A 137,452-nucleotide genomic window follows, 5' to 3' on the forward strand; every position below is an offset into this window, starting at 1 on the left:
TCAGGGTAGGTAAAGGCAGAGGCAGAAAGTAGATTAGTGGTTGCCAGGGGCTATGAGTTTGGAGGGAAATGGGGGGTGCCTGCTAATGGGTCCAAGCTTTCTTTCTGGAGAGATGAAAATGTTCTAAAATGGATTGTGGTTGCACAACCCTGAGTATACTAAAAAAAAACAAAAACCCAGAATTTTACACTTTAAATGGCTAAATTGCATCTCAATAAAGCTGTACAAAAATGTACTTCTTCTATGGAGCTTCCCTTTCTACTTTAGTCCACACTGATTTCTCCATTCTCTCAACTCCTGCAGCCCTTAAAAACTGGACTTCTCAATGTAGTCCTCAGTTAAACTACATGATAATGTTTATGATTCTTTCCTGTGGATTAACCTTGACTTGTCAGCAGACTGGAAGGGTTCTCTAAAGTACCTAACACATAACTGGGCATACAGTGAGGCCTCAGTAAGTACCTCTCACTCTCACTCTCACTCTCTCACACACACACACACACATACAAGATGGGGGAGTGGATACAGTCTTCATGAGGTGAGAGAACGACACTATGTGAAACTGCAGAATACAAGATTTATTAGGGGAAAAACAGCGGGGTTTGGACACTTGTTCTCCCCTCCTTCAGCTTCCTGCTGCTCAACCGTATCCTGGGCTCTGAGGTCCTAAGAGTCAGTGGGGTCCTGTCTAGACACGCCTGTCCGGCGTCACTATTCCCCCATAGTTTCCTCCTCCTCTGTCCAGCTCAGATCATCGTCTGAATCGTCAGACTCTTCCTCATCCATCTCTAACCCAACCCCTGCCTTAGCCTTCTCAGCTAGTGCACTGGGGTGCTCCAGCTGGGCCCAGGATCCTGGGTCAGCCTTCACCAGGGAGATTTCAACCCGACATGGCATCAGGGAGACAGAGCTCTGCTCCACGTTTATGACCTGAGGAAGGGGGAAAGACAGAGGAACACAGAAGGAAGAGAAAATGAGGAAATCGAAGGGATTGGGGTCAGGGTGGGGAGGTGATGAATGCCAGGGAGGAAAATCAAAAAATGCAATGTGGGGGGAAAGGTGGAGGAAAAGACAGTATGGTAAGGAGGAGAGAGATGAAAGAAAGGAGAGAGGGAAGAAAAGAGGGAGGGAGAGGGGGAGAGAGAGACTATCAAAGTAAATGAAGAGAAAATCTCCACGTCTTCCCACTACAACTCCTACCCTCGACACCCTCTCCTCATTCCAATCTGGCCCTTTTCACCTCACCTGCCTCCCCCTCCCGTGCCCCCTTATCTTCACTTACCCCCCAGAGCTTCATCTGTGCTTGAAACACACGGTTACCATCAAAGACAAGGTGGACATGAAGCTGAGAGAAAAGAATTGCAGGGGTAGTAACAATCCCAGCGGTCAGGATGAGTCATGGCACAGAACCGGAACAGGCATGCCCCTGCATCCGCAGGTCAGCCTGACACAGAACCATGACCTGAAAGCTCTGCCTGCCTTCCTCGGGACTATGGGGTCTACATGTTAGGTGCATCCAGCAGCTCTGCCTGTTAGATGTGACATTGTAACGTCACCCAATTCGCTAGCCTCCCATCCCGCATCAGACACCCCTCACCTCGGTCTGGCTGGCTTTCACCCAGTTGAACGCAGGAAGTGGAATCTGGCCATACACAGTCACCACTACTAAGGAATCGGTCTGGTGCCAGTCGTGACGGCAGGACGCTGCTAGCTAGAGAAGATGTGAAATGTGGGTGGTAAAAAGGAACTCTTAACCCAGGGCGAGGCCTCACGGTGTGTGGAGAACAGACAGACAGGCTCAAAAAGATGAACACTACCTCATATTGCAAAGCTTCTGGGCTGTTGAGGGATAAGGAGCATGAAAGGGACCCGATAGAGAGCCTGGCTATGGGGTGCAGGGAGGAGAAATGACTTCTGGAATGGGGTTCTAATCAAGAGTTCAGGGAAGTTGGGACTTACCTGCTTCCCCCAGTCATGTCTTCCAACTCTGCATCCTGGCTGTGCCAGGAATGCCCCAAAATCCAGGGTCTGGATGCCGCAACAGCTCCAAGACTTCATCCTGCAGTAGGAGGGTAATTCAGGGAACGCCTTTCCCTTCCCATCTTGCGATCAACACTGTCACACAGCCCACCCAGGCCCCTCCCTCACCCCTCATGGAATCGAGGTGCTCCTGGGTGATAAGTACAGGGAGTAGCATCGCTCTCAGGGCCTTGGTAAATCTAAAACAGATCAAGGAGATAGGGAGAGTCAGGTCATTCTCAAGTGTCCCCCATGCAGCCTCATGTCTACCCAGTCATGCCTCAGCCACAGGCTTGAGCCGCCACAAACTCACAGCGTCACATCCTGGGTTCTGGCAGCTGGAACCAGTCCGGATCAGACTACTGTCAAGTCCTGGGCAAAGGAAACAGAGTCAGGAACCGATTTATTGCTTCCACCCAATTGCCACTTGGACTGAATTCCAGTCCGCGAAGCTTCTCCTACTAGGGACGTACTTACCTGCGCCCGGTTCCTGGTCTAATTCCTTCTGTTCCAGTGCCATTTCCAGGGCTTGGGATATATTTAGCGGAAGCAGCTTTGGAGGCAGCTCTGACCTGGGGTGTGGGTGGGGTGATTTAGTTCTGACTCCTTCACCAGTAGTCCTACCAGTTCTAATGGAGTCAAAGAAGTCTGATGAAGGTCGGGCGGGATTGTAGAGGTTGGGTAGCAACCCCATTGCCAGTTTTCTTCTCTGTGGACATCCCAAGTCCCTGGGCCTGGATAAATCCCCAGGGCTTCTCTTGCCCATCTACTCAGCCGCTCTAAACCTAACTGTATTTCTCTGAGAACTGCATCGCGACCTCTTCCTCTAATTGTGAACCTATTAGGACTTTCTTCTGTTGCTCCCACTATTTCCACAAAATTTCTCCCCTCTGCATCCTCCTGGCTGTCAAGACTACTATGTACATCGTTCTCTTGATGTCATACTTATTTTAAAGCCCACCCCCCCAAAAAAAAATCAAGTCATTCCCAACAATCCCCCTCATGAGGGGCCATCTGCTCTGTTACCTCAAAATGGCGATGCCATCACCCCCTAGCACCGTACAGCGAGGAACATTCTCTCCGGACACCGCTCTCCTATGGCACAAACTACGCCAGGCCCTGACACCTGGCCCTCCTCACATCTCTACTCCCTAGCTCCTGCCCCCACGACCCTTGCGTCGCCCCTATGAAGCTCCATGAATGTAGGAAAACCCAGGGACCTCCTGCTCTTTACTTGGGCCTCTCCCGGCGCAAAGTCTCTGCAGACTTCGGAATGGTCATCAGAGGTTTCTGCTCCTGCAGCGACGTGCTTGTGGCGGGGCCCTCAGGTTGAGGGACCTCAGGGAGCTTCTCAGCACAGTGTGGTCCCAAGGAACAGCCCTGGTACAGATAAGGAGAGAAGCATTAGACATAGAATCCCTTTAGGCGCAGAATCTAAGGAAGTCAAGAATTTACCTTGATGTTTAAGAACTCAGAGAAATCTACAGTTCGCTTCCGGCAGCAGGACCAACCCTGGTAACAAGAGACCCAACCCAGCTTAGAGTCCTGGGTGTTATTTCCTTGGAAAATGCTCTTGCTGTCCCCCCTCACCTATACCTCACCTTAAGTGCATCATGGAAGATTGGGACTCCAGGGTGGTAGCAACAGGAATCTGTGGATACCGGTAGAAGGATCAAGGAAGGAAAGGTAACTATACCAAGTATCACTTCTTACCTCTTCCCCACGTTTAGATGGTTACGGTTTTTCCATGTAATGCAAACAAAAATCAGTAGATCACCCAGACGAGTTAAATGAGGGCAGGCAGACTAAATTTCATTCTCTCCTCCTCTAAGACTGCGCACAACTGAGCCCTCCCTAGCACCCACAGAGCCCCCTGGCAAGGTCAGGATTACTCACCAGGAAGGTTGGTGTTGGGATCAAAGTGCTGCCCACAGCCTTTGTTACGGCAGAGTAGAGACATGGAGGTGTTAGTAGAATTACTGAAAGGGTATTTCAAGGAGTCTGGCTGCCGAGTGGTGGAACACCTCTCAGTCTGAAGGCTTTTAGCTGCCTGGAAGGGCCAGCTGTGTCTATCTTTAGTTCAGGAGGCGTACACCTCCTAACATGGGCAAGGGAACTTCAGTTGGCCTTCCCAGCCAATAGGAAAGAACTCAGGAGCTCTTTAGCTCTGAGGCTCAAGAAAAAAGCGTGAGGCAGAGTAGGGCTTGGAACTTGGGTGAGGTCAGCGAAGCACTGCTGAGACAGTTTTAGGCTTACGGTGTCCTTTCCAAGCCTGACATACCAGCAGCTGCTCACAAATACCAGTTTTGAGACCCCTCCCAGCTTAATGAGGGTACGCCAATCCGTCCAGCCCATTTTTCTTTCAAAGCAGCAGCTTTCCTCCTGTGCACGGCCAATAGCACCCATTGTCAACCACTTCAGCCACAGTAAGCATCCAGCCTCCCCGTGATTCTTTAAACAAAAGGCCGTAAAGGTTGTCCTTAGAGGGCTAGAACTCCCCTCCCCCTTCCCCTTCAAAAATAGCACAGAAAATTAAAAGGCTTAAAATGTATTTTAATAAGTTGATGCTGCATGACCGCTTCATTTCTCAGAAAAATTCCAAACGGCATCAGGGACAAATCAAACATGGTACACCGATAAAAAATGCACAGCATAACTACTAAGATAGGCAAGGCTAAGAGCTACTGTCAGACCTTCTGTATACAGCAACCCTGTTCCAAGATTGTACTAGGCCTATCAAGAAAAGCTATGAACAGCAACAGCAGACACAAAAGGGCCACTCCTGGGTTGTCCTCACCCAAGAAAAAAATGGAGGCAAGTTAACACAAGATTTTTTAAAGATATACTAAAATGAAAACCTCTAAGAGAAAATGTCTTCCTTAGGACATGGAGGGGTAATATATGGGGTATAACAGAACCGTACATGTGTTATCTGTGACCTCTGCGGACATTTGCCTGAATTCCCCCCTGGGAGTGAATGGAGAATGAGACTAAGGTCATTGGGGGATGTTGCATTTTTGTGGTATATGTGGCAGTGTCTCTGAGGTTGGGGGATTATAAAGAACGAGAACCCATGTAGAAACAGGATGGACGAAGAATGGAATGATCAAGATTAATGGGGGCTGTAACTGGATCCATTTTGCCACGATCCCCCCACCCCCCAATAATCACGAGACTTCAGGAATGCACCACAGTTTAGATTAGTTAATCGACATACCACATAATTGACTTGTTAAATACGGCCCCTCCCTTGCCCCCTGCCTTCAGCATACTCCCTAGAGTAGTACAGGCAGGGAAGACCTAACTATTGGAGGAATCCCTAACACTTTTCCAGGGTAGAATTCTGGCTAGTCCAAAAAGGGTCCTTCTTTTAAAGGTGTTGGGAAACTAGACACTGCAACTTTATTAGTATCGGCGACGTTTGTTTGGAGCGAATTCAGCTCCAGGAGCTGCACGGTTGAATGCAGGAGGGGTTCCACCAATTGCTCCAATTCCTTCCATTGCAGCAGCTTGGCCAAAGCGTTCAGTTGTTGGTGGGGTCTTAAAGAGAAAGAGAGCAACATTACGGTAGAAACTCAGTCCTAAGCTGCCCACCCATGTGTAGTCCCTCCCTCAGAGGGCATCCCCACCCAGTTAGTCAAGACTCCTGATGCTCGGGGGTCTAAGCCTCTTGAGAACTCGAGCAGATATCCCACCCACCCATCCCACCCTTAACTCGGCATCCTTCCTCTTACTAGCTAAGCAGTATTACATACTCAATTCCTAGGATGGCTAAGCTCTCTAGCCACGGCCTTCCTGAACTAGGTACATGGGATGGACAAGGGCAGACCATCACTCTTCAAACAACCTGAAGCCGATCCAGTTTGAACATTGTGACACCAGAACCACCCTCCCCGCCCAGGACTGTATGAGCCCTTATAGCCTTTTGGATTCATACCTATTTTATGTGATAATGTCCAGCCTTCATTGCCTTCCCTCCAAAAAAGAGCCTGTTCACCCAGGGTAGCAACTAAACAATCAATCAGACTGGCCCATCAGAGGCATCTGCTTAACTCCCCAATATACTTTGAGAATGTGTTTGCTCAAAATTCAAAACTAAAGATTGTGAGGTTACATTTCATGGGTAACAGTGGTCCTAAAGACTGGTGTCTGTAGCAAAATTGTGGCAGGCCCAGGAGACTGTGAAGGCAGAGTCCTTTCTCCTCCTGTCAGCATTTAGAGCTACGGTAAGGCCCTGCACTGTATTACCAGTCCCAAGGTTCCATCTGGCATCATAGTGGCAGGTCCTGGAGGAGCTGGGGTACCAGTTGGCACAGGAGCAGGGGGCATGGCGCCTCTGTTGTTTATGCCCATAGCACCTAAAGCCGACAGGTGTGATCAGTACAGGAGACAGAGACTGTCAGTCTCTTTCTGTTCCAAAGGAAACAATTCAACAAGACTTCTGGGCTATATGTTCCCCCCACACACACTGAAAAACCCTGACGCTCGTAGAACTGTCAGTCCCTTAATCTGGACTAGGTAAGACAAGCTCCACAGTTCACCAGACATGAGACAAAAAAGGGAAATCAGAGCCATTAACCTCCCCGAGTCCTTACCTCCCATAGCCATCTGGCCCATCCGAATCTCCTGCTCTCTCTGAAAAACAGAAAATACTAAAGACAGTCCAAGACAGCACTGCATTCTACTACAATCCACTGAGAACTACACACTAGGGGCCGTAGGTAGAGTGATGGCACGTTCCAAAGTGCACTGAGCCACAGCTGAGGACCACCAGCAGCTCCCCGCTAGCTGTGCAGTGAGTTCAAGGTCGGAGCCACTAGGACACAAGTCAGAGTCTCCTATTAGGAACAGGAGATGAAAGGAAAGGGGGAAGGTAGTTGATGTCTTCTAGGGCTCCAACCTGTACAAGTGGGAGGACAGCAGAGGACCAATCAAGGCTGGTCTATGTCATCCTGTAGTCGAGTCTAAGCAGCATATACTGGCCCCAGCTCTTCATCCTACACTGCCTGTGGGGCAACAAGAGCTCCCCATCAAACCTTACCTTTCCTTCCTATGGATTCTTAAAGGAGTTTCTTAGAATGGAAAAACTGATCCTACCCTGCTGTGTTTCATAGTCCTAGGGGACAATTCATGGTGGGTTTGTCCTATCATGCCTGGCCTGCTATGTCATGGGCACAAAGGAGATATACCGCATCAGGGAAGGCTCCCTTGAATCCTTCCTGCTGTCGCCGCATCATTTCTTCCTGTTGTCGCCGCATCTCTTCCTCACGGCGCCTGCGCTCCTCCTCCTGCCTACAGAGAGTGACCAAGGTATTTAAGCAGAGGCATTCCAGAACTTGAACAGATTATCTTACTACTGGACTCAGCCACAGAGATCTCTCACAGTACTCCACGGAAGTCACTGGGAAATGGGCCCCAAAGCAGCCTAGATGTGTCCTTCAGGGAAAAGGTTCTCCTTCCCCAAAGGGGCCTCAAGAGACCGGCACCCAGTGGCTTTCTCTTTAGTGTGGCCCTGGGTGATGCATAGAACTGCGCGCAGCTCAAACATCTCCCATCCAAAGGGGGACTTCAGGAGCAGCCAGGGAGCGTGAGGTAGGTAGGAAGCAGGAGTGAGAGCACATCTTAGAGCTGTTGGAGAGAGAAGGTTCGAGGAAGAGTACCTGAGCTCCAGCTGCTTTCGTTTTTGCACTTCTTGGTTGTGCAGCTCTTCCATTCTCCGAAGTTCTTCTTGACGCCGCATCAGATCTAGAAAAAGAACCAACCAATTGAGAGTCCTCTTCATTCTCCTCATACGGGCCCAATAATTTTCCATAATTAAAGATCCAGAACACAAAGGGGATATATAATCCCTGAGTGGCCATCGAGGTATCCAGATTCCAAAAATGAAGCCAAACCTATTATTTCCTTCTCCACAGAATCCAGTATTCTCTGCCACATCTCCAAGCTCATTTGCCTACCAAGATCAACAAAATATTTCAGAGAATAAAAGGAGAAGTTTAGGCCTTTCTCTACTGATCGATACAAAGACTGTCCTGGAAACACTGACTGTGTCCTTCTCGTTTTGCGCTCACAGGCCTCTACTTACCCTGCCTCATTAACATGACCTGGTGCTCATGGCGGGCGGCCTCCATCTCCATCTCCAGCTTCTCACGGGCCTCCTTGATATTGCGGTCCACCTGGTCCTGCTGCTGCTTCTCCATCTCAATGAGTGCCTTCCAGCGCATGGCATACTCGTACTCAAAGGAGCCAGGCTGTGCGAATCTAGGTGGCTGCTCGCGCTCCCTAGAGACAAGTTCCTGGCTTACTAAAGCTGTCCAAGGTTCCCCCAACTGAGCACTGCACTCCTCCCGAGGGCCAAGACGATGGCTACCAGTGAACGCACAGAGCACACCTGCCTCTTCTCCACACCGCTTTCCTAACAACAGGCAAACCCCTAACGGAGCCTTTCAGGAACACATACATACTTGTGAAATTGCTGGTTCTTTATAACCAGCTTCTCTGGAAGTCCTTCTTCATCATCTAACTGGTCCATGGGCTCCACAGTCACAGGGCGAGGAAATCTGGGAAAGAAAGCTCAGTGTTATTGCTTACACACTACACCAGGCTTCCTCTCTACACATGCCACTGACACAGTGGACTGGGTAGGGGTTAGGACTGGACAAAGAAACAATATTCCAAAGGGATTTTGATGCCCAGTCCCAAGTAACCAACTCCTTTTAATGGCATTATATAGGGCTCACAGGATCAAGCCCAGGGTCAGAGGTCTGAATGCAGCCTTTCAAAAATGTTCAAAACGAGGGCGGCCGGATGGCTCAGTTGGTTAGAGCGTGAGCTCTTAACAACAAGGTTGCCGGTCCAATTCCCGCATGGGACGGTGGGCTGCGCCCCATGCAACTAAGATTGAAAACGGTGACTGGACTTGGAGCTGAGCTGCGCCCTCCATAACTAGACTGAAGGACAACTTGACTTGGAGCTGATGGGTCCTGGAAAAACACACTGTTCCCCAATATTTCCCAATAAAAAATTTTTTTAAAAAGTTGAAAACGAGTAGATATAGTACTTAAGTGCAGCCTCAATATCTGGCATCTACAGGACTCCAGACATCAATTTGAGGTAAATGCTAAGATGCTACATGTACAAAACATCTTTTCAGACTTACGAAACTTCAAAGGGGCAATTTAACACTGATTAAATGACGACCTACTGAAGGACTGAAAAGGGTTGATTTCTCAATCCTTAGTACCATTTGCATCAATTGAAGATTACACGGAAAACGCTACTAGAAAGCTGAATTAGTAGCAACAGTCCTTAAATGAACATAGGAACGTGGTTCCTAAAAGCTTCCACAACAGGAAGGAGCAATATAAGGTCTGTTTCTGAAAACGACCCCTCACTCACGTGGTTAGCAGGAAAGAGCCTTCACTGCATCTGTCCAGAGCTTTCCGAGCAGCTGGCTTCCCTGAGAACTCAACAATGCCTTTTCCTGAGGGCCTTCCTCGGTCGTCCACAATGACCACAGCCCTCTCCACCTGGCCGAACACAGAAAAGGCTTCCTCCAGCAGCTCGTTGGACACATACTGAGGAAGGTTTCGGACCGTAAGGGATGCGCTATGGCAGGCAAAGCGCACACGCAGCTGCTTTCCACGGAGTGGCATGTTGTCCAGTTCCACTTTGGCAATCTCTGCTAGAGTTCGTGTTTCCTAGAAGCAGAGGAAAGTCAGAATTAGCTCAGTTTGACAGACCAACTTGTACAGCCATCGAGTCTAAAGTAGCATAGCTTAATGCAAAATGTTTCAGGAAACAAAACGAAACAAAACCTTGCCAAGAAGCATACAAAGAAACATGGATAGAACTGGAAGAATGGAATTATGTATTTCAGATAACTCTCTGGTTAGCCCAGTTGCTCTAGTGACCTTGCAATTAACCAGCTGGAAATCCTCAAAGTTAATACGACTCCCATGGTCATCAGTATCATGGATCGTTATCCCAAGTGGTTAACAGATCATCTGAACAATGACCGACCTAAAAGCTACCCTTACAATACAGTAGGCAGAATATTTTAATTTCGGCTAGCTACATACATGTTTAACCAGAGTCACTTATGCCCTCTAAGAGGTCTCTTTAGAACCACAGACCTTGATGGGACTCCATTCATATTACTAGACAGGAATCTGAGCCCCAGAGAAAGTGTCTTGCCTATCCAGTCTCGAGTGAGTGGTAGTAGATCTGGAATGGAAACTACTTCTGACCACCACATCTTGTTCCTCATTTATGGAGACAGACAATGCCTAGAAAGGTTTCCTCCACATGCTAGAATACGTTTCCTACATCAAATCAGATTTTTAAAAAACATCTACACTTAAAAATGGTTAAGATGATAAATGTTATGTCATGTGCATTTTAGCACAATTAAGTTAAAAAACAGATACAAATAAAACTGTCCCCTCATGGTTTTAAAGAGTCTTAAGTGAGACAATACATGTGGAAGGAAGGGCTCTGGAAATAAATTATATTATAAACCTTGACCATTACTAAAACAAAACCCTTTTTTCATTTTTTTCTGACAAAAATCTAACATACTAAAATATCTATGGATGCTAGTAAATAGAGGAAGAGTATCGATGAAACAGGATTAACGATGAGTTGATAATCACTGAAGCTGGGCAGTATGTGCAGGTTCGTTATACTATTCTGTCTGCTTCTACGTTTGAAATTTCCCAATTAAAACAACACAGTTCCAAAGGGCATACTTTGGCCCTAGTATCTTAGGCAAAAAAAAACCAAAAACAAACAAACAAAAAAAAACTATGTTGTCCTTGAAACAAAACAAAAACCTATGAGGAGAAATCAAAATAAAACTTGCATTTTTTTTTGTCCTGTTCCACCAACTACAACTACAAGCTTTTAACAAACAGACCATCAGAATTATTTACTGCCTAATTTTCCCTACCCATCATTCCCCAGCTTCCCCGCCTACAGCTGCTTACCAGTCGGATAAAGCCAAAGCCCTTATCCTTATGAATGAAGACTTCGCCTGCCTTCCCATATTTCTCAAACAGTTTCCTCATTTCCTCCTCAGTGATGTCAGGGGGAAGGTTGCCCACAAAGAGCCGGCTCCGTTGGGTGAAGGTCTTCTCTCCTGGTTTCCTAAAATTCTTCAGGTCAATAGTCAAGCCTTCATCTGAGAGAAGACACAGAGTCATTCAATAGATTGGGAAAAGAGATTTACAGTCATTCTCAAAGAGCTACAACCACTGCTCGATTAGGAAGCCACACACCAACCATGCACATCCCGGTGCACTGTGTCCACTAACCACTTATTGTTAAATTGCACCCTAGGATGTGAAAGCAGTATGCCGAGATCTGGGGGCACTTCTCAATGGCCCTACATGGGCCACGAGCCAACCTGGACTGAGTCAGAGACAGAAGGACAATACAGGAACTATTGGCCAAAGAAAAAAATTAAGCAAGTCAAGGAACTCTGTGAGAAGGGATCGGATTTTTTTTTTTTTTTAAATGTGAAACATAATTGTGCCATTTTCCCAATCTCACCAATCTTCATTACCTTAACAGTTCCCATTCTTCCAGGCTTGGGGTAATGGAATGAAAAGAAATGCCTTAGGAAAGAGTATTCTTTGTAGAAATCTCTGGAAATAAAGAGGGTTGAGGTAGGTTCTAGTCTTAAGAGGTATACAATAGGTATTCAAAGTTTGTTGAATGAATGGGAACCTGCCTTTAAAGACTTTTCACTCTGCTTAAAAATGGGCTGGCACAGGCCCCAGGCTAAAATGACAATAATCAGTACCAGACTACTACTCCATTAAGTCTTAAAGACTTGTTCTTTATTTTTCCTGAGTACCAGTCACCTGATGATTACCTCTAAGAAACCAAGCTGAGAGATAAAACATGCAGACATCTGTTTAGCAGTAGAATGTGCCAACATAGCAAAACAACCTGTCTGCAGTCAACTGCTGTCCCACAACATGTCCGCTCCTTGGTTTCAGAGAATCGGCCTTTTTCTATCCTAAGTAGTAAGAGGTACTAGGGAAAAGAAGAACAAAGACCTATACCTTTGTAGTCCCAAAAGACTAATCTGAAAACCAGGAAACCATTCCCAAGAGGGAACCCTCGCTCTCCCACTTCACCGAGCGCACACTCACTTTGGCTGCTGGCTTGCTGCCCATTTGCAGGTATTGGTGGCGGCGGCGGCTGCTGCTGGTGCTGCTGGTGGTGATGCTGATGGTGCTTCCTTGGAGCATGGTTTTGCTTCTCCAAGTTAAAGGTTTTGTTACTCTGCATTTCTGCACCCTACAAAGAAAACGCGGGCTGTCAGTCACCTTCCTGATGACTTCTATGCCATGAATCACCTGTTGTATCCTGTCTTTTGCCAGATCCAAACAATTGGTTATTTTGCACAAGTATGGCAAAGGAGTACAACTCAAAAATCTCAGAACGACCCAGCATTAGCGCTCATGTTGCACATAGAAACTAGACAAGTTCCAGACGAGAAGAACCTGCACTCGAATGACTTGAGGAATCCTCCAGTTCAATAATGTTAAACATTAATACGAAGTTACTTTCCCAAAAGAAGCTACCCCCTAAAACTTGGCCCTATCATAAGAAGGCACATTCTGAACTATTACGCCTTGTTCTTCTCTGGCAGGCTGCACAGTCCTGGCCTACATTAGACACTGTTGAATGAACAGATAAAGTAGGGGCTGTGGAGTTATTCATGCTTAGGTTTGTATGTACCTGGTCCTAATTCTTAGTAGTTATGTACCACTCAGTAAATTACTTCTGCATCAGTTTCTCAAGCTGTTGTAAAGGGGATAATAAAAAATACCTACCTCTCAAGGTGGCTATGAGGATTAATAAATACGTGAAAACACTAGTTCAGTACTGGCATATATATAGTAAGCACTCAGTGAAGACTGCTACTGACCACAATGGAAAGATAAATGACTACCAAAGCGGTAACAGCAGCAAACACAAAAAGATTAAAACATTAAAATGTTAAATGCTGTCATTTGAAAATCAACATAAGATTAAAACAAAATGAAAATTCCTGGTACAATCCAGACTAAATTCAAGTTGATGGTTTTAACCTGCAAATTTTCTAACTGATCAGATTAACAAACTAAGGACAGCCTTCCTCATCCAAGGACAGTTCTTCAGTAAATGAAATAAAAGGGCAGAGTCAATTCTAAATCCATTCCCCTAAACACAAACCCCTCTAGTCAAAAGGACCTTTTCATGAATATTCTTTAACAGTCTATGCATCCTTTAAGACAGCGAGTTTCATTCCTTAGTTGCAGACAATCTGACAAAAGCTTGGTGTAACTTATTTGGGATGATGGGCAGATGAGAATACTTTTATGTGTATAAAAACTTCACTAATAAATTTTATATCATATCCCACCAAAACTGGAAACGCCTATGCAATTATGAAATATACTATACCCAAAAGTTGTTTCATAAGACAATAGGTAACAAGCTATCAAGATGTTCATATTCTTTTACTCAGGAATCCCATTCCTAGAAATTTAGCCTAAGAATTTAACTTTAACATTTAAAAATCACATCCATGAAATATTCACTGCAGTGGCCTTTATGGTAACAATAAAAATGACTTACGCACCCAGTATGAGGGGCATGATTTTTAAATTATAGAGGTGCATCTATATAGTGTTAAAAATTATGAAGACTAGAGGGGTAGTAGGTTGGGGGAAGGGGTTATTGAGGGGTGTAAATGTCTAACTATTATGTTTCTTTATACATCTGAAACTAATAAAATTATGAAGACTAAAAACATGAAAGGTGCTAAGAGGGAAAGGGTTTTTAAATGCATGAAGGTAGACAAGGAACAAGAGGTAGGAAAAATGAAGATTGTCCTGCTTGTAGGTTACTGACAATTTTTTTTTTCTAATTCATTCAACAAATACTCACTGAATGCCTACTATTACTATTTGCTAGGTGCTATTCTAGGTGCTTGGGATGCATCAATGAACAAAGCAAACATTGTTGCCTTTAGGGGAACTTACCACCTAGTGAAAAAGAACAATATACATAATAACAGTTACATAGACTTAAGAGGTTGAGTGTTACAAGAAAACAAAAAAGGAGGGGGAAAGGGATCGGGAGTGGAAGGTGGGAAGATCGCAATTTTAAATAGAGCTGAGCCAAGCCTCACTGGAAAGGTGACATTTAAACCCACACTTTAATTTTCTCATTTATGTCACTTCATCAATTTTGTTTCTCATTAATAAGGCATCTATTACAAAATACATCTTTATTATAAAATTCCTAGAAATGAAAACAAAAACAAACATCCAAAAACCCACCACTTAAAACTAGTTACTGTTAACATTTTGATATACTCTTCTAATCACTGATTCATGTATTTGTAGGTACTCTAAATGGGATATTGTAAAAACAGTTTTGTAACCTGCCTTTTCTACTTTATGACACATGACGAACAGCTTTCATGTCATTAAATCTTCTATATTAATTGTTAATGGACACAGCATTCAGCTGTCAACCAAGCCCCTGTTGTATTGGACACCTGGGTTTCTCATTTGTCACCATTATAAATAATGATCATAGCTAAATCTTGGGGCACAGCCTGAGTAAACATGCCTCCCACAATTTCCATTTTTGCTGCTTTACCTTCCAAAAGATACATTACCAGTTCAATGACTATAATCATAATGTACCATTGTATAATTCAGCTTTTCCTCATTTCTGTGGTGTCAACATAATTGTAAGTTTTAACAGCTACATAAAGTCCATCTGGATTACACTAATTTACTGAACTACTCCCTACTTTGAGACATTCAATGTTTTCCTATTACAATGCTGCAGTAAATATCTTCTTGCTTATAGCTTTCTGCTTATTTCCTTAGGATAAAAATAGAATGACTGAATCTATCTTTGTGACTCTTGCCACATGGTGCAGCATTGTTTTCTCAAAAAGTTGTAACAACTTTAAATGCTATGAATAGAGCTAGCAGTTTCAAAGCAAATGGGATACTTAAAAAAAGGAAATCATGATTTTAAAATAAGATGCATAAAAGTAGGAAATGAAAACATACAAAATTTCAAGTCTACCCCAGCAACAGTTGGGGGTGGGGTAAGGTGGGCATTAGAATCAGATCTTTTCCTGTTTGAGTTCCAGGTATTAAACACCTCCCTTATCCTGACCCCAACATGGCCTATAGCAGAAACTTGAATGATCTTCACAGCCATTTCTTCAACTAGGTCTTCTTACCTCTGGCTAGAATTCAAGGAACCTCTTTTTTGCCCCAGCCTCAGTACCCTGCTTCCCATTCAGGAATCCACAATTTATATTTACATGTTAATAGAAATCTTTATAGAGATCCATTCAAACTGAAATATTAAAAACTCTTGTTATTTATTTTACATCTTAACCACACCTCACCATCCCATTTCAAAAAGGCCAGAAATGACCTACCTCCTTGAGAATAAGCACTGGGATATTCTAAACAATTTAAGATTAGTTCAAGGGAGGTTATTTTTGATTTTACAAAAGTGTAGCCTGGTAGTTAAGGTGATAATACAAGAGATTTATGGGCCATTATATGCCAGGTACTGTGCTAAATCTGCATTATCTCATTTAGTACTCACATTCTTCTGGATAGAAAAATGATGCCCATCCAAGGTCACAAGAGGGATGGAGCACGGAGTAGAGAATCTCATACTTATCACTATACTAACAAGCTTTGTAATCAAACTCAGCTCAGTTTCAGAGTTTATAGAATCCAACAAACTTACTAGCTACGTCACCTAACTCCTGAGCCTCAGTTTCCTCACCTAAGATGGGGATAACAATACCTCATAGGGCTGGTTATTTTAAGGACTAAAGGAGACCATGTCCATAGCAGACACTTTGTTCCTGCTGGCAGCCACTTCCCTTGTTTCTACATGTGGTGGGTGCTGCAGTTAGACGAATGTCATCAGTTATTCTTCTCCATTCTTCTGGATTCTAGCAAAAACCATTTTTTTATAACCGAATTCCCTACCTTTGTGTTTTGAAATAAATGTCTCTATAATGCTTATCTTTATCATCTTTCCCTTCACTTTGTTCTTTCCCAAGCAGGTGTTCAATGGTGAAGACTGAGTAATCTTGTATACACCACCCAGAAAGTGCCCACAGAGTACTCAGTATGTACTCAGCAAGTACTGTCCCCATCACCTACTTCTGATAACCACCAGTATAATTTGGAAATATGTGCAGAAATCTGAGTAATAAATTCACTGCCCCATAACCATGGGGCCTCTGAGAACAAAGCACAAAGATCAGAAGAATTTCTGTCCTAAAGACTAACTCTGATGATGGGCTTGCTCGGGAGAAAAGATGTATTGCTGGTTTAGAAAGACTGGGCTATGGGGCATGAGATAGCTGCACAAATGTTTACGTACAGGACAGAGTAGTATGTCACCCATATCTGAAATATAAACAAATGTCCCTTTATTTTTCAGGATAAGGATCAAATTTTTAAGTGGAAACTGTGGGGAAAATCTGGTAAGAATCTCCCGGACTGAGATGGCCGCCTGAATCTGAACGACCCTGAAAGCTGTAGAATGCACTGACACGGTAAGGTCCTTTTCTATTTTCTAAGACTTTCTTAGGACCATTTAGTTAATAACAAGGAAGTTGGACCAAGATACAGTATAAATCTAGCCAGTGTCCCCCCCCCCCACTGGAGTTGCCAGATTTAGCAAATGCCCAACATAGTAAAATTAAGTTTCCGAACCAAAAAAAAAAAATATTTTTTTAGTGTAAATGCCATGCAACGTATACCTTTTTTAAAAATCGCTATGTGAAATTCGAATTTCACGGGGCGTCCTGGATTTGATCTGGCTACCCTACCCCCTACACTACACCCTGATCGAAGATACCAGTGCCTTCCAGCCTTCTCTACCCTGACTTCTGTTAAGAACACAAAGAAAGGTGTCACCTTACGACGATCGATTCTCCAAGTGTTTGAAAACACTCGGTAGAAAATCCATCCAATGAAGTTTCATTTTTAGAAGTGATGCTACACATGGGGCGAGGAACTAGGCAAAAAGACTGAAAAAGGGGCACACAGGAAACTGACGAGGGAAGCGGCGGGGTCTGGAGGAGCACATGAACTTCCCAGCTAAGAGTTCTGACAAAGAAATGTCGCCGTTTCTCATTCGGAATTCGCGGCCTCGTCAGGCCGAGGGCAGGACGCCCGACAAAGCAGCTCCAGGGCTCCGGGACGATGGACCCCACACCCTCAGGCCCAGCCTCAGGCCTGAGTAATTTTGTATAAGGGGCCGGACGCTTCCAGACAAGACTAAGATGCAAGGCCAGGTCGCACAAAGAGACGCGGCAGGAGAGGAAGCGGGAGGCCGGTTCCCGCGGGAGGCCAGCCGAGAGCGCTGGGCCCCCGCGGGTGGGCTGAGGCCGGGGGCAGCGGGGACAAGGCCTCGGGAGGCCTCGGGACGAACGACCAGCCTCCCTCCAAAGCTAGCCTCGCTCTAGCCTCTTCCTTCGCCGATGGTCGCCAGAAAGCCTACTCCCCTCTCAGACGACAACCAAAGTCGTCCCAAAACTCACCCTCTACCGACTGTTCTCTCTCCTCGGAGTAACGGCGACGCCACACGGCCTCTACCGTCCCAAGAAAAGAGCGCGCGATCGCCGGAAACGAGACGACGGAGCTCGGTGCCTCCCCAGGGGTACAAAGTGCCATTCTCGATTGGTTACCTGACCTGCTAATCAAGGTTCTCTCCAAAGGCGGAGTCTGTTTTCCGCCATTTCTACGACCCTATTGGCTACCGAGTGCGAAAGCCTGAGTTCGTGTGAAAGACAGATGGGGACAAAGAGCGAGGCTTTGTACCTAATGCGCACGCGCTACTAGCTGTCGGCTCTAGACCGAAAGGGGAGGGGGAGAGGAGGGGATGGAGGCTCAGAGGGAGAGACGCGAACGGACTAACGGGAAGACTGAAAGCTCAAGTGACGGGAGGGGGAAAGGAGAGGGAAAAGGAAAAGAGAGGAAAAGAGAAAAAGAGAGGGAGAGACGGGGAGGGAGAGAGAGAGAGAGAGAGAGAGAATGTGCACGTAGGCGTGCTCTGAGGATTCGTGCACTGCGCCTGTGCAAGAAGCAAGAGTAACAATGTCATTGTATTCAGTGAAGTAGATCTAGCCTTTTCCTACTGAAAAAAATGCCCCGCCATGTTTCTTTTTTCACACTTCCTCATTAGGGCTTGCACTCTGACACTCCATGCTTAATCAGATTTCTAGTTGCTTCTCCTGCTGCCAGCTCTGCTCATGAAGCCCAACTGAAATCGTCACCACTGTGCTTATGGTTATGGCTGTGGTTATGATTATAGAACGAATTGTAGCCAGCACCCTCATTTCCATGGTAACCAGGGAACCCAGCAATGCAAACACCACTATTGTTCCTATGATTTACAGAGATTCAACAGGTGTCATCATTGCCATGGGTACATTGTAGGCCTCCAAATCAGACTGATTTTCCATATTCTGTAGGACACCAATCAGGTAATCACCTTCATTTTTGATAGTGCCTAACAGGTCCTGTGGTTAATCAAGGGCTACAAGGCTCAACTGATAGGTCTTTGTAGTTAATTCCCACTAATTAATTCAAATTTGGGGTTTCAGGGTGTCCCAACTGGCTCCACCTTATGTGGGGACACAGGGAACTAGACCTGCACTACCCAATAGCACCTTCTGCGATGACAGGAATGTTCTGCATCTGGTATGTTCAATAGAGTAGCTACTGGCCACATGGGATCATTGAGCTTGAAGTATGACTAGTGCGACTGAGGAACTGAATTAATTCCATTTCATCTTAATTAGCAACAATTTAAATAGCCACATGTAGCTAGTGACTACTATGTTGGACATCTAAACCGGTGGTTCCCAAGCTTTTTTGAGAATAAATAACACCTCTATTGTGAAAAAAAAAGAAATTTTACCTCTATTCTAAAAAAGGTGGGGTTTTTTTCCTGCTCATGAAAACAAACAATACTCAACAGTATAAGAAGAAAAGTCTCTCCCTCTACTCATTCCAATGGTTGCAATTGTGACCACTTTCTTGCATTTCTATTTTCTGTGTACTGTCCTGGTCAAACAAATGTTTATACTTTTTTACACATGAAGGATTAAGTTATACACACTTTTCTGAGTCATGACCTTCTTACTTAAAAGATACTTGAGCTGTCTTTCTATATAAATGGATAAATATCTATAAGGACTTTTTAATATCAAGTATTTTATACTCCCACATGATGGTTCTTAGTATCTGTTGAGGGGAAAAATTACAAAAAGGCTACTATGGGTTCAGTAACATTTTAATGAATGTTAATCATAACAGCTGTCTACATAGAAAACTAAAGGAGCAAATTAAAAGAGAAAGTGTACATTTGTGTATCTCCTCAAGGCAATCATAACCTGCTTGGTAAGCAGAGAAATGTTAATGTAAATAAATGGTTGCAGTACTGGAGACAAAAGAACAGCAGATTTGAGGTAAAGTGTAAACTCAAAGGAAGCAGGGCTCTGGTTGAGTGGATCAGGAATGGCTTCACAGGAAAGAGCACCTTTGAATTGGGTCTTAACCAAGAGGTTGAAGTCAGAGACCAGTGTGCAAATGGTCCGAGACAGAATGACCTGTGCTTTATTTAGGTAATCTGTCATGGTTGAAGAGAAGTGGGAAGGCTGAGTGATAGGAAATCAGGCTAGAGAGATGGGCATAGGCCCAATAATTAAGGGCCTGTGCCATGCTTAGAAGTTTGTACGTGGTAGGTGACAGAGAGACACTGAAGGGTTTTTCAAAGATAACTTATGTTGTCTTTTCTGATTATAAAAGTAATATATACTTATTGAGGGAAAAATTTGAAAATACACATAACCCCACTATGCAGAAATAACTGTTAAATTAACATTTTGGCATATTTCTCCTTTATTCATTCATCCATCATTTCATGCAATAAACATTTATCAAGTATCTATCACGGACTGTGCTAGATGCTGGAGATAGAGATGAGTAGAACTGGTCCCTCCTGTTGAGCTCACAGGCTAGCATTTTCCCAGTGTCCCCCTAAATGCAGAGTTCCTTTTCTTCCTTCCAGGGTACTTTAGAATGGTATAAAACGTTAAATAAGAATCCACGTGTTTCTAGAGTTAGTTTTAAAGAGTGAACCTCCATCTAATCAATAACTGCCAAATAGTACCTCCATTTGTTTGACCAAGTTATATATAGCCTTGCCTGTTGTGAAAAAATAAAGGTTTGCCATCCGGCAGTAATTAGTTAAAGCATGGTACATCCAAATGATGGAATGATATACAACCAGTACAGTTATGTTGTAGAACATATTGTACAAGATGATTCCAATTTTGTAAAAAGTATGTATCCAAAAAAAAAGAAGAAAAAAAAAAGGACTGGAAATATATACATCAAAAAGAGCAGTGGTTATCTCCAAGTAACCACTTGGGATACTTGGTTACAGTAGGTGGGATATAAGTGATTATTGCTTTCTTCTTCAGACTTCCTGTGCTTTCCAGAATTTTTACAGTGAACATTTACATTTTTGTAATCAGAAAAAATATGTATGTATAACTAAAATGAAAGGGCTCTCATGAGGACAGGGACTTTTACCTGTTACATAGTGCTTACAGCACTTAAAGGAGTGCTTTATAAATGGTGAATACCAAGCAAGAATCAGGGTACTATGGGGGAACTAGCAAGTAACAGAACTGAGTACTGTGCGGTAACTAACAACCAAGGCTGAAAATGACAGTGTCCAATTGCAGGCCATACTCTTACCCCACACCACCATCCCCATCAGCCCATTCTACGTTAGAGCCTTTCCTCTGTGGCTGATACATACTCAAAACTATTAACTGTAGGCACTCTTAGCTCTGTGAAAGCCAAAAGTATTATTTATTTTAAGAATATCGGGGTGGCCGGTTAGCTCAGTTGGTTAGAGCACAGTGCTAATAACACCAAGGTTGTCGGTTCAATCCCCGCATGGGCCACTGTGAGCTGTGCCCTCCTTAAAAAATAAATAAATAAATAAATAAATAAATAAATAAAATCATGTGGAGCTGTCCCTTTAAAAAAAAAAAAAGAATATGACGGCTCCAGGGTGTGAAGTCCCAGACCCTGCATGAAGTCGTATACATTTCTCTTATAATAATAGTGACTACAGAGGGTGCCAAAAAAAAATAGTATCTACAGAGGGTGCCAAAAAATGTATACACATTTTAAGAAAGGAAAAAACTATTAAAAGTATAATAATATATACCGATAACAAAAGATGAATACAAGTCATGTTTGACGTCTGCAATGACAAGAGGTGCTCAACGTGGTTACCATTACCGTTCAGACACTTCTGATTATGGTGAACTACTGCTTGAGGAACGTTGACCAAAGTGTCCACTTGTTTACCTTCTTTTGGCAGCCCCATGGTATTAAACATCTGCTATATGTCAGACAGGTGTACATCACAATCTTAATAGCATCCCTATCAGGTATTATCTCCATTATTTCTGCCCAGTCTTTTTCTACGTGTACAGGCATATAGGATTCCTCCACAAAATGAATATAATATTTTAACTCCTTTCTAAAAATGTAACATTATGTCCGGAGAATTTTTGTGTGTCATTAATTTTTTAATAGACTTTATATTAATAGCAGTTTTATGTTTATAGCAAAAATGAGCTGAAAGTACAGTTCCCACATGCTGCCCATCCCCCCAAGGTGCACAGCCCTGACTATCAACATTCTTGACAGATATAGTTATAATTGAGGAACCTACATTGCTACATTGTTCAAAGCCCATTGGTTACATAAGAGTTCACTTTGGTGGTGTACATTCTATTGAGTTTCGATAAATGTATAATGTAGCCACCAATTATAGTAGCATACAGAATATTTTCACTGCCCTAAAAATCTTCTGTGCTCTGCGTCATTCGTTTGCTTGTATTTTTAAGTAGTTGTTAATGACTACATCCATTGCGTGAGTCTAACCAGAATTGATTTAACCAATTCCCTGTTATTGGACATTTAGATTGTTTTCTTATCTCTGTTTTAAAGATGAGAAAACTAGGATCCAGTGACTTGACACCTGACTTGTCCAAAGTCAACTGGCTAAAAAGTGGGCAGAGTTGAGATTCCAATCCTGGTTTATCTGCCTCCAGAACCCACCCACCTGTATGCCACAGCACTGCCTCTGAGTTAATTATACACCATTAACCCCCCTTTAGATTGTCTCCTCCCAACTTGAAACAAGGCATTCTCCGCAATCAGAGTGGCCAAGGATCCAAGCATGTGTTGAGAAGCACAGGCAATACAAAAGAACCAGGTGTCCCAATTGAGATGAAACAAACTGAAAATGCAGAGGGAGGGAGGTACATAGAAATAAGGAGAAGTTGGGAGATGGGGGTACACAGAATACTGGTTCAGATAAAGAGAAAGCTGGGGCTGGGAAACCCACAGGGAAAAACTCTTGGTTTTATCTCTGTGTATAGGAGAGAGCAAAGATAACCTCAAGGCCATGCGGGGAGTCAGGAAGGATAAGGTTTCTGGGAAAGTGACTGAGACAAGCATAATGAGCATAAACGAGCATAAAACTGCAGAGGACTGTAAGGCTAGGAGAGGCTTCGTGTGGGAAGGAAGAAAGGCCCAGAGCAAAGAGGCAGGCTAGAGCAGGCACTGTACACCCAACGTGTGTGTTCCTAAGTCAGTGGCAGGACTCCTTTCTAGCCTGGGTCTCCTCTAGTATCTCACATACTAAATGCCCTCCGGCCCTTAGGGGCTGGAGGGGGAAAGTGGGGAGCGGGGATTGTGAAATGCTCTAACTATAACAGGGACTGAGAATAGGTCCTGGCACACATTTTTTAAAGCCAGTAGGCCTAATGCTAGTGCCCCTTCCCCCTACCCCACTTCTCTAGCCCAAACCTCAGCCACACCCACAAGCTAAGGACCATCCAGGAGGGGGGCCGTGCGCGCGCGCGCGTGCGTGCTCTTGCATTGGAGAGGCAGAGACAGAGACCGAGACAAAAAGAGACCGGGGAAGAGAGAGTGCGCGCCAGGGAGAGGGAGAGAGAGGGAGGGGGAGGAAAGAGATGGGCAAGGACAGAAAGAAAGAGGGAGGGAGTGGGAGACAGACAGACAGACGCGGAGGGGAGGGGGGAGAGAGAGAGAGAGAGAGAGAGAGAGAGAGAGAGAGAGAGAGAGAGCGCGAGCTACCGGCCTTGGTGAGGAAAACTACTTAAGAGATAACGCAGGGAGCTCCTGCAGGAAGACCTGGGGAGAAGATCCCAGAACTTACCCCAAGACCGTTGAGGGAGTGGGGGGTGTCTTTGCAGGACCTGGTTTTGGGGTCATCAGGTAGTAACGGTTACTGCATAGGCGTTGTCACTGAGCCAGAGCCATCTAACCCGCCCTGGGCAGTTAGAGACCAAGCTTAAGACACCCTACAACTATGACTCTCAGAATGGTTAGAGGGGCCCAAGGCTTCAGACAAGGGGAGGAGGGGCACGTGAGGGCTGAGTCCCTGACTCCCCCCACCCTCCGCTGTCACTCACTACCCTAACAGTCACCCAGGGGGCGGGCCCCAGAGAGGTGGGGTTGGGGGGAGGGTAATCTTGGCAGGCGCTTGCTGCATGGCGTAGGTAGGGACTGTTGAGGGGGGTGGTTAAACACGAGTGGGAAGCGAAGAGAGACACGGGGAGGGGGAGGGGACCGGGAACCATTTGAATGAGAGGAGGGGATCACGGGTAGAGTGGGCTCCAGGAGGTAGGGCGGGCACGGGTGTGACGGCGGGGCGGGGGCAGACTCTTGAGCCAGGTGAGGGAAGCAGGTGCGTAGATCTGTTTTTTGTGGGTTAGTGTACTCGGCCCTTAGGTGGAAAGGGGGTGCCGCCTTTACCGGGGTCGGGCTACAAAGCTCCAGAGCCTATCTTTTCCTCCTCAACTAACGGGGCCCCGGGCGGGGGCTCAAGCTCCATCTCCACCGACTAAGCTCCACTCCGCAATTTCCAGGTGGCCGCTGGGCTGGGAGTCTCGCGCCGGGGGCCGGCGCTGTCTCGCGAGCCCCCTCCCGGAGCCAGCCAATGGGGTTGGTTACTGGAGCCGCCCGCCCGCCTGGTGCAGAGCGCTGGGCTCTGTGAGCGGCGCTGCCATTTAAAGGGGCCGCGACCCCTGTCCCGGCTGCTAGGGAGGGAGGTGGAGAAGGAGCGCGGGGCCGTCGCTGTCTGCAGTTCTAGGCTTGTAGCCGTTACACTAACCCTGCCGCAGGTAGGGGTCGGGCCTGATCAAGCCGAACCGAACCTGCTGGCGGGATCTCGCAGTAGCTGGGAGGGGGGTCTAAGGAGAGCTCGTAGCTCCAAAATGTCTTCCTGTAAATGCCTGAGGTGGGGGGTGGGCAACAGGAGAAGGAGGACTGGGGGAGCAATAGGAAAGGGGGACGGGGCCGAGGAAGTGGGCGACCCTGAAAGATAACTGGGGGGGAGGGGTTAGGAAGGGCAGTTTGTGGGGGCGAGGGAAGGACTGAGGGAGGACCATGCAGCGCGGGGCGGGGGGGTGGGGCCAGACAGGGTGGGTAACGACTGGGGAGCTGGGGGGCTCTAGGAGTGGGGGGGATAGAAACTGAGATCGCGGGGGCGGGAAAGGCTCCTGGTGGCAACGGCCCTAGGAGACTCTAAGGGGGCGTTCAGCCCGAGTGCGGGGGGCGAAAGGTAAGGGGGGAGGGGAGCTGGGAATTGCAGTGGGGTGGAGGGGGCAGGAGGACGGGTGGAACCACGGACTGCCCGGCGAGTGTGGGCACAGGGCCAGGGCGGGGAACGCCTCTCCCCACAGGGGGCGCTGTATGTGGTGGGGGGAGTGGTCACTGGACTAGAGCCTGTGGAAATGCTTCTCGTTTGCGGTGGGGGCTGTCCAGGAGAAGTCCAAGTGAATGATGGGGTGTGTCCCAGAGCCTATATAAGAAGGAATTGTGGTGAAGACCACCTCTTCTGCCCCCTCTTCTACCCCTGATCTACAGCCCATATCCAGTCATCCTCATGGACCCCAGGGATTTCCCCAGTCCGTTTGACCCATTGACCCTGCCAGAGAAGCCCCTGGCTGGAGACCTTCCAGTAGACATGGAATTTGGAGAGGACCTACTGGAATCCCAGACTGCCCCAACTCGAGGATGGGCTCCCCCTGGCCCTTCTCCATCCTCAGGAGCCCTGGACCTGCTTGATACCCCTGCTGGCCTGGAAAAAGACCCCGGAGTCCTGGATGGAGCCACTGAGCTGCTGGGGTTGGGGGGGCTGCTCTATAAAGCCCCCTCCCCCCCAGAGGTGGACCATGGTCCTGAGGGGACCCTTTCATGGGATGCAGGAGATCAGACCCTAGAGCCTGGACCAGGGGGTCAGACCCCTGAGGTGGTGCCACCTGACCCAGAGGCTGGGGCAAACCCCTCTTCACCCGAGGGGCTGCTAGAACCTTTGGCTCCAGATTCTCCAATAAACCTGCAGTCCCCACATATTGAAGAGGAGACCACCTCCACAGCTATAGGGAGAAGGGGCTCCCCTGGGCATGAGGAGGAGCTTCCCCAAGGGCGGCCACAGAGCCCAAATGGCCCCCCCAGCCCTTCAGTGGGAGAGACTCTGGGGGATGGAATCAACAGTTCTCAGAGCAAACCTGGGGGCCCTAGCCCCCCTGCACACCCCTCCTTGCCAGGTAGGTTGCCTACTCAGCTGGCGAATTGAGGCTGGGGAGAGGGGTTGGGGGAAGGAGGGGCAGCTGTGTGTTAAGGTAGAAAGTAAGGGGAGAAGGAAGAGGGTGGAGAGAGAGGAGGAGAAGGAGTTGGGGTTTGGAAGGGAGGGATGGAGGTGGTGGTGAGGAAGAGTAAGGAAGGTAAGGGTGGGAGAAGCTCAGCTGCTGTGGGGGAGGCATAGGGCTGAGGTTTCAGGGGCTGGATTGGAGGAGTGGATTTGGTGGGAAAGATGCCCATTTTCTTCCCCCAGTGGGTTTTTGGTGCCAGGTCCTTCCTTCAGGATTTGGGGAGGACCCCAGGCTTGTTGGTTCTCCGATCTTTCCAGCTGTTTTGTTCTAGATGAGAGTGGGGTTTCTGGGTTTGATGAATGATAAATAGGGTCATGAGTTCAGGGGATGGTAGAAATAAACGCAGGGCTTACCAGTCAGTGCCTGGGAGGGGAGGGGCAGGCTAGACTTGGAGACGCTCTGGTTTCTCCCTGATCTGCCTAGCGCTGTGGCCCTCCAGGCTGTGACCAGGGTCCCAGCAGTTATGTAACCACCTGAGTCCAGGGGACCTACCCGTACCTTACTGTGCCCTTCTCCCCTTCCTATCTACCTTTGGGGGACTTCATTGGTTTTTGTTGGTAAACTGTAAATTCTCCATGAAAGGTGTGTTACCTGTGTTTTCCTCAAGTCCCAATGATTGGGACCGACAGCTGGTGGGAAGGGTGGGGGTTTTCACGGACAATAGCTGCACCACCACCCTCCCCTCAGTGCAGAGCTCGAGGTAACCCTGAGAGGGGCCCCAAGAAGCCACAGGCACTCGAGTTTTCCCTTTCAGTTTTGAGTAAGTTCTTCCCCAGGAATGGAGGCGGAGGTTGGGCCAGGAGGGGCTGTGAGGGCAGGCTCAAGATTTAGGCTGCTTTCTGCTTCCTTTGCAGGAGATGGCCTGACTGGGAAGGCGAGTGAGAAGCCGCCTGAGAGGGTGAGGGGGAGGGGATTGGAAGGAGTCTGGTTCCCCCTATAGCTCTGGGGAGGACAGACCCTTCATTTTGCCTCCCAGATGTTCCGTGGAGGGCCGCGTGAGCAGTTAGGAGGAGGGAGGGAGCTCTTGTATCTCCTGCTTCTTAGGGAGAAAGTCCAGCTTCCTTTTCTCCCCTCCTGCGAAGGGCTGGGCCGAGGGTCCCTGCTCTCCCTCCCCCCCCATCTCTGCACCCCCCCAAGCCTGCACTAGTGCCGCTGGCCCTTCAGCCTGGCCTGGTGTCAGCTTTCCTTCCCTCCCGTGTTCCCAAGGTGCAGAAGAGAAGCGAGCGCGTTCGGAGAGCGGAGCCTCCAAAACCTGAGGTTGTGGATTCCACTGAGAGCAGTGAGTAGGACTTGAGGAAGTGTGACCGAGTGGGATGTGGCGCCACGGACCTCCTGGCTCCATGCGGAGTGTGAAGTGCCTCTCTCTGCTCTGGGTTGGCATGGGAACCAGGGGCAGTGGGGGAGACTGAAAACAAGAGCAGTGAGAATGGAGTTTCCTCTTTCAGCTGTGCCATCTCTGTCCCTGAAGAAGCCCTCCCTCCCCCTCCCTGGGAGATGACAGACTCACTAAGGGACAGTGACACCACTGGCCCACAATGCCAGTGCCATGTGCTGGGGTGGGAGGTAAAGGCAAGAACCAAGGGGATGCCATGAGCAGCCGGCTACCTGTTGGTGGGGGGGGGGGTTGGAGAGCTGGCCTGGTAGCCTTTTCTGATGCCCCCACCCCCACCCCGTCAGTTCCAGTGTCAGACGAGGATTCTGATGCCATGGTAGATGATCCGAACGATGAGGACTTTGTGCCATTCCGGCCCCGGCGCTCTCCACGCATGTCCCTGCGCTCCAGCGTGGCGCAAAGGGCCGGCCGCTCCTCGGTGGGCACCAAGATGACCTGTGCTCACTGCCGGACCCCTCTGCAGAAGGGGCAGACGGCCTACCAGCGCAAGGGGCTGCCTCAGCTCTTCTGCTCCTCATCCTGCCTCACCACCTTCTCAAAGAAGCCCTCGGGCAAAAAGACCTGTACCTTCTGCAAGAAGTACGTTCTGCTCTGGCCTGGCATGCCTGGGCCCCAGGGGCGTGGTACCGTGAGGCATGGGGCAGAGGAAACCAGCAGAGTGGGAGTGGGAGGGAGGCAGTTTGGGAAGGAGGTCTGAGCACACTCTGGCCGTGAATCCCAGGGAGGCATGGAAGCCGATGGCATGAGATGGCGGTGGTGGTACCGAGTGAATGTTCACACCCGTCCCCACCTGCAGGGAGATCTGGAACACCAAGGACTTGGTTGTGGCACAGACAGGTTCAGGGGGCTCCTTCCATGAGTTCTGCACGTCCGTCTGCCTCTCCCTGTATGAGGCCCAGCAGCAGCGCCCCATCCCCCAGGCTGGGGACCCCGCAGATGCCACTCGCTGCAGCATATGCCAGAAGACCGGAGAGGTGAGGAAGCTCCAGGGGCTGATGACAGAGCCTGGCCAGCCCTGACCCGCCCCTGCAATCCTGGGGCTGCAGGGGCCAGGCCCTGTGGAGGAGGGGTTGGGGAGGAAAGGCAGCCATCGGCGGGAGTGTATTCAAGGATAGAGCTTCTCCAGGATGTGTGCAGCTCGACTTCCTTCCCTCCCGGGACCTCAGCATCACGTCGGCAGCCTGATGCGCAGGTTGGGGGGTCCCTGGGCGCACGGTCTGCTGTGAAGGTCTAGGGTGAGGGTGGCAGGCTGTCCTTGCAGTGGGTGGGTGGTGGTGGCCAGGCCCCAGCTCAGGGCGTATGTGTGTGTGGCAGGTCCTGCACGAGGTCAGCAATGGCAGCGTGGTACACCGGCTCTGCAGCGATTCGTGCTTCTCCAAATTCCGGGCCAACAAGGGACTGAAAACCAACTGCTGTGACCAGTGCGGGGCTTACATCTACACCAAGACTGGGAGCCCTGGCCCTGAGCTCCTCTTCCACGAGGGCCAACAGAAGCGGTTCTGCAACACAACCTGCTTGGGGGCGTACAAGAAGGTGGGGCCGAGGGAGTAGTGCTAGAGGGCCTTGGAAGGGGGTGTGGTTCTTGGGCCATAAATAAAGGTGCCTGACAGGTCGAGAGCTGGGAGGAATAAAGCAAATAAAGGGGGTTTCAATTGTATCTGTTATGTTTTATTTTTGAAGCTGGCTGGTGGATACACAGGTCTTTGTTATATCATCATCTATACTTTTTTGTATGCTTGAAATATCTCATGTTTTAAAAATTTTAAAAATAAAAGTGAAGGGACAAATCCAGCCTCAGCCTCTCCTTCCCCATCCTCACAGAAAAACACACGTGTGTACCCATGTGTCTGGTGCAAGACCCTGTGTAAGAACTTTGAGATGCTCTCACATGTGGACCGTAATGGCAAGACGAGCTTGTTCTGTTCCCTCTGCTGTACCACCTCTTACAAAGTGAAGCAGGCAGGGCTCACTGGTAGGTGCCAAGCCCTCTTCTCTGAGACCCCTGCTGGTCTTCCTTCTACCCCATACTCCCCTCTTCTAAAGTAATCCCTGCTGCCCAGCCAGGCACATCTTCCCGGACTTCCTGTTCCTTCTCTGCAGCGCCTCACACCTCTGTGTGCTCTCTCTCTCTCTCTCTCTGTCTCTCTGTCTGTCTCTCTCTTCCTCCTTCCCTCTCTCTCCCCTTTCTTTCTATGCCCCAGGCCCTTCCCGACCCTGCAGCTTCTGCCGCCGCAGCCTCTCTGAGCCCTGTTACTACAACAAGGTCGATCGCACAGTCTACCAGTTCTGCAGCCTCAGCTGCTGGACCAAGTTCCAGGTACTTCAGGCCCTGGACCAGGGACACGGGTGTGGCACCCGAACAGGGTGTGAGAAGGGGGTCGGGAGGCATGGGCAGAGCAAGGAACAAGCCGGACTTCCTCTCCCCACAACAGCACACAGCCGTGCCCCTCCCTTACTTGTCTTCCTTCCCTCCAGCGCACAAGCCCTGAGGGGGGCATTCACCTGAGCTGTCACTACTGCCACAGCCTCTTCAGTGGCAAGCCTGAGGTCTTGGACTGGCAGGTAAGACCCCCACCCTGCCCACATGTTGCCACATGACCAGACATCTGTCTGAAGGGGTCCTTCCGCTTGGCTCTCGCCGGGTGCAGATGGCACAGCTCTCTCCCTGCCCTGTGCCCCCATCCCAGGACCAGGTGTTCCAGTTCTGCTGCCGCGATTGCTGTGAGGACTTCAAGCGACTTCGGGGTGTGGTGTCCCAGTGTGAGCATTGCCGGCAGGAGAAACTCCTGCATGAGAAGCTCCGATTCAGCGGGGTGGAGAAGAGCTTCTGTAGTGAAGGTAAGGGAATGGGGCACGGGCCAGTGGCGCAGAAAGGAGGCGGCTTGGAAGCGGGCCGTCAGTGGGGCTAGGGCTTCAGCCCGAGAGGCTGTTTGGGAGAGGCTGCAGGGGTGGCACCTTGAAGGGGTCAGGTCTCACAGCGTGGACATCTCTGTGTGTCTGCATTCTTTCCAGGTTGCGTGCTGCTATACAAACAGGACTTCACTAAGAAGCTGGGACTTTGCTGTATCACTTGTACTTACTGCTCCCAGACCTGCCAGCGCGGCGTCACCGAGCAACTGGATGGCAGCACCTGGGACTTCTGCAGCGAGGACTGTAAAAGCAAGTACCTGCTGTGGTACTGCAAGGTAAGGGGGCACACGGAGGAAAGTGAGCACGGCACGGAACACGGGCTGTTGTGTGGTGACCAGGTGTGGGCCGATCTCTGATCTCGGGGCCTCCGAGGGGCACAGCATGCTTTGGGGACTCAGGTCTGACCTTCCTGTCTGCACCCTCAGGCTGCCCGGTGCCATGCTTGTAAGCGCCAGGGGAAGCTGCTGGAGACCATCCACTGGCGTGGGCAGATCCGCCATTTCTGCAACCAACAGTGTCTGCTGCGCTTCTACAGCCAGCAGAACCAACCCAACCTGGACACTCAGAGCGGGCCCGAGAGCCTCCTGAACAGTAAGTCAGGCGGGGGCGCGCTCTCCTAACCCAAGCCCCGCCTCTCTCTGCTTCCTCTCTTGCTTTGCTGTCAGCCCTAGTTAGCGCTCCTGGTACCATGCTGTCTTGTAGCTTCTGGAATGTGCAGGTACTAGGGGGCATCTTGTTGAAAGGTTTCCAGAGGTAGAGTCCACTGATTTTCTAGAAATGATGTATTTTTAGGGAATGAGTACCTATCCAGGTAGGAGCAAAGAATCTTCTTGGCCACTGTTGCTGGGGCCCAGAGAAGACTAGACCTGGAGTGACGGGGAGGAGAAATTCTAGACTTCCCATTCGCATTTGACGTACCTTTAACGAAGCGCTGCTGGGAGCGGGTGAGGAAAACGGACAGCTAGTTCTGCAGAGGGAGCATTCCTTTGTTTTCATCTGTAGGTCAGGCTTCTGAGTCGAAGTCCCAGACACCCTCGCAAACCAAAGTGGAGAACAGCAATACAGTGAAGACCGCAGAGGAAACTGGGAATCCGGGCAAGGTCAGCGCAAAAGCCGGGGGTGGGGGGAGGATGGGCTCAGAGGAGGGTCGAGAAGTTGGTGGCACCGATGTTCCCTTGTCCCTGCAGATCCCTGCAAAGACCCGCTCGGCTCCCACAGCTTGCACCCCTCCTCCACCCCCACCACCCCCAGCAACACCCCGCAAAAACAAAGCGGCCATGTGCAAGCCACTGATGCAGAACCGAGGGGTCTCCTGCAAGGTGGAAATGAAGTCCAAAGGGAGCCAGACAGGTGAGCCAGGCCAGCGGGACACCACCGGCTGTGCTCGGCCGTCCTGGGCCTCCAGCCCTGGGCCTGTGTCCTGGATATGGCCGTCCTGGGATCACAGAGTGGCGGCTCAGCCTCTGAGGCAAGGGCCCTTTTGCGATGATGAGCGAGTGTGAGCACTTTTGGGGCGACAGGCCAGGTCAGGCCCTGGGTGGGACGTGACCTACCTGATGGGCTCTGAGAAGACCCCTTTCCTGTCAACAGAAGAGTGGAAGCCGCAGGTGATCGTGCTGCCCATCCCAGTGCCCATCTTTGTACCAGTGCCTATGCATCTGTACTGCCAGAAAGTCCCGGTGCCTTTCTCAATGCCCATCCCGGTGAGTTTCCCTTCCTTCTAGGATGGCGACCAGCCTGCCAGCCCTTCCTCTCAGCAGCTGGCCCTCTCGTGCTCCTTGGCGTTCAGTTGGGATTCGTGTCCCCAGGTGCCTGTGCCCATGTTCCTGCCCACTACCTTGGAGAGCACAGACAAGATCGTGGAGACCATTGAGGAGCTGAAGGTGAAGATCCCATCAAACCCCTTGGAGGCCGACATCCTGGCTATGGCAGAAATGATCGCAGAGGCGGAGGAGTTAGACAAAGCCTCGTCTGACCTGTGTGGTAGGCCGGGGACGGAGGCGATGAGGGAGCCAGGGTGCTCCCAGGCTGTCTGCCTGCGGGGGTGGACAGTGGCAACCTCGGTACCCAGCAGGATGGGGGCATAGTGGAGATGTGGCCCTGAAAGCCTGTGAGAGCGCTAGGCAGGAATTGCAGTGACAGCCGACTTCTCTGCCTCCCAGATCTTGTGAGCAACCAGAGTGCAGAGGGACTTCTGGAAGACTGTGACCTGTTTGGGCCGGCTCGAGATGATGTCCTGGCCATGGCTGTCAAGATGGCTAACGTGTTGGATGAGCCTGGGCAAGACTTGGAGGCTGACTTCCCCAAGAGTGAGTGGGATTCGAGGCGTGCCCACTAAGTACAGTGGCATTTGTGCCGTCAGGAAAGGAGGGTTCCCTGTGACCCTGAGCATGACCCTAGCAGTGCTGCTCGTGACCCAGCGACGGGGAGCAAGAGCAGAGATACTGGGTCAAGTGCCCAGTTTTCCACTTGAGTCTTGGTTTTGTTAATCGTGGTAAAACACATAAGCTGACACTTGCATTTTAAGCACGTTCACGTGTGCAGGTCAGTGGTGTTACAAGCGTTCTCTCCTTATGAGTCTGCATCTGTGTGCCTCTGAGTACATGCTTGGTCCAGCTTTGCTGGCTCCTGCGAGTACCGTGGGAGCTGTCTGGGAGGCTCATCTCCACTCAGGTGGGCAAGTAGCGGGTGGGAGGTACACGACTGAGATCTTACAAATTGATTCCCTTCCTTTCCCCTCCAACAGATCCTTTGGACATTAACCCCAGCGTAGACTTCCTCTTTGATTGTGGCCTGGTAGGGCCCGAGGACGTGTCTACTGAACAAGACCTTCCCCGCACCATGAGGAAGGTGAGGGCTGCAGCTGCTCTATCCACAGAGAGAGAGAGAGAGAGAGAGAGAGAGAGAGAGAGAGAGAGAGAGAGAGAGAGAGAGAGAGAGAGAGATTGTGCTTTCGTAGCCAAGTCAGTGGCTTTAGTTTGCCCTTCCCTGACCTCCTTTCTCCAGCACCGAGCAGTACTGAGGTGCAGCCAAACTTGGCTCTGTCCCCAGTTCACAAGATCATCGGAGGCTGGTCCCTCGGGCTCTGTGCTAAGGAAGCTTGCTGTCTTCTTCCATCAGTCCCCAGGCCCCTGGCGGTAAACACTGTCCTGACTAGCTTCCATGCTGCCCTTGGCCTTACCTCCACCACTCCCGTCCTCTCTCTTCCCCTGTAGGGTCAAAAGCGGCTGGTGCTTTCGGAGAGCTGTTCCCGGGACTCCATGAGCAGCCAGCCCAGCTGCACTGGGCTGAACTATTCATACGGTGTCAATGCTTGGAAGTGCTGGGTGCAGTCGAAGTATGCCAATGGAGAAACCAGCAAGGGGGATGAGCTGCGCTTCGGCCGTAAGTGTGGGCTGGGGACAGGCTTGGGGAGAAGCGGCAGGGCTGTCATAAGGCGTGAGCGCTTACGGGGGTCCCGTGAGCTGGGGAGGAGTAACAGAATATGGGGAGATGCTGTCTGGGTTTTCAAGGCTTAGGGCTTTTGTGCTCGTTGGTGCTCTGTTCTGGAGCAGGATGTGACTAAGGGATGAAGGGGTTAATGGTGGGACGAAATGAAATTCTCCATGTGACATTTTCTCAATCCCATCTACCTCCACTACACATCACTGCAGCCAAACCTATGCGTATCAAAGAGGATATTCTGGCCTGCTCAGCTGCTGAGCTCAACTACGGTCTGGCCCAGTTTGTGAGAGAAATCACTCGACCCAACGGGTGAACGATACGAACCTGACAGTATCTACTATCTGTGTCTTGGCATCCACAGGTACCCCTTGCACACCACCTGACTTGCCGTCACTGTCAACACGGCAGGCAGGGTTCCACCGGAAATGGTTCGGTACCACTCCCCACTCCACACCTGTCTGCTTCCCTGGGCAGACAGCCTTTCTGTCCTATTCCAAGCAGGACAAGATATGTCAATACCCCTCCTAAAGCTAAGCTGCATTGCAGTCTTCGTGCTCCCTGGGTCCCCATTGTGTCTCTCAGGGGATGGTAGGGCTGGGCCCCTTGGATGCTAGGGTACTGTGTAGTTCCCACTGGAGAGGTCTGGGCTTATGAAGGACCACCTGTGACCTCTCCAAGCCGCCGCCGCCTCCAGTGCGGCCTCGGTCCCCCAGTTGGAGGTATGCCTGGGGAAAAGCACTCTGGGTCACCCAGTCAGGCAGCAATTTTCCTCCATTTCCTAATTATCACAGTTGCCATGCCTGGGGCCTTTATCATCGCTGTGTTTTCCGCTAGGAACTCGAGTGTAGCTTCCTGTGTGTCTTTTTCTTTCTCCAGTACTTGCTGGAAAATAACCGAATGGTGAACATTTTCACGGACCTTTACTACCTGACTTTCGTTCAAGAACTCAACAAGTCTCTCAGTACCTGGCAGCCCACACTCCTCCCCAACAGTAAGGAACAGCCTTACTTAGCAGCCCTGTGCCATTTCCCAGTCTGCAGCTACAGCTTCCCGAAAGCCCTGGCCTCTTTGGTCTGCCACTCATCACGAGGGGTCTGCGGCAGGAGCGTGGAGCTGGGGGGCTCGGGGCTGAGGGTCTGTGTCCTTGAGCATGAGGAGGGCTCCAGACTCAGGTCTGAAGAACTATCTGGGACCACAAACGGTGGGCTGGGTTTCGGTGGTCATTGCAAAGGAGGAAGAATTTGTGGGACTGGAGGCTCACATCTCCCTGCCGATAATGTGAGGCCGCTGAGAGAAGCAGCAAGCGCCCTGTCCAGTCCTGAGCCACGTAGCAGGGTGCCAGGGTTTTCTGGACAGCGCTCGCTTGCCGAATGGAGATGCCTGTCCGCAGGGCATGTGGGAGCAGATGTGGTCAGGCCTGGGTGGGTGCTGGCTCCTGACCGGCCTCTCTCCTTGATCGTTGCAGATACAGTCTTCTCCCGAGTGGAGGAAGAACACCTGTGGGAGTGTAAGCAGCTGGGGGTCTACTCGCCCTTTGTCCTTCTCAACACCCTCATGTTCTTCAACACTAAGTTTTTTGGGCTGCAGACAGCCGAGGAGCACATGCAGCTCTCCTTCACCAATGTGGTGCGGCAGTCCCGCAAATGCACCACCCCTCGTGGCACCACCAAGGTGGTCAGCATCCGCTACTACGCCCCGGTCCGCCAGAGAAAAGGGCGAGGTACGACGCTGCCCCCCCTGAACTGCCAGCTTGGCCCAATCCTTTGCCACTGGCTTCCCCATCCTTCCACTCCTGCGTTTGCACAAAAGGTGAAAGCAGCCAGCCCTTCCATCCGATGGGCAGTGGCTGCTGCGTAAGCAAGTCCCAAGTATGGTCACCAGGCTTCCCGCCTTTCCTCATTTCAAGGCAATTTTCTTACTTGCCTGCTTTCTTTGGGGAAGAGCAGACACGTGGGAAGCTGCTGGGTGTCTCGGCTGTGGGGACAGTTGCCAGGCTGATTGACTGGCTTCCCATGGTTCTTTGCTGTTGCGCAGAACAGGAACCGGACCCACCCGAGTGCAGTCCCCATGGTCCGTTCTCTGGACTTGAGCTCCTACCTGGACTAGGGTCCTGGGGGCTGGGCCATCACAGTTTCTCTACCCCAGAAGGCAAGGACAAGCTCACAGTGGGGTCTGTTTTGTTACTTTGTGTATACAACTTCTGAGATCACCTCTTCAGGAAATCATTCTGGGGGAGATCATAAAGTAAGATGTTAGCCGTGCAAACCTAGGAGGGCTACAGAGCGACACCCCGACAGGACGTTGGCTGGTGGGGGGGACCCTGAGCCACTCTTCTGCCTTTATTTCTTTATCCGACTGTTCTGTGTGTCCTGAGGCCACCCCCCTGTGCCCTGCATGGTGTACTTGGAGGTGGCTCGTTGAGACTGTGCCTTTAACAAGTCTGGGTCATTTGCCTCCTCTGCAGACACGGGTCCAGGGAAACGGAAGAGAGAAGACGAAGCTCCTATCTTGGAGCAGCGTGAGAACCGCATGAACCCACTGCGCTGCCCTGTCAAGTTCTATGAATTCTATCTGTCAAAATGGTGAGTTGGCAAGTGACAGGAATGGCATTAGCGTGGGTGCCCAAGGGATCCACTTTGCCTCAGTACTGACATGCCCCACCCCTGCCATTGCAGTCCCGAAAGCCTCCGGACTCGCAACGATGTGTTCTACCTGCAACCTGAGCGCTCTTGCATCGCTGAGTCGCCTCTCTGGTACTCTGTGATCCCCATGGACCGGAGCATGTTGGAGAGCATGCTCAACCGCATTCTGGCTGTACGCGAGATCTATGAGGAGCTGGGTCGTCCTGGAGAGGAGGATCTGGACTGAGCCTGCGTGCTCTTCATCCATCCTTCGCACCAGTGTGTGGCCGGCAGCCACGCCCCACAGGGTGACTGGCCCAGGAACCAATGCTACTCCTTCTGAAGGGCCCTGGCTGCCCTTTTCTACTCATCCATTCCCTGCCTTCCCTAGGAACCCCTGGCTTTTACCAACTTCCATACCACTTGACAACAATGGGGCCCCAGTCCTCTGTGCTTGGGGGCTGGTCTCCCAGAGATGGGCAGAAACCATCTAGGCCATTCTCTTTGAACTTCAGAGTAAAGCCCTTCTCCTGGGGCCGCACTCTGGGTGGAGTGTTGCTAGCTCTGATGGTCCCATCCCACATAGGCAAAGCCCCTTGTTCCTAGGTTTGGCCAAGGGAAGAACCTAGCTGCCTTCTCTGCCCTGTGCCCATTCCCCTCTCTACTGTCTCCCAGTACCACGCTCAAGGGTCTTGTATGGAAGGTATGAAAGAATCTGAAAGTAACGAGGGGACCATTTACCTAAAACACAGAGCTTACACACACTTTCTCTCCCATAAGATAACTGGTTGTTGGAATCCCCTCACCACCTCGTTCCTCCTCCCCACCCCTGCCAGCACCAGTCCTGGGTGCTGCAATTTAAAAAGCTTCCAAATGCTTTCATTTCCTCAAAGGCAGAGAATGACTCTAAGTATGGGGAGCAGAGTCCTGCCCCCTTGGTTTATGTGTTTGTCTCTCTCTCTGCCATCTTGGCATGAGCCATGTGTCAACATGCTTAGCCCCCTTCTGTAACTGCCTCCCTTTAGTTCAGTGGACACAGTTCCCAAGGCAAAAACTACCTTCTGACTTGGGTTGGGGCTGGGTTCCCCACTCTTGTTCTTCCCCCATCATAAGAGCCAGGCTAAGCCTGTGGGGGCCCTGGGTCATGCAGGATGGGCTCTGTGGTCAGGATAGGTGAGGAGCTGTGGGCATGGGTCCTGCCCCTAATGCCTACATTTTTTCTCTTCCCCATCTTGCCTTTGTAGTTCCAGAAAACTGTTAGCATCCGGCAAAGGGGGTACCCAGTTCTTTCCCTGTTGGCTTTGCTGTTCCCCAGCCTTTTTGTGTTTTTATAACTGTCACCAGTTTAGCCACTGTTTAAATTGTATATATTGTTCTGAGGTGCCTGGCCTGTCCCTTCAGTGAGCCATGCCCGCCCTTGTGTTGTAGTGAGAAGCTGTTGTCACAACTAACCTTCTGTCTCTGGAATTGTTTGTTTCAAATAAAGAGTTAAAATTGTTTTTTGCCTTCTATGGGGGAGGGAGAGCAGTGTTTGGAGGGGGGAGGGACATAGAGGACAACTGGCAGGTCTCTCAAGATGTGAAGAAGGGAGGTGTCCCACCCCAGTTTGAGAATCATTTGTAGCCACCTCACTGAATGAATCCACTAGGAATATGGTCCTTTTTATAGCAAGTTTCCGAACACTTAAGGGAAAAAATTAATTCCATAGCTATCTTTTAAAGACCTACTATGTTTAAGGACCTAGATTAGACACTTCAGAGAAGACAAAGATTAATTCGACCAGGATCATATCCCCAGCAGGCAGAGCAGAGGAATAAGGGACTCATTTCAGGTTTACAGGAAGGTCATATGCGAGTTCTCTGAGGGAGGTGGCATTTGACCTGGGCCTCCCGAGAGTAAGTGGGAGGCGTTGGGGATCAGCATAACCAAAGGCTGTGATTTTCCAACCAAGGAATGACAGGATCAGATCTGTTGCTTTAGGGAGGAGGTCCCTAGAACAATGTGAAGGAGGGGGCAGGGGCAGCTCTACAGATCCGGAGATCAGTGAAAGGAGGGTGGCTAAGAGTCTGTGGGCCTCAATGGGGGCGGTGCGGAGAGAGAAGGAAAAGGGAATGGATTCAAATGAGTTTCAGACATTTTGAAGGTCAAGTCTGCTGGCTCTGGGGGAGGGAAGAATTGGGCATGAAGCATCAATGGCAGGTTGGGAGAGAGATGCCTTTAACAAAGTTGGGAAAGGGGGGCATATTGAGCGGCGGGGGCGTGTTGAGCGGCGGGGGCTAGGAAGAGGTTGGCAAGTTGAGGTTTTGATCACATTGGGTTCGAGACTCCATTGAAACATCCATGTGGTGAGCTGTGCAACATGGCATAGCAGAAAGAACACTCCAACTTGAGTTTTTAGTCATAGCCCTGCCACTGGAACTTGGGCAAGCCTACCTTTCTGAGCCTCACCTACAAAAATGCACTTATATTCTGCCCTGATTTTCTCACAGAATTTTGTGAAGGTCAGATGAGAAAATGGGTATGAAAGAGTACTATTGACACTAGATGTTACCATATCTACTAGGCAGGTGGAAATATGGGCATCTTAATTTTTTGCAGCTTTATTGAGATATAATTGGAATACAACATTGCCTAAGTTTAAAGTGTACAATATGATGATTTGATACAAACATGTTGCAAAATGATCACCACCATAATGTTAGTTAACACCTCCATGCTGTCATATAATTACCATGTTCTTTGTGTGTATGGTGAGAACATTTAAGATCTACTCTTGCAGCAACTTTCAAGTATTTAATACAGTATTGTTAACTGTAGTCACCATACTGTACGTTAGGTCCTCAGAATGACTCATCCGGTACCTGAAAGTTTGTACCCTTTGACCAATAACTCCCCATTTAACCTATACCCCCCCAGCTCCTGGCAACCACCGTTTTACTCTCTGTTTCTATGAGTTCAGTTTCTTTAGATTCCACACATAAGTGAGATCACACAGCATTTGTCTTTCTCTGTCTGACTTATTTCACTATGTATAATAATGTATGAGGTGTCGATTTAGAAGTCATTGCAAAGAGTTCCTAGCTGAAGCTCTGGGAGTAGACAAGATCACTCAGGGAAGTAGAATGGCGAGAGAAGAGGACAGAAAAATGGTACCTTGGAGAACTGAGGGGGAGAACAGAGAAGTGGGAGGAGCCCCAAATCAGCCCAATGCCAAAGGTAGGACCCCCTGATGAAAAGCTGTCTTCATATCCCAGGCCAAGAGAAGTCTATTCAGTTTGCCTTCCCCTTCTCCCATCGACAATAGGGCCCAAAGCCACCTGGCTCCCCTTTCCTTCCTCTGCTGGAACAAAGAAGGGACTAATGATATTTCAACTAGATTGCTACTCCATGCCCAGACTTGCGCTAGTCATTAGGGATGTAAAGATGAGTAAGAACTTGGGGTCTGCCCTTGAGAAGTCCCAATCTGATAGGGAGAACGCGGGCTGAGACTAAGGTGGGGCAATGAAGGCACCTAGGGTGCAAGATATAAGGAGGTACTCACTGTACCTCGATTGCCTCACCCTCGTCCTGACCTGGGCGGGGGTACACTCACACGTCAATAAAATGACCAGGGCAGGATGTAATTGTTACTCATTCTTTCCCAGGAAATCAAGACCACAGAGGGAGTGCCTTCAGGGAACGGTGTCTGGGCTGCAGAGGAGGTGGAGAGGGTAGAAGAGAAAGGGTGAGCAGAGCTGGGAAGTGTTGCTGGGAAAATAGGGATCATGTTGTGAAAGGCATTGAAATGTCACAGGAAGCCCTGCTAGGGCAACCAACCATCTGGGTTTGCCCAGGACCTTCCCAGTTTTAGCAGTGAAAGTCCTGGGAAAGCCCTCAGTCCTGCAAACCGGAACAGACATGCTTTATCCTCAAAGCAGTGGAAGCCATTAAGGGATCTTCACAAAGAATTGGCAGGCTATGCTTCATGTTTTCAGGTGATTCTAGCCTGTCTGTGGGGAGGGGGAGGAGAGCAGGGAGGCAGTGGTACAGAAATGGTTCCGTGCCTGGCAGACATAAATTCCCCAAGGCATCTGCATTTAAAGACTTTTATCTCTAATTGTGAAATGAAAGGCTTTGTCCCTTGAAGGGAAGGTGGAGCAGAAAGGGCAAGTGGCAAGGGGGGATGGCTGGAAAAAGCAAGCATGCCTTTGAGATCCCTAAGGTGAAGGGAGAGAAATGGTGCCCATTTCAAAAGCTTACCGTGATTTAGGGGTTTGGAGGGTAGGGGTTCTGGATAACTGTCTTTCCCCATCTTCCCAACACTTCCCAAATTGCCTAGCTTCGTGGGCATGGACAATTTCTGGATCTTGCTCCAGGCAGCGATCTCTGGCAAAGCCCCCTCTCTCCACACTGCCGTTCTCTGTCTGAGCACAGGGCAGCCGCTTCCTCATCTTTTCACCATTTCTCTCTCTTAACCTTCGGGACGCACACTTCGTTTTCCAGCAGGTTAGTGTTTAGGGATATCATGTCATATCGAGCTTCTCCCCCCGACCACCCCCATGTCTTGAAACCCTTCCAGAGGCAACATACACTGGTTATTTTGGTATACAGGAGACAGCACCGATTTTGGATTAGCGTAGGTCTATGTTTAAATTCTGGCTCTGCAGCTTTAAGCTGTGCAACCTTTGGACATATTACTTACCCTCTCAGAACCTCCATTTCCTCATCTACAAGTATGGCTACAGTAATAGCTACCTTGCCATTACTGAGATTATGGATGTAAGTGCTTAATGTAGCACCAAATCTGGTCCATACCACATGTTCCATAGCCGGTCTCCTTTCCTTTCATCCACCTAAGTGATTTCTAAGTCTGCTAATAAAGTTTCAGACCATATCATGATTGAGACACATCCTTTCCGTCAAAACTACATTAAGAATTGAGATGCCCTTCACAGCCATCCTGTGACATATATACACAGATGTGATCATATGTATATCACAACATATGTATGCAAACATACAGACTTGCATACTTAAGTGCACACACGGCGACTGATAATTAGTCAGGAGAGCATGTTAAGTAGGTGCGACAAAGAGATTAGCTTAGTATTTGAGAGCGTTGGTGAACAGCTGGAGGATGGCAAAGATAGTATATAGAACTGCACCCAGTGCATTACATATAATGAATGCACGGAATCCTCAATACAGCCCTGTGACAGGGGTACAATCCTTACCTTTGACAGATGAGGACACTGAGGCACAGAGTGTCCAAGTAACTTGGCTAAAGTCACACAGGTAGGAAGCAAAGCATGTTCTTAGTCACTATGTTGTACTGAGTTTTCAAAGAGGCTTCAGTCTGCAGAGCAGTCGGTCACCATTGTGTGTAAATTGCCCTCTGTCTCCGAAGTCTGCTGTCAAGTCCCTCTGCCCTTCCTTCCTTCCATAGTTCACCATCAACCTTAATGTATCTGTTTGTGCAAAGGTCTGCCCTGACCTGGATCTCCTCAAGACCGCCACAGTCTGGCTATACTGATAACAGAATTGCCTCCAGGTGTAGTAGGGGCCTGACTGTGAAGTTTACAAGGGTCCCTACGAGTGAGAGCTGAGAGTTGGAACTCCTGTACCAACTTCTGGGCTTAGTATGCGACACCTTCATGAAGTGGCCCCAACACACCTTGCCAGTGTCACCTCCTACTACAACCTGCCCCCAACCCCATGCATTGTCTGCTCTAGTCACACAGATCACACTCTACTCTTCCAAGATGTGGCAGCTTTGCAGCACCCGTATCTCCTATCGCTCCTGCCTTGAATCCAACAGGAGAAGTAATCCACATGTACTGCAGGAATTCAGTCAGAAGCGGGTAACTCATTCGGGAGAGCGGTGGTGACGAGAAGATACTTGAAAGCCTCACACAGGAAATGACCTTAGAGCTGAGCCTTGAATGCTTAGGTGTCTGCCAGTCGAGGCAGGGGAAGGAAATGTCGCCACACTCAGACATCGAGTCCTGTTGTAGATTCTACATCCGAAGTGTCTCACATTTGTCTCCTCTTGTTCCTTCTGCCATTGTCCTAGTCCCACAGGCCCCACTAGGGCTATGGGAACAGCTCCGTAACTGGTCATTGTGCCCCAATTGTCCATACAGCTCCCAAAGCACAAATGTGAAAGTGTCCCCCCCACTCAAAGCCACCACCTGTAGGACACTCTTACCCTGATAGTGACTTCTAAGGCCCATCCTAAAGTGTCCTAGTTTATGTTTCCCACCTTCCTTCCTTCAATCCTCCATAGCAGTGTGAAGACAACATGCGCCCTTTCACGCAGCTGCGTGTTTTTGGCCTGCGTGACTCTCCTTGACTACAATGATCCTCCCCTCTCCCCACCTGACAGGTTCAGCCTGCCCTGGAATCACCCTCCTCCATCCTTGTGACTGGAATCAAAGGGAGCCCAGCTTGGTGGGTATTTGTAGCCCCTTCTCTACCATAGCTTCGCTCTGGCATCTAAGGATTGTGGAATCAGAAGCCTATCTGATTGGGCATCTCATTCAGTTCGTGGTTGCCATGCCAATTCTCTATGGCTACTGCAGCCTGCTTTGAAATCCCAACTCAACCGGCTGGGGCCCTGACTGCTCTCCTAGTTCAGCCAGTCCCTTCACGCAGGAGTTCACTCTGTCCCTTTGCCCCCAGTTCCTGGTAGCTCTGCAGACACATGCCTCTGAATGACCATAAACGTCCCCAAAAGCACCAATACCATGCAACACAGATGTAAGAAGCTCCTGTCATTAGGCCTTTTCTGCCCCCGGATCAGACCCCTTGAGGAGTGACCCGTAGAAGTTTGCAACATCTCTTGGACTTTGTTGTTTGCACTGCCATCTGTCCTGGGGGAATCAAGTTCTTCCCACTGGCTCCAGCTTAGCTAAGCAGCCTCACTCCTTTCTGGCTTGCTGTAGGTCCCAGCTTGCCTTAAGGTTGTGGTGTCAGAGCTTCTGCTACCATCTTACCTGACTTTACGGTTTGGAACCAGCTTTTGCACACATGCTGTTTGATTCTCACAAGCTGTGTGAAAGAGGTAGAGAGGTCATTATGAACCCTATATGCACACGAGGAAACTGCCACTCAGAGAGCGTAAGTATAATGTGTCCAAGAGGACAGAGCTAACAAATGGAGACTTCTGTCTCCCCAGGGCAGTGCCCTCCTCACTACCCCAATCCCTTTGGTACACTGAGTGTCTATGGGCTGGCAGTTACTAAGCCCCGCCTGCCTCCTATTTCTCCCTTACACTCTTGTGACAGATCCCCAAACAAAAAAGTCAGTCGTGGGTGAGCCCGAATCACCCTCCTCCATCCTTGTGACAGCGTACAGCCACCCCACCCCCTCGAGCTTCCTTTGGCCTGCTCCCACCTGGTTCTCAGGACACATGAGTTAGTGTCCTCCCTTTGGCTGTAACACCCAGCCGGGTAGCTTTATTGTCCCACCACTGCCCCCTGGAGAGGAAAGCCTTGATCTGGAGTTGGAGCCTCTTCCAAGGGGGATTTCTAGAATCTTTTGAAGAGAAACTAGAGTTCTGAGGTGATGATGGATTTAGCATTTCTGAGTGTGGGGCAGGCATGAGGTTCCTTTGTGGAATCAGGATGGGATTTTCAAAAGAAAATCTTTCTCTTGATGGCCTTTTGAACAGAGAGGAGATGCTGTGTGTGTGTGTGTATGTGTGTGTGTGTGTGTGTGTGTGTGTGTGTGTGTGTTGTGTTGTGTTGTATTGTGGGTGGGAGGGGATGGATTTCAAGAAGAAAAGGAATCTCCCCCACCATGAGGGGTGGGGAACTCTCTTCTGACAGGGGATGATGTCGGTTTCTAACGAGAAAGGAAATTTCTTGCAGAAAAGGAATGTCTCTCTTTTAAGACAGGGGAAATCTCTCTGTCAGCAATTGCTGAATGAGGGAACCTTCCATGCCTTCTGTCTGGAAGAGAAAGACTGTTTCTAGAAAAGAATGAGTCGGAGAAGATGATGCCTGATTTTATCTTCCTTTCTGATACACTTCCCACATGGAGTCAGCACACTCTGATAGGGAGTGGCAAATCTTTTTTCTTTTTAGGAGGTAGGGAAGCTGAGGAGAGAAATTTGCTGTGGGGGAAAGTTTTTACTCTGGAGAGCCATTGGTGAGGGCAGTGACTCTGAGATGGGGAAGTCTTTTCAGAATCCCAGAGACACAGAGTGTTAAAGGGAGCTTAGCTTAGAGATGCGTGAGGCCAGGCCTGATGGCTCACAAGGAAACTGAGGCTTGGGGAAGGGAATGCCTTGCTAATAAGTGACAGAACCAGGACCGGAACACAGCTTTGTGTGTCCTATGGTGGATTCATCCCTGGAGTGGGTGGCACTGAATCCTGAGGGAAGGAAACTGGAGAGGAGGGAGAATTAGGGCTATGTCCAGAAGGAAAGGGGTGAGAGTCACCGTGCAGTCCGATGGGTGGCTTGCAGACCATTAGTTTGCATCAAACACTGGATTTCTAGGGAAGAAGAACTGTGCACGGGAGGGTCCTCACCAAGGTAGGGCCGGGATGTGTGCTACTCCCTGGGACTTGAGAAATTTCCCTATCATTTCCTGTTTCTCCAGAGGGAGTTGTCATTTTAATCTTTTTTAAATAAGAGAAAGGGGCCCAAGGAATCTTTTGGAGGTAATGTTTTATAATCTATTGTGGTCCCGTTTACAAAACTGCACACAATTACCAAAACTCAATAAACTGTATACTTACAATGGATTTAAAAAATACATAAAATCAGAGGAAGGGAGTAAGTGAATTAGATCCCAATAAAGCTGTTATTAAAAAATGAAAAAAACAACCCCCACCCAAAAAAACACCAACCAACCAAACAAACCGAAAACAACAGCAAAGCAGTAGAGAACAGCTCAGAGGTTAGCGGTTCCTCATTTGCAGCTTCAGCTCCTCAAATGGCTATTTCTTTCACCCATTCCTTTCTTGATCAGCAAAAAGCCAAGGCCAGCTCAGCCAGGGCGATGTCAGGGGTTGCAGGAGAAAGAACTTGACAAACACACAAGCCACCTCTTCATTTACTGTAAAATCCTGTTTAATGTGTAACGTTTCAGGCAGAGGGAGGCCCTGACCAATCCCCACTGCAATCTATCGGCTTCTTTTTTGCTCCCTGGCTCATCCACCATAGACATGTCCTCCTTTCCTGCTCTCCTCCCTCCCCACCCACAGGTCCACGGCCGCCCCTTCACTCCACTTGCCCACATCCCTCCCCACCCATGTGACTCCAGAAATAGGGGATCTGACAGCACAGGGTTAAGATTAGTTTCATAATTGGACATGCTGTCAGAGCATCCTATGTCTTGTCCCCAGTGGTCCCAGGGCGAGGGAGAGGGAAGAGGAAGGGGTACAGGTAACAAGAGCTGCCCACACCCCAGTCACCTTGGGCAGCTCCCCTCTCCCTCAGCCATTCCGACAGAAGGCCCTGGAGGAAGGGGAGGATGGTTTGGCAGGAGCACTCCCTGGCGGGCCCAGGTGGGTGAGGGCTGGGATGGGAGGTGGCCTGGTGTGTGGCATCAGCAGGCCGAGCAGCGGTCACTCTTCTCAGCCAGCCCGGCCCCAGAGCCGGGGCTGCGTCGCAGGATGTCTTTCAGAGAGCCGTCCTGCTCACTCAGCAGCTTGTTGATCTCATTCTGCTTGTACTCGGGCGAGAGGCGGTGGCCGAAGCCCGAGCCCTTTCGGGAGGGCGGATTGGAGCGGCGCCGGGCTCGGCGGGCACAGGCCCGGATGATGAGGTACACCACCTCGGCCACGTTGAGGATAATGCAGATACCCGAGGCGGCCAGCATGAAGACGGTGAAGACGGTTTTCTCGGTGGGGCGAGACACGAAACAGTCCACCGTGTTGGGGCAGGGGTAGGCCTCACACTTGACCAGCCGCACCATGGCATAGCCCGGGTAGAGCAGGTAAAAGACATACATGAAGGCGGCCTCGAACAGCAGCCGGAAGACCACGCTGATGACGTAGGTCCACCACAGCGTCCCCGAGATGTGCACCTTATGCCTCTTCACCTCCTCCAGGTGGAGCGGGTCTCCATGGCCCTCAAGTCGCAGCATTTTCTTTTCTATGTGCTGCTGGTGAGCCACATGCATGGCCACGAGGAGCGCTGGGGTGGACACCAAGATGAGCTGCAGAGACCACAGCCGCACGTGGGAAATGGGGAAAAAGTGGTCGTAGCACACGCTGTTGCAGCCGGGCTGCAGGGTGTTGCAGATGAACGAGGACTTCTCGTCACCCCACACGCTCTCTGCAGCCACCACCAGCACCATGATTCGGAAAATGAAGATGACCGACAGCCATACTCGGCCAATGGCAGTAGAATGCCGGTTCACACCACTGAGCAACGTGTACAAGCCTGTCCAGTTCATCCTGCCTCATTCACACCTGCAAGACATGAGCCACAAACCTGGGGCACAATGCCAGGCCCCGGGACACGGGCTGACGGCCTAATCAGCCCTTCCAAGAGCCAGTGAGAGGAAAGGACGAAGGATACTCATGGCTTTCCTCATCACCCCATCTCCCTTGCCGGCCTCTCCTCCTCCTCCTCCTCTTCCTCCTCCCTCACTTGACTTGACCTCCCGGAGCCTCATCATCTCCCTTCTTTGCTTTCATCCAACCTTCTTTCCTCTCCAGCCCCTTTTTTGCCAGGCCCTTCTTGTTCTGCCTTCAGCCATCCTCTTCAGCTCCCCATCCCCCAGCTCCTTAAAGCAGGACCTGGGGCAAACCCAACAAAGCCCGTTACCTTGGGGAGCGCCTATCCCTGAGGCCACCCAGACAGGTCCCCTATGGTCTCATGTCTGCCGGGGCAGTCGTCCCTGGTCCGCGCCTGCGTCCCAATTCATCGCCGCCCGGTGCTGGGGAGTCATATGCTGCTTTATACCCAGTGTCTGCACAATGGGAGCTTTGTGGGGCTCTGAACAACGCCCTTTAGAATTCAGATCAAACGCCCTGACTTCCGCCCACCCTACACACAGAGCACTTGTGTCCCAGCGCCGGACACCCAGCCTGCACCCACCTGTTCTGTGCCCGCCCGGTCCATCGCCGCACCCGCCCCACAGTCCCACCAGAAGAATGGCCATGGCGGGCGGGGTGGGGGAAATGGAACAAAGACAGGTGCATGGAAGAGGGGGTCTGAGGGGACCAGGAAGGCCTGGGCCGAAGCCCTTCTCCATGCCCCGACTAGAAACTTATGGTCCGCACGATTTTTCCTAGGCTTAGATCCACTCCAGGGTATGGGTGAGCTAGAGGAGAGGAAAGAGAGCTCATATTTATCAAGCCAGGAACCACATTAGGCATTTTCTCATACATTCTTTCTTTTGACCCACTTAGCCAGCCTCTAAGGACTATTACCCTGGTCTTTGCAGATGAGGAAGCTGCAGCTCAGATAAGTTCACTCACTCAAGGTCACAGCTCGGAAGTGTTAGAGTAGGATGAAACACAAAAGGATCTGAAGCAGAAGTCAAAGCCCTTTCCACAGTATATTCCTTATGCTTCTGTAGATGCTGCCAACAAAAGCCAAGGCTCGTGTTCCCCACAAAAGCGCAAGCAACATGGAAGCTATTGACCTGTGATTACGTCGCAACTCCAGTGTCACGGAGCAAATCCCGACCTTGAGCTTCAGGAAAGGGAACCCATACAGAGGGTGGACAGGTGGGCACATGGCAAACACAAGCCAGAAGGAGAAAGGAAGTGTTAAGCAAGAAAACAGAAAGTTAGGAGACGGAATAGGTAAGAGTCACACAGCTTTGGCTTTGAATTCTGGTGCTATACCCAATGCGCCGTTGGGCTAATGACTGAACTTCTCTGAGCCTGCATGCTCATCTATAACCACTGTGAAGACCCAGGGTGGTTGTGAGGTTCAACGAAGCAAATGCTAAAGTTCTTAGCCGATCTCCACTATCACAGCTGACACTCACGGGAAGTAAGAGCCTTATCAGAAAGAGGAAAACAATGTTGCTTTAGGGGACTGACTGGGCTGCCAAACCCAATGTCCCCTAGCATTATTTCCCAATGCTTTTGTTGACCTATAGTGTCCCACTGAGATAGAACAGATTGTCCCCTTGCTGTCCTGCCCCCAATGTCAAGTGTACATTGTAACCTCATGGTTTCTGAGCTTGCCAGTGCTCTAGGGAAGCAATTCCCCTCTATCCCTCAGGCAGGCAAGAAGGCCTCCCCCTACCACCTACCACTTCTGCCACGAAGTTGTAAGCAGATCATGCTAGAAGCAGGGAACTGGATGTGAGGAGAACACACAGTCCTGGACGGGTAGGACTTCCCTGTTCCAGGGGGGAAGGGGTGGCTGGAGTATTAGCAACCGGAAAAGTTGGGGAATGGGGTGAAAGAAACTAGAGGACGAAGGGACAGTCCATAGGACATAGATTACTTCTCTGAACAAGGTTTCTTCGTTTAACTTAAAAAAAAGAAAAAAGCCTTAGTGAGTTCATGCTGTGGGCCTAAACCGGGACACAGATGTCCTTTCTCCCAAGTCCAGGATTCTGAAGGCGGAGCTGCTACAGGAGATGCCACTCTTAGCAGGAAAGAAATGCTTCATCTGGTGAGACGTTAGATTCAAAGACACGTGATCACAGAGCAGTATTAAGAATAATCATTTACTGAGCACCTGTTCCATACCAGGTCCTTGCACACGCACTACGTCACATAAAATTCAGAACAACTTCATGAGGTAGGTGTTCTTTCTAATCCTCATATCACAGATTGGGAAACTGAGGTAAGGCAAGGTGAAGGGATTTGTACAAGGGTTACAAAGTTTACGCAGTTAGTACGTGACTGAGCTTGGGACTTGAGCCAGGCCAAGTTGACGCCACAACCCAGACTCTTTCCTATAAGCTCTACTGCCTGGGCTGGAATTAGAATTCTTCTTTCTGTGTTTTTAGAAATAGGGAAATTCAAACCTGGTCTGGCTTTTATTCTCCTGTAGCCCCTTCTCCCCTTTCCTATCAAGTGACAACTCTTTTCCTCTCCTGTCTTCCCAGGGCTTTCTGCTGCCTCCTGATTGGCTTTGTTTTCCCTTCCTTAGCTTTCTTACACTGGTTCCTCAAACACAAGCAAGCTTCAGCTGTTCTCTTCTCTCTGCCCCTCAGGGGGGCCCACCAGACAGCCTGGTCACCCCTCAGTTTCTAGGTTCTTGTAGCCTTCTGAGTCATAGCCAGTAGCTCCCTTGGGGGCCCCTAAGGACCCTTGTGTGGGCACTGAGATCCTAAGTTTTGTTCTCCCGTTTGGAAGGAGAGCTGATCCCTATGTCAACATGAATACGGCAAGGGTTTCATTTTAAAAACATCCCGGGGCGTGACCTGATTTTGAAATCCAAACCGTTTTTGTGACTTTGGGTTAAAGTCCAGGTATTGATATGCTCTGTGCGGCTCCAGGTATGTTTTGCTCTTCGTGTTTAATTAGACAAGATTTCTCTGACTATGGCCTTGTCCTTGGATTCAGATTTGCTCAAGCACTCAAGCACAGTTCAAAATCGATTCATGGCCCTTCATCCTTAGAACTGTCCTGTAATATTATCCCCATTTTTCAGACAAGGAAGTTGAGTCTCAGAGAAGTTAAATAACTTGCCTCAGTGGCAGCTGCCCTGCTGCTAAATGGCAGAGTCAAGTTTCAAACTTATTTTCCTCTGACCTCAAAGCTTTTGTACATTGCACTGCCTTTGGCGGCCTCTCTTCCTTTAAGGACTTTGCATTCTGGGACCAGGCCCAGGACTCCAAAACTTACACTCCTTCCCACAGGTGTGTGCATATGCAGGTGCCTGTGCACGTGCATGCACACACACACACACACACACACACACACACACACGTATACATATTCATCAAATCCATCTCTTTCCTTCTGGCCCCCCCACCTATACTGTCCCGCCTTCCATCTACAGGAAATTCTTCTGTTTTTTGGTTTGGGGAAGAGGGGCTTGGCTGGGATGGATGAGGTTACACTCAGCCTCAGACTGCACGCTCCCTCTCACAAGCAGCCTGTGGCCAGGAGAGGACAACGGGCTTTCTCTGATATTTCCTTCTGAGTTTTGGGCTGCCTTCATCAGTTTGGCATGGCTAAGGCCCAACTCCTCCAGTCCTCTTCGTCTTCCCCTGCTTCTCTTCCGTGCCTCACTCCTGTGGTCCCATAGGCCCTCCCGTGGTCATCACACTTGTCCCCTCTACCCTGCCATACATATTCTGTGGCCAGGCTTGACTCAGGGCTGGTGAAGCTCATTCCCATTTTCTCCTTTTCTCGCGTGGTCATGGTCTTTCCTTGCAACTCCCGCTAATGTTAGTTAGCTCCTTTACTGTTCACCCTACACCTTCTTACTCCTCCATCAGCTACTTCATGTTGCCACCACTTACGGAATGCTTCCTGTGTGCTACAGCTCTAGGTTCATTAACTGTCATCCTCACAACAGCTCTCAAGCTGTGGGTTACTCTGTTTGGTTCACAGATAAGGCAAGAGAGGCTCAAAGAAGCTGAGTAACTCATCACACAGCTGGTAAGCAAGTGCTGGAGTTCAGATTGGGGCTCATGTGGAGCCCTCACCAAAGCCTGGGTCCCTTCCCCATTGCTCTGCTGCATCCTCTATCCCTTCAAACCTCTGTTTCTTGTCTCTACTCTCCTCCCCTCATGTCATTTTGTAAGTCCATGTACTCTGGCCATGCTATTCCTAACAGCTGGAACAACTTTCAAACAGCTGGAAGTCCACCCCTCCTGTAGATCCCCAAATCATCACTTACTCCAAGTTCCCTCATGAAAACAATCACGCATGCTCCCAAATCTCAGCCCTGTTGGCCGGCCCTCTGTGCCCACTCAGGGCACCATATTCATCCACTTGCAGCCCCCATGTTGGTGCCCCATGCTCCCACTGAACTCTAACCCTGTGTGGCAGGAAGTTTCCTAAGGGGATAAACTTGGACACCCTGTGCCTAGGGGGCCCCCAAGTCTTCCTGAGAATTGGGCCCTGTGGGGATGAGGGGAATCCTTGGCTGGGGGAAAAAGACTGAGGGCAGAAGCAACTTGGAGACTGGAAAGTTGATAAGAGTTGGGGGCTAGAAAGAGAGGCTAAGCAAGCCTGGCACCTGGCAGGATGGGCCTCACGCCAGCTCAGAGGGAAGCACAGAAGGGATCTAAGTGGCTGAATGCTGAGGACAAGGGAAAGCAGGACCCGGGCCTCTCCCCAGCCCCCATTTCTGTCCCCCTGTGCCACACCAGTGCTCTGCTGGTCCACCTCCCCCAACCCCCAGCTTCCTCACCTGACTGGCGCTGCGCTTTCCTGGAGAATGTCTGCAAGCATGTCTGTACTATGCCAGTAGGTACTGTCAGCCCAGCCCAGGGGAGGGACAAAAAGCCCAGGGCCGGAGCCAGATATGGCCCACAGCCCAAGAGGAACCAGACAAACATTAACCAGCCCCACCTCCTCCCACACACAATTAGTAAAGAAGATTGATCCCCTGAGCTCCCAATGGGTTTGGAGAGACAGGTCACATAGCCTGGAGTTACTGCCCTGTTCTAGATGGAGAGGGGCATCATCACTGTCACCTATGTGCCCATGGTTAGTCCATCTCACCTGGGAGACTGAACTGGACCTGGGCTCATCAACAGCTCTCAGCCTTCCCCTACCCCCTGGCCAATGTGTGGGCACCTGCGCTCCCTTCCATCACTTAGAGAACCCAGCCTCTAAAACCACGTGACTCCGGGGAGGGAAAAAGCCATGGGCAGTGCTTACTGGCATCTTGAGGTTGAGGTGAGGGATGACACTGCTTCCCCCACATGGCGACACCAGGGTGCTCTTTGCCTCTCTGCTTACTGTCCATGTCTTGAGTGGCTGGAGATGGACCAAAGTATTTCCAATCCCATCCCAGAACCCTGAAACCTCTTCAAAAATTGCATTCTAGTCTCAGGGCCAAGGCCATTGGACTGCAAAGTGTATCATGTGCAGGAACAGATCTTGGCAATCATTAAGGTAAACAGAGAATGTCAACCATTAACCGTGAGGTCAGTCCAGTTTGAAGGAAGGCCTACCTGGAGACCCTGCTAATTCTGTGACCTGACTGGCAGCAAAGAAATAAGTGAAGTCAGCAGAAACCGCTCCTTTGCCTTCTGCTCTCCACCCCAGCCCAAGCTCACTGCCAGAGAGCCAGAGCCTCGGCTTCCCTTGGCCAAACCCAGCCATATGGATACATCAATTGATAAGTCTTTACTGGACACCTGCTGGGTACTCAGTACTGGATACATGCTGGGGACAGGTGGCAGAAGAGGGGAAAACATCCCAACCATTCTTAAAGAATTTATCAACTTTCTGAGGAGACAAGACCAAGACTCAAGAAGTTACCGTGAAAAATATCAGTGTATGTTTAGGTATGTAGTTATGACTCTGACTGTGGAGGGAGTTTGAAGAAGGGGAAGATGAGAGTAAACTGAAGTACTCAGGGAAGGCTTCCTAGAGGAGGTGAAGGTTGAATGGAGAAGTAAGGGATGTCAGGGGTTGGAAAGTGGAAGGGTAGGGCCAGCATTCCAGGGAGGAGGAATAGTGTGAGCAAAGGCACAGAGGTAGGAATGAGCAGAGCATGTGTGGGAGACAGAAAGGAAGCAGGACTGTGTTGGGGGGCTGGGGAAGACAGTGCCAGGTCAGTAAGATGCTCAGACTATGAAGGGCATTTAAAGTCAGGTAAGGAATTCCTTTCGTGAAGTGCCTGGTACATCTGGTATAAGGCAAACCTGAGCTAGACACCATGGGGGAAGGCTGAATGGCATTCCCTGGCATTTGGCGATTCTTGCCGAGTGTACCGGTTGGACTGGCTAAAGAGGAGGAGAATTTCTTGAGTACCTAATGCATGAAAGGCAACATACAAAGTAACTTTGCAAGTATTACTTTGTTTTAGCCTCAAAATAACCCTATGCAGTAGGCATTTTAAATATTCCACGTTACAGGGGAATTAAGACACACAGAGGTTAAGGTACATAACTGAGGTCACCCAGCTAATAAGTAACAAAGCTAGATTTGAACCCAGGCTCACTACATCACAGCTGATGAGCTCTACAGGTCCCATTGAGAATCTGAGTAAGAACTGGTTTCTGACTCTAGATGGTTCTAAGCTAGCGGGAGAAATGAGACATGTGCCTTAGTACCTGCAACAAGGAGTATATCCTAAATGCCATCTATAGATATGAGGTGCCAGGAAACATTCAGACGGAGGAGAGGGCGGTAGGTTTAATGGAACAGGCAGAGATGGGAGGCCAAGCCGTCCAGGTGACAGGAAGCTGTGAGATGTGTTTAGGGAATGGTGGGCAGACCTGTTTGACCAGAAGAGAGAGCTCCTATAGCAGAGCTCCTCGGAAGGGAAACTGCAGCTCAGTATAGTATGTACTCATTGTTCCTTGCAGTCCTGGCAGGGTTTCTTTAGAGTGCTTGTAGTTCTAGGCTACAGGAAGTTTATGTGAGCAGTTTGGAGCTGTGAAAAAACGGTTGCTAGAGTCTACTTCTTTACTGCTACTTGAACACATCTTCTGGATGGGGTACTGCCACGAGAGAGAGAGAGAGAGGAAGGGGCAGGAGACAGAAGGGAGGACACGGCAGGGGAAAGACGGGAGGAGAATGGAGTGGGGAGAAGGAAAACTACTACACTTAGGACTGGAAATCCATTTGCTCTTGGTAAGCCTCTAAAATCAGCTTCTGCCTTGAATTCTAAGCAAACTTTCTTCCTACAACAGATGTACTGGGGGAATATTTGAAAATTTTACATCAGCCTGCTTATTTCCTTGGATTCACTTAAGGAGATTTTCATTAGATCTTGAAACATACAAGATAAGAGGCCACAGACGTAAGCCTGCTGTCTCTGGTATGGCTCAAACATCACCCGCAACAAGGACTTCCCCCATTCCTGTTCCAGCCAGGACCAGGACACTTGCTGGAGGAAGCATCTCACCAGGAACCTCATCAACAGAATCAATCAGCATGCTGGTGGGAGCTCTGCTTGTGACCTCACGGCACTGGGTCGCATGTGGACTCCATCATCCAGCCTGTCCCTGGGCTTCATTACCAAACAAAATGTGGCATTTTGTATGGCTTTGATCAATGAGACAGCATTGCTGTATGGCTCAGAAATCAAAGGGGACAGCTTCCAACAGAAATGTTGTTTAAGACACACAGGCAAAAACTCTTCCCAAATGGATCTATAGGATTAAGGAAATGGGAAACCCTGAAAATCTGCAGAATATTTCAAAAGGCCCCACCCCAGCTCAGGCTGTGTAAACTGTTCCCAGTAAAGGCTGCTAGGGAAAGGACAGTATGGGGTGGGGAACAAAAGCAAAGCTGTTTCAGCACCCCTCTCCCCCAAAACACAATTGTATGAAATATCCCCAAAGCAACCCCACATAGTCAGGATGGTACTCCTACCAAGAGTAAAATCTAAAGGCAGTGTTTCTTGGAACTTACAGATTTCCTGGGGTTTGAGGACTGGTACTATATTTCACTGATGTCTGATCACTACAGCAACAGAGGGTATACTTGCAAAAGATTCTGGCAAGTTCGACATCCTTTCACTACACCAGGTAGCCAAGGGGAAAATGGGAAATGGGAAATTGGAAATTTGGGCGACCGTTTTAATGTCACCTTGGGCACTGTAGCGTCTCAGGAGTGGCACAGAGGTAGCGAGTTCCCAGGTTAAATCCAATCCTGGATTTTTACCCAAGGGGACCAGAAGAGGCATGGTAGGGGTGAGGAATCACGGAGGAGTCCAGGTCGTAGCCAGAAAAATGGAGCCAAGTGTTAAGACTGAAGGGTGAAGTGAAAAGGACACGGAAGAATTTAGCTTTTTTTGCTGTCCAAGTTTGGACAGCCAAACTGACAAACCCATTAAGCTGCTAATAGTTTAATACTTTCCTTCCAGTTTTCTTTCTTTATATGCACACCCATCATTGAAATCATATTGTATATGCAGAAGAGTTTTTCATAGGATCTTTCTGTAGGTCTTCCAAACAGAAATCTACTGGTCTATCACCCACCCCTCAAGCCGAGTATCCAATAAAACATGTAAACCAGGCCCTAAATAGAAGCCTTGCTACTCACCCTTTCTGTCTCATCTTTGGACTCCTCTCCCTTCCCTGTCAGCCAGGTTTGCCAGCAACAACACCATGAATGCCTCATGCAGAATCCCATGCCTCAGTGATCAGAAGCACTTCCCCTGCTCCTTCTTGGAACCACCTTGCACCATCAGTGCCTTGCACCTTGGGCAGTGCCAGGGTGCTGACGAGCCAAGGCTTCTGCGGACAAGCAGATCTCATAGGACGGATGGTGGGCTGTCCAGGTAGGAAAGCCAGGCAGTTTTTCTCCCACTGCACCTGCCCAGCTAACCTGACTGCAAATTAGAGCACCGACTCCTAGGCCCATTCAGATCCCTGAAATCATCAACTCCACTGCCTTCTGTCTGAAGTCCCCGGCTTCCCTGTCCACACACATCCATCCATCCTATCGGAGACAGGGAGCTAGAGTATGTGCTACACGGATTCCTGGACAGACACACCAATAGGGACTCCAGCTCCTGGTCCAGAGAGACAACTATGGGCCAAAGGGGCACCCATGAGAGTTTGAGTGCAACCTTAACTCCTGTGCCTTCCACAGAGCTGACTCAGTTCCAGCCCTGAGCAATACGGCAGTGTGTACGTGTGCATGTGTGCATGTGCGCGTGTGTGTAAACGTGTGCGTGTGTGCATGTGTGTGTGTGTGTGTGTGTGTGTGTGTAGGGGAAGATAGGATCTAGTCCTGTATACCTTCTTTAAACTGCCAAATCACTTCCTGCAACAGGCTCTTGTTACCATATAAAAAGGGGAGCTCTAATATATCGTCATCCTTTGCAGCCTTCATTCTAACTAACCTACTCTCCTTCATGTATTCCTTGCACCTGGACAATCGTGCTGCCAAACCTCCTAGACAAACGTGTTATGTCCTTTTGTCTCTTTCCATCCTCACTTTGCCTTTTGTTTAAAGATTACTGTTCTCCTCTCTGGCTTTGCTGCCCTGGGCCTCCTCAAGTGAAAATGTCTCCTAGGATCCTCCTCCATCTGCTCGCCCCAGAAGCAGACACATCCAGGATAAGGATTCCGCAATCCATGGGGCCTCTGCTTCAGATATAAAGAGCTTCAGATCCTCTGAAAAGGCCTCCATTTTGGTTGTTTTCCTCCTATAAAAGATAAAGAGATGGAGCTACCTCATTGTCTCCTAGGAAATGGGGGTTCAGTGGCGTAAGATTTGCCAGCATGAGGGCGCTTTTCAGAATGTCAAACAGTTATTGATTTCTGAACCTGACTTCGTGCTTTAAAATAAACATGAACTGCTCTTTCTCGCTGCTGATGTTTCATGTCACAGTCGGGGTTGGGTTAAGCCAGAGAATGCACTGAGGTTTGGCGTTATTCCTAGAGAACAAGATTGTCTATGGAACCGAGCTACACACCTTGATAAGAAGCCTTGATAATAACTGTTGTTATCCCATGAGTCACAAGAACTTCTGCAACTATTTTGTCCTCATCACAAGCTTTTGGGGATGAACCCACACTCTGTATTATGTAGCATTAGAGTGCTTTGCTCAGTTTTAATGATGATAAGTTTGTCTCTGAGCCCAGAACAGCAATTTCTGATGTTGATTCTCTGAGCTGGCTGCTGCTTCCAATCCCACCCTAGGCTGTACCACTTACACTGAAAATCTGAATGTCAGAGACCTTCATAACCTACCTCTCAACAGGATGCTCAGAGCCACCATACATACTGCGGGATTCTCAAGATGGATGGTATCTTACACTGGGCTTCTGCCCTACCTCTTTTCCTTCTTACCAAGTGTTTTGGAAGACATTTGTACCCTTGCTGCCTGCACTTTTCCATCTCCCATTCGCTCTTCAGTTGCACTCTAGTCTGGTTTCTGCCGCTACTTCCGACTACACTGAAATCATTTTCACCAAGGTCACTTTATTGCTAATTCCAGTGGACCTCTCAGAGTGAGTCTTACTGACTCTGAAGTGTTTGATCCAGTTGACCACTCCCACCTTCTTGAAATTTTCTTCCCCTTTGATTTTTTTCCTTTTAATATTAATTTTTATGCTTGCTGATTACACAGGTAATGCATATTGTTTATGGACAAGCAAAAATACAAAAAAAATCATAAGGATGAAAATAAAAATAGTCTGTAACACAACTACCCAGAGATAATTATTACTAACAGGTGTGAAAACTTAGTCATTTTTCAATGAAAAGATATAAATATACATTTAAAATAAAATTGTCATCATATGATACATATTATTTTTATTGAGGTATAATTGACATATATGATGTTATGAACATTATTACATTATTGAACATTATATTACTTCCAGCTGCACAACAGGATTCAATATTTGTGTATATTGTGAAATGATCACCACACTAAGTCTAGTTAACACCTGTCACCATACACAGTTACAGAATTTTTTTTCTATGAGAACTTCTAACATCTACTCTCTTAGCAACATTCAAACATGCAATACAGTATCATTAACTGTACTTACCATGTTGTACATTACATCCCATGACTTATTTGATAACTGGAAGTTTGTACCTTTCGACCCCCTTCACCCATTTTGCCCACCACGTCTGGCAACCACCAATCTGTTCTCTGCAATACATTTCATTTTATATCCTATTTCACTTGCCATCAGATCATGACCATTTTAAAATATCATTAAATATTTGTCTAAAACAGGGTTTTAAATGGCTACATTGTCTCCTTTATTTTTGTTTTTCAGTTTCGTTTAATTTCTGTTACACTTTTCTCTATAGGTCTCTCATCTCTCTGACTGCTCCATGCTTTCCTCTCACTCTGCCCCTTAAATGTTGATATTCCTCAGAGTTCCATTCCATTTGCTCTTCACCACTTTTCAAACTCTACAACAGCAGTCTCTTCCACTCCCATAGCTTCAACCACTGCGAGTTCCAAATCTGTATCTTGAAGCCAGACCTCACTCCTGGTCTCCAAATACGTGCGCGCGTGCGCACACACACACACACACACACACACACACACACACACCCTTCTCATTTCTTCTGCTCCCAAACCCACTCCCCAGTGTTCTCTTATCCCATTGAATGGCATATCCCCCCAATTACCCAAGCAAAGAATCTGGGGAGTTGTCATTAGCTTCTCCATCTTGCTCACCCTCCTACCACTTCGTATTCAATAAATAACTAAACCCTGTAGGTTTAACTTCCCCATATCTTCCAACTCCTCTCTTCCTTCCTTGTCCATTTGCACTGCCCTAGTACAGATTCCAATAAATTTACAATTGGATTAGTAAACCAATTTCCTCACTGTCATCCTACCTCTACTCATGGCCTCTTCCAACCCATTCTCCAAACTTTCTAAAATGTATATCTGGGGCCGGCCCAGTGGTTCAGGCGGTTGGAACTCCATGCTCCTAACGCCAAAGCCTGCTGGTTCGATTCCCACATGGGCCAGTGGGCTCTCAACCACAAGGTTGCCAGTTCGACTCCCGCAAGGGATTGTGGGCTGCACCCCCTGCAACTAACAACGGCAACTGGACCTAGAGTTGAGCTGCACACTCTACAACTAAGAATGAAAGGACAAAAACTTGACCTGGAAAAAGTCCTGGAAGTACACACTGTTCCCCAATAGAGTCTTGTTTCCCTTTCACAATTAAAAAAATAAAAATAAAAATAAATTGTATATCTGATCATGTCACTCCCTTGCTTAAAATCTTCCATTGGCTCCTCACTGCCTTGGGAATTAAATATGCCTATAACGCCTTTTTCTTATTTCTTTACCAAGTCATGTTCATTCTTTGAGACTCAGATCAGATAGTCTACACTTTACATTCGAGGGCTAAGGAGTGGTGAGAGGTAGCCAGTGACCCTTTGTGCTAAGTTTTAGAATTTGGGTTTTAGTCCTTGCTTTTTCTCTCTCCTTTTGTTTCTGCACTGTGTATGTCTGTGATAGCACTCATCATAGCTCACCATATTATCTGCTTACTTGTGTGTCTTCTCTATTAGAATAATATTTTTGAAGGGTAGGGACCCTTCATTTCTATATGAGCACCTATGTGCCTGGCACATAGTAGTTGTTGAGAAAAAGTTGCATGCATGACAATTGAATAAATGAATGAACGTGGTCAACAAATAAATGAACTTGAGCCCTTCAAACTCTCCTTAAGCTGTCAACATTAGAATGTAGTCATCTTTTAACTTGGCCATACCCCAGGCACCACTTCCAGGATTGGAATGATCTGCAGAGCAGCCTTAGCTGAAAGCTTGTCCAAAATGGCCTGCAACAGACCCTACTACTGAGAGACCAGAAATGTGTGTTACATGTGTTGGCCTCCTTGGTCCGCATCACCCATCACAGTTACTACTCTTCCAAGGGAAATGATACAGCCAAGAATCCCTAGGTCACAGTAGCCTCCTTTTACAAATGGCTCCAAAGAGCTTCCGCTTCCGCCTCTTTAGCCCTGCTCTCTCCAGCTACTTGCAACCCACTAGCTGGGGACAACAGGCCTGCACTGACTTCAGCTTGTTAAACAGAATGTGTGGAGAAGAACTTTTCCTGAGTTGTGTTGCCTTTCCTACCTCATCACCCTCAAGTAAATTGCATGGTTGAAAATGACCGAGTGTGCTCCAAAGATTTGCCAGGAAGGTTTCCCAGATTTCTCTCCTCTCAACAGGACTTGGTCTTGCTGAACTACTAACGAGGCAATGTCTGAAGACTTGGCTCCAGAGCTTTCATTTCATTTCAATAAATTTTTGGTAAGTACTATCGCTTGCCAAAAGCTCTGTCAGGGGTCATGGAAGATGTGCAGGTGAACAGGACAAGTCTCACTAGTTGTCTAAATAACCAGCTCTAATATAAAGTCAGTGAAATTAAGGGCTAAACAGAGGTAGAAGCAATACGTTGTGGGAACATCATTAAATACTTATCTGTGATAGCAACTCTCGCTGCATATATTATCATAGCATGGACATATATATGACTTGGGCCTTGACAGATGAGTAAGAATCCGACAGGAGGAAAACCAAAGTAAGGACTCTCAAAGTTGAGAGAACAATATATAAAAAATCAACAGGGCATGAAAGTGCATGAACTATTCAAGGAAAGCAGAGTATTGTGCGTGACTGGGCCATGGGGTATAAAAGGGCAGTGTGGGTAATGAAGCATGGAAAGATGAGCTGGCACCAGATTTTGGAGGAGTTTTAATGCCTAACTTGGACATTTGAATTTTATTTAGTAGGCAGTGAGGAACCACTAAAAGCTTTTCAATGAGGGGAATGACAAAATGGAAATGATGCTTTAGGGAGATTAACTTGGTGGGGTGAACTAGGGAGGAGCGAGACCAGAGGTTGCAAGATAGGTAGGAAGTGACAATTTTCTCTTCTTAAAAAATGGTGAAATTGGAGAAAAACATATCTGTAAGATCTCTTCCAGCTCTAGTGGCCCCTGGTTCAGACTAAGTCACTTGCCCATGATCACAGAACCAGGATTTGGTCCCCAGCAGTCTTGTTCCTAGAGGCTGCGTGCTTAACTCCTGCACAATGTGGACACTTATATAGGACGAATCGACCAGATTTGGTAAGGAATGAGCTGACTAGGAGAACGGAGGAGCCAGTAATAGGCTAGTGGAGTCAAAGAGGGATGCTAGCCTTGTGGAGAAAAGCGATGCTTCACACATGCTGAGTGTGAGGTGTCAGTGGGACAGCAGCTCTGGAGAGAGGCATGGGTAGGAGAGTTCAATGTGGCAATCCAAAACCTAAAGGCAAGCCCAGAAGCTATGCAAACAGATGAGTTTAGAGAAAGAGGAAGTGTGTATAGGAGAGCAAAGAGCAAAGAACCATGGGAAGTGAGAAAGGGAGGGAAAAAAGACAAGGAAGGAACAACTGATTGTGAACCTTGAACAAGCTTCCACTTTCTGGCTCTTTAGTCTCATCATTTGTAAAATGAGGGGGTTGGAGTGAGTAAACTATAAAGCTTTCAGCTGAGACATCCTAAGCATAATCAGAGAAGATAGAAGAGAATTGAATGCCATGGAAACTGAAGAACGTTTCTAAAAGAAGGCTTTATGAGGTCACTTGCATCCAATACTGCAGAGATGTCAGGGACTGAGCACTTAGATGAAGGCACTGCATTTACCAATTTAAAACTCCTCTTCAAGGTAAGGACCTCTCCCTTCCTCTCATGCCACTAATTTTGTGTACCCTTTCTCCTATCACTTGTAGGTGTGAATATTCGGCAAAATTCCATTGTCTGCCCTTTGCAGAGGTTCAGCCAGTCTCCAATATGAACTGATATCTGTAAGGTGAATCAGAAACCTCTAGTTCATACCTTCCTTTTGCATTTCAATTCATGCTTCCAACTGCATATTGGACATTTCCATCAGTCACTGAAATTTAGCTGGCAGTAAAAATAATAATAATATTAAAAACAATAGCTAACATTTATTGAGGACTTATTCTGTTTTGTCCTATAACTAGGGTAGGTATTTTATTACCCCCATTTTGCTGATGAGGAAGGTGAGGCTGAGCTGTTAAATAAGGTGTCTAAGGTCCCACAACTGGGAGGTTGCACAGCCAGGATTCTTCCTGATTCCAGAGCTCAAGAGCTTAACAATTTTACTATAATCAATCTAAACTCAAGTCATCATCTTTATTTCCCAAATCAGCTCAGCTGCCTTACTTCTCTATTTCTGTTTCATTCTCTTCCAACATCTTACTTCTCTCTCTCTTAGAACAGACTCTCATCCCCTCATACTTGGACAATGATGGAAGTCTCTCAATTGGTCTCCCCACTTGCCTTGCAGTCTTGCCCCTCTAATTCTGGATGTGTAACCATTCTAGCTTAAAAAAATAAATAAATAATTAAAAAATACAAAATATGAAAAACAAAAACACCAAAGGCTTCCGATTACCTACATTAAAGTCCAAATTCGTTAACATGGCTAAAAGATCCCCTTCACAGTCTCACCCTGCACTTCATCTGCACTGAACCACTAGTGATCCCTAAATATGACAGAGACATTTACATTTGCAAGACTTTGCTTATGTGTCCCTCTACCTGGAATGCTTTCCCTACCCTTTACCAGGAGAACTTCCACTCATCTTTCCAATCCCAGTTCTAATGTCATTTCCTCTGTCAATAAAGGTACATTTATTCGGCTCCTTGGGTGTTAGGGACATGAAGAAGAAGCTGTGATACCGACAATGTCGTAGGAGACAGACATAGAGGTCTGGGAGCACAGAGAAGGGGACACAATTTCTATCACCCGAGGTGCCCAATAAATGTTTGTTGGAATTGAAAGAAATTTTAATATTCACCTTCTGTACATTTGTTATTTAACATATGGTAACTGGTCTTGCTATTTTTAAAGGAAATGCTCAGATTCTGGTTTTCAGGAAAAAAATTAGTTCTCACTCACTATCACCACTTCCTTATCTCCCATCATAATTCACTGCAATCTGGCCTCTGCCCCACCCGTCTGCTAAACATGTTTTCATTATGTTCATAAGTGACTTCCATTTTGGAAAAGCCAGAGGGAACTTCTCAGAAGTGTTTGATACCATGAACAAATCTCACTTCTAGAAAATTTGTCCACCTTTGGTTTCCATGATATCACGCTCATGATTTTCCTCCTCATTCCGCAACATTCCCCAGAATTCTAGCCTCAGTTGTCTTCTAACTCCAAGACTCTTGTTGAGTGATTTACTTGGCTCTCATGATTTCAAGTACCATATTTATGTTGATGACTCCTACGGTTCTATTTCAGGTTTTGCTAGTTCCTTCCCACCTCCACCCTTCCAGCCCCTTCTGCCTATTCCCAGTGTGAACATCCATTTATCTGCAGATTGCCCCACGCCTCTCCTGGAATCTGTGCAAGGTCAGTAGATGAATATATCAATAGTGTTCGCCCCCCATCTGGGAAAATATTTTCATCCATTTATATACCATGGTAAAGGGCAAAGTTGCTGGGCACCCCTAGGAGTGTATCAGACAGTGACCATTTGTGGATATAGTGGTGTCCATCATAAGCACAGTAAACTGAAATGAATGAATTCATCTCAATATATAATGAATTCATCTATATATTTCTCTCTATATAGAGAAAAGTATTTAAATAGCCCAGATTTTGCCTTCCCCCTCCACACACACCACTGTTCCCAAGCAATAAACATGTACCCTTAGTGAGGTGACATGGCAAATGTAGATTCTTTTTTTCTCGAACCGGCAACCTTGTGGTTGACAGCTCGCGCTCTAACCAACTGAGCCATCCGGCTGCCCCTCTGGGAGCTCAGCGGCAGCTCATTGTCTTCAATCTAGTTGTGGAGGGCGCAGCTCACTGGCCCATGTAGGAATTGAACCAGCCGCCCTGTTGCCCAGAGCTCGTGCTCTAACCAACTGAGCTACCTGTCTGCCCCTGATGCTTTCTCTTAATTGATCTCCAGCCTGATAGGAATCTCATGACACCAAGTGGGGTTCAAATTTACGAATTTTTCAACAACAGGGCTCCTAACTGCATGTCCACAACTTCATCAGAGGCTCAATCCAAGAAATGGCAACCTGTCCCAAGCTGATTATGTTGAATTCCTTGAGAGAAACTTATGTTGGTCTCCAGAGCGAAGTCTTCCTCATATTTTTTGTTTCTTTGTTTTTTAGGGTGAATTTAACTCTTGTTGTTTGGGAAGAAGCAAAAGTACAAAAGGGAGGAGGAGTTGATTTAAAGGCAATTTAAAGAAAAATGTTAAGTAAATAATAGTACAGGTGGTCACAGGGATATTGTAAACACTGGGAAGCTGATTCTTGAATGATTAAAGTTTGGGAAATGTTACCAGAGTACTCATGTGAGAAGTGCGCTAAACTATGTCATGGGAGAATCTAGCAAGACACTTTTGCAATGAGTTACAGAAAACATTAAAGTACAACCCAACAGGTGTGTGGAGGGTGGATTTCTGATCCCGACTTGTGGGGCTCTAGGAAAGGGCAGGAAGAGCTGGGTCAGGACAACGACTGAGGCAAGAGCAGAGCAGCTCAACTTTGCTAGTTCAAGACCTGTGCTTCCAGTGGCCTTCTACTAAGAATCTCCTGGGTGTCCCTCAGAAACCTCTGTTGGTATGCTGGAGTCAGCTCATACTGGCAGCCGATGGTTAATATTTGTAAAAGACTTACTACTTTTTTTCAGAGCAGCTTTAGGATCACAGCAAAATGGAGAGGAAGGCACAGAGATTTCTTCCCACATACCTCTGCCCCCACACATGCATAGCTTCCCTCATTATCACCATCTCCTACCAGAGTGGTACATTTGTTACAATCAATGAACCTACACTGACACATCATTATCAGCCAAAGTCCCTAGTTTACATGAGGCTCACTCTTGGTGTTGTACCTTCTATGGGTTTGGACAAATGTATAATGACATATGTCCACCATTAGAGTATCATACAAAATAGTTTTTGTATGATACTGTGCTAAAAATCCTCTGTACTAGGGGCTCTAGACTTATCAGGACGATCACTTCACAAGTTATGTAAATGTCTAATCACTATGTCGCACACCTGAAACTAATATAATATTGTATGTCAACTGTCATTGAAAATGTTTTTCATTAAAAAATGAAATAAATAAAATTTTTTAAAGAAATAAACAGTCCCACTGAGAAATTATACATTCATTCCTAAAAATAGTAAGACTTCAAAAGTGAAACATTGCCCTTTGAAATGCAACTGAAGCCCTTGAAGGCATTTGCATTTATTAACTGCAAGGTGGTCTACAATGATTTTTATATTTCATTTAAAGTCTCAATTACCAAAATTTAAGCAAGTGATTCCACAACCTACGTATTATCCTTCAATAAACATTTCCTTCATTCAAATTTTAAAATATTCTGTGCTCTGCCTATTTATCCCTTCCCCAACCTACACCCCCTGGCAACACTGATCTTTTTACTGTCTACATAGTTTTACTCTTTCCAGAATGTTATACAGTTCGAATCATACGGTATGCAGACTATTCAGATTGGCTCCTTTCAGTTAGTCATATGCATTTAAGGTTCCTCCTTGTCTTTTTATGGTTCGATAGCTCATTTCTTTTTAGCAATGAATAATATTCCACTGTTTGAATTTACTACAATTCTTTTTATCCACTCACCTACCGAAGGACATCTTGGTTGCTTCCAAGTTTTGGGAATTATGAATAAAGATGCTATAAATACTTATGTACACATTTTTGAGTGGACATAAGTTTTCAACTCCTTTGGGTAAATACCAAGGAGTGACATTTCTGGATCGTATGGTAAGAGTATGTTTAGTTTTGTAAGAAACAACCAGACTGTCTTCCAAAGTGTTTTCCATTTTGTATGCCCATCAGCAACGAATGAGAGTTCCATATCCTCACTAGCATTTGTTGTTGTCAATGTTCGGATATTGGGCATTCTAATAAGTTTGCAGTGGTAACTCGTTGCTGTTTTAATTTGCATTTCCCTGATGGCATATGATGTGGAGCATCTTTTCAGATGTTTATTTGCCATTTGTAGATCTTTCATGAGGTGTCTGTTAAGTTCTTTAGCTCATCTTTAAACCAGGTTGTTTGTTTTCTTATTATTGAGTTGTTGTTGTTGTTTTTAAGTTTATTGGGGTGACAGTTGTTAGTAAAGTTACATAACAATTCTGTAATACATCATCTATAAATCCTATTGTGTGTTCACCACCCAGAGTCAGTTCTCTTCCCATCACCCTATATTAGACACCGCTTACCATCTTCTAGAGCTCCTCTCCCCCCTTACCCTCTGGTAACCCCTAAACTATTGTCTATCTCTATAAGATTTTGTTCCTTCATTTGTTTGTCTTGTTCTTTTGTTGTTTTCAGTTTCATATACCACATATCAGTGAAATCATATGGTTCTCGACTTTTTCTGTCTGACTTATTTCGCTTAGCATTACAATCTCAAGATCCATCCATGTTGTAACAATGGTACTATTTCATCTTTTCTTACCGCCGAATAGTATTCCATTGTGTATATATACCACAACTTCTTTATCCATTCATCTATCGAAGGACATTTTGGTTGTTTCCATGCCTTGGCCACCGTAATAAAGCTGCAATGAACATTGGAGCACACGTGTCTTTATGGATAAATGTTTTCAGATTTTTTTGGTAGATACCCAGGAGAGGGATTGCTGGGTCATATGGTAATTCTATTCGTAATTTTTTGAGGCACCTCCACTCTACCTTCCATAACGGCTGCACCAGTCTGCATTCCCACCAACAGTGGATGAGGGTTCCTTTTTTTCCACAGCCTCTCCAACACTTGTTACTATTTGTCTTATTGATGATAGCCATTCTGACTGGGGTGAGGTGATATCTCATTGTGGTTTTTATTCGCATTTCTCTGATGATTAGTGGTGTTGAGCATTTTTTCATATGTCTATTGGCCATTTGTATGTCCTCTTTGGAGAAATGTCTCTTCAGGTCCTCTGCCCATTTTTCAATTGTGTTGTTTGTTTTTTTTGTTGTTGAGTTGCATGAGTTCCTTGTATATTTTGGATATTAGCCCCTTATCAGAGGCACTATTTGCAAAAATCTTCTCCCATTCAGTTGGTTGCCTCTTTATTTTGTCGATGGTTTCTTTTGCTGTGCAGAAGCTTTTAAGTTTCATATAGTCCCATTTGTTTATTTTAGCTTTTACTTCCCTTGCCTTTGGAGTCAAATTCATAAAATGCTCTTTGAACCCAAGGTCCATAAGTTTAGTACCTATGGTTTCTTCTATGCAGTTTATTGTGTCAGGTCTTATGCTTAGGTCTTTGATCCATTTTGAATTAATTTTGGTACAGGGTGACAGATAGCAGACCAATTTCATTCTTTTGCACGTGGCTTTCCAATTCTCCCAGCACCATTTGTTGAAGAGGCTGTCTTTTCTCCATTGTATGTTTTTTGCTTCTTTGTCAAAAATTATCTGTCCATATTTTTGTGGGTTTATTTCTGGGTTCTCAATTCTATTCCATTGGTCTATGTGTCTGTTTTTCTGCCAATACCATGCTGTTTTGATTATTGTTGCCCTGTAGTACAAGCCAAAGTGAGGGAGTGTGATACCTCCAAAATTGTTCTTTTTTCTTAGGATTGCTTTGGCTATTTGGGGTCTTTTGTGGTTCCATACAAATCTGATGATTTTTTGTTCTGTTTCTCTAAAAAATGCCATTGGGATTTTGATGGGGATTGCATTAAATCTGCATATTGCTTTGGGTAATATGTCCACTTTAACTATGTTGAGTCATCCAATCCATGCGCACAGAATGTCTTTCCATTTCTTTGTGTCTTCTTCAATTTCTTTTAAAAATGTCTTAAAGTTTTCAGCATATGGGTCTTTCACATCCTTGGTTAAGTTTATTCCTAGGTATTTTATTATTTTTGTTGCAATTGCAAAATTTGTTTTTTTTTTTTTTAATTTATTTTTCTGAGATTTCGTTGTTAGTATATAGGAATGCAATGGACTTATGTATGTTGATTTTGTAGCTGGTAACTTTACTATATTCGTTTATTGTTTCTAATAGCCTTGTGGTGGAGTCTTTAAGGTTTTCTATATATAGCATCAAGTCATCTGCAAAGAGTGACAATTTAACTTCTTCATTCCCAATTTGGATGCCTTTTATTTCTTTCTCTTGCCTGAGTGCTCTGGCAAGGACTTACAACACTGTGTTGAAAAGCAGAGGTGATAGGGGACAGCCCTGTAGTGTTCCTGAATGTAGAGAAAAGGTCTTCAGTTTTTCACCGTTAATTATGATGTCAGCTGAGGGTTTGCCATATATGGTCTTTACTATATGTTAAGGTATTTTCCTTCTATACCTATTTTATTAAGTATCTTAATCATAAATCGATGTTGTAGCTTGTCAAACGCTTTTTCTGCATCAATTGATATAATCATATGATTTTTGTCCTTTATTTTGTTTATGTGATGTATCACATTGATAGATTTGCAGATGTTGAACCATCCTTGTGCCCCAGGGATGAACCCCACTTGGCCGTGATGAATAATCTTTTTAATGCATTGTTGCATTCGATTTGCTAGAATTTTGTTTAGGATTTTTGCACCTGTATTCATCAGAGATATTGGTCTGTGGTTTTCTTTTTTTGTGTTATCCTTACCAGGTTTTGGTATCAGCGTAATGTTGGCCTCGTAAAATGAGTTAGGGAGTACTCTCTCTTCTTCAATTTTCTGGAAGAGTTTGAGTAGGACAGGTATTAGATCCTCTTTGAAGGTTTGGTAGAACTCACTAGTGAAGCCATCTGGTCCCGGAGTTTTGCTTTTGGGAAGGTTTCGCATGACTGATTCAATTTCCTTACTGGTGGTTGATCTATTTAGATTTTCCAATTCTTTGTGATTCAGCCTAGGAAGGCTATATGTTTCTAAGAACTTGTTCATTTCTTCTAGGTTATTGAATTTGGTGGCATATAGTCCTTCATAGTATTCTTGGATGATCCTTTGTATTTCTGTGGCATCCGTGATAACTTCCCGTCTTTCATTTCTGCTTTTGTTTATTAGTGTCTTGTCTCTTTTTATCTTAGTGAGTCTAGCCAAGGGTTTGTCAATTTTATTAATCTTTTCAAAGAAACAGCTCTTTGTCACATTAATTTTTTTCTGTTATATTTTTGTTCTCTATTTCATTTAGTTCTGCTCTGATTTTTATTATTCGCTTTCATCTGCTGAACTTGGGTTTCATTTGTTTTTCTTTTTTAGTTTTTTTTAGGTGTAATGTGAAGTTATTTATCTGGGATTTTTCTTATTTCTTGAGATAGGCCTGTAATGATATAAATTTCCCTCTTAAAACTGCTTTTGCTGCATCCCTAAAATTTTGGTAGGATGTATTTTCATTCTCATTTGTTTCTATGTATGTATCTTTTGATTTCTCCTCTTATTTCTTCTCTCCTCTCAGTCATTCTTTAAAAGTATGCTGTTTAATCTCCACATGTTTGTGGTTTTTCCTGCTTTCTTTTTGCAGTTGATATCCAATTTCACAGCCTTGTGATCAGAGCTTGGTATGATTTCAATCTTCTTAAATTTGCTGAGGCTAGTTTCATGTCCCAATATGTGGGTTATCCTTGAGAATGTTCCATGTACTCTAGAAAAAATGCATAGTCTGATGTTCTAGGATGAAGTGCTCTATAAATGTCAATTATGTCCATTTCATCTAATGTATCATTTAGGGCTGCTATTTCTTTATTTATTTCCTGTTTGGATGATCTATCCATAGCTGTCAATGATGTATTTAGGTCCCCTACTATAATTGTGTTTTGGTCAATTTCTCCCTTTAGTTCTGTTAGTAGTTGCTTGGTATATTTCGGTGCTCCTGGATTGGGGGCATAAATATTGATGACTGTTATGTCTTCTTGTTGTATAGTCCCCTATATCATTATGAAATGTCCATCTTTGTCTCGTTATCTTTTTTTATCCTGAAGTCTGTTTCATCTGATATCAGCATGGTTACACCTGATTTTCTCTGGATACCATTTGCTTGGAGTGTCAATTTCCACCCTTTCACTTTGAGTCTATGTTTGTGCTTGTAGCTGAGATGTGTCTCTTGGAGGCAGCATATGGTTGGGTTTAGTTTTTTTGATCCAATCTGCTACTCTGGGTCTTTTTATTGGTGAGTTCAGTCGATTTACATTTAGGGTGATTCTTTTTTTTTTTTTTTTTAAAGATTTTACTGGGGAAGGGGAACAGGACTTTACTGGGGAACAGTGTGTACTTCCAGGACTTTTTTTTCCAAATCAAGTTGTTGTCCTTTCAATCTTAGTTGTGGAGGGTGCTGTTCAGCTTCAAGTTGTTGTCCTTTCAGTCTTAGTTGTGGAGGGCGCAGCTCAGCTCCTGGTCCAGTTGCCGTTGCTAGTTGCAGGGGGCGCAGCCCACCATCCCTTGTGGGACTCGAGGAATTGAACTGGCGACCTTGTGGTTGAGAGCCCGGGTCCCAACCAACAACTGAGCCATCCGGGAGGCAGCTCAGCTCAAGGTGCCGTGTTCAAGCTTAGTTGCAGGGGGCGAGCCCACCATCCCTTGCGGGACTTGAGGAATTGAACTGGCAACCTTGTGGTTGAGAGCCCACTGGCCCATGTTGGGAATCGAACCGGCAGCCTTTGGAGTTAGGAGCATGGAGCTTTAACTGCCTGAGCCACCAGGCCGGCCTCTAGGGTGATTCTTGATATGTGAGGATTTCATATCATTCTATCTTTAGTTTTCTGGTAACACTGTGTCTCCATTGTTTCTTTGCCTGTTTGTTGTTGTCTATTATTTCTGTATGGTGGTATTCTATGATTTTTCCCTCTGTTTCTTCTTTTATTACATTATATATTTCAGTTCTGGATTTTTTCTTTTAGTGGTTACCATTAAGTTTACGTAAAAGAAAGTGTCATATTTAGAGTATTCCATTTTCTTCAGCATGCTTACTTTCTCCATTCCCATATTCCAGTTCAGGCCTTTACTCTCCTCCCTTTTATGTTTTGGTTGTCACAAATTATCCTTATTTATGCTGGTCGAATAGCCTCCTTTAGTATTTCTTGTATTGCAGGTCGTGTATTAGAAAAGTCCCTCAGCTTCTGTATGTCTGGAAAGGTCTTTATTCCTCTTTCATATCTAAAGGATATCTTTGCTGGATACATTATTCTTGGCTCATAATTTCTCTCTTTCAATAGTTTGAATATTTGATTCTACTCCCTCCTGGCTTGTAGTTTCTGCTAAAAAATCTGATGATAATCTCATGGACTTTCCTTTGTAGGTTACCATCTTCTTTTTCCTGGCTGCCTTGAGGATTCTTTCTTTGTCGTTAATTTTTGACAGCTTCAATACAATGTGCCTTGGAGAAGGCCTCTTGGGATTGAAGTAATTAGATGTTCTATTTGCTTCTTGGATTCGAGAATCCAGTTCTTTCCACAAGTTTGGGAAGTTCTCTTTGACTATTTGTTTGAATATACTCTCTGTTCCCTTCTCTCTTTCTTCTCCTTCTGGTATGCCCATTATTCTTATATTGCTCTTTCTGATGGAGTCAGAAAGTTCTTGTAGAGTTCTTCTGTTTCTTTTAAGTCCCAAGTCTCTTTCTTCTTCCATCCATCTCATTTCCAGATTTCTATCTTTAATGCCACTGATTCTTTCTTCCATCTGGTCAACTCTACTACCTAAGCTGGCTATTTCATTCTTAATTTCTTCTATTGAGTTCTTAACCTCCAGAAATTCTATTTAGTTCTTTTTTGAAATTTCAATCTCTTTGGTAAAATGTTCATTTTGTTCTTTCATTGTGTTTCTGAGTTCATTAAACTGCCTGTGTTTTCTTGCATCTCGTTGAGTTTTTTAAGAACTGCAATCTTGAATTCTCTCTCATTTAAGTCACATATTTCCATGTCTTTAAGTTCATTTCTTGGAGACTTTTCATTTTCTTCCTGAGCTGTCTTGTTACCTTGGTTATTCATGGCAATTAATGATTTATTATTTCTCTTCCTAGACATCTGCAGGACTGGGTTCTGGAAAGAAGTCTTTCTTTTGTTTTCCAGTAGGTGTTGGTAGAATGTTTTAATTCCTCTTTGACTGCAGCCTTTTATTTTCTCTCACACTGCAGTGTTATATTTTCTCTGCATTATTCCGGCTTCTCACACAATGGGGGGATGCCCTGGAAGGCGGGCTTCTCCTCTGTGAACAGATCACCTGGGTCATAGGGCACCAGCTCTGTGGGGGGATGTGGAGAGCTTCTGAAGTTCCAAAGTTCTTCCTGCACCAGATTCAGAGCCCATGTGTTTCAGCAGCTCTGTTTTCTCCTGCAGGGATCCGCCCAGATAGGTGGGGACACGGGTGGGGTGGGTTGTGAGAGGTGGCCCAGAGCAATGGCAGCAACCACCCACCACAGCCAGTCCTATTTCCACTGCTCCCTCCCTTTTGCCGGAACTAGTTGAGCTGTGAGTCCGTGTCTGCGGTCCACAGTTCTCAAAATAGCAAATATTCTGTTCTTTTGATCTGACACTGCTACTGTTCTGCTTCTAGCACTGGGCAGGTGGGGGCGGGGTGAACTCTGGGAGGCTAGGGAGGGGGCGGCTAGTCTCAGTGCGAAAGGTTTCTGTTCTCTGCTCAGCAGTGAGGGCTTAAACCACCATTTTCAGCCTTCTTCCCTCAGTCTTTGCCCCGAGGTCTCTGCCGTGAGCGTTGCGTTCAGCTGTGTTATATGCTGTCCCCTCAGCCCTGTGGGCCATAAGCGGAGCCCTAGCTGTCCGAGTTCTTCCCTCTCCCGCAGCTGCGGTAGTTCCGGGATGCAGGGAGCTCGGAGCACTGAGCTAGGTCTGTGTCCTGCGCCTGTGCAGCTCTGTCTCCGCACTTCTCCCTTCCCTCCTCCCTGCTCCTGCAATTTGTCCACTTTTAGATGATTTCAGTAGTGCGCCCTTAGTCTTGTCTTTCTGCTGCGCAGGGAGTCCTTTGTGGAGTTATAGTTGTTCAATTTGTTGTAAATTCCAGGGAAGATTTCAAGAGGCTCACCTCACGCCGCTATTTTTATGACCTTATTGTTGAGATTTAAGAGTTCTTTGTATATTTTGGGTAACAGTCCTTTATCAGATGTGTATTCCGCAAATATTTTCTCCTGGTCTGTAGCTTGTGTTCTCATTCTCTTGACATCGTCTTTCACAGAGCAGAAGTTTCTCATTTTAATTTTAAACATCAATTCTTTCTTTCATGGATTTTGCCTTTGGTGTTGTATCTAAAAAGTAATTGTTGTGAACACACAATGGGATTTATAAATGATGTAATACAGAATTGTACACCTGAAATCTATGTAATTTTACTAACAATTGTCACCCCAATAAGTTAAAAAAAAAAGTAATTGTCATACCCAAGGTCATTTAGGTTTTCTCCTATGTTATCTCCTAGGAGTTTTATAGTTTTTGCATTTTACATGCAGGTCTATGATCTGTTTTGAGTTAATTTTTTGTGAAGGGTGTAAGGTCTGTTTCTAGATTCATTTTTTTTTTTTTTTTGGCATGTGGATATCCAGTTGTTCCAGCACCATTTGTTGAAAATACTATGTTTGCGCCATTGTGTTACCTTGGCTTCTTTGTCAAAGATTAGTTGACTATATTTATATAGGTCTATTTCTCGGCTTTCTATTCTATGCAAATCGATCTCTTTGTCTATTCTTTTGTCTTGATTACTGTAGCTTTATAGAAAGTCTTGATGTTGGGTAATGTCAGTCTCCAATTTTGTTCTCTCTTAGTATTGTGTAGGTCATTCTGAGCCTCTCCATATAAACTTTAGAACCAGTTTGCCGATACCCACAAAATAACTTCCTGAGATTTTGATTGGGGTTGCTTTGAATCTATAGATCAATTTGGGAAGAATTGACATCTCGACAATATTGAGTCTTCAAGTCCATGCACATGGTACATCTCTCCATTTATTTAGTTCTTTGCTTTTGTTCATCATAGTTTTGTCATTTTCTTCATATATATCTTGTACATATCTTGTTAGATTTACATCTAAGTACTTCATTTTTGGGAGTGCTAATGTAAATGGTAATTTTTATTTTATTTTTTTTATTTTAGACTCCACTTGTTCATTACTGGTATTTAGGAAAGTGATTGACTTTTGTATATTAACCTTGTATCCTGCAACTTTGCTATAGTTGCTTATTAGTTCCAAGAGGTTTTTGGTTTTTTTAAATCAATTCTTTTGGATTTTCTACATAGATGATCATGTCATTTGCAAACAAAGACAGTTTTATTTTTTCCTTCCCAATCTATAAAACGTTTCTTTCCTTTTCTTTTCTTATCATATTAGCGACAACTTCCAGTACAATGTTGGAAAGGAGTGGTAAGGGACAATCCTTGCCTTGTTCCTGATCTTAGTGGGAAAGCTTCAAGTTTCTCACCATTAAGTGTGATGTTAACTGTAGGTTTTTTGGAGATATTATTTATCAAGTAGAGGAAGTTTCCTTCTATTCCCAGTTTACTAAGAGTTTTTATCATGAATGGGTGTAGGAGTTTATTAAATGCCTTTTCTGCACCTATTGATATGATCATGTCATTTTTTTTCTCTTTTAGACTGTTGATGTGATTGATGACATCAATTGATTTTCAAATATTGTATCAGCCTTGTATACCTGGGATAAAACCCCACTTGGGCATGGTGTAAATTCTTTTTATACATTGTTGGAGGTGAATTGCTTATAGTTTGTTGAGGATTTTTGCATCTATGTTCATGAGACATAGTGGTCTGCATTTTTCTTTTTTTGTAATGTCTTTTCTGGTTTTGGTATTTGAGTAATGCTGACCTCATAGAGTGAGTTAGGAAGTATTGCCTTTGCTTCTAGCTTCTGAAAGGGATTGTAGAGAATTGGTATAATTTATTCCTTTAATGTTTGTTAGAATTCACCAATGAACACATCTGGGTCTGGTGCTTTCTGTTTTGGAAGGTTATTGATTCAATTTCATTAGTAGATATAGGCCTATTCAGATTGTCTGTTTCTTATTGTGTGAGTTTTGACTGCTTGAGTCACTCAAGAAATTGGTCCATTTTATCTAGGTTATCAAATTTGTGGACCTAGAGTTGTTTGTGGTGTTCCTTTATTATCCTTTTAATATTCATGGATCTGTATTGATGATCCCTCTTTCATTTCTGGTATTAGTAATTTGTGTCCTCTCTCTTTTTTTCTTAGGCTGTCTAAAGGCTTGTCAATTTTATTGATCTTTTCAAAGACTCTGCCTTTATTTTCATTGATTTTCTTTATTGATTTTCTGTTTCCAATTTCACTGATTTCTGCTCTAATTCTTATTATTTCTTTTCCTCCGCCTACTTTGGATTTAATTCGCCCTTTTTTCCCCCTAGTTTTCTAAGATGGAAACTTAAATTATTGATTTTTTGATCTTTTTTCTTTTCTAAACCAGGCATTCAATGCTATAAAATTTCCTCTAAGCACTGCTTTTGCTTCATCCCACACATTTACATAAGTTGTGGATTCATTTTCATTTAGTTCAAAATATTTTTAAATGTTGAGAGATTTTTTAGTTATCTTTCTGTTATTGATTTCCATTTTAATTCCACTGTGGCCTGAAAGCAGACAGTGTATAATAGCTATTCTTTTAAATTTGTTAAGGTGTATGTTAGGACCTAGAATGTGGTCTATGTGAATGTTCCATATGAGCTTGAGAAGAATGTATATTCTGCCTTTTGGACGAAGTAGTCTGTAGTCTGTAGATGTCAATTTGTCCAGCTGAGTAATGGTGCTGTTAAGTTCAACTATGTCCTTACTGATTTTCTGCCTAGTGGATCTGTCCGTTTCTGATAGAGGGCTGTTAAAGTCTCCAACTGTAACAGTAGATTCATCTATTTCTTAATTTTTTAAATTATTTTTTCAATTACAATTTAAATACAATATTATATTAGTTTCAGGTTATACAGCATGGTAATTGACATTTATATAACTTACAAAGGTATCACCCTGATAAGTCTAGTACCAACCTGACACCATACATAATTGTACAATATTATTGACTGTATTCCCTATGCTGTGCTTTACATCCCTGTGACTGCTTTTATAACGGGCAATTTGCTCATCTTAATCCCTTCCCCTTTTGAACATATCCCCCAATATCTCTCCCATATGGCAACCAATAGTTTGTTCTCTGTATCTATGAGTTTCTCCTGCTTTGTTTGTTCATTTTTGGTTTTCAGATTCCACATACAAGTGAAATCATATGGTATTTGTCTTTGTCTGACTTATTTCACTTAGCATAATACACTGTAGGTCAATCCACATTGTTGCAAAAGGCAAGATTTCATTCTTATTTATGGCTAAGTAATATTCCATTGGATATATATGCCACAGTTTCTTTATCCATTCATCTGTTGACACCTAGGTTGCTTCCATATCTTGGCTACTGCAAATAATGTTGTAATGAACATAAGGGTGCATATATCTTTATAAATTAGTGTTTTCATTTTCTTTGAATAAATACCCAGAAGTGGGATTACTGGGTCCTTCTTTGTCTCTTGTTATAGCCTTTGTTTTAAAGTCTATTTTGTCTGGTATAAGTATTACTACCCCAGCTTTTGTTTTTTCGTTTACAATTGTATGAAATACTTTTTTCCATCACTTTACTTTAAGTCTGTGTGTATCTTTTGATCTGAAATGAGTCCCTTGTAGGCAGCATAAGTTAGGGTCTTGCATTCTTATCCATTCAACCACCCTATCTTTTGATGGAAGCATTTAATCTATTTACATTAAAGTAATTACTGATAGGTATATAGTTATTGACATTTTATTATTTATATTTTTTTATTTCTTCTTCTTAAAGAAGAAAGAAATAAACATTTCTTATAATGCTGGTTTTGTGGTGATGAACTCCTTCAGCTTTTTCTTGTCTGGGAAGCTCTTTCTCTATCATTCAATTCTAAATGATAGCCTTGCTCATTAGAGTAAACTTGGTTGTAATTCCTTGTTTTTCATCTCTCTGAATATTTTAGCTGTTCTGGCCTGATCTATTTCTTCTTGAAGTTTTATCAGATTTTGCCTCATATAATGGTAAGAAAGACTTTTTCAAGATAGGGGAGAGAGATTGGGCTCAATTCTGAATAAAACAAGGACAAATACAGATTTATAGCCAATGAGCAGAGTGAGGGGGTCAATAGATGTAAAATTACTGACGGGATGTCAAGGATGGAGGATTCTTGCTAAACTGACCTAACACTCTTGGTAAAGGCAGACCAAGGACTTAGACATCAAAGATGGTGGATGAAGAACTTGGGTGATCAGATATCAAGGGTGGGAGGATGATAGCAGGATTCTTTGCTCGGGCTAAGCTGGACAGGCCAAAGACAGGATGAGGACCAAGGTTGAGCCTTAGTTGAAAAGAAGACTCATTGGAGCCTAACTAAAGTTTGGTCAAGGAGAGAATCTTTGCCAGTCCCTTCTCTTGTTCAAGGAAAGAAGAAACATTCATCTTTCCTTTAAACAATTTCAGTCCATTTCTCATCTTTGGTTCATTACCTTTGGTTCATTAAGGACCAGCTGAACCATATGTTAAGACTTGGTAGTGGAGAATATTTGTTGGATGGTGTGAGCCATGAGGAATTTATTGAGGGGAATTTCTATGAAAACAAAAGAAAAACAAAGATTAATGGTTGGAGCAGATTATAAACCAGTTTATGAGTCCAAGGGCAGCTAGCCAAGAAGATTTCCATATGCTTGGCTCGAAGCATCTTTAGATGGTGGAGTGAGGACAGCAGTGGCAATCCGATGGATTTCCTGGTTTGCAGTTTGCATGGTTATTTCCTAAAGTAGAGCATGGAAGATGTAGGTGTTCCAGTGAACTTCCTGAGTGGCCCACAAAGGTTGCCAATATGTGATCTTCTGTGGTGATGACTCCTTTGAAGTTTATATCAAGTTGTCTGGTTTTAGCTTAGAGGCTTCTTTAGCTCTTGTGTGGAAGGTAAGTTACAAGACAAGAGTCCTAAGCAGGATCTGGGCAGTCAGGTTTTAGTTCTCAGTGGCACCAAGTCAGGTGGGTAGAAGAAAAATTGGAAATGCCAATTTGGAGAGTTGTAGCCGGATATTGAGGGAAACTAGAAGCTGGTAAGGGCGGACAAAATGTGCAAGATGACAGGATCCAGTCCAATTTACAGGTAGATAGCAAAGTAGGGAATAAGATGTAGTTTACCAAGAGGTGAAAAACAGCTTGAAGATAATGAACAGGACTAGAATCTAATAACCCACAAAGGTGTGCTATAGTTTTCTACTGAAATATAAAATTTCTCTCTACAGTCACCTCCATCTTTTTGATATCTGTTTACAAAATAAGTCTGGTGTCATTAGATTTGGCATGATTATTTACATAAATGCAGCTAGAATTATAACTGGCCACATAGGAGTTTTAAAGTTTGCTTTGCTGGAAGTTTTCATAATGAATCTCACATTAGACTTTTGAAAGCCTTCTGGAGGCTCATAAGCCAAGTCCAAAACTTGCCACCAGATTTCAACTGCAATACTTATAGATTTGGGTGAATTCCTCTCTTCTTGACGTCCCCAAAATAGCCTTCCTACCAGGAAGTGACCTTCCTTCCTCACCTGGAATGCTGGGTGCCTGTAAGCCAGGTGCCGGGCCAGTTTTCCCAGAAGGGTTTTGTAAGTGTTCGTTCCATAAAGTTACCCTTAGTTCCTTAAAAGTGTCTGGTCATAGGATTCAATGGGCATCATTCCCAAATATGACATTCCAGACAAGGCCTTAGTTACATAACCAGTGATTCCAACCGTGTCCTGTTACACTGAGGACAGATTCATATTGTACTTTTGCAAATAATTATATTGTCATGGAAATAAGAATACTCAACAAGTTTCCAAATTCCAGAGAGCTCATTTAGGGAGAAAAGATGAATTTCATTTCTGTTTACAAAAATATAATCTACTAATTGTTATGAGTATAGATAATGTAACAGAAAAGAGAAAGGGGTTCCTTAAATCCATCAGCCATATTCCAAAAAAAGCCATAATCATCCTTCATGTGTTCATTCTGTCCCATGTAGTTAATTCTTGCTCTGCTTGATGTTAGGTTAGCAGTTTTATAAACCCGTTAGCTTCTCCACTGGAGTTCTGAAAATCCTGATTCAGTCCAGTGGTGTGCTATCAAAATTATTTAAGCAATACCATTAGAAGAAGCCTGTGCCGCAGACCACATGGCACAGTCCTTTCCATGTGTCTCTGAGACTGTTAAATTTTCAAGAATTTTGTGAGTGGATTGACATCATGTTGGTAGCTTTAAACTGGCCACAGTGGGTGTATTTACAGCACAAAAATCAGTAAATCAAGGCTCCCACCACCACCCAGAGCTGGTAGTTACACCTTTATCAGCACACCACTGGACACCTCCAACTCAATGTCTCAAAGTGAACTCCCTTTCTCCTCCTGTAAAACCCACTCCTCATCTTAGATTCCCAATGTCTATATGAATGACGTCACTATAGACCCAGTTGTCAAGTAAGAAACCTCTGGAGTTGTCCATGGCTCCTTTCTCCCCATCACTCACATCAATCACCAAGTCTCATCAACTCCCCCTCAGAAACGTCTTCCTGCAGTAATCCTCTCTGCCACTATCTTAGCTCAAGCTCCCATCATTTTTTGCCTGCACAGTTGCAATAACCTCCTGAGTAATCTGCCTGTCTGCAACGCATCTGGGCACTATTTCCCATGTAGTCTTTCTAGAACACCCCAGTGCAACCCAGTCACTCTCCAACATAAAGACAACAGCTGTCTCCTTGCCCTATGGGAGAATGTCCAAGGTCTGTAGCAGCACCCACACAAGCCTTCAGAACCTGGCCTTCAGACTCATAGTTCCCACCTCTTCCTACAACGTACCCCATGGTCCAGTAGGAATTTCTTATTGTTCTTCAAATGTGGCTATTCTTTCAAAACTTTATGTCTTGGCCCATGTTATTCCCTCTGCGTGAAATCCTCTGCACCATTCAAAGCCTGGGAAATTTCTCCTCTTCTTTAAAGACCCAGCTCAGAGTTAATATTCTTTATTAACTCTCCCAAGAAAAGTTAGTCTCCCCCCGCCCCACACACATAGTCTGTTTGTGCCTCTGAACTAATCACACCGTATTGTAGCTACCTGTTTTACAGGTCTGGCTCCCTGCTAGACTACGTTTTACCCCAGTCCCTAGCATAGCACTTGCAACAGTGAGAGCTCAAAAATGTTGTGGAAAGAATAGATGGGAGGGTAAATGAATGGAGTAAATTCGTAGCTCTAATAGCTGTACTGTTTCCTGGTTTATTGTATAAAAACCCCTATCTTGGGTCCCTACTTTGGTGCTCTGTCTGGCACTTCAGTCTTCTCAAGAACAGTGCTTCATCTAGCTCCTTCCAGACCTTTTGACATTTGGCATTCTGCTCTGGAAGCCCAGGCCCCATGGCAGAGCCTCTGTCGCTGGCTGCCAGATACTCTGGCTGCCAACCACCTGCCTGTCTGGACTTCCTCCGAGTGTCTGCTGCATCCTGGGTAGGCAGATGCTTGTTCTACCTGCCTGTCTACATCGCTGGCTGGGGGCTCTGCTGCTGCTTCTGGGATCTCCTGCTTTACACTGGTCCACTCTCAAAGCCCTGGCCCTCTCCGTTCTAGCTTCCCCTGCCACCAAAGGCATCCCATTTCTATCATTGCCCAACTAGAAGATTAGGTACAGCACATTGATTAAATTCATGGGCTCTAGACTCTAAGTGACTAGGTTCAAATCTCACCTCTTCCACTTATATCCAGTTGTGTGATCTTAGGGCAAGTCACTTCATCTCTTTGAACCAGAGTTGGCTCATCTGCAAAATGGGTATGATAATGATACCTATGTTATAAGGTCAATGTGAGATTTAAATAAGATCATGGGCTTAACATAGTACCTGGCACATAGTAAATACACAATAACTATTTGCTCTCATTACTATTTTTACGTTGCCAGTATCTGAGGCGGAGTTGGCACCCAACACATGTACGTTGAGAGGAGGCGGAGAAGGAATAACAGTCACTGCTTGTTCAAGCTTTCCTGATCAAAGTCTACTCCATCTGCTAATTCCACTCCCACCTCAGATGCAAATATCTCACGGCCATTTGGTTCTGTCACTCAGCTATTTCTGAAATCCCACCTCCTTCAGGAATCCTTTGCAGTTGCAAGCCAATAGCTTTGCTTGTCTCAATAGGCCTAGATCTAAAACTCCCACAACTGCCCACCCCCACTTTTCATCGCAATTACATGCATTTTTCCTGATCCCTTCACCCCAAATTGCAGACCCCCAGATGCGTCACTGATGTGAACATCTCTGGCCTACACATTTTACACATTAGTCCACTGACCCCCATGTGTATGTGCTTTCTGCATTTTTGGTCTCACTCAGTCTGTTGCTTCTGATTGTCAGGGCAAGGATTGTGTGTAAACTAATGAGGACAGACAGAGCCTGGGACAGAGAAATGCTTCCGAATTGTTTTGTGGTGAAGGTGAAGGAGAGGAGGTGGAAGTCGAAGCAGGGACGGGAGAGGATTTGTATCTCCACTTACTTACTCTTCACCCCAGCAGGGGCAGAAAGCATGCTGCCTCTTTCCTGTTCATTGGCTACATTCCTCTCAGAGGCCAGAGGGGCAAGCCCGGACAATGCAAATGAGCTGGGGATGGGACTTGGCCAAGGGGCCTCCAAAGGGAGGCAGAGGAGCTGGGTAGGAGGGAATAGCAAAGGAAGGTGCCTACATTGCTCAGCACCTTCTATGTTCCCAAGCTGCAAACTACTCTCTTCTCCCAAAGACACAATACCAAAGTGCAAAATCTCCCTCCAAATACATGCCTGAGTCCAAGAGCACCCGCAGACTGGTGGTTCCTGAGTCTCTATAGCCTTTGGTATGATACTCAGGCTTGGTGAATTTGTTGTGTGTCCTCTATGCACAAGCCTTATACAAGGAAGGCAGTGTTAAACCTAGGCAGAACTGGAAGCTTTCAATCACAGGCTTTAGCTGTGGCATAGGAGACATAGCAGAGAAGTAGCGTTGATTGTGTGAGCATGCAAGAGCAACGGAGCCTACCAGCGCCCAAAGGGGACAGATTTAGCCAACTTGCCAACTTCCTCCTATATATCTTCTACTGTGAGGACGTGCCTGAGCACAGCATGGCTATGACCCTTACCCATGTGAAAGTCCATTCATTCATCTGTTTAAATGGACTGGGGCCACTGACAGCTTCTTAGTTCAGTCTCAGCTCCCTACTTGTTTTTGCTCCCCCAGTATTAAGTACTCAAGGTCTGTTGCCTCTTCAGGATTGCAGTCCCCAGCAAAATTGTCATTTGCGCCTCATGCAGACGCCCAAGAGACCCACAGAAATGTTTGGAAACTTTCAGCCCTAATTGCGCCTCCGTCGACTCCGCCCTCAAGTGAGGCGGGCTGTTGGAACGGGGCTTGACCTTTGCTAGGAACTCGGAGCTGCCTGAGATTTGCAGTGGAGCTGGAAACAGAGGCAGAAGCCCTGCTGACGTTTCTCCTTCACCCATTCCCATCATGTGAAAGAGAAAGCTCAAAGAACAGCGATGGGTTAAGCTCCTTATAAGGAAACGAACGTCCTCTTTCCTGTGCGGAAATTGTGTTTTTTGCTTCTGCATGTTTAAAGTACACTGTAAAAATTATACGCGACAGGATTCACGAAACCCATTCCCCCAAGGGTGGGGGACAACTAGGAGCCAAGGGAGAAAGGACGGGAGGGGCGGATATGAGGAAGGCGACTGAGCGAAGAATTTGAGGGGTGAGTCATCAAAAAGAAGCTGGGAACGAGAGCGGAACTAGTAATCTGACCTGGGATGGAGACAAGCATTCATTAGACACAGATGGTGTCAATCACATCTGCTCCACAAATGACCTGAGAGCCTCCAGGGCCTCGCAGACCGGAAGAGTGGTCTCGGTGGGCGGTGTAAAGGCTTTGAAATCGGAAAAGGCAGAGCGCGAGCAGGCGTCAGAGGAGTCTGAGGCAGTGAACGCAGACTTCTTAGGAAGATGGCGTTTGCCATCAAGGTCACGTGGCCACTCTCGGGGACTAACAGAAACACTAGTGAGAGTAATACAGATGGCCACCGTAGAATCCAGATTTTCAGAAGCAGCCTCGAATCCAATTTTTTTTTTCCAATTAGACTCATAAGCACACTTGGATTTGTCAGAACACCTGTCCTAAGAAACATCATCAAAACAATATGTGAAGGGGTAGTTTCTCTGGGGCTCTTCTGTCTCAGGGAGCAGCAGAGGGTGGGGGAGCTCAGGGGCCAGGGTGACTGCAGAACCAGAGGGCAGCACGTGCCAGGCCAGAAGGCAGCTGATTCTGTCAGGACTGCCAAATTGTCAGGCTAAAGTCTAGGCAGCTTGGTGTAATCTCTGACCGGTTTTGAAAGGTTTCCCTGGCCGAAAAGGACTTGGTTGGGTGCCCTTGTACTTTGCACCAGACAAGTTTACCTACAGTTAGACTTTAGTTGATCCAGGATAGTATAAGAAATGTGAGTTAACCCGTTAAGTCCTTTTGTTTGTGTGTTCTTTTGTTCATTCTTATCCATTAGTTTCCTAGCCAATGTCAGTTTTTTAAAAAGTGCAACCCTGTTGTTGCTCAACTACAGGATAAGAAGGGATATGTTAACTTCTTGGCCAATCCGTTTAGGGGGCCTCCATTCACACCCCCTGGGAAGAGCCAGGGCATATAAACTTCAGGATCCAAGAATGGAAGCCTTCTAGCTGATGCTTTCCTTTTGCCCTGCAGCCATTTTCACACTCCCACCCACCTTCTATACTCAAGACTGACAGCTGGCCCAGGATTCACCAGCACTCCGAAGAGCCTGAAAAAGCTCTGCCTGAGAGGGGAGGCACTTCAAGGGGACCTGAGAACCGAGGCAGCGGCAGAGGGATTAACTTTTTCCCTAGCTCAGGCTTGTCCTTACTCAGCAGTGGCCATGCCAATTCTAGCCATCCCCTCAACCTACCCTCCACCATTACCTCGTTGTGAGGCATCAGACCACTCTGGTCTTAGTTTTATTGGTCACTTTGAATCTATTCAGGAATGGGGTTTGAAGAGAAAGGGGCCACCATCTGTTCTATGAGGCCCTTGTTCTCCCTCCCCTAATCTTTTAGAAGGGTTGTAGGAAGCCTAAGTGTACCCTTAGGGAACAGGTTCCTTGAGGAGTTTGGGCTCAGTCATTCTAGAACAGTATAACCCACTCAGAAGGAATCACTTTAAACCTGAGTTCATGGGAAGCCAGACCCATTTAATGCTACTCCCTTGGCTACTCCAGAGGCTCACAGCAATTTCTCTTGGTCACATCTGAAAGAGATCTTGCATCATTTGCTACAGATATTCAAGCCTTCGTAAGAGAGTGTTGCGGGGTGGGGGGTGGTGGTGAAGGGAGGGGACATGGCAAACCCAATCATGTAGTACCTGGGGGAAAACACACACTCCCAGGGTACTCTGCGAACAGCTTTGGCGACCGAGGAAAGGATGGCCATGAGCCTGGAGCAGCACTTCTCCTTTCTCCCCCTTCTTTTTCATTACCCAGACCCCAAAGTGCCTCTGAAGGGCTGGCTCTACCGTGGCAGGAAGCCAGCCCTTCCCCAGATGCTGTGCGGAGGCACAGTGCTCCCAACTTAAGAAGGAGGCAGCTACACCAGTGTGTTGTAGCCTGTCTCTGACACCAGGTGGCACCAAATTACAACCATAACCTCAAAGAAACCGGCAGGAAATGGACCTTGAGAGCCCTTGAACTCTTTTCCTCTCCCTCCCCGCTCCTCACATGGAACTGAAGAACAAGAAGTCTTTCAGATATGGTGGATAACCCTCTTTCGATGCAAACGCTTGAATCCCTAAGCTAGAGCCATTTCCAGCTGAAGATTCCTAGGATTTAAATGCAGCCATAGTCTCTGCCCTTCCCGAAGACTGATTTCTCAGCTGCAGATAAGGGAAAAGGTGACTTTTCTGCAATCTTTCCAGATACCTCCAGCCTCCAGAAGAGCTGTTTTACTTCAAGGAGGTCAGTGGAAAAATAACAGACATGAGACTTAGTAAGCTCAGCTCAAATGCAGGTCCCCCTTTGAAGGGCTTAATGCCCTAGCATGGCGTGCTGAGGATGAACATGTGTATAAAAGTAGTGATGTGGCCTACTGGCTTCATCGCCTCTTACCTGCACGTAGGACTGCTTCCAGCAGCACCTCAGCGCACTCCGGGAATTCCCATTCGAAGGCTCCTCCACCCAGAGGGCTGAGCTCTCTCAGCCATTTCTATCTGTGGGATTCCCCCCACCTGTGGAGGTGCAGAGAGAACTCCAGGAAGCCTTACTTGCTTTCTCCCAGTTTAAAGGGACCTCCCACTCTTCCAAATTACCATAACAACTTGTGCCATTTGTCTTATTCTGCTTTATATTACAGTCACTTGTGAGCATATCTCTCCTACAAAACTGTGAGATTCCCGAGGGTAAGGACCATATCTTATTTATCTTTTTATACGCTATGCTGATGAACACAGTGGGCATTCAATAAATAATATCTTACATTTGTAGGGTGCTTACAGTTTACAAAGCACATTCACATCCATTTTCCCATTTAATCCTCACAACAACCCTGTGAGGTAGGTGTTATCATCCAGATTTTACAGCTCAGGAAACGGGGTCAGAGAAGTTAAACACCTTGCCCAAGGTCATACAGCTAGGAAGAGCAGAGATGGGTCTGAATGCAGGTTTTCTGACCCTAAATTCAGCTCTTGTGACTTTCTATGCCTGAGCCGTTGGCTGGAAACTCCTTCATGGAAACAAGCCATGGGACTTATCTTGGGGACTGGGGAAAGGGAGGAGAAGATCTGAAGGTCAAACTCCTCTATTCTCTACTCTCTCCCCCACCCCATTATTTCCAAAGAGGATTCCAGCATGCAGTCTTATTTTGTTTAAGGACGTCCTGGTGTGAGATGTCCTTGTGGATAAGAAGGGAAAATGTGGGGTGAAGACAGGACAGGAAGGTGCGTTCACAGCCTGTGACTAATGGATCTTTTCAGCCTGCAGGGAGGTCCCCAGTCCTTCCAATAATTTAATTAGCAGGACATTGATGGCATCCTGATCAAATTTGAAAATGACGTGAAACTGGTTTTGGGAAGATCCCAAGAGGCCATAATGAACCAGGAAAATGAAATGTAAAGTTTCATAGTTGAGTTTGTCAAAACCAAGTGCCTAAGTGCGAGGTAGGAGAGCTACGACTTAACAATCTCTGTGAAAAGGTTTCAGGTGTTTGGGGTGCCTGTCAGCTCGTTATTTTTGGCGCCAGCTGCCCGAAGTGCTAATGAGAGAGAGATGACGGTGCTGCTCTCTTCTCCACTCGGTAGACCCCAGTGGAGGATTGTCCTTCGCCTTGAATGTCACACATGAACACAGGCATCAGAATCCTGGAGCATGACAGAAGAGAGACACCAGGAGTGTGAGATGGCTTAAAACTCCTTGAATATGAACTCTTGGGGCCGTTTAACTGGGAGAACAGATCAACGGGGGATAGTGGTGGTTGGGGATCCAGTTTTCAAATGCTGGGAGGTTCGTGATATAGAAGAGGGAGTCGCCTTGTTTCACTTTGAAAGAGGGACCATCAGGAGCAAAGGGCAGGCGCTGTGGAAAACATATTTTGACTCAACCTAGGGAAGAACTTTATAATGGCTGAGATGACCAAATATTATGCAATAGTCTGCTTTGAAAGGACAAGATTTTCCCATTACTGGAGGTATTTAAGCAGAGGCAAGATAACTATTTGGCAAGGAGGTTGCAAAGGGAAATCAGGCATCAGATCACAAGGGAGGGGAATGAGGCAACCATCAAAGTTGCTTTGACACTGTAACTCTGGGATTCATGGGGGGGGGGGCGGAAGTTGTAGCCCTTGGAGTAGGTACCTCTAACCAGTTGAGATGTCTGCTTCCAGTCTTTCCTCCTCCAGCCTACCTGCACCTAGGCTCCAGAAATATTTTCCTGATTAGATGCTTTCATTGCCTTTGCATCATCTGCACGGATGGTTGTCACTGCTTGAATACCTGTGGTGATGGAGACCTTTCCGGGCAGCCCATTCGAATTTCAGGGAGCACACTAATCATTAGAAAGGGCTTCCTAAACACAGCAAAATGGGGACATTGGCATGTTGAGAGGAGGAATTTGTTTCTCTGTTTTTGAAACTGTTGGTAATAAATTCTAAAAGGACTTCAAGAGGCTAGAATCATGAGCTGAAACGTTTATTATCATTTTTTTCATTATAAAAAAAAGAGAGAAAGAAAGCATTTTCTTTATGTCAAACCAAAGTCTGCTTTCCTGTAACTTCTACCCATGAGATCTTGGAGCCCTTGGAGATATACACAGAAGAAATCTACAGCTTCCTCTTCCCCCATGAGCCCAGTAATAAATTGCTGACAGTGGACAAATTTCTCCTGGGATTTGCCAGTCCCTTCACTCTTCTCACCACTCTTTCTCTGAATATACTTTTATTGACATCTCCTTTGAAGCGTGATGCCTGCAACTGAACAGACGGCCTCAGATGTGGTCTGACCAATGCAGAGTAGCACAAGATGATCACCTCCTTTATTCTGGACATTATACCCTTATTAATATAGCCCAAGGTCACAATATTTTCTGTAGCAACCAAACCACGCTTTTGACTTGTGGCTCATGATGAGCTTACATTTACTCTTAAAACCCTCTAAGCCACATATCTCACATCCTACACTTGTACTATTACATTTTCGAATCCAAATAAGTGACTTTATATTTGTCCCTTTCATTTTGCTATACTGAGTCCATTACACCAGCCTCTTGACATCTCTGTGAATTCTGGATCTGTCATTTTGGCTTTCTCTCCCAGCTATGTATAATTTTCAAATTTGATCTAGTGACATTAAAACAGAGGCCTTTTGTGTGTAGTCATTCAACCGGTTGAGAACCTGCCTACCTTTATCTTTATCCAGCCCGCATTTCTACATATTGTCCCAAAAGCATCGTGAGAAGATGTTTTGTTGAACTCCAGATGCACTGTATCTACCTACCCAGTCACCAGAAGGAAATCAGCTGAGTGTGAAATGATTTGTTTTTCCTGAACCCATCTTCACTTCCTTTTGTAAGTGCTTACCAACCATCTTTTTAACCATTTGTTCTAGACTTTTGCCCTCAATCAATATTAAATTTATTGCTATATAATTCCTGGACTTCATTTCTTCCCTTTTGTAAAACTGTGGAGCCCCGTTTGCCCGTCACTGAGCTGCAGTGTGCAGGCCAGTCCCTCTCCCTGGGGTTTTCAAAGCCACCTCCAAGTGTCCTGGAACTTGAGCTGCAAGTCCTCACCGTGCCCTGGGCTGTTACTGACCCGCACTAGGAGATGGAATTACTCCGAGCAGCTAAAGGCTCTTTTGGAATAGACTGCTTTTCGGAGCATCTCTCTGAGGCTCAGTCTGTCCTTTCTACTCTGGAAACCCTTCTCCTTGCGGAAGAAAAGGAACGAAAGAGGAGCCAAGGAGGTTCTGTTTTCTCTTTGTAAAACCATTAGCAAAAGGAGATGTCAGAGCGTCCTGTCACTCACCCAATAACACCCAAACTCTTCTGCTGTTATGAAGACTTCCACAACCTGCCTTTCCAATCTCATGCCCAACCGTTTAACTTGAACCCTGTCCTGCAGTCAAGTTAGTCCCTCACTGCTCCTCAGGCATGCTTAGACTTTCCTAGCTCCCTGCTCTGGCTGAGGCGTTTTTCCTAACTGGCAATGCCCACTATGCCACTCACCCAAATCCCCTCATAGCTTTTCTTGCAATTTCTTCAGCCCCTTTAAACCTTGGCCGTACAATTGAAGTGACGTGCTAGATTATGCATTTCATTCATTTTATCAGAGTTCACTTTTGTCTTCCTGATAGTATGCACCCCAAAGGGGGTATCTTCTATCCCTCACGGTATGTAAATTAGCACAGGGCCCAGCCTACAGTCCTGGTAAACCATACTCACTTCCTATGGAGGTTTTCACAGTGACCAAGCTTTGGCCCTTCACATGCACCACAAGTTCAGAGCCCAAGATCGCCGTGTCCAGTTCCCCAAAGGACTAATATAGAAATCAGATAAGTGTAGGAACGCAGGCTGAACCCAGTCTAGACACTAATGATTTTTGCAATGTGAAATAAAACCCCAGTATATCCTCAGCTCCTCTGCAGACAAGGAGCTGGGCTTTGTAGCCGGGCTCAGGGCTGGTCATCAGCAATGGGGCTGACAACACGCAAGCTACGTGGACCCAGTTCTGACTGTCTTGGAGGTCACCTCTTCCACCCAGCCCTTGCAAGGCTGTGAAAACCACCTGTAATCTCTCACTGCTGGGTGCCAACTAGGATCGGAGCTGGCTTTGCAATAGCACCTTGAGTTCTTTGAGGAGAGACAATGTCTAAATTCTCCCCAAATAGAGAGCCTCCTAATTTGGAGGTGTGTACACACACACACACACACACACACACACACTCCAGAAGAGGCGGCCCAGTTTGGTAATATCTGAGATGGAGCAATCACAGCATTGTAATAATGAGGACTCTGAATTGACCTCCAAAGGTCATGTAATCCAGTCCTCTGTTCTCAGGTAGAGGAACACCAGTGTTTTCCTCAGTAGTCATTCATTCAATTTGGTGACTGTTACTGAGGACTTACTAAGTGCCATGATTACCTACTATTCACAGCGAAGTTTTTTTTGGCGTCTAACTTAATCTATCCCTCTGTTATTCTCAGAAGAAATGGAGAAAGGACCCTCGGCTCTGTCCTTATTTAGGAGTTAAAAGTTTGAAGATGGTATAGCACACGCGTCACGTAGCAGGTGCTTGGTAATTATTGAATGTTACCTCATCGTCTCCCTCTTTTGTAAATTAAAACAAATCACCTAGTCCTTTGGCACGTTGTTGCTTCTCTCCAGCTTTCCCATATATGCCAAACACGTATTGACCAAAGGCACTCATTTATGCTCCAAAAGGCCTAACCAATGCTAGGTAGGATAGGGAAAGCTGAGGGCCCTGGGGAAGCTCATATATTTCTGGCATGCATTCTAGGTCTGCTTCTAACACTGCCTGTGATACTGGACTTTGCTGGGCCCATTTCCCCAATTGTAAAATAAGTGGGTTGGACTAGATGACTTTGAGGTTCCTTTTAATTCTAAAACTCAGACTCTGATTACTTCCCAGCAACTCCATGCTATATGTTTGTTATTATATGCTAGTAGTCACATTAGTTTTGGAAAGAAGACAGGAAGGGAGGGAGCGAGGAGAAACCAGTTCTACAGTATGGACTCATTCAATTGTGACCCACTCTGACACTCCCCCCCATGCACCACACCAGTAGTTTAGTTCTCAGGCGTGGTGCCCTCCGCATGCCATGCCGTTGTATTGGTTCATCTCCCTCATTTTGTCAGGGAATTCTATTCCTGATTTCTGAAGTGTCAGCAGCCCCACCCAACCATCATACTTGGTGAGCAGGCTTCTGGTTCAGTCCTTCAAGTCACTGAGAATAATATGAAATGCCACAATGCCAACCCGTGGAGGCCCAGATTTCATAGGGAGCCACGGATCACAATCCTAGAGAGAAACTGCTCCCAGGACCCCAGTGACTTCTCAGAACAGGACAGAAGCATCCCTGGGGGGGAGAGGGCCCTGCTCTGCGAGCCGCCCAAGGCCAGGGAGTGCACACATCTGATGGCGCACTGGATCCAGATGCCAGTAAGAATTTCAGCATGTTAGAGGTCAGACCTCCTTCCAGCCCCTAGTCCAGGATGAGGGCAGGGTGGTGGCGATGGTGGCAATGGCTGGCAGCCGTGATGGCATGCAGTGGAGACGGAAGTGTTATTTTTGCCCTTTCATTAGGAGGCCAGAGGTGTTGAGATAAGGCTTCAGCTTCAGGAACCCAGAGCCTTGGGGGGGCAGGGTGAGGGCAGCACAAGGTTGGAGAGGCCTCAGTGCGGGTCCCGCAGAGCGCAGCCCAGACTTGTACCAGCTTGAAGGTATAGGAGGCAGGCGCCGGCTGCGATTCCTAGCCTGCACCCAGCTGAGAAGTCTGTTGGGGCAAGGCCTGTGCAAGGGAGGCGAGTTGGGAGTGCTAACTGGATTTTTTATTTTTATATCAAGACACTGTGTTTAAAATTTTTACAAAGGACAAACTCCATGGGTTTCCGTTAGTGTTTTAAGAACTTTTCTTTAAAAAAAAAAAAAAGCCAACAACAACAAAAAACAATGCCTTTTTGAAAGAGAGATGACAGACACAAAAGAGACTCCGTAAAGAAAATGGGGTGAATTTCTATTACCCCATGGGAAGAGGCAGAACCCAGATTATACCCGGGAGGCCGCTAATGACTTGGCCTCCACAGAACCTTGTTCACCAAATCTACCGTGTGATGTCTGCAGCCCCCCACAGGGACACAGAGGTGGCTGGAGAGTTCTCCCCTATGGCCCTCCAATCCTGTCCAGAGGTCACGCCTTCCTCCTTCCACGCAGCGGTCTTGCTCAAATCTGTTTCTTTCTTGGAGGTCCTGTTCCTTGGTCAGATCATGTGAGTACTGGGGTTCCAGAGCCAGAGAGCCCTGGGCCTGGGGCCCTCCCTTCCAGAGCTCTTTGCACTCACAGATTGGAGAAGCATTTGTTCCAAAAATGTTTTTTAAAAAATCAACAAAAGCAAAACCCAGAAAAAAGACCAAGTCTTGGGGAGAAAGAGCTGCCCTGCTCTTTAAAGCTCCCAAGTCTGGCATTGGTCGGTGGTGCAGTTCCAAGGGAGGCAGAGGGCGAGCACCAAGGGGGTGTCCAGCTGGTGCTTTCGGGCCCCCAGGAGTGTCTGTGGTCAGGCTCAGGGAGCTGGCTTCAGCTGCTGTTCCATGGGTCCTCGGTTTCCCAAGGACTCCTTTGCGTCCCCATTTGAAGGGTTTGTTCAGGTTTACTTCCTTATTTGTGTATTTGTACATACGGGTACGTGTCCACATCTGTCTATGTTTGTGCAGGTGGGTCTGCTGTCTGTTGTGTGTGGTTGCGTGCGTATACATATATGTCTCTCTGTGTGTGTGTGTGCGTGTGTGTGTGTGTGTGTGCGTGTTTGTGGATCTGGGAGGGAGGGAGCAGGAGACAGGCTGTGCTCTGGCTGGAGCTATACCCTGGTAGTGGAGTGTGAGTGGGGCAGCCCAGTACTGTTGAACCCCGCGGCAAAGGTGTTATAGGGGTGCAACGTCTGCAGCCCTACCAGGGAGTTGGGGATCATCGTGATGGTGTTGGGAGTCATGAGTGGGATGTCATCAGGGGAGCGTCGCAGGGTCAGCGTGTAGTCAGGCAGCGCAGTGAGGCGCAGTGTGTCGTGGGGGGGACCAGCCTCACACTCATGGTGAGTGGGGCCCAGCTGCAATGCTGCCAGCTCCTCCTCAGGAGCAGCTCCCAATTCGGGGGCCCCGGCTCCCCTCTGAGGGCTAGGCTGTCGAAGGGGCTCCTGACGTCGCTTGTCCTTACGGTAGTAGAGGGCAGCGAAGGCCAGAACGTTAAGGAAGAGGAGGGAGGCCCCCACGGCGATGGTGACACTTAATTCAGTGGAGTAGTCACGAGGGTTCTCCACCAAGAGCGGCCCTGCATCCTGGTCCCCGTTCCAGGACCCTTGGGCATTCTCATTGCTATAGGCAGGGGAAATGGCTGGCCGCTTGGTGCTCCAGGTCTTGCCGTTGGGCCTCCGGGTGATATGGGAGCTGTGGGTGGTATCCGGGGGCGGCACTTTGGTGGTTGTGGACGTATAGTGGAACATGTCATGCAGGTTGTACAGGTGGGGCACCAGGTGTTTCCAAAAGGCTACCTTAGTGGCCCGGTAATGATCACGGACCCTCGGTTTCAGCCCGATGTGAAGGTAGAGCTGGTCTCGGGGATTGTATTTGGACCAGGCCACTTCCTCAAAGCGGTTGGCCTTGGTGTGAATGAACTTGGTGTCCTGGGGGACCGGCTTGTTGGGATCCCTGAAATACCACATGGAAATCTGGGGTCACCACTCTACCTTCACGAGGAAACGGCCCAGCATTCTCCCTCACACCCACCCCTAAACCTCCTCCCCAGTCCAAAACTTCCCACTGTTTCCATCTTTTTCAGGGTCCCTCACTTTGTTCATACTCCTCCTCTTCCCCAGCCTTGAACACCTATTGCCTGCAGTGTCACGTAACCATCCCATCCTTCCCTGTGCCCATCCTGTAAGAGCATGCTGGAGACACTTTTTCTCACATGCTACTGAGCATCTATCAATCTTTTGAGCCGCCCTGTTTTCCCAAGAGCGCCTTCAAGGCTCTTTCTGAATGTACTTCCCACTTCCCATGGCCTCTGATTATCTAACTTTGAATCTTACAGTCTAGCCAGTGACTCTCACTCCTGCTCAGTCCCAATGTGAACCGACTTCTGAGCCTCAACAAAATTTTTGAGGGAAGGAAATGGCATGAAAGACTCAAAATAGCATTAAGGGAGGAAGTAAGGGGGGGGGAAGGGTTACCAAGCAAGATTTGGGGAGATGACGGAAGAGGTTTAGATAGAGGAGCAGAGGGGAGGACATGCTGGGGTCCCAAAGGAAAACCCCCACTTTCTCCTTACCCGGTCTTGGCAAAGTTGGTCCAGTAGGTCATGACAACAGCACTGAGCATAACGTCATTCTTGGAGAAGTTACAGGGGAAGAGGTCAGTGGGGCCCACCATTGGGACACCAAAAACGTAGGGTACTTCGTCCCCATGAGCTGCGTCAGACCACGCAGGCTTCATGAGGCTCTGGCAGTGATGATAGAAGGCGTAAAAGTAAGTCGGTGAGCCATAGCGGGCGTGCAGATCAGCTGTCACCACCGAGGGCTCCACCCACTGGTGGTCAGTGAAGAGTGCCACCAGTGTTTTACGGCGGGTCTCAGGGTTGTCACGGTCTGCCCAGTCTGTGTACATGAACTTGATGGTCTCCCGCAGGGTATCCTTACCCTCAGGATATCCATACAGATTGTCCACAAAGTTGGAGACTGAGTAGTCAAAGTCAGTGCCAGAGACGCCATCCTCGGGGTCTACCACCCCTTCCACGAACTTGAGGCCCTCGCCCTGGTTGACACCTAGCATGATGTCGTAGTTGAGGAACTCACCCTGTTCCATGAGGATCTCAGGGTCATCAGGAATGACATCGCCATCAATCACAGGGCCAAAGGCCACATGGTAGCGGGCTGGCTGGATGTCTTGCTCCACCAGCTCCTTGGCACTCTTTTGCCGAAGACAGTCCACCATATCCACTGTATCTAGAACATTACAGCCCACCTTGTCAGCCAATAGGCTGGTGTACTTCACTGGTTGGTAGTTCACAGCCCAGCTGGACAGAGCAGAACCACTTTGGATGATGGCCCTCTGAAAAAGCCCTACAGAAGACAGGCGGCATCAGGTCAGCCCTGCCTTGTCACCCACAGCCCAGGCCTCCCTTGCCTGTCTCTGAGGGACAAAGCAAACACCTCTTCATTCCTTTGTTACTGAGGCTGCGCTAGGGGTTGAATGGGCTGGGAAGGAGGAACAACCCTTTTGGCTAGGATGATGGGTGAGGACCAGAGGAGGGGTTGCTGGGGCCATTCCCTACTGGTCCCCTGCCTGCTTCTTGCTTCCTTGTCCAGGGGCAATGGTTGGTAACTTGGGGGTTAAGGAAATGCCAGGAAGGATTAACCCTTTGGGTCCCAGACATCAGCTTCCTTATGCTCCCTCTCTTTATCGCTCCTTGTCTTCCCCTCTTCTTCCTGCCCAGCTGGGCCCAGCTCTGTGCCAGCACACCACCAGGGAGCTGGCACTTCCACCACAAAGGGGTCTTTTTCATGAGAGATGAGAAGTGCAGGCAGGAGAGAGCCTCACATTCTGGGAGTTTGGGGAAGGGTTACCGAGGGCAAAGGCCTTGGGGTCTGAAAGTCTCCAGGGAATGTGTTCTCCCAGTCCGCAGTCCCTGCAGACATTTCCCTTTTCCTAAAGCTACTGACGCCTCAGATCCAGATTTTCCCCTAGCTGAGGGGGACTCAGTCCCCCAAATCAAAGAGTGGATGATTCTTCCCCTTAGGAAAAAGTGGGTATCATTCCTTCCCTGGCCCCAACATTTCCAAGGGGTAATCTGGTCCTCAGGTACACAATTCCATTCCTCTAAGAGAAAGGTGGAAAGAGAGGGAGAGAAATACAGATGATGACATAAGAGACAGCCTCAGTGTTTTGAAAGATTATTCTCCACGAGTCAATTACAGAAAGACAGAGAGACCAAATCTTTAAAGCAGCCCCACCTCCAGGGACACAGGCCCCCTATGAGAGAGGATAGCACCATTCCAAGAAAGGCCTTTTCCTCCCAGGGGAGTAGTCCTCAATCTGGGGAGGAACTCCCTTTTAGAGAGGCACCCTTATAGTCAGTCACTTCACCCTCCTTTGCGGAAAAAGGGATTCCCGCTCCCATTACTGTCACCTAAAACACATTCCAAGATGGGGTGCAGGTCCCACCTTAGTCTTCCCTCACTAAGGTCATCCCAGGAGGGACACAGATGGAATTTCTAGGTGAGAGAAGGTGATTTTTCTCTCAGAGAGACAGGCCTTCTTCAAAGAGAGACTGAAAGTCTTCCTGTGAGAATATCACTAATTCATGGGGTTGATTTCAATGAAAAAGCATGTTCTCTGTCACAGATTTCCTTACTTCAGAGAAGGGCACCTTTCCCTCTCAGAGACGGAATGTGTTTTATAGTCCAGAGGTGACGAGAATATTTCATGTGAGCCAAAAAGGGCCTAGTCAGCCCATTGGAAGAATCACTGACACAGGGACCCATGGCAAGGACACAGATTTTCCTTTGCGCTAAAAATGAGAGTTTCCCTTAGGGGGTGGTTCATCCCGGAGGAGGTTTGGAGGCTGATAATCGGGGGCCATCCCTGAGAGAGACCCTGCCCCGCAGGTTAGTGGTCCTCACTTGGGAACCATCTCCCGCTCAAGGACAGTTCTCTTGTACAGACTTGTCCTTCAGAGAGAAAGGCAGAGGAAGAGTGTTTCTTACACCTAAAAACGAATCTCCACCCTGGAGATTCTCCACCCTGGAGCTCTACCCCGAAGTCACAAGTCCTTCCCAAACTGAGAGATTCCCCTGCCCCAAAAGCACTCTTGTCCCTTCAGAGAGAGTCCTTCTCCTTCTACTCTCCTAAATAAGACTGCCACATCAGAAGGAGATGTAAATGGCATTCTATCCTTCCCTCTGTCCCACTGAGGGCATTCCTCCTCCCCTAAAGAAACGTGGCCCTCCCACTTCTCCCCGTAGGGATACTGAGCTGGTAGAAGAGGGCGGGCTGACTCCCCTGGGCACTGTGGCTGGGAAGCCATGCTTTGCTTGTTCATATTTTGCCCCCAGAGCTACTCACCCTCAGAGTGATGTGACAACGTGAGGAGGCTGACACAGGACGCGCCGATGCCCGAGCCAAAGACGGTAATACGGCGGGGATCACCACCGAAGAAGGCGATATTCTCGCTCACCCAGCGGAGGGCCTGAATTTGGTCAAGGAGCCCATAGTTGCCTTTGGCAGCCTGATCGCCAGTGCTCAGGAAACCTGAATTCAACAAAGGGCATGAGGACAGCGAAAGCGGAGGGCTGGACAATTTGGGTTATGATGGCAGCAGGAGTCGGGGCTGTGAGGACAGAGCGTAGCTCCTTCTACCTGCATCCTCTGCCCATATGTCTGATCCAGGTCATGAGCTTAGCACCTGGCAAGACAGAGTGGAAAGAGCAGGGACCCTGCTTCGTCCCTGGTTTGAGTTCTGGCTCCACCACTTCCTAGCCACGTAGTCTTGCACAAGTTACTTAAAATCTCTGGGCTACAGTTTCCTCTTCTGTAAAATGGGGATAAAAATACTCCCACAGGTTGTAACAGGGATGAAAGGAACATAAGCCTCTCTAGGTAATATGCTGAGCCAGTTGTAAATGTATGGTTACTTCTCTTTCCCTTTCCTCCTCTCTCTGAAGGAAGTGAAGATCCCAAGAGGCAACAATCCCTAAGCTCTCCTTGCCCTTCCCCACCAGTCAGTCCATCTCCACCTCTCTCCAGGGCCTCGGATGCCCCCTGCCCGTCATTCTCAGGACAGGTCTTCATTTCCCTTGCTCCAAGACCTACTGAATCAGAAACTCTGGCAGGGTTGGTTGGGCGGGGGGGAGTGGGCAGCAATCAGTGTTTTTAACATGCTCTCCATATGATTCTGATGCCTGCTAATGTTGGAAAACCACTGGGTGAGACCATCTTTTTCGTCTGGTGGAGAAATGGGGAAGTCAGTGCGGTAGTTACCACAGAAACAGGTCTTCCCGCCTACCCAGTGGGATTTGCTGGAGGAGCCATGTCACCATGGAGACTACCTTCCCACCCACCTGCTGGGATTTGCTGCTGTGGAGACTTGTTGCCATGGAGACTACCTTCCTGCCCACCTGCTGGCTATCCCACAGAGATGTCCTATATTCCCTACCACCACCACCCTGCTTCCATTTTAGATGGATCCTGCTCTGCCTCATTTCATCCCTCTTCCCTGATCTTTAGGCTCCTTGGAAGGCTCTAGCTTCTCCCACCCTAGGCTTTCAAAAGGGTTCTTTGCAGGTGGCTAGTTGTGGCGTTCCTACACACTGGATACCTATTCCTGCATCAATAGTTTTTCACCCCCCAGTTAAAAACTCATGCACAGCACCTGGCATCAACTCTGTGTGAGGCCATGTTTGAGGAGGGTCTCTCAGCTCACAGAGAGCTCTCTGGCAGTCCACAGCAAAAGCTGAATTCAAATAGACTCAGGCAGGCACAAGACCACCTCACTGTCTTTCTCGAGGCCTTCTGTCTCTAGCTTCTGCAAGAGTTCATTTCACCCGCTTCAAGTGTTATGAATTTACCTTTGTTAAGTATGTAAAATACTTAGTTATTCCTCTCAGGACCTCGTCACAAGCCCTCTTTAGCCCCAGGTTCCCGATGAGGAAATGAGAAGGAACTAGAGAAAGCCTGAATGAGGAGGAACGGAGGAGCTCTTGTTCCTCTAGACAAGGGGACCAGCTTCTCCCTGGCCTGGTCCATTCACGCTCTGAGGTTGCAACCCAGCTGTCCAAGCCTTGGGACCCTCTGGCAAAAGTCACTATGTGCTTCTCTTAGTCTGCCTGGCCCCCCGCCCCTTCCTCATCTCCTCTCCCTTTTCTCTTATTTAGGTAATAGCAGACTTGGCCTTAGCCTCTGCCAAGGAAGGTATCGTTCAGTGAAATGTGTCAAGTTCTCGGTCCAAATCAGCAGGAAGCGCCTGCACTTGGATGTAGTGAAGTACATTTCTCCAACATGGACCACTTTCCTGCTTAGCCATAAAGGCCTGACGGGGTTTTGCGGAGGGTTCGACCATCACTCTCGGCTCCCTCGGATCCCACGAAACCTGGGATAAGAGGCACTGAAGCACGTGGTGATGCCGTGTCAACCACCCCTCCTACAAGAGTCCTGCTTGAAATGCTATATACAACAGGGTCAGGAGATGACACAGCAAACGTGACCCCCTACAAGCACACAGAACCTGGCCGTCTGGGAGAGCAGTCACTCGCTGCTAGCTCCCCCGTAACTCAGCCGTCCACACAAACTGCGTTAGAATGGGGACTGAAATACTAAATTCCACAGACTGGCAGAGTCGATCTGAGCCAGTCTCCCTGGCCCAAGTTTACACTGCAGTACATGGTAAGTTGCCTGTCAACAGAAGACGTGGGAATCTGGCACACTGTATCAGAATCAGACAGAGATCTGTGTCTTTCAAGGCTCGACGTTTACCAGATTTTCAGTTGGCCTGAAGGGTACCTGAGCAAGGACATAAGATGAAAATCTGGGACCCAGAACGAAGTTGGCAAAGCCCTACTTCCTCAGCCCCAGGGATAACCGCATCCTATCTCCTGCTGGATCCCTTTCTTTTTGTTGCTCTCAGGCCCAGTAGGGGCTTCCCGAGTAATAACTCCCCCTGCGCCTTGGACAGGATCCATGCATTAGCCTGTGCTATTCTCCGAATACATGAATCACCGAAGATGTCTAAAGAAGCATGTTAGAGGGAACTGTGTGTCTGGGCTGAGCGCTCCAGAGAAGCTGATGGGAGGGAGGCTGAATGAATGCATATACAGCAGGTCCTCGCATAACAACATTGTTTCCTTATAACGTTGATGAGATGCCGGGGAACTTTTGTTGATGGCCTATGGTAATGTTGGTTTCTTTATACAGTCGTTTCACTTAAAGTCACAGAACCTCTTGGCGATGTTAAGTGAGGACTTCCTGTAATTGAGGTCCAAAATGACAAAAGCCTCAGATACAATGAGGAAAAACCCAAGTGTCAGGGACACACCCATGTTCTACATCTGGCGCCAAGAGACAAAAACATCTTGTATGTAACCAGAATCTAATCAGAGGCTTATTGATTACATCTGGGTTCCAGGGCCGGCAGCGAAGGATGCCCAGGAAGCGGTAGCGAACTTCTGACCTAGACCCCAGTTTATGACACCTTCTGAGGTTTGGCTAATATTATTTGATCATTAACAGCTTCAGCCCAAAGAATAACAGTTCTGCCTCCAGGGGTGCTGTTCTGGTTATCCAAATGAGAGGAGGTTGTGAAGTGGGGGGGTTCTTGACCTGAGTGTCATGGATGAGTTTCAGTGGGATCCACGAAATCATTTCTAAGAGAGAAGGAGAGAGGGAGGGAGAGAGAGACAGAGACAGAGAGAGAGTGTGTTTTCTGAGGAGAGTCCATAGCTTTCATCAGAATCTCAAAGGGGTCCAAGACTCCCCAAAGGTTAAGACCTCCTGATGTAGAAGCCTAAGGATTAGAGCAGCTGACGGGCCGTGAAGTGTCAGCAAATCAGGATGTGAGAGGGCATACTCACCAGCAACAGTGCCGCCCAGAACCCCAACTGACACTTCAAATCGTATGAGTGTCTCCTTCGGTCTCTTTTCTGCCTCCTTTCTGTCACCCTTGCCCTCTTCTCTCTCCCCCATCCTTTTCTTCTCTTCCTTACATTTCCCCCTCCTTCCCGGGCTCCTCTCACCCTCTTTTCCTTCAGCCTTAGCCAGTCCAATAATATGGAAGAGAAGCATATTCTTCGTATTGTCTGTGTTTTCCGATACCCCTTCTCAAATGAAGCTTTGTGTTTCTAATTTTCCAAAGCAGCTGAGTTGAATGTTTTCTATTACTCTCACTAAGAAAATAAAGTAGCAAACTTACTTTTGGCCTTTGACCACCATATATGTGTGCCTGTATATCGGTGTGTGGTTACATTTCTATATTCATCACTCTTCAGGAACTATGCAGCCCTACTGTGTGAGTTTACAGCCACCTGCATGCTACCATTTTTACTGTCAGACACTCAGATCCCCTTTCTCAACAGACCAGAGCAGCTGAGGAGAGCCTTGCAGTCATGCGTGGGGCAGGTCAGAAAGACAGAGGAGCAGCAGGAGAACCGTGAAAACCCCCTCTCCCCCAGACTGTTGAGGGACCGGGGAGATGGCCTATATGCTTCATAGCTGATAGCCAGATGCCACTGAAGGGGACACAGGCTCCACTTTTCTCAGGGACTATCACTTCTCCAGTCCGGACCCGACAAAGGTGTCTTGCTGTCGCACATAGTGTTAGGGGTGAGTTGAGAGGTTTTGTTTGCCTTTCTGTATACATAAGCGCACCACGAGTGAAACGCAGCACCAGGGCCTCGGGGTTAGAACTGGCAAAGCAATATACTTAAAAGCCAATTAGAGTAAGGTCCTCTCAGGCGACTGGCCTGGAGGAAGCCATGCCTACTTCCTTGTTCAGCACCCAGGCCTACAGACCTGACAAACTGCCTTGACCCCCACTGGAACTCGGAGGACACGAGTCCTCCAGGCAAGAAGTGGTTTCTTCCTGCCACTGCATGTGAGCCCCGAAGTCTGGCTGAGCACCTGAAAGGGTGCTTAGCCACCGTCTCGGAGGCGCTTGTTTAACTCAAGCCCTTGACCACTCGTGGGCATTCGCAGTCACCAAGGAAGGTGCAGGGTAGAGTGGCAGCCTAAGTTGCTGAAACAAGCGTGTGGACGAGACTACGTTGGGGAGGGGCATATGTGTGTGTATGAGGAGGCGTTTGGGAGATGAGTGTGTAGTGTGAGAGGACGTGTGTGTGTATGAAGATGCATGCATGGAGAGAATAGAAGTCGTGTGTGTGTGTACATGGATGTGTAAGTGTGGGGTGTGCATGAGAGTGGGGTGAGTAGAGGTGTATGTGCATGGATGAGCACGTGGGGGTATGTGTGTGTATGGATTTGTGGGGTAGGGTGGGGGACGTGGACATATGTGTGTGTTGGATACACGGATGCAGAGTATGTGTGGGATGTGTGTGTACGTGTGTGTGGGTGTACGTGTAGGGGGTGTGGGTGTGTGTATAAAAGTGAGGGGATGTGTGTATGTAGATATGGAAGCAGGGATACAGTGTGTGTGTAGTATTTGTGTATGTGAAGGGGGAATGTTGGCTTGTGTTTATGCAGGAAAGGTGAGGGACAGACGTGTGTATGTGGGTGTTAGATGAGGAAGGGGGGTGTGCAGGGGGATACGGGGACACGTAGAAGAAATACTGATGTACATTTAAGGTATATACGTGTGGGGTTTGTGTGTGCTTGTGGGTGTGCAGGGCGTGTGTCTGTGTAGAGCCCACATGTGGGCTATATAATAAGCACACACATATATGGTGCAGTGTGTATATAGCACTATGGGAGAGGTATACGGGAATGAGTGTGTGGGGGTGGGGAGGGAAATCTGTGTAGATGGGGGGAGATATGAACTATAGAGAGGTGTATGGGCACGTGCATGTGTGTGAGGGATGCTACCTGTGTGGAGCGTATGTGGAGGGCTGGGGGGATGTGTGTATGTAGTGTGGTCCACACGTGTGTGCAGATGTGTGTGTGCTTGTGGGCGGTGAGTGAGACATCATGGTACACACGGGGGTGGCCGTGGGCGGCGTGGATGTGTGCACGTGTGACTGGCTGGAAGGAATACCTGTGGATGTGCGGGAGGGTGGGTAGGGCTGAGGACAGGAGCCTACAAGGCTCAGCCAAGCAAAGGTCTGGAAGTAGAGACCTAAGAGAAGGTGTGAAGTTTAAATGGAATTTCCAGTGGCATCTAAACATTCCAGGAAAGGGCCTGGGGACTCAGGGAGCTCCCCTCACTTGGGTAGGGGCCATGGGATAACCACATTTGACTATGGTCCTTAGCAGCAGCTACAGACAAAAGGTCACCGCTTCTTAACTCCCTCCTTGAGCAGCAGGGACCGTGTAGGGGCACAGCAGGGAACCATACCTAGCACCCCAACCCGATAGTTGAGGGTGATGACGATGACGTTGCCATAACTGGCGAGGACGCTGCCATCAATCATGTTGCCTGTCCCTTCCATGTAAGAACCTCCATGGATGTAGACCATGACGGGCTTAGCGCCACTGTCCCGGATGTCTGTAAGGAAAAGGGGTGAGACACATGCTGGGTAGGATGCCCTTCCTCCCCCACCCCCGCCAGCCTTGGGGGGTGTGGGCAGCAAAGCTATTCCAGGTGCCAGGACACCACCGCCATCTGTGAGGGCAGGACTCATGGGGCGATAGCCAGAGACTTCAGTGGTGTCTTTAAAGACCTGAGACAGCTAGGTCTGGGGAGGCCGTGGCTGGGCCCTGGGGGCAGGGGCAGGGGCAGGAGGAAGAGGAAGGGCTGGTCCCTTAGCTGGATCAAGTGAGTCCCTGCCCTGGGCGCCCAGGAGTCCTGGGACCTGTTATGGCTTTAGAGAGCAGGGGCTGGGGAGCCCTGGAACCCCCCAAGACTACACCAGTTACATAGAAATACGGCCATTGGCAGCAGCTGGCCCCCCAGTGCAGACAGAGACAAGAGGGGCGGGAGTAAGGAGTAGCACAGGGAGAGAACAAGGGAGAATGTGGGGAAAGGGGAGTGAACGGCACAGATGGGGTGGGGGAGCCTCAGTGACGTGGTTCCTCAGCCACGTCCTCATTTACCCCATTGTCCTCGGGCATCAGGCAGACTTAACTGGAGCCACTAGGGATGTGGAAAAGAGGAAAGGGGCAGAACTAAGAATGAGAGAACCTGCCCCCAGTCAGCATTAAGATGAAGATGAGCATTTACCCTTCTTATTGCAATTGAAAATGTGATAAGACTTAAATAAGCTTTGCTTTATTCCCATTTTTATAATTACTTTTCCCTTTAAAATATGTGATATGCCTGTTGGGGTGACAAAAATTTAAGAATAGAAAATTAATTCCCACGATACCTTGCCTCAAACAAAATCATGGTACATTGGTGATGGGACGTATGAAGCATGAGTTTCTATCTGGTCTTTTCCTTGAAAATTTTATCTGTGTGTTTTGGTGGGGGTAGAAAAATCACCTGTTGATCAGCTTTTAATCACCAGAATATGGGAATAGTTGAGTTTCTCTTTCTTGCTTCTTAAACACAGTTATGATATTTGGAAATAGTTACTTTTCTTTTTCAATTATGTGTTCTATCTCTGGAAATGATAGCTGTTTGGAAGTCTGTTACCTAATTTTTTTTTTTTGTCTTTCTTTAAAAATGCCTAACACCTGCTTAAAAATTCTTGAGTTATTGATGTATTATCCTTTTCCCTCAAAAAAACATTTCACCAGTTTCTTTTTTAAATAAAATATTTTGGAAATTGGAAAAAAAAAAAAAGATGAAGATGGAGCCTCCCACAGGCCATTCAACGAGGGACCTGAAAGTGGCTGCTCCCCAGCCCAGGCAGCCACCACTGGGCCCCTGAGCTATGTGGCCCCTCCAGGGGCGGCGGGGGAGGGGGAGAGATAGAAGGGAATGCTCTCTGCTGCCCAGCAAACACAACCTGTTTTCCCAAGGACGAAGGAAGACAACTTCAACCATCACCCACGGATCTACTGACTTTGGTGTCCTGGCTTCAGCCTGATGTTTCAGCCCGCGGTCCTGTGGCCCAGTCCTCAAGCTATAAGCTACGGCTGCCCCTGGCCCTGAGGCCATCTCTCTGTCTCTGGGAGAAGGCTGGGGAGGTTGTAGGGGGCGCTGTTCTCCAGCGCCTTTGGCTGTCAGTGTCTCGCTCCTCAGGAGCCAGTCTCCTCGCCCTCCCTCAGTCCTGCTTTCTCTCCACGCTCCCTGCTGCTCAGTAGGGACAGGTGCTCGTGAACCACAGAAGATGGGGGAGGAAGCTGTCCCCGGCAGGCAGTGCCGCTGCTGCTACCGGAGGACTGAGAATGGGGGTGGGCACCGGGGCGAGGAGGATGCCCTCCCGTGGCTCTGCTTGTGGTCCCCTGCTCCCGCCAGCCGTGTCCATCACCCTGGAACTCCCAGTGGCCAAGCAGGCCAAAGATGGATGAACAGCCCAACGGCCTTGTACAGGAACAGAAACACACCGACGGACGGACAGACAGACAGACGGGGCTTCTCCCCATCGAGAGGGGGAGGGGCTCTGCGCCATGCACCAGCCGCCGCGCCCTGCAGCCCCCAAATACCTTCATCTTCATCCCCGTCATTATCGGCTAAGTCCTCGCCCTGTTTCTTAGCGCCGGATCCTGGGGACCAGACACGGGGAGACACAACAGCACAGAACAGAGAACAAAACAGAGAGAGAATTCAAAAACAGCATGACTGCAGTGTGGCCCAGCAAGCCAGCTCTGGGGCTGGGCCCAGGACAGGCAGGAGGGATGGCAAGAACTGAGGGAATGGGTGGGCTGAGGCCCCGGCTGTGCTGGTCGCCCTGTCCCGCCTCCCTGTCCCCAACAGCCCATCTCAGCCAACTACCTTCCCAGGCAGGAAGGAGGTAGCGGCAGGTGCGCCACGGCACAGAGCCAGACGCCCACTCAGGGAAAGGATTTCTTCCATATGGAAGGGGCTGTGCGTGTGTACACAGGCAGGCTGAGCTGGAGAGCGGGGACAGGCACTGACGGTGACAGGTGGCACTGGCCGCACGTGTGCATATGAATGTGAGCTATTAGGGGACGAGCCCTGAGCTCCCGGGCCTCAGCTGACCCTGATTCCCACAGGAGAAAATGGGAGATGAAGCTGTCCCTCTGGTCTTCCTTGTTGGGGCTCCTTGCTCTGGTTAATGGCAAATGGGGTTCTTGCCCACAGGAACCAGGCCTGAGAGCAGCAAGCATTGTTCTGAGATCTAGAGAGAGCCAGACAGGGAGGGAGGGAAAGAAGGAAGGGGAAATGGAGAAGGGAGTGGAGAGGAGAGAAAGAGAGAGAGAGAGAGAGAGAGAGAGAGAGAGAGAGAGAGAGAGAGAGAGAGAGAGAGAGAGAGAGAGAGAGAGAGACAGAGAGAGAGAGGAATAATGGTGATAGCTCCTACCATGTACTATGTACTGAATATTTACCAGGTGCCAGACTCTACTTCTGCTTTACTGTTTGATCCTTACTCCCCAGTGAGGTAGGTACTATCTTTATTCCTGTTTCACTGATGGGGAAACTGAGGTTCAGAGAGGTGAAGTGACTTGCCCAAGATCACACAGCTAGAGAGTGCTAAAGGTGAGATTCAACCCCAGGTCTGCTTGACTCCAAAGCCCATGGTCTTTCCACTGCACCATGCCACCTTTCTGGGATGGGGGAGAGGGAAGGGAAAAAAGAAATGAGAAAAGAGGTGGAGCATGAAGGGGAAGGGAGGGAAGGGAAGGACAGAATAGAGGAGAGAAGAGAGACATTCAGGACCCGGGGGTAAGCTCTTCTAAGGAGACAAGAAAGGGGACCTACAGCCTGGATACCAGGCACTGTGTGGAAACAGGTTATTCTGCTGGCACCCCAGTGCTTAACCGTCCTGTCTAGGACACCAGATACTCTCAGCCTGGAGGCAGCAAACAACCCTCTTTCTCAGCTGGTCTGGGCTCCAATGAATGAATTCCCTTACAGCTATTAATCAAAACAGGAACCGCCCTCATATTTCAAAATGCCTTTTCAACTAAGGCAAGAGCCCAGCCCAAGGCGCAGAAAACGCCTCCAGCTTCCCGAACTTCCTGTGGCGTCAACCATCTGCACACCTGCCAGTACTGCCCTCAGAGACCCTGTGGGACATGGGGTGTCATCATCCACACATGGGACAGCCTCTCCACCTCCTGACCCCCCACAGATGGAAAGGAATCACTCATCTCTAAACACGAATTCCCTCCAACTTGATGGAGGGTGGGGGGTGGGGGTGGGCATGTCTTCCCCAGGAAATCCTTCATTTCCCAGGGGCCCTGACTTAGAAGATTTGTCCGTTTAGCCCCCTCCCCCCAGGAGTGTCCCTGGGCTGTGCGTTGTCCCAGCCTCCTCACACAGATGTCCTTGCTGCTGTGCCTGTCACCCAGGCCAGCTTGACCACCATCCCCTATACCGACACTGGTGATACAGGGTCCCAGCCAGGCCAATGCTGCCTACACTTTGCACATAACCCTCACGACCTCTGGGGACGAATTTCCTCCAAGAGACAGGGCTTGTAACTCAGGCCCAAACGGCCAACGCTCCTTGGATAGGGAACTAATTTGCACAGCTAAATGGCCAAATGGCCTCCCCTGCACTGTCTGAAACCCACTTCCCAGCTTGGCCCATGGGGCCTAGCTAAACCAGGTGAGGCTAAACACTAGGTTAGGCGCTTCTTCAGAGCAGCGGTCAGGCCTTCAGTTATTTCTCAATCTTTCCTCTACCTCATTCATATCCCTCCACATCCCAACGGCATCTAGCACTTGGCCTTGCCCATAGTCGACAATCATGATTGGTAAGTGTTTGTATTAGAGCGGACCTTACAGTCAGCTCTCCAGCCAAACTCCAGGGACTGGACCTGGCTGCCCTAGGCTCTTACTGGTGCCCTGGGGAGATCACCCCGCCTAGGAAATGGTTAATGCTAAGGTCAGGTCCTCTTCCCTAGGGTCAGCTTTCAGAGACCTTCTCATTGAATTCATTGATAGGCTAATGGAGTGTTAAGGACAGACTGTCCTCCACTGCCACCGCCGATGCAGATGCGGCTGATGCAGATGCGGAAACAGGTTCTTAGAGGGAGGCTTGCCTAAGTCCTCACTGAGTGAGCATCAGGAGCTGGGAGTCAGTCAGGCTTTGTGGCTCCCAAACTGGCTTCTTCATTCGCGCACCCAAGTGTTTACTGATCGCCTACGGTGTGGGGGGTCCTGGGCTGGGTGCAGGATGTGGTGGAACACTCAGTGCGCATGCCACCCATGGAGATCCTGGGCTCTGCATCCGCTGCCAGGAATCCTGATGGCCCCACTTGGGGGAACCCTGCTCTAGGATTTTGAAGGCAAGCAAAGCTCAAGCTTGCCAAAGGGTGGCCAGGATCAGGCTATGACTGTCCACCTGTTCCTGAGGCTGTTAACTATTTCCAGTTCGGCCTCGCTCATCCACATTGTCAGCATTTCTTTCAGAGTTGGGGAGGTGGGAATGAGCAGACGGGACTTGCCTCACGTGCTACAGTGGAAAGAACTCTGCACTGAGGGTCAAGAGACCCAGGTTTTGGTCCCAGCTCTGCCACAGGCCAGCGACAGGGCCTTGAGCAGCTGCAAGTCACTCCCCTGGGCCCGTTTCCTCATCCGTAACATTGGGACACCGATGCCCACCTTAGAAGCTTCCAGAGATGTGGGGAGGATTTTCTGAGGTAAGAATGAAAGCACTTTACAGAAAACAACAAGTCCTATTCGAACAGGAAGAATGATTATACCGGGGGGACAAATTCCTCCCAGCAAGGGGGTCAATTGAAAATGCAGGATTTCGTGGCTCGTTTAGTCCAGAGTCCCTGGAGACCCCCAAGGTCTGCCAGCAGACTAGCCCAACTCTCTCAGCTATGCACTGGCGGGCTTACTAAGCCTGTGCAGGAGTTTGGTCTCAGCTTCAGGGCTGGACAGTTGAGTCCACAACTTTCAACCCAGGAAAGAGCACAGAACGATGAGCCACTGGCTCCATCTTGGCTGCCCGCTCTGTCTTTGGCACACGCTTAAGGGTGGAATTTGGGGCTGGGAAGACTGGAGGAAATGGCTTTGCTGCTTCTGCTCTGAAACTGCCTTAGGCCGCCAAGTCCTGCCTTTGGATGAGGTGGAGCTCACCGACTGCCCCCTGAGCCTGGGCTACTTGAAGGAAGGCTGGGTCCTCAGGGACAAGGGCAGGTGGGCAGGCAGACCTCCCTCTCTCTCTCTCTCCCTCCCCGCCGGCTCGCTACCTACCTCCTTTCCTACAAATTTTCTTGTTGGGCTTTCGGGCGCATTCCTTGGAAATCCGCTTTACTGTAAAATGAATAAAAAACTAAAAAATAACAGGAGGCCTCTGCCCAGGGGCATGCACCCCCCAACCCCCAGGCCCCAAGAGCTGCTCTGCAGGTGGCACATGGCAGAGAGCCTGTCCCACCATCTCCCTGTTTCTGTCACTTACCTTAGTGTGACCCCCGCGGGAGGAGGCATCAGCTAGTGAAAGAGAAGGCACCTAAGCAGGGCCCTCCAGGTTTGCCCCCCCGCTCACCCCCCCACACCCAGCTCCCTTGGCTACACATAACGACCACCTTTCAAAGCAGGTGGCATGGCAACGGGGGGGGGGGGTCTGGTACAGCCAGCATCCTCCCGCGGGCAGTTGCCAGCAGTGACCCATACTCCCCTAGGGAACCCCCATCCAGCACTCTGGCCCTAAACTTGTCAAAGCTCTCAGGCCTTGCCAGGCCCCTCCTGGTAACAGTGTCGCTCACACATGGGAGCTCAGACAATGCTGGGAGAGGGAAGAACAGGGAGGGGGAAGGGGAAGGCCAAGCAGAGTGATGGTTAGAAGCTTTTTCACAGACAGACAGAGGCATGCTGCAGGGCACACAAGCACGTGCAAGCCACGAACACAAGAGGGCAGGTGGGAGGCAGGGAGGGCACAGTGCCTGGCCACAGCACTCACCATCCTCCGTGGGCACATAGACATTCAGGTAGAGGCAGTCTTCATTGGGCTCCTGGATGTACGTGGCGACGATATCCAAATTGGCAGTGAACCAGACAGGCAGCATGACTTCGGGTACAGCTGTGTGGATGTTCTGGGGGCACACTGGGGGGAAGTGTGTGGCGTTCCGGATGCCAGACCAGGACGGGGGTGGTTCAGGGGGCAGGAAGCGTTTCTCGCCGATCGGAGGAGCTGCGTAGGGCACCCCCAGGTATTGGTCCACAGGCCCCAGGATCTCACTGGGCAATGGTACCCGGGCACCCCTTAGCTTCCCAAAGTGAGTATTGACTGTGGGTGCTGGGGCCTGAGTACTGGCCCTCAGCACCAAGCCGAGGAACCACAGGGTGAGGCACAGGCTCCGGCCAACTCTGGGCTGGGGGCTCGGGGACAGCGAGGGCAGGCCAAGCCGCAGCCACATGTTCCGGGCAGGGGGACTGGCAGGAAAGGCAGACTCCAGGGTCACAGCATCAGCCCAGTAGGCAGCCCCTTCATGGCCACTCCGACTTGAACCTCACAACTGAGCTCTCGAGGGACACCTCCAGGTGCCCAGCACGTAGAGGGCAGGTCGTCCAAGCTCCACAGCTTCAGGGCCAGGCAGGCCTGTGGGAAGACAGAAGTGGACATCATCCAAGGTGGTCGGGACAGCTATGGAGTGGCTCTTTGGGGCCTTGCCGGGACTGGGCTCTTCTCCTACATGCCCGTCCCGGGGTCCAGGGACCCACAGATGATCTCCGTTGCTCATCAGAACCATTCTGTGTGCCGGGACATGGTCGGAAAAGCCAAGAGGACTGACACAGTGACAGGGCTTGCCACTGCGCTTCCAGTCCCCAACTTCAACTCCTCAGCCAATGGAGCCCACGTGGGCCAGCTGGAGCCAGAGTGGCATGTGGTAGCAGAGGCGGGGGAACTGCAAATGGAGCTCACATCCCTGGGCATGCTGTATGAAGCCCCAGAAGGGAGACCCCACACAGGGAGCTCAACATCACGAGACCCTCAGTCGGGGACTCTAAGGCCTAAGAAGAGAAAGCAGCAGATAGGCAAAGGGTCCCCCAGAGAGACCCCCTCACCTGCAGGAGGGCCAGGGGCAGGACTGCCATTTGCCAGAGTCCCCACACCTTCTCGTGCCCTCCTGTACATCTCTCCTCAGCCCTAAGGGCTCCCAAGTCCTTCAGCCTTGGTCCTTTTTGTCGAATAGCTCTGATTCACACGGAGTGCCAGAACTGAGGCAGAAAGCCCTCTGCCTGGCACCCCAGGTATTGTTGATGCTCAGCCAGTGTAAAGTAAACAGCAGAGTAACCCAGACTCAGAAACTCACAGGAATAAACTCACAAAGGCTCAAAGACTGAGAGAGAGCAAGTCACGATTACAGCACTGTGATATTCACTCAGAGACGTATGTTTGAAACCCCAAGAGATCCCCTCATCTAGTCCCACATTCTGGGACAGAGAGTGTCACAGAGCCAGAGACTCACAGAAGCATACATTCAGACACACACATAGAGGCTTACTGAAATATAATCACGCACACCAAATAGCTAAATATCCAGATACATGCAGCATGATGGTGACACGTAGGTAGAGGCAGAAACAGAAAAAACAATCAAGACACACAAGCCTTCTGACACACAGTTATACAGTCAACACATATCCACAGGCACACACAGACGCTCTTGCATGGACACACACACACACACACAATTTAGTTTCCTCCATTTCTCCCGCCTTCCAAGATTGCAGGCCTGCTCCTTTAAGAACTGCCTGAAGGGGTGGGGGAGGGAGATTGGGAACGCCCGGCAATCGGCCACCACAAGAGGGGAATGAGAATGTGTGTGTGTGTGTGTGTGTGTGTGTGTGTGTGTGTGTGTGTGTAAGAGAGAGAGACAGAGAGACAGAGAGAAAGACAGAGACAGAGACAGAGAGAGACTCAGAGAGAGACACAGAGAGACAGAGAGATAGAGCACGCGTGCGCAGAAGAAGGGAGAGGAGGGAGGGCAGGCAAAGCAACTAAAGAGGTGGGGGCTCAGAGGAAATGGGGAGCAAAGTATGGGGAGGTTAGATCCCAGACACTGCCCAGAATGCACCCGGATAGGGGGAGGAGGGGCAGGGGAAAGAAGGGGTAGGAGTAGGGAGGTGGGGCAGGAGGGAGTGGGTGTGTGTGTATGGGGGGGATAGTCCGCAGCTGAGTTCACACAATCCCCCCATTCACCGTCTCCATGGCAACTCTGGGGCACAGACCGCTCATTCACACGGCTTCCCCGCCAGCAACCCCCCCACCATTAACCCTCTCGGTGCTGCCCCTCCCCACTAATTCCATTAACCCTTTCTGGATGCCTCCCTCTCCAGTACCCCATCGGCGCCAAATGCTGGTCCCATTTGAGTCAATTCCCTGCAGCCCCTCCACCGTGAAGAGCTAGACAAATCCACCGACCCCCAAATGCCCTCTGTACCCTAGGACCCACTGTGAGTCCCCAAGGCCGAGATCTCCATCCTGGTCCAGCTTGCAATTTGGGAGAGGACGGGGTGGGGTGGGGGGGCGGCAACGCCGGGGATTAGAATGGCAACTAAGGGTACTTTTTAGGCTGGAGCAGTACTGGACGAGGGGCATTGTGCAGGCATGCACTGGTATTGTGAACTGCAGTATTAGGGGCTACGTGGGCTCGGAATGGAATTGGGGGACTGAGCTGCATTGGAATGGGGGAGGATAGGATAAAGGCCTCCGTTGGGGGGGCTGCAGAGAGTGGGGGAGGGAGCCTGGCTGTGAGATGCTGTGATGGAAGAGGGACGGGGCTGCACTGCGGGGGAGGGGGGCCCTCGTTAGGGGTATTTTGATGAGCATGCGGGCCGGGCTGTGGAAGTAGAGGGACCATGGGCGGGAGCACGATAAGGATGCGGGCTTCAGCGAGGATGTGGAGGGGGCAAAGGGAGCAGGGGAGGACCGGGGGTCAGGGGTGCCGATGGAGAACAGGGGGTTGAGGAGGATGGCAAGCGCTGGCTGGAGAGTCGAGGAGCCCGGGATTGGGAGCGGATCGGTTCAGGGCAAGGTACGGGCAGCTAAGGGATGAGAGACCGGGGCAGGCGGCCTCACCTGTTCCCCGGGCTGTTGCGAGCGACTGAACCGGGCAGCGGACCACCCATATCGCCTCCAGGCCAAGGGCTCCGCACCCGAATTCCCGAGATCTGCTCTCCGGCAGCCTGGCTGCTGTGCCCGCGCACCGAGGGGGCGCGCTGCGCGTGTCCGGACACGGGGGGCGCGGTCCCTGCCATTAACTCCTTTTGTGCCAGAGATGGCTCAAGTCCTGGGGCATGGCCCAATTCCTTCCATGCTGTCACACACACACACATACACACACACACACACCCTCAAATCACAAACTGGTGACCTTCCAGGGCAGCTAGTCCAAATTTTACCTGCGGAGCTCGAGACCTTGAGACAAAGGGAGAAACTGAGGCACGGCCTGCAGGAGCCCCATCATAATTCACAAAGACCGGCCTCCACCTCATTCAGCACCCCTCACCTGTCCTTAGCACCAGCACCAGTGGGGGGCACTCTGCCCTCATCCTGACACTGTCCCAAAGGTCAATGCCGTTCCTTTCTACGGGGGCGGCGTGTGAGCGTCAGACTGCCAGCAGGCCGGTTGTCCCACTTGTCTGTCCCGACCTCCAGATCCAGCTCAGTGCCGTGTTCTCTGCGTGGTGCACCTGTCCAGTTTGTGTAGCCCCACCCCCACCCCAAGCCCCTCTGAGTGTGTTAAGCAGCCATGCCTCTCCCCATGTAACTCCTCGGAGCATTGGTCAGAATACAAGAGGGCAGGAGAAAGCTGCAGTCATGTTTGCCTTTGCCCTGGCGGCGAGTTCCCTTCCTTGAGCGCACGACTCTTACATTTGCTAAGTCCCACACTTTGTGGACCTCCAAGAGGCAGTTTATTTAATTTTTGATAAGTTGGGTATGGATTGCCACTCCTGGCTTGACCGGCACACTTGACCCTTCCCAGTAATATAGTGTAACGATGACCTGGATGTCATCCTTAAGTTGTCAAAGTCAACCTGTGCCCCCCACACATGGGCTGGGGCTGGCCCTCTTCCAGCCCCAGCTGGAACAGCGGAAGAAGACTCCACTGCAGTGAACCAGCTGGCTCTCCTGGAGCCTCAGGTCTCGGGCCCCCAGCCTGAAGGCCAGGGGGCTCAGAATGGCCGTGCGCAGTTCCCAGTGGCTCTGCAGCAACAGTTTTGAGTTCTCTCTACTGTAAAGTGGGAGTGAGCAACAGTTACCCTGGGTAACTGCCAAGGTGGGTCGTGTGAAAACAAGCAGTTCCAGCAGCAGAGCAGAGAGAAAAGGACGCTTCCTTTTACTGGTTTCTCCTCTTCCTGGAACCGTACCAGCCTTTCACCACCTGTTTGATGGTGACACTTCCTAATGGAGGGCAGTTTTCATCCCAGAAACGTGACTCTCAGGGAAGGTCTCAGCCTAGGATACGGCTCTGTGCATGATGAGGGCCACACACCATGGCAAAAAGGGTAGGCAGTGTCACCCCGTCCACCCTGAAGCGTGTTCCAAACCCCGCACGCATGTGGGATGGGTGGGAGGAGGAGAATCTGGTTCATGGCTTCTTCCTCTGGTGGGACGGCCCCTCCCCCATCCCAATGGTCTATCTGCCACGGAGAGAAGCTGCCCAGAAGCTGTGTGAACTAGCTCGAGGTCAGCTGCCTCGAGAAGAGACTAAGGGCTCAAACTGTAATACGGTGCCCATGTGGACAAGGGAAGAGAGGACAGCAATCCAAATCAAACTGAGAAGTTTAGGGGGTGCAAGGGAAGTAGGGAGACGAAGCGATCAGGACGAAGGCTCTCAGCTCCCACCGGCCCGCCCTTCCCACACATGCAGAAGTCACAGGCACCCTTTGCAAAGAAGCTCTGTGTATTGGGTGCAACAGCTCCGGGGTCTCTATATAAATAATATACAAAACCCAACAGCTCCATGTCGGACATTAACAAAAATACGAAAGACTCATTCAAAATGGAGCCTGAAGAAAGAGCCCCAACCAGTCCTGGTGCTACCCCGGGAAGGGGACTGGGAATTCGGAGGACTGGGTGGGGCCAAATCCAGTGCACAAGCCGCTTCTCCAGGTGGCTCAGTAGCGTCCAAATATGTTGGTGCTGGGCTGTGGCTGGGTATCTGTGAAAAACCAGAGAGGATTAGGGGTAGGAAGCCAAGCATGTGGAGAGCCATTCTGGTGCCAGGGGAAGGGATGGAGTGCAAGGCTTCCCCCCACAACCTGGGCCGGAAGCCATCTCCTCGGCCACTGGCCACCCCATTCATTCCGTGGGGCTGTGCTGGGCAGGGAGGCAGGCTTACTGGAGAGCTGTTGTTGCAGCTGCCGGACCAAAGCTGCTGTCTGTTGCTGTTGCTGTGTCTGCTGAAGTCCCTGGCGCTGGAACTGTGGTGGAGATGGCAAGTGGGACACTGAACTGGAACCTTCCTTCTACTTGGAACCTTCCTCTTCCTGGTGCATCCTCATGTCCTGACCCTTTTTCCGCGTGCCGTGCCTTGCCTCCCCCTCCACCCCATGTACGCTGTCCCCGAGCCTGCAGGTACCTGGGGCTGGGACTGGGGCTGGGGCTGGGGCTGTGGCTGGGGTGGGGCCGCCTGCTGCTGCTGCTGCTGCTGCTGCTGCTGCTGCTGCTGCTGCTGTTGCTGCTGCTGGTGTTGTTGCTGCTGCTGCTGCTGCTGCTGCTGCTGCTGCTGCTGTTGTTGTTGTTGCTGCTGTTGCTGCTGCTGCTGCTGCTGTTGCTGCTGCTGCGAGAACACACCAGATACTTGAAGGGAAGCAAAGCAGCTGAGCGCAGGGGTGGCCAGGCGGAGGCATGATGGCGGGGAAGCAACAGCAGGGAGAAAAGCGCACGCCCAGGAACCCAATATCCAGGACCCCAGACAAGCCCCAACTCTGTCCCAGCAAGACCCCCAGAAACCAGGCGGAGTGGCTTCCTAGCCTCAGCACGTGCCAATGCGTGCCAACCAGTGCCACAGTCAGTCTGGACGACAGCGTGGAGGAAGCGGGGCAGCTCCGGGGCTCCCCAGGCCTTACCCGCAGGAGCTGCTGCTGCTGCTGCTGCCGGATGTGGTACTGTTGTTGTGACTGCGGCTGAGGCTGTGGCTGCGGCTGCTGCTCAGTCACGATGGAGGCTGAGCGCACGGCAGCCTGCACGCCCTGGGCCCCCAGCGGGGTGAGGGCGCCCATCATGGGTGTTTGCTGCAGGCTCTGCTGCGAAAACCTGCAAAGACACAAGACACCGGGAAAGGCGGGCATGTCCAGGATTCTACCCTGAAGGATACTTCGGCACTTCATTTCACTCATGCCCTGTCACCAACCGCGAGTGCCCTTTGGGGTTCTGACAGCTTTGTAGGTGGGCGGATGAGGGGTGAACACAATACCCCATCTTGGCGTCTCCTAACCTTCACAGTTAGGAATTATTCAATCTGGTATAGTTATTTTTCTCTTATGAAAACACAAACCAGTCTCAGTACAAGACAGGCATTTGGGAAACACTCACTGAGGTTTCTGTTGGTGGTGGTGACCCCGATCACATTTCAGGGGCTTCAAGACAATGGATTCCTACTGCTCCTTCCGCCTTCCTTACCCCAGTGTGCACACCACCGGCCCCATCTCAAGTCCTCTCGCACCTTCCCTATGCATGCTCTCCACGCATTCCACACCAATCCCTCCACACGCCCAACTCCCCATGTCACTTTCCAGATCAAAAGAGCCCTTCCTCGGACTGTGTCACTTGTGACCTGAGCACCCACGGCCCTCTCCACCCTGCCCAGCACTGGCCTACCCCCACTACCTCCCTCACACAGGTCTTACGTCCATTCAAGCTCTTCTCCTACTGGTCCTCCCGGCCATCCTGCTCCTTTGGATCCCCACGTCTGTTCATGCTATGTCTTCTACCTGCAAGCCCCTTCCTTCTCCTCCTGTCCACAAACCCAAACTGGAGCGATCCCTGCAAGGCCAGCACCAGTCTGACCTCCTTCGTGACACTTTCTCTGCTGACTACGCCCACCATGACAGCTGCCACACCTTTTCTGGATCCGCATCCGACTTCACAGCACACAACTGCACACCTGGTTACTCCGTCCTCACAGTGTTCTCTGTGTCCTTGTGTGTAAGTCTCATCTCCCCCGCTAACCATTCTTTGTGCTGAGGGACTTGGGAGTTTTTGTAGTGTCTTTCCTCATGCCCCGCCCAGCATCACGCTGGCCACACTTCTAAGGAAAGGACTTTGCCTAAGGAAAGCCCCCCCCGCCAGGGTCCTACACCCTAAGCTGGGGAGCCTCAAACCACAATCAAAAGGTCTCAGCTAAGGTTCGACTGCCACTCTGCACAGCGGGAGGGTGTGTTCTTGAGCCCAGTCCGCTGGTGGGCTGCTCTAATGCCGGCTTGATGACTCCTGATTGTGCGGTGCATCTAGGCACCCCAGATTTCCCCTTATCATAGTCCTACGAATGACTCCCCCTCTCTAGGCCTCGAAGAAATGCTGGGGAAGTAGGTGTGAGACTACTGGTCACCAGGGTCCCTTCCGGCTCTGGCCTTTTGTGGCAATAAGCAACATGGCTAGCTAAGTGTTCTGGACGTCTCCAGAAGGTCTGACTTGTCCCATCACCTCCCGACAGGCTTTCCCCAGTCACACGCTCCTTCGTACGTCAGTGTGTTCACGACCCCCCACTCCCTAGGGTACCTCTGAGTGGAGCTCAGCCCGTGTCCGTAGCTTGGGGCCTGCTGGTGCACATAGCCACTGGGCCGTTGTTGCAGGTGGCGAGTGGGATCTACAAGAGTAGGATTGGTAGAAGGGTGGGTGCTCTGGTAAGGCTGGCTGGAGTAGCTGGGGGGCACCATGGTACCTGCGGGGCCTGTGTGTTGCTGCAATCCCACATGAGAAACATAAGGAGTATAGCCCTGGACGGGAGGACGAGAGAGGGTGTCAGGGCCAAGGGCGTGTAGAGCAACTCACGCCGAGCTCCCCAATCCTCACTATGTCAGGCCCTTACCTGGGAGGTCTGCAAACCATAGGTAGAGGTGGGAGTCATCTGGTGGACAGATGGCTGGCCCAACATCCCCTGATTCTGCTAAAGGGGGAAAGGAGACCAACTCAGACTGAGGCAACACTTTCCACCGTCTTGTTCCCTGTGTCTCCCACTCTACACGTCCTGTGAAGATCCCGAATGTCCCCCAAATGCCCCTCTCCCGGAGGGCCCTCCCTACGGCCCCTCTCACTATCTTTGCCTGAAGCTGCTGGCGAAGGCGCTGTCCTTGGGGCACCGCAGGCTGCTGCTGTCGGTACACGGAGGTCTTGTACGGCGACGGTTCCAGTCCCATGACGCCTGTCACGGCTGTGGGCAGCACCCCAGGGTATGGTGGCCGGGCCGGCAGCTTCTGCATCGGTAAGCGCACGGGGCGGTATGGGTCCACGCGAGGGCCACCTGGAAAGGGGAGCAGGCTGAGCTCTCCAGGCTCCTCGGGCCTCCAGGCGGCAGGGGCATGCAGCTAAGTCCCTCCTTCCTGGCCGGGCACTCACCTGCAGGTAGTGGCTGGTTCTGGGTATACAGGCCTATAGAGCCCTGCCTGTAGCTAATGTGTGGGATGGAGCCAGGGTTCGTGTGGTGCAGGAGGTCCGGAGGTACCGTCACACCATAAGGACCACTCCGCCCCGGGCCCATTCCATAGTCCTGTGTGAAGGCAGAGGGGGAACAGGCGGAGGCTGGGCCGAGGCGGGCTGGCAGGCCCAACAGGGGCTGGATGCTGAATGTGTATAATGTCAAGGGCAGCCTGCCCAACACGCCCCCTGCCCCCAAGCCAGAACCTGGGCAGAACCATCGAGACACAGAGGCTGTGGAAGCAGCAGCCTGCGGCGGCACAAACCTCCGTCTTGGCGGCGGGCTGGCTGCGTTTCTTGCCCTTGGTGGACTTCTTCTTGCGCTCCTCAGTGCTGGCTGGGGCGGCCCCAGCTTTGTCAGCTTTCGGGGGCTCTGGGGCCTTTTTCTCAGGCTCCAGCAGGGTGGGAGCAGGGGGCTCCTCATCTTCCGGTGGCAGTGGCAGCGGCTCCAGGTAATAGGCCCGTGGCCGGGGCCTCAGGTGCGTGTGGTAAAGCAGCAGGCGCTGCTGTTCCTCACCCCGGGCCACTCGCCGGTCCACCCGGACTGTCCCAAACCAGCCCCAGGACAGAGGTGCCGATGGCTTCAAGCCCTCAAAAAGATCCCAGGGAGAGATCTTCTGTTTGGTGGAAACCTGCAGACCCTGCTCCGGGAGAAGAAGACAGACCTTGAGGATGTGGATGGAGGAAGGGGAATGTCCCACTGGCAACCAAGGCAAGTCAAGGGCAGGTTCAGGGGACAGGGCGAGGGGAAGATAGATGAACATGGACACACACATGTGCACACAGCAGAGACAGAGCGATGGGCGGGGGAGCAGACAGACAGAAACGGAGACTAAAGACACGCAGAGAAAGAGGAAAATAGATGGGTGGAGAGATACAGAGAGGTAGAGTGAGAGGCAGGCAGATGGAGACACAGACAAGTGGACAGACAGACACAGGAGGGCCAGGAAAATGAAGATAGTGTACTGTGCATGGGTTGACTCTGGATTGTAAATCTTGCACCCTCTTTTCCTCTCCCTCTCTACTGCACACAACACGGTTACTGAACAAATAATGCCACTGACAGACAGGGGAGGACACAACTGTGCAGAGGTGGGAGTGTGGGAAGAAATGCAGGGGCGGAGATAAGGGCGGTCATGAAAGCGGGGCGGGGGGGTGCAGGACAGGAGGCAGGTGGGGCAGAGGACAGAGGACGGTGGGGTGCTGAGAAATGGGCAGCATGTTAAAAGGCGGACAGGATTGCTGAGTGGCGGTAGGGGTGAAGGGACGGACCAAGGAAAGACGGTTAGACTCCCAAGATAGGGGCGGGGGAAGAATGTAAGGAAAGTTAAGTGATGAGCTGAGCACCTCACAGGCAGCTGTCACTGCACAGCCCAATGGACACCCTAGCCTGACGATCCTTTCTATTATGCCGTGTTTACACGAAAAGAAGACCTAACTAGAAAATAAGCCCTAGCATGATTTTTCAGGATGACATCCCCTGAATATAAGCCCTAATGCGTCTTTTGGAGCAAAAATTAATGTAAGACCCGGTCTTATTTTTGGGGAAACACAGTAGATACAAGGTGGATGGAGGAAAGGCGCTTGTCCAAAGGGGGTACAGCTGTGGAAGGGGGTCAGGGTGGGAGGCAGGGCCGGGGTGGAAAGACAATGGAACGTGCCTCCTTCTTGAAGATGGAATCAAAGCCAGCAATTTTGTTGCCCTTCGTGTCAATAAGGGAGCCCTGGGGCTCACAGGTGATGACATCTCGGGTCTGCTTGGGCAGCGGCAGCAGCTGGCGAACCTTTTCCAGACTGTCTGACTGGCGCTCCCCCAACTCCTTCTGCAGGCACAAGGACAGGGGGCAAGAGTTCAGGGCTACAGAACCAGAGGCACGGGAAGTCTGGGGACAGCACGGAACATGGCTGTGCAAATAACGAAGGCAAAACAAAGGCAAAAGGCAAGGCTGGGGGCTGTGGCCAGAGCAAAGGCCCTGAGGCGGGCCGGCCACTGGAAGGTCAGGGGACGTGGCGCGAAGCACAGTCCGTCTCCCCAGCATCGCCCTTGCCTCATCCGCTCACCCGCAGCTTCTTCACCAGGTTCATGTAGGCACGTTTGTTCTCCTCCATGCTGCCCTGGGAGATGCTGGACATGTCGGCGGCCAGGGTCCCATTGATGAGCACGCTCAGCATGTCCAGTACAGTAGTGAAGAGCTCGCTATGACAGGAAGCCAGGGAGAAAACCAGGGTAGGCAGAGGTGAGGACGCAGGCCTTGGGCTGGACACAAGCAGAAAGCATGCTGAGGGCATCGGGATCGGGACGGGAAGCCAGGGCCTCTGCAGGCACCTGCTGGGGGCAGGGGGTCAGCACGGGCACCGAGGCGGAGGGAGGGGACGCTTTACTTGTTGGACTGCATGTCCACAGTGCCGCTGATGATAATCTCCAGGAGAAGCACCGCCCACTCCGTGGTCTGCTGTGTGCTGCGCTGCACCGTGTCAAACATGCCCCCCACCTGCCAGGCCAGCACAGCTCCGTCAGCCGGCTCAGGGCGAAGCCCAGTGCTGAAGGGCGCGGCTGGGGTGCACTTGGGACGCCCGAGGTCAATGCACCAGGGGTGCCCGGGATTCACTACATAGTCTTGGGCCAGTGACTGAACAACTGACATCTCTGGGCCTCAGTCCCTTACTTATAAAATCATGGGAGTTGCAGTCCATTCAACATTGCAAAACAGGGATCTAGGTCTTCTCGGGCCCAGCCAGAATGTGGGAGGACGGGGGCAGAGACCCTGCCGGGGTCCAGTCTCCTCAACCACTTTCGGGCCCCGTGTCCTCTCGGAAAGCTGGACCCTCCATCCTCACCCGACCCCTTCCTCCTCCTCACCAGGTTGAGCCGCAGTTTGAGGGCCTCATGCATGAGCTGCTTAGGTTTGCAATCATCTAAGTACTGGTCATCTCGCCAATTATTCACAATCTAAGACAGAAACAAGTATCGCACAGCTCAGGGACGTCCTCGTTTCCATTCCAAGGTGCCCCGTGGCTGCCCGACTGCATCCTGTCTGCCCTCCTGCCCAGCTCCATAGCCCAGAGGCCTGTACCTGGTGCACCTGGCTGTAGAGGGACGTAAGGAGTCCCTCACGCTGCTCATCCTGCCCTTTCAGACACGTCAGCACCAGGGACAAGAAAGGCTGCTGGCTCAACAGGGACATGCTGGACACGGGAGGGACAGAAAAACACAACAATGGGACCATGGGCTGCAGACCAGGCAGCTTCCAACTCACTGCCCAAGCCCCAGGTTCCGCTCTGTAAGATCCAGCCCCCTGCTCAACCGTGCTCACTTTTACCCTCCGACTTTCCACCTTTCCATGGGTTTTATCCTCCCCTCCGTGCCTCAAGCGTTCCGGGCTGGGCCCACTTCCTCTCCTTTCCACTCCTCGATCCCACCCCGACAGGGGCTTTACCTCTTCTGCTTCTGTCGATCACGTTCTTTGCGGGAAGAGGAGCCCAGGTGCTGGCCCTTCTCCAATTCTTCCCCAGCAGCCTTCAGCACGTGCCCCTGGACTGAGGTGGGCAGCTTAGCAATGAGAGGGGCCACCAGCCAGACACCAGAGCGCTCTAGAGAGCTGGAGGACAGACAGAGTCCACCGGGTTACAGAGCAGCCAGGCACAGTTAGGACAATCCATCCTCCCCGATCGTCACGGCCATGCCCGACACCCATCTCCAGGCGGCCAGCAGAGAAACTCACAAGGGCCTGGGTCCTAACACGTGTCTACCCAACCTGAGCACGGGCTTGGTCTTGCTGCTGCTGGCCATGTTGCTTGCAGTGTTTCCGGAAGAGGACCCTGTCTCTGCTGACTGTTGGAAAACCTCAATTGTGGCTTTGGCAATGTTCTCTAAGAGGGAATTCATCTCCTGGGAAGGAGGAAAGGCACAGGGATGCTAAATGGGTAGCTGGAGGTGACGGAAAACAGATGGTAGGGGAGACGGGAGATGAGGGCATGGGAAGGCACCCATGGAGGTTGATGGGAGGGTCGGGACACCACTGTGTTAGGGGTCGTGCGCCCCAGCACCTCCGTACTTCTCCAATTCCCCACTGTCTTCTCCTTGACAAACCTCCTTGCGGTTGTGGCCATAGAAACAGCCTCCACCACCACTATCGCCGCCAACCTTCCTCACAGCTGAGAGCCCCAACACTCCCAACCCAGTTCCCTTATCATCGGCTCCACACATCTGCCCTCTTCCCATGCTCTCTTATCTCAAGAAGCCCAGGTAGGAACAAGGCTCTTCTATGGTGGCCCACCTCCGACACACGGAGCAGGCACCACTCACATTGTTGGGGGTCTGCTTGATCATGAGCTGCAGCTCCAAGGAAGACTGGCGCATAGTCCACTGGTCCAAGTTCTGTGAGAGACCCCCATCCCCAAGCTAGTCATCATCGTGTCATCCTGAGGCCAGTTCCTGATCTCTCTCAGCCTCAAATCCCATACTGAAAGGGACCCCTCTGGCCCCAGCTTTAGGAAAGACTACACCTGAATAATCCCAAATGGTTGACAAATCGATCCTATTTTAAAAGCAGTTCAGGAACCATTTCACGTGTCCTCAGCCTACTGTTGCAGGGCCTCACATTCCTCAGCATGAGGAAGTGTCGTTTAACACTTGAGCTAAATCATTGATGTTCAAGTTGAAGCCTGCATCTCCTACTTCACACCAGCTGCTGAAAGTCCTCTGCAGACCCCAAGGCTACTGTTAGCTAATCTCTCTTTGGCATTATCTCCTCTGGGCTGAAGAGACCTCATTCCTTTAGCTTCTCCTTCAATGGCTTTCTTTGTTCACCCTTTACTCAACTGTCTGCAGCAGTGAGGTGGAGCAGAAAGGGCACGGGTACACCTGGGTTCACATACTGACTCTCAATTTCCTAGCGGCGTGACCGGGCAAGTTCTCTAACGTCATAGCCTCAGTTTCCTCACTGGTCAAACAGGGATCCTCATAACTACTTCACAGGATCAGAAAGATTAAATGAGAACGTGTACAGAGTACTGAGCACAGTACCCAGCACGAAGCAGACGCTCTGTATGCAGTAGATGCTCAGTACCCATTACTGAGCCATGACCCAAATGCCCGAAACGAGGCCTCCCACTGATAAGCAACAGTCCTACCCCACCCAGACGGCTGTGCTGTCACCTGGCAGTTTATCCTGGAGTCCAGACGGCTTGGCCTTGACTTCCAAACCACTGCTGGAGCCGTTTCTCTCACCACCTCTCGCCCACATCCTTGTTCAGCTTCCTACTAACTCCCTCTGTGTTTCCCTCAAGGTTCCATGGTTTCACCCCAGGCTCAGGCCCCATGGTCCCCTCCACAGCCCCCGTCACCTTGGCCCACCTGGAGAATCCGCTTAATGCGCTGCCGCTGGGGGTTGTCGCCATCCTCACTGTCCAGCAGTCGATGTGGGTAGCAGATGAGCTGCATGAGGCGCTGGGCCTGGGCACTACTCAGCACGGGGTCTTGGAGGTCATTGCTGTCCTCACACAGCGATTTAAGGCAACGTTCTCCTACCCATTCCTGAGGAAGCTAGTCGTCAGGGCACTGGGGCAGCCAGCAGGGGCGGGGGCGGGTCAGGAATGGGGGCGATGGGCTAGGGCTTGCCGAGGGACGTGATGTATGGTAGGGAGGTGGCGTGCTCATGGCTGGAAACAGGACTATATTATAGAGAGGCATTCAGGAGGGGTGGGGGAAGGTGACACTGACCTGTTGGCAGATGCTGCGCAGCACGTACTTGGCATACACATCCAGACTGGCTGTCTCCACAGAGATGGTGCGGCCACCCTGCCTCCGACCGCCACTGCCACCTCCTCCCTCCTCCTCTGGAAGTTCTTCTGACCCTCCTGTCACAGTGAAGCCTGAGCCCTTGAGCTCCGCATCCCCTGTGGCCCACGGGCGGGAGATAGGGAGGGCAGAGTGAGATCTGAATGCTGTGGGGAGACCCAGCCCAGACCCACAGGGCAGCAGCTCCCCAAATCCTGCCCTATGGGACAGAAATATACTTCCCTCCCCGCTCTCCTCCCCAAAGGTCAGGGAGACCACCTTCGGGAGAGAGAGACTGTCCTTTGTAGTTTCGCTGGCGCTCCACCCTAGACACACTTCTGGCCCCACTCCCTTCCTACCCCCATACCAAGTACAAACACAGCCTTGAGAACAGCAAACACGGCTCCATCCACGATGCGGTTCTGGGACGCAGCCAGCAGGTGGCGGTCACAGGAGGAGCGGATTCCTACCGTAGGCTTGTCTGGGGAGGGAGCTGAAGTCAGGGGAAAGCAGTAGGGAACTGGTGTGTGTGTGTGGGGGGGGGGGCGGGTAGCCACTCTTTCTACCGCTGGCTGGCTCCAAAAGGGTCACTTACTTCCATCCGACTGGCAAGGATTGAGTTGAGGTGTCTTGAAAAGGTGGAGGAGGATGCGGCAGGTAAGCCGGGCTCCTGGCTCAGAGTCCTGTTCGCTGCAAGCTGAAAAAAGGAAGACAGAGCAGATCAGACAGGATGAAGGATGAAGGCGGGCTGCATATGGGTTTGGGGGGGCGGATGCTAACAGGGGAGCCGAACTCAGGCAAAAGGAGCAAAGGCAAGATAATGTCAGAGGAGGGGTGGAACTGCCAACTGTTTGGCTGTACGAGGGTAGCTCCTTGTAGCATCACAAGCTGACGGCAGGGAGCCCCACACTGAACACGGGGAGTGTGGCCATCGAATGTGCAGTGAAATTTGGGGTCTGGGAATGCTAGGGCTTCTGGGTTGCCAGGTCACCAGCATTAAGGAGTGAAGGGATGGCAGCACAGCGAATCAGATCCTCCAGGAGCAAACACTGCCGAGCGATAAGGATGGCAACAAAAGTAGCCAGCGAGTCGTGAAAAGACAGGTCACTGACCTGGAGGAAAAGCAGACAGACATGGCGACTGAGTGTGGACAGAGGGCGCCTGCTCCAGTCCCCATAATTCTGCCCCTGCCCAGCCTGCCCTGGGAACTGGCCCATGCGTCCCAGCAGGAGCCTGCCCCGTCTCACATCGACATTGCACAGGAGGTCGTTGAAGCCACAGGTGCCGTTGTTAGATGAGCAGCACAAGGCCTTAAGGACGCCCAGCCATTCTGCGCTCAGGGACTTGCAGTAGCCGGTCAGCTCCGCACACAGGATTGCGATGTCATTCACCCTGGGGAAAAGTACAAGCGCCCTCAGGAAAACCCTTGTTCCGCAAAAGCACAGACTCGTTAATGACCAAGGCTGCAGTACCTCCCGGGCATCTCATCCCTCCCAATACGGGCCGGAGCGCGGTGCCCACTCCTCACTCAGTACGCCCCATACCTATCGGGATCATGGTGCCCCACACAGACGTGCATAAGGGCATTGCAGACAAAGCTGTAGCGGTTAGCAGGGTTCTCACTAAGACTCTTGCCTAGCCCCGTGTACGTGAACGTGTGAGCGGCAGGGTTTTCCAGAGTGTCAATCATGAACTCGGGCGCCCAGCGCATATTGGATTCTGACGGCTCCACGTTGCAGTAGATGGTGTTCTTCACCTTGGAGCAGAAGTCGCTGCAGGGTGGGGAAAGGAGATAGTAGTGTGGACGGGCTGGCGACATAGAGGGATACTCAGGAAGGGGGAGCAACGTGGGACCCTGGGACAAGGGAAATGGAGAAGGGACAAAGCAGACTGGGCAAGAAAGGAAGCCAGGGAGAAGAAGGTGCAGGGGCCTCTGGAGGCAGGGAGGGGGACTGTAGGCCCCCCAGGATGGGCTGGAGGCAAGGCCGAGGAAGAAGGCCCGTTCTCAGGGACCAAGGCCACGGCCCCAGACACGGCAGGCTGCCGAGTTGGGCGGCAATGGGAAAGACAGGACAAGGTTCCACTCTGTACCCGACCTCCCACCTCTCTTACCTGAACAGCTCCCCAAATTTGCTCTTTAAATGGCTACAGGAGGTGTACAGATCATAGAGATAAGCAAGGATACAGCGTTCCGCAGAGGACCCATCTGACCGGTTCATGCCATGCTTCACCACGCCACACAGCCTGTCAAAGAGGCAGGGTCAGGAAGGTCCGGAGGCAGAGTGCAGGGGCCGGGGCACAAAGATCCCTGGACACAGACCCAAGTCCCTCGGCCGGACCCACCCCTCTCCTCCTCTCCCGAATGGCACACACTTCCCCACGCCGAGAGCCCTGTGTGCTCTTTGCAGGCCACTTCTGCCCGCATTCACCAGAGTCCTGTGTGTTTGCTGACTTCGAAGCTCCACTTACCCCTCAAAGACCTGTGCCATCTGGTCCTGATTGAGGATGAGGCAGGCATGATAGTGTCGCAGGACAGCCACGATGCACAGGCACAGGCTGGTAGTGTAGCTGCCCACCAGGTCCGAGGATTTGAGAAGCAACTCAGCCTCGACGACACTCAGTTCATTCAGGAGCTAGCAGAGTAGGGGTGAGAAATGAGAAGAGGCCCCATACATGGTGTAGAAGCCCCTTCCTGCAGAAGAAACTGCCACGGCTGGGCCCAGCCCCAGCCTGCTGGTGCTGCCTCCGTTTGGAACGGCCCTGCTGCCATAGGCCACTGTCCTTCATTCTATCAAGGACAGCAGCCACATTAGCAACGCATGCAGTCAGTCTCCAGGATCCGATTCTAGGACCTCCACAGTGGGAGGACAGTCTGTGCCCCTGCTCTGAGCTCTTGAGCCTCCCCGGGGGCACGGGAGCCTCTGTTCTTGCCATCTTAGCTGATGCTCCCCCGCTCCACCCGCTCCACCCCCTCGAATAGCCTGCGCCTCTGGCTTCAGCCTCGGTCCTGTCCTTTGGACGTTACGCACCAAAACTTCCCCACCTCGGGCAGCCCAAGTTCCCCACCTGAATGGCAAAGTCGATGAGGCCACTGATGCTGAGCGAATATTCCATGAGGTCAAAGATGAACTGCACATGCTGCACGAGAGGCAAGTGGTATGACATGCCAAGGGCAAAGCTCGTGATCTGCTCCAGAACGTTCCGGGAGACCTGATAAGGGCAGTGGGAGTGAGATGGGAGTGCACACAGGTGGGGAGAGCAGGAAAGGATGATGGTGGAAGGAGATGAGACCAGGAGCCCTAGGGCAGGGAAAAGATGAGGAAAAGAAAACAGGACAGGTGGTCCGAGAGTGGGAAGGGGCTGGACGTGGGCCACACCTGAGCTGTGACCTGGTGTTGGTCATAGTGGGAAAGGTGCTGGAACTTAGCAAAGATATCTTCAGCAGTGGGGAAGGCTTCAGGCCGGTTGCGCCGCCGCTTCTGCCCATCCTCCCCACCTGAGGGGACAGTTGAAAGGGGCCAGTCAGGACAGGGAAGATAACTCGTTGACTGGGGGTGGGGAAGGGGTGTATGGAGAGAAGGCTATGGGTGGGTGGGGAAGGAAGGGGGACAGGAGGCAGGGAGTGAACGGAAAGGGAAGATGGGAAGGGAGGGCCAAGGAAGGGGTGGGCGAGGGATGAAGGGAAGGGGACAGTGAAGCGAAGGTTTCGAGGACCACAGGCTATGTGGACCTTGGAGGAATACGTACAGGGAGGGAGGGAAGGGCGAGGGAGGGCGGGCAGCACGGGGCTTACTGTGAGGTACCTAAGAATGTCAGGTCTCCAGGATTCAGAGGCACAATAGGAGCAAGCTGGTCTGCAGAGGGGGGGAACGAGGGGGGAAGTTTCAAAAGGACTAGAGCTCTCAGGGGACCCCAAGAGACAGGCTATCGGGACATGACTGGGAGTGCCCTATGCTGGTGAAGGGAAGACTGACTAGGGCACTCTTTGGGGGGAGATCTGCTTAAGGAGCCTCACACCCACCAGTTTCTGCTGTGCCCTTGCGGTTGAGAACCTTCAGGATATCCTTGGTGATTTTCTTGATGGCATGACGGGCATCATCTCGCTGCTTTCCCACCCCAAACAGTACGACCAAGCGCTGGTTGCACTCATGGCTGCACGACTCCTCCTGCACCCCAGCGGCACCGTCAGACTGGGCAGGACCTCTTTCCTCCTCTTCAAAGCATGCGCCATGCCCCTCAGCAGCCCAGTGCTCCGGCCCTGCCCCGCACGCCGAACCCTCTAGAACAGCTCCGACCCTCCGCATGATCCTTGACCAGAAACCTGGCCTCAAAACACAGGGTCGCCCAGTGGGGGGTGGGGGGGAGTACCTGGGGGATGGGAAAGTGTGTGGCATACTGCACATGGCGCGGCTGGTCGTAAAGGACCCCAAGAGTCCCTTCCAGCTTCTCCTTGGGCGGCGGCTTCATCTCCTTGTCAACGTCTACCTTCTCGGGGGACGGACTGCCCTTCCCCTCACAGGGCATAGTCGGGGAGAATAGCTAAGGAAGGCGAGAGGGCAGAAACTTCAGAGGAAGAAGACAGGATGAGGGTGCAGAGAAACTTCGCGGGGGGTGGGCCCCCGGAGACAGCTTCTTTCACACCAGGCTCCAACTTACTGAGAAGTCAGGCTTCTCCATGTCCTCGAAGAGTACACTGGAACTTGGGTCAATGTCCATAGACTCCGAGAGCCCTGGGTCCTGAGGGCATGGAACACAAGTGGACTTGCTTTAGCCCAGGCAGCTGCTCCCCACCCACCATCCAGAAATGTTCACGGGGAGCTGGAGAGAGACCATGCTGAGAAATGCACAGGACCTGGATCCGGGCTTTGACCCGTCATTTTACCACCACAGGCCTGTTTCTTTCAGCTTTAAAGTGGGGATAAGAGAATGTCACAGGGTAGTAGAGGATGAAATGGAAAGGAATGCCGTGCCAGTGCCTGGGAAACACGAAGCGTTGAGCACACACTACCCTCGCTAGGAGGGGACTGGCAGCAGGAGGATGGCAGCATGGTGGGAAACTATCGAGGGCCAGGAAAAGCTCACTCACCTCCAGCTTGCTACTGCTGCTGCCCTCGGCCTCCTTGCGCTCCGGGTCATCGGCAGGGTCATCAAAGGGAGAGGGAGGCCGGGGACCGGGGGCTCCAAAGGCAAGGTCCCCTCGGGAGATGAGGGTGCAAGTGTACATGTTGTGGGAGAAAACATCATGTCGGATGAGCTCACAGAAGAGCAGGACCAAGTTAAAGAACTCTACCCGCTCGCTCTCACTCCGGGGGTCCGCTGGAGGGGGAGGGAATGAAAAAAGCTGAGTTAGGAAAGCACAAAGACATGGGCAAGAAGAGAGAGGGACCTACTTAAGGCATGCTCCTCCTAGAGTACCCGAGGGGGGCAGGAAGAGGAGCCACTAACAACAAAGAAACCAAGCCAAAAACTGCTGGGGGACGAAGTGTGGCTGGTCCCCACCTCCTGCCCCCCACGCCATCTCATTAAACAATGCAGCATCTCTGCTCCTAAGTATATGTGACAGTGCTTCGATGGCACGTTCTGGGTTTTAGTCTTCTCTTTATTTCTCTATTCTGTTAAACTAGAAGATGACCGATGACTAGAATTATCAACAAAAGTCATTCTGCAGAGAGCCCAAGACGGAAATATATACCAGAAGGCCCTTAATTATGCTCTTTGATAACAGTGACGGGTAACTGAGTCTAGGCCGAGGTGAGCAGGGGGTGGCAGGGGTCCATACTCAGCATGGGAGCCTGTGTATCCAGAAACTGCAGGAGGACGTCCTGAAAAATGGGAGCACTGGGAGCAGAGAGGGAGCCAGAGGCGATGGAGCCTTTCTCATCGGCGGCTTCTGATTCTCCGCAACGCTGTGAGATGAGAGTACAAACTGCAGGATTGGTTTCTACCTGTTTCTTCGCTCCTTTCTCCGTGTGTAACACAGGAACCACCACCCCAAGCTTTCCACTCGCATCCTCCCTTGGACCTCCACGTTCTTTACCGCTTCCCCACTGAAGCCTTCATCGCGACTCTAGCTCCGACATCAATCCACTCCTTTCTGTTATACTTTTGCCTTTTGTCCTCAACTTCCCCTGTCGGCTCTCTACCACTTCTTGATTCTCACAACTTCTGGTCCCACCACCGGCTCGGTCCAGCTCCATGCCCAGCTGCCACTGCCCCACTGGCCAATCGCACTCTTCGCTTGCTCTCTGCCCCTAACCTCAGCCTCGATCTCTGCCTGTCTCTTCTCCAGCAGCTTGGCTACCACCATAGCACGGTGCCGACCAGAACGCTTGCAGCTGACAGCCCATTCACACAGCAGTGACACCACAGCATCATCATCTGACGAGATCTGGAGGCCCAAGAAGACAGGGGTGAGCAAGGAAGGGCTGCAGACAAAGAACCGAGTTCCCATTTCTTAAAGACTGGGACCTGCCTTCAAACACCCAACCCCAGTAAGATGGTCTTGAGACAGCCCCTGGTTTCCACGCCTGCCCCCCACACATATCGTCACTCTCACAGTGTTTGCCACTCCTTCAGATCCCCTCCTTGCTTACCTCATGCCCATCCTTGCTGGGCCCCAATCCAAAGATTCGGTTACAAAGGGAGTCAAGAGAGTTGCTGAAGTCAGAGCGCTCAAAACTATGGCTGTCCAGCACTTCCAGAGTGTGAAGGACCCGTCCAATGGTGAAGCCTAAGGAGCAAAAGTGGCAAAGGGGCCTGAAGTAGAAGCCCACTGCATCCGACGGTGAGGCCTGTGTCCTCACCACCCGTCCTTCCCGCAAATGTCCTTCTTATTACCCGTCCCCTGGCACCCACCTGCGGTAGCTTCCTGGCACTTATCAAAAGACCAGCGAACCTCGACTGCCTGTCCTCGGTCCTTGATCTGCTGCTCAATCTCCCGCAACTTTGCACGGACCTATGAGATGGGAAAGGAAGGTTGTAAGGACGTTCGTATACCAAGGCAGGCCAAAGGCCAGGGGCCCAGGCTAAAAGAACACTGCCAGACTCCGAGTCACTATTCCTGACAATGTCTAATGGAGCCTCGCCTGCCAATCTGGGGGTGGCATGCGATTAGCCTGACTTACCTGCTGAGTGAAGGCACTGTTGCCCTCTGGCATGGGCAGGTTGGAGGGGGCAATAGGCAGGTGGTCAAGTGGTGAGCCAGTCTTAATTCGGCTATCAGTCAGCGAATAGTGCCAAACCAGGGCACTAGGACAACACAGGAGGATGGTCTTCCAGACAGGAAACAGAAGTCAGACTCCAGTACCAGTGCAATCTCTCCAGAATTCCATCCACTATTACACCCAACCCTTCGAGTTCCCATCCAAACTTATGCTGTCTCTGGGGTGGCGTCATACTGTCTCTGGGTCCCTCCCAGCCCCCACTCTCCTAAAAGCCTTTGGGCCTACTATTTAGCCCTGAAAGAGAACTAAGGAACTGAAAAGGAAGTAACACCCCGCGAATGAGAAGCAGTGATCGATTCCCAAGGAAGTACTCGGTGCCGACTTCCCCCTCCAATTATGAATCACCCATTCTCCAGGACAGGCACCCAACTCCCATTGGGACACCTGTCAATGTGCCCTTGGGCCCACTCAGTGCCTACCTGAAGGATACAGCTGAGGCCAAACACCAGGGGCCGGTGCTGAGGGCACATAAGCAGGTCACTAAAGGGTGTGGGGGGTGCGCTGCTAGTTGGGGGCTGAGGAGCAGGGGTAGTGGGCAGTGTGCTTGTCGACTGAGCAGACATAACATGAGATGAGTGACTGCTCATGCCATCCAGTTGCAGGGCCAGTCTCCGGGTACAGAAGTAGGCAAGGCGGCGGGAGAGGTACGCAGACTGAACGAATTCCCCGGAGTACTGTGAAGAAAAGAAGCAAAGCCCCCAGTTCTACCCCAGGCACCCTGCTCTCACATCTTACCCAGCCTCAAACCTCTCCCCCAATCCCCCAACCCTCCCCCAGGTCCTAGGCCTTACTCGAAGCAGCAGAGGCAGCAGCAGCTTAAGCAACTCATCCTCTCCAGGTCGGATTTTCTCAAAACACTCAAGCACCCAGGTCAGGAACTCGTGCCTGTCCAGCATCCCATCCTGTGGGTACCAGGGGTTGGGAAGAGGATTGGTTTGGCCCAGGGACGCTTAGCGATGAGGCAGATAGAGTCAATGACAGGACGAAGAGAAGTACAACAGGGGCAAGGTGGCAGGCTGACCCCGTTCCCTACCGGCAGAGTGTGAGCTCAGGCTCAATCCAATGCCCCCGACGATAGGCCCCACTTCCTACCTGGAACATGAACATGGCCAGCTTCTCGTTGTAGTCCCACTGCCGGATCGCCAGCTCTACATCATGGGGCAAGGGCCCGATAGTAGAACCACAGCCCCCACTGCCCACAGGCCCTGGCCGGTAGTACTCAGCCATCTTTTGCAGCTGCTCCCACAAGTACTTGGTGACGATCTGAGTCCATTCTAAGGGAAAGATGGGGAAAGGGCTATTTTATACTGTCCCTCTGCTTAGAGCACCTTCTGTCCCCCATCCCACTCCCAATCACCATACAGTGGTTCCCCGTATCCATGGTTTTGCTTTCTGTGGTTTCGGTTACCCGAGGTCAACTGTGGTCCAAAACTATTAAATTTCCCCAACCATCGATATTGTCTGTTCCTGACATCCAGTCATCGACATTGTCATACCATAGCTCTGTGATCCAGGATCACCCAAAGCAGACGAGCCTCCCTCTCACGCATCACCAGAAGGTCAATAGTAGCCTAATGCTACATCCCAATGCGTACATCATTCACCTCACTCCATTTCATCATGTAGGCATCGTATCATGTCACATCACCACAAGAAGCGTGAGTACAGTACAGTATTTTGAAAGAGCGATACCACATTCAGAAAACTTTCATTATAGTATATTGTCAGAATTGTTCTATTTTATTATTGCTTACTATTGTCAATCTCTTACTGTGTCTAATTTACAAATTAAACTTTATCATAGGTACATACGTATAGAAAAAAACATAGTATATATAGGGTTTGGTAGTATTCGTGGTTTTAGGCATCCACTGGGGGTCTTGGAACACGTCGTCCTGGGATAAGGGGGGACTGCTATACTTCTAAATCCTATCCATCCTCTTAGGCTTTAGTTAAATGCCACCTGCCTAAAACCTCCCTAGGTGTCCCCAAAAGAAATGAATATTTCTGTCCACTGAAGTCTCAAAGAAGCTTCTGCCTCCTCTTTTGACAATTACTACTTCTGATATTTCACGATGTGATTCGTACGCATGCCGGGGCATCCCTATTAGACTGTAAGCATCCTAAGGGCACGGATTAGGGACCAGCCATCGTCACGGCCCAGTACACACATACAGTAGATGCTCAAGATACCAATGCTTACTGAGAGAATGCAACATACAAGCAGAAGCAAGGAATATAGATGAAGAAGGAAAATGATTCCAAGGGTCTATCACTCCTCGAGGCAATCAGTGGAGGGACCCCTGGTATTAGGAGTTACTCACCCGTGAAGGGGTCAACGACATGTCTCTTCTTAACCTTGGTCTCAGACATTGCTGCATAGTAGGCACAGGTCATCTTAATGAGCCAGGCGGCACGCATCACAGGTACTGTGTATTTGGCTAAGTACCCAAACACTTCTTCCTTCTTACTGAAAATGGGGACCTGGATATGGGCATCGCAAATTGTGAGACCTCTTTCATCCCCATGAGCTGGCACTCATGCAGTTTAATCTGAGAACAGGAGGGTACTTGGTACCCACGCTCCCCCTCCCCATACACACACACACTTGGCCTGAAAACAGGAAACAGTATCTCACCTTCTTGGCTAGTTGTGTGAGTGGCTTGGTGCCAGCCAGGTCAGTGAACCAGGTGTTAATGGCACTCTGGGATCGTGCAGTCACCAGCCAGAAGTTGTCCTTCTGGTTCACTTGGGGCTTCCTTCGACCAGTGTCAGGGAGGGTGTTACAACGTAACTTCTCTGCAATAATGCTGCTGAAGTTGGAACTGATCTGAGGGAAGAAAGAGTAGAGAGGTGGCCATGCCTCTGACGGGCCAATGCCAATGTGGCGGAAGTAGGTTATGAAGGAGAATCACTTAGGTCGGCCCATAAAGTCTTCCCAACCCAGGGCCTTCGCTCCTTCTCAGATTCTTCCAGCCTTTTCCTTCAGCCTGGCATGGTTTTCTCACCTTGGCAGGATTGAAATTGACGTTCTTGGCACTGCCATGTTCATCCCCAGAGACAGCAGGCTGGTTATTGAAACCTTGTTTCACATTCAAGGCCGTCAGTTCATCCTAAGGGAGGAAAACGACATTTTAGCGTTGTTTTTTTTCTTTTTTTCTTTGGGGGGATGGTGGTGGGAGAGGAGGGCAGGGGACGAAGGGGGAAGGAGGCAGGAGGATAGTGAGTAGCATATGTTGTTATTTAGAGCTCGGCCCCCCATGTCCATTTGGACCCCCCCTCACCCCCCGAGTCACTCGGATTCCCCATCAGCCAGGGCTCGCTCCTCTCATCACTCTTCCTTCGCAGGCTGGCAGCAGCCTCGGCTCACCAAGCTGCCTCAGACAACTTTCTGAGGGGTGTGTGTGTAGGGGGCGCCTCCAGCGGGCCCCTCCGTCGTCCCCTATTCACGCCCAGGATCCGCCCCCTTGCCCTCCAGGTCCCACTCTCTAGCACCCACTTTACTCTTCCCCCTTTCAGGACTTTCGCTCTCACCAGACCGCCCCGCCCCCCCACCCCTCGGCGCTTCCTCTGGTACTGACGGCTGGCCCCCGGCCCCGCCACAGCCCCGGTCTGTGAACGCACCTCCTTCTGTTTGGGATCTTGAGGGTACACATCGGGAGGCCCCAGCCGCGGCCGCTTCAGGGGCCGGTGTTCGTAGCTCAAGATCCCGAAGGCCGCCATCTTGCCCAGCCCGTAGCGCCGGAGGCACCAGCCCGGCCGGCTGGGGGGAGGGGGAGAGGGAGCCGCAAGGGGGGGCGGCGGTGGCGAGGACGGCGGCCGAGAGACAACAGGGGGCACGTTACAAAGTCCCGATCACTGCCGGAAACTACCGAGGGGGACCGAGGGACGCCGGGAACCGTCGGGCAGGACCAACCGCGGCGGGGCGGGGTCAGGCCGGCGTGGGGCGGGGCTCCGCGTCCGGGAGCGTTTCTCCCTGGAAGCCGGGGATCGATTTCACGCGGCCAGCAGCTCTGCGACGTCGCCCAGCCGCGCGCTGGGCGGGGATGCGAACCTGCCAGGCGGGAGGCAGCCTCACTGCCGGGCGCTGACTGGCTCTGGCTTCCCGGCGCCTGGCTCGGTCCTTGGCCTGGAATCGATGCTCCGTAGAATTGCATTGATTAGGAACTCTGCCTCTTACAAACCGCTGTCCGTCTCCTCGTTTCCTTATCGAATAAGTGGGTGTACCGATACTGCCTTCAAAGAAACGTTGTGAAGATTCGAACCTATGTAGGCATAAGAAAGCACCGTGGAAACCCCCGAAAGGCCAGATCTGATCCTTCAGTGTCTTTATGGCCTAGCACTGAGATTTGGAACCCTTTTTGATTCACAATCCCTTTGAGATGTTGATGGAAGCTATGGCCCTTTTCCCAGAAAAATGCACCTAGCGACGTACAAAATGTTAGATACTTTCCAGGGAGATCCTTAGACCCCTGAAGCTCATGGATGCATCCCCTCAGTGTCCAGGAATTCCAGGCTAAGAACCCTTGCTCTAGCGAAAAACACACCTACTAAGTGTCAGATGCTTTTCCGACATTCTCTCCTTTAATCCCCACACAGCCCCATGAGTTACGGATTATTGTCCTCATTTGCGGGATGAGTAGGCTGATTTTCAGAGTCGAAGTTCACTCACCGGTGTTATACAGCCACTGAGTAACAGAGCTGAGACTAGGATTTTTTCTTGACTCTTGAGCCAATATTCTTTGGATGATGGTATTGCCTTTTAGAGAGAAGACACAGTGTTATAATAAAAGTAACAAATAACCATAAATAAAAATAATAAAACTAGCAAATAATGAATACAAATAACAATAGCAAAATGCTATTGAAGAACAATGGGGAGACAAATTAATTCTGATTTAGGAGAGTAAACATTCTGCTTGGAGGCGTTAGCATTTGAGCTAACCCTGAGGAATTTTAAGCTGCAGAAAATTAGCCAGGGGTTAGTGATGAACATAAGCACAGTGCCTGTCACATATTAAAGGCTCAACAAATGTTTCCTGAATAAACAACTTTTGTCAATAGTCTCTCCAATCAGCTCTGTGTTTTGGGGAAGATAAACCTGGCAACAGGATGGAAAATGGATGAGAGAGCAGGGGGCCTTTAGAAAGGGAGGCCAGTTAGTGGGTTCTAGTAAGAATCTGGACTAGCGGGAATGAGAGGCTGATTTAGCGCAGTGGCTGTGGTCATGGAAAAGAGGACGCTGCTGGGGGAAACACCACAGAAGAAGCAGAGCTGATTGGATTCTCAGGGTGAGAGAGAGGGAGGAATTGGAGATGACTTTGAGATTTCCTGTCTGGGTGACTGAGAGGGTGATGATACCATCAAGGGAGATGGCGGTGGGGGGAGCAGATCTAGGGGAGGATGAGGAGTTTGAAGCTACTATTGTTGTTCCTCCATTTCTAGAATCTACTTCTAAGTCACACCTCCTCACCCACCAGTCTCAACGGGGACCCAGCACAGGCAGGAGCTAAGAGTGGATGTTCTGGTGTGCATTAGGTCAGAGGAAAGACATGAGCCCACAGGAGTCAAGACTGTATTTTGCATCCAGCCAAGACAGTACAGCTTTGACAGAGGTTTCAGGATGCCTGAGGCAAGGAAGGATCATAGCACAGGATGGGGAAGAGGTTCAGACCCTCCGCTACCTGAGATACAATGATTTTGATGAGAAGGTGGTTGGGAATGGTGGTGGTAGTGGTGGTGGTGGTGGTGATCAGATCCTTCTCAGGACATAGGTAGCCTAAGGATTCTGGAGTCTGTGACAATATTGTGTACCCAACCTACTTAACAACACTTCGCAGAGGGGTGGTGTTATACCCGAAGATTAGATTAACACCTAATCTCCCAGAAGACTTGACCTGTGTCGTAGTACACATTTGCCACACCCACTGTAAAGCCCTGGTTTCTAAGGTTCTTTCCACCGGAAGCTATGACAGAAGGAAATGTGTGGGCAGTGGGTGAGGGGCCCGGGTTCCTGAGACAGTACACCCAGGGAACGAAGAGCGAGCACCATGTTGAAGCCACCATTGCCTCTCGGATCCCTCTTATTCCTGCAACTGCCTCTGCTGGGGGTGGGGCTGACCCCAGCGGTCCTCACACCCAGTGGGAATGAAGACATCACAGCTGGTGGGAAACCTGGGACGGGACGGGTTGGTGAGAAGGGAGGCTGTGGGAAGGGGCCATTCCAGAAATCTGGAACCTGCCACTGGATATGACAAGGATGCAGACAGAGTTTAAGAGTACTGTGGGGAGGCTGGGGAAGGGCTCCCTGCTTCACACTGCTTCTTCTTCTGACCATCATTTCTTCTCTTCCCCTCCCCCACTCCATTTTCTTGCCAACCTAGATTTCTTCCTGACCTCTACACCTCCTGGGAACCTCACTGTTTCCACCCCGCCTCTCCCAGAGGTTCAGTGTTTTGTGTTCAATATCGAGTACATGAATTGCACTTGGAACAGCAGCTCTCAGCCTCAGCCCACCAACCTGACTCTGTTCTATTGGTATGAGAAGGGAAGAGGGGATAGCACAGGGGAGGAAGAGGAGGTGGGCTGGATGTAAGAGACTGCATGGGGACCCAGAAAGAGGGTAGCCAGCATCCCAGGCTCCCCAGTTTCCTCGTGGGATAAGTTATAACTCATCAGTTCAGAGGATGTGAGGCTGGGCTGGGGATGTGTGCAGTACCCAAGCTCACCCCACCGTTCCTCTTCCTTCCGACCCTTCTCTAGGTACAAGAACTCCGACTATGACAAAGTCCAGGAGTGTGGCCACTATCTGTTCTCTTCAGACATCACTTCTGGCTGTTGGTTGCAAAAAGAGGAGATCCATCTCTATGAAACATTTGTTGTCCGGCTCCAGGACCCATGGCAACCTAGCAGGCAGGCCACAAAGAAGCTGAAACTTCAGGATCTGGGTAATTTGGAAAGGGGCTCAAGGGCCCAGGGATATTGTGGGGCAGGGGAGTATATACAGAGCGGTGTTCTTTTACCGAAGGCTGCTTGGGCAGAAAGGAGGAGGTGAGGTCGGGGTAGA

The 137,452-nt window shown here is 49.3% G+C and overlaps 7 protein-coding genes across 19 annotated transcripts in view; 2 read left to right on the forward strand and 5 right to left on the reverse strand.

The window, feature by feature from the left end:
* Nucleotides 1–557: 557 nt before the first annotated feature.
* On the reverse strand, nt 558–4,419 carry ITGB1BP2 (integrin subunit beta 1 binding protein 2). Of its 2 annotated transcripts, XM_033108425.1 has the most exons (11): nt 3,916–4,419; nt 3,621–3,670; nt 3,475–3,531; nt 3,254–3,399; nt 2,497–2,591; nt 2,333–2,391; nt 2,149–2,219; nt 1,960–2,059; nt 1,598–1,711; nt 1,283–1,345; nt 558–930 (listed from the first exon to the last, which is right to left on the reverse strand). In XM_033108425.1, exons 1-11 carry the CDS (start codon nt 3,977–3,979, stop codon nt 712–714), a joined length of 1,038 nt encoding a protein of 345 aa, XP_032964316.1. In that variant the 5' UTR covers nt 3,980–4,419; the 3' UTR covers nt 558–711. The 2 variants fall into 2 exon arrangements, with proteins under 2 accessions (XP_032964316.1, XP_032964327.1); XM_033108436.1 differs by lacking the exon at nt 3,916–4,419 and having other exon boundaries at nt 3,240–3,531; nt 3,621–3,893.
* Nucleotides 4,420–4,551: 132 nt separating this feature from the next.
* On the reverse strand, nt 4,552–23,530 carry NONO (non-POU domain containing octamer binding). Of its 2 annotated transcripts, none has more exons than XM_033108412.1 (11): nt 23,362–23,530; nt 12,180–12,327; nt 11,007–11,200; nt 9,418–9,719; nt 8,484–8,579; nt 8,105–8,301; nt 7,680–7,764; nt 7,209–7,311; nt 6,615–6,654; nt 6,268–6,377; nt 4,552–5,559 (listed from the first exon to the last, which is right to left on the reverse strand). In XM_033108412.1, exons 2-11 carry the CDS (start codon nt 12,316–12,318, stop codon nt 5,425–5,427), a joined length of 1,401 nt encoding a protein of 466 aa, XP_032964303.1. In that variant the 5' UTR covers nt 12,319–12,327; nt 23,362–23,530; the 3' UTR covers nt 4,552–5,424. The 2 variants fall into 2 exon arrangements, with proteins under 2 accessions (XP_032964303.1, XP_032964294.1); XM_033108403.1 differs by lacking the exon at nt 23,362–23,530 and adding an exon at nt 17,624–17,780.
* Nucleotides 23,531–24,007: 477 nt separating this feature from the next.
* On the forward strand, nt 24,008–37,728 carry ZMYM3 (zinc finger MYM-type containing 3). 3 transcript variants are annotated; one of them, XR_004423225.1, is made up of 25 exons: nt 24,034–24,328; nt 25,074–25,756; nt 26,716–26,759; nt 27,074–27,140; nt 27,539–27,833; nt 28,051–28,228; nt 28,569–28,787; nt 29,076–29,226; nt 29,456–29,571; nt 29,730–29,816; nt 29,942–30,092; nt 30,267–30,439; nt 30,590–30,755; nt 31,167–31,264; nt 31,352–31,514; nt 31,755–31,867; nt 31,973–32,147; nt 32,327–32,473; nt 32,911–33,014; nt 33,380–33,548; nt 33,818–33,969; nt 34,485–34,599; nt 35,074–35,328; nt 36,073–36,190; nt 36,284–37,728. XR_004423225.1 is itself a non-coding variant. In XM_033108374.1 (22 exons), exons 2-21 carry the CDS (start codon nt 25,093–25,095, stop codon nt 33,919–33,921), a joined length of 3,390 nt encoding a protein of 1,129 aa, XP_032964265.1. In that variant the 5' UTR covers nt 24,037–24,328; nt 25,074–25,092; the 3' UTR covers nt 33,922–33,969; nt 34,485–34,599. The 3 variants fall into 3 exon arrangements, 2 of the variants coding, with proteins under 2 accessions (XP_032964279.1, XP_032964265.1); XM_033108374.1 differs by lacking the exons at nt 35,074–35,328; nt 36,073–36,190; nt 36,284–37,728 and having other exon boundaries at nt 24,037–24,328; nt 27,068–27,140; XM_033108388.1 differs by lacking the exons at nt 29,076–29,226; nt 29,456–29,571; nt 29,730–29,816; ... (13 more) ...; nt 36,073–36,190; nt 36,284–37,728 and having other exon boundaries at nt 24,008–24,328; nt 28,569–29,041.
* Nucleotides 37,729–45,265: 7,537 nt separating this feature from the next.
* GJB1 (gap junction protein beta 1) lies at nt 45,266–52,065 on the reverse strand. 4 transcript variants are annotated; one of them, XM_033117238.1, is made up of 3 exons: nt 51,504–51,579; nt 46,992–47,103; nt 45,266–46,633 (listed from the first exon to the last, which is right to left on the reverse strand). In XM_033117238.1, the coding sequence occupies exon 3, from the start codon at nt 46,615–46,617 to the stop codon at nt 45,766–45,768; it is 852 nt and encodes a 283-aa protein (XP_032973129.1). In that variant the 5' UTR covers nt 46,618–46,633; nt 46,992–47,103; nt 51,504–51,579; the 3' UTR covers nt 45,266–45,765. The 4 variants fall into 4 exon arrangements, with proteins under 4 accessions (XP_032973129.1, XP_032973119.1, XP_032973138.1 ...); XM_033117228.1 differs by having other exon boundaries at nt 46,992–47,136; nt 51,504–51,564; XM_033117247.1 differs by lacking the exons at nt 46,992–47,103; nt 51,504–51,579 and adding an exon at nt 51,977–52,065.
* Nucleotides 52,066–87,108: 35,043 nt separating this feature from the next.
* NLGN3 (neuroligin 3) lies at nt 87,109–111,952 on the reverse strand. Of its 3 annotated transcripts, XM_033114534.1 has the most exons (8): nt 111,823–111,952; nt 108,700–109,338; nt 107,994–108,053; nt 104,307–104,366; nt 102,112–102,261; nt 96,180–96,365; nt 93,388–94,177; nt 87,109–92,768 (listed from the first exon to the last, which is right to left on the reverse strand). In XM_033114534.1, exons 2-8 carry the CDS (start codon nt 109,154–109,156, stop codon nt 91,925–91,927), a joined length of 2,547 nt encoding a protein of 848 aa, XP_032970425.1. In that variant the 5' UTR covers nt 109,157–109,338; nt 111,823–111,952; the 3' UTR covers nt 87,109–91,924. The 3 variants fall into 3 exon arrangements, with proteins under 3 accessions (XP_032970425.1, XP_032970435.1, XP_032970445.1); XM_033114544.1 differs by lacking the exon at nt 107,994–108,053; XM_033114554.1 differs by lacking the exons at nt 104,307–104,366; nt 107,994–108,053.
* Nucleotides 111,953–112,732: 780 nt separating this feature from the next.
* MED12 (mediator complex subunit 12) lies at nt 112,733–134,316 on the reverse strand. Of its 4 annotated transcripts, XM_033108632.1 has the most exons (46): nt 134,011–134,316; nt 133,395–133,499; nt 133,025–133,216; nt 132,711–132,870; nt 131,479–131,660; nt 131,178–131,288; nt 130,806–131,060; nt 130,288–130,434; nt 130,019–130,118; nt 129,757–129,893; nt 129,420–129,551; nt 128,943–129,069; nt 128,250–128,479; nt 127,820–127,900; nt 127,532–127,702; nt 127,185–127,329; nt 126,967–127,017; nt 126,541–126,659; nt 126,230–126,373; nt 125,633–125,796; nt 125,276–125,407; nt 124,708–124,935; nt 124,411–124,555; nt 124,155–124,275; nt 123,759–123,860; nt 123,531–123,644; nt 123,107–123,282; nt 122,741–122,920; nt 121,691–121,762; nt 121,140–121,273; nt 120,822–120,983; nt 120,459–120,570; nt 120,245–120,334; nt 119,767–119,876; nt 119,446–119,581; nt 119,046–119,207; nt 117,651–118,025; nt 117,307–117,457; nt 117,006–117,211; nt 116,780–116,857; nt 116,633–116,687; nt 116,470–116,557; nt 114,819–115,005; nt 114,329–114,529; nt 114,089–114,170; nt 112,733–113,908 (listed from the first exon to the last, which is right to left on the reverse strand). In XM_033108632.1, exons 1-46 carry the CDS (start codon nt 134,107–134,109, stop codon nt 113,865–113,867), a joined length of 6,495 nt encoding a protein of 2,164 aa, XP_032964523.1. In that variant the 5' UTR covers nt 134,110–134,316; the 3' UTR covers nt 112,733–113,864. The 4 variants fall into 4 exon arrangements, with proteins under 4 accessions (XP_032964523.1, XP_032964507.1, XP_032964512.1 ...); XM_033108616.1 differs by having other exon boundaries at nt 116,470–116,687; nt 116,780–116,854; XM_033108621.1 differs by having other exon boundaries at nt 112,734–113,908; nt 116,470–116,687; nt 117,015–117,211.
* Nucleotides 134,317–136,371: 2,055 nt separating this feature from the next.
* IL2RG (interleukin 2 receptor subunit gamma) overlaps nt 136,372–137,452 on the forward strand; it is a 3,600-nt gene continuing 2,519 nt past the window's right edge. The window contains exons 1-3 of the mRNA XM_033109412.1: nt 136,372–136,551; nt 136,770–136,923; nt 137,149–137,333. Coding sequence (XP_032965303.1) covers nt 136,437–136,551; nt 136,770–136,923; nt 137,149–137,333 — 454 coding nt within the window. The 5' untranslated portion in view covers nt 136,372–136,436. The remainder of the gene's footprint in view (nt 136,552–136,769; nt 136,924–137,148; nt 137,334–137,452) is intronic.

This window comes from Rhinolophus ferrumequinum, chromosome X, assembly GCF_004115265.2.
Source record: "Rhinolophus ferrumequinum isolate MPI-CBG mRhiFer1 chromosome X, mRhiFer1_v1.p, whole genome shotgun sequence".
In the NCBI taxonomy this organism is placed as follows: Eukaryota; Metazoa; Chordata; class Mammalia; order Chiroptera; family Rhinolophidae; genus Rhinolophus; species Rhinolophus ferrumequinum.

Coding starts and splice junctions, on each gene's coding strand:
- ITGB1BP2 (XM_033108425.1), bottom strand. CDS start 3,979: ATGTCTCTACTCTGCCGTAACAAAGGCTGTGGGCAGCACTTTGATCCC. Junction 2,392..2,496: donor AGACCAGGAACCGGGCGCAG/GTAAGTACGTCC, acceptor TCCTTTGCCCAG/GACTTGACAGTAGTCTGATC. Junction 1,712..1,959: donor GACATGACTGGGGGAAGCAG/GTAAGTCCCAAC, acceptor CATCTTCTCTAG/CTAGCAGCGTCCTGCCGTCA.
- ZMYM3 (XM_033108374.1), top strand. CDS start 25,093: ATGGACCCCAGGGATTTCCCCAGTCCGTTTGACCCATTGACCCTGCCA. Junction 33,015..33,379: donor TTCCCCGCACCATGAGGAAG/GTGAGGGCTGCA, acceptor CTTCCCCTGTAG/GGTCAAAAGCGGCTGGTGCT. Junction 33,549..33,817: donor GGATGAGCTGCGCTTCGGCC/GTAAGTGTGGGC, acceptor ACATCACTGCAG/CCAAACCTATGCGTATCAAA.
- NONO (XM_033108412.1), bottom strand. CDS start 12,318: ATGCAGAGTAACAAAACCTTTAACTTGGAGAAGCAAAACCATGCTCCA. Junction 11,201..12,179: donor GCAGCAAGCCAGCAGCCAAA/GTGAGTGTGCGC, acceptor GTCTTCTCTCAG/ATGAAGGCTTGACTATTGAC. Junction 8,302..8,483: donor AAGAACCAGCAATTTCACAA/GTATGTATGTGT, acceptor ACTTGTCTCTAG/GGAGCGCGAGCAGCCACCTA.
- GJB1 (XM_033117247.1), bottom strand. CDS start 46,617: ATGAACTGGACAGGCTTGTACACGTTGCTCAGTGGTGTGAACCGGCAT.
- MED12 (XM_033108606.1), bottom strand. CDS start 134,109: ATGGCGGCCTTCGGGATCTTGAGCTACGAACACCGGCCCCTGAAGCGG. Junction 131,289..131,478: donor TGGCCATGTTCATGTTCCAG/GTAGGAAGTGGG, acceptor TGGTACCCACAG/GATGGGATGCTGGACAGGCA. Junction 124,936..125,275: donor AAATTTGGGGAGCTGTTCAG/GTAAGAGAGGTG, acceptor CCCACCCTGCAG/CGACTTCTGCTCCAAGGTGA.
- NLGN3 (XM_033114534.1), bottom strand. CDS start 109,156: ATGTGGCTGCGGCTTGGCCTGCCCTCGCTGTCCCCGAGCCCCCAGCCC. Junction 104,367..107,993: donor GAAAATTTGTAGGAAAGGAG/GTAGGTAGCGAG, acceptor TCTGGTCCCCAG/GATCCGGCGCTAAGAAACAG. Junction 102,262..104,306: donor TGACGGGGATGAAGATGAAG/GTATTTGGGGGC, acceptor TTTTCCTTACAG/ACATCCGGGACAGTGGCGCT.